We start from the raw sequence: 144,179 nt of genomic DNA, 5'->3' as shown, positions 1-144,179 counted from the left end.
GTATACATCTGGCCCTTCATTGGACACTGTGTTAACAAACCTCCAAACGAGCTTCAACGCCATACAACACTCCTTCCGTAGCCTCCAACTGCTCTTAAACACTAGTAAAACTATATGCATGCTCTTCAACCGAACGCTGCTTGCACCCGCCCACCCGACTAGAATCACTACTCTTGGTGGGTCTGACCTAGAGTATGTGGACAACTACAAATACCTAGGTGTCTGGTTAGACTGTAAACTCTCATTCCAGACTCACATTAAGCATCTCCAATCAAAAGTTAGATCTTAGAATCGGCTTCCTATTTCGCAACAACGCCTCCTTCACTCACGCTGCCAAACATATCCTCGTAAAACTGACTATCCTACCGATCCTTGACTTCGGCGATGTCATTTACAAAATAGCCTCCAACACTCTACTCAGCAAATTGGATGTAGTCTATCACAGTGCCATCCGTTTTGTCACCAAAGCCCCATATACTACCCACCATTGTGACCTGTACGCTCTTGTTGGCTGGCCCTTACTACATATTCGTTGCCTAACCCACTGGCTCCAGGTCATCTATAAATCACTGCTAGGCAAATCCCCGTCTTATCTTAGCTCACTGGTCACCATAGCAACACCCACCCGTAGTCTGCGCTCCAGCAGGTATATCTCACTGGTCATCCCCAAAGCAAACACCTCCTTTGGCCGCCATTCCTTCCAGTTCTCTGCTGCTAATGACTGGAACGAACTGCAAAAATCTCTGAAGCTGGAGACTCTTATCTCCCTCACTAACTTTAAGCGTCAGTTGTCAGAGCAGCTTACCGATCACTGCACCTGTTTACAGCACATCTGTAATTAGCCCACCCAACTACCTCATCCCCACATTGTTATTTATTTTGCTAATTTGCACACAAGTATCTCTATTTGCACATCATCTTTTGCACATCTATCATTCCAGTGTTAATACGAAATTGTAACTATTTTGCACTATGGCCTATTTATTGCCTTACCTACATAACTTACTACATTTGCACACACTGTATATATATTTTCTGTTGTATTTTTGACTTTATGTTTTGTTTACCCCATATGTAACTCTGTGTTGTTGTTTTTATCGCACTGCTTTGCTTTATCTTGGCCAGGTCGCAGTTGTAAATGAGAACTTGTTCTCAGCTGGCTTATCTGGTTAAAGGTGAAATAAAAAAACGTTTTAAAAAAACAAAGGCAAAGTCTTCTCATGCTTTGTTGATTTCAAAAAAGCTTTTGACTCAATTTGGCATGAGGGTCTGCTATACAAATTGATGGAAAGCGGTGTTGGGGGAAAAACATACGACATTATCAAATCCATAAACAACAAGTGCGCGGTTAAAATTGGCAAAAAACACACATATTTATTTTCACAGGGCCGTGGGATGAGACAGGCATGCAGCTTGAGCCCCACCTTCAACATACAGTTGTCGGAAGTACAAATCAATCCCAGAACAACAGCAAAGGACCTTGTGAAGATGCTGGAGGAAACAGGTACAAAAGTATCTATATCCACAGTAAAATGAGTCCTATATCGACATAACCTGAAAGGCCGCTCAGCAAGGAAGAAGCCACTGCTCCAAAACCGCCATAAAAAAGCCAGACTACAGTTTGCAACTGCACATGGGGACAAAGATCGTACTTTTTGGAGAAATGTCCTCTGGTCTGATGAAACAAAAATATAACTGTTTGGCCATAATGACCATCGTTATGTTTGGAGGAAAAGTGGGGTTGCTTGCAAGCCGAAGAACACCATCCCAACCGTGAAGCAGCATCATGCTGTGGGGGTGCTTTGCTGCAGGAGGGAATGATGCACTTCACAAAATAGATGACATCATGAGGAAGGAAAATTATGTGGATATATTGAAGCAACATCTCAAGACATCAGTCAGGAAGTTAAAGCTTGGTCGCAAATGGATCTTCCAAATGGACAATGACCCCAAGCATACTTCCAAAGTTGTGGCAAAATGGCTTAAGGACAACAAAGTCAAGGTATTGGAGTGGCCATCACAAAGCCCTGACCTCAATCCTATAGAACATTTTTGGGCAGAACTGAAAAAGCGTGTGATGCAAGGAGTCCTATAAACCTGACTCAGTTACACCTGCTCTGTCAGGAGGAATTGGCCAAAATTCACTCAAATTATAGTGGGAAGCTTGTGGAAGGCTACCCAAAACATTTGACCCAAGTTAAACAATTTAAAGGCAATGCTACCAAATACTAATTGAGTGTATGTAAACTTCTGACCCACTGGGAATGTGATGAAAGAAAAAAGCTGAAATAAATCTCTCTCTCTACAATTATTCTGACATTTCTCATTCTTAAAATAAAGTGGTGATCCTAACTGACCTAAGACAGGGAATTTTTACTAGGATTAAATGTCAGGAATTGTGAAAAACTGAGTTAAATGTAAACTTCCGACTTCAACTGTATATATCAACGAATTGGCGAGGGCACTACAACAGTCTGCAGCACCCGGCCTCATCCTACTAGAATCTGAAGTCAAATGTCAACTGTTTGCTGATGATCTGGTGCTTCTGTCCCCAACCAAGGAGGTCCTACAGCAGCACTTAGATCTTCTGCACAGATTCTGTCAGACCTGGGCCCTGACCGTAAATCTCAGTAAGACAAAAATAATTGTGTTCCAAAAAAGGACCAGATTCCATCTAGACACCATTGCCCTAGAACACAAAAAAAAGTATACATACTGTACCTCGGCCTAAACATCAGTGCCACAGGTAACTTCCATAAACCTGTGATGATCTAAGAGACAAGGCAAGAAGGGCCTTCTACGTCATTAAAAGGAACATAAAATTCAACATACCAATTAGGATTTGGCTGAAAATACTTGAATCAGTTATAGAACCCATTGCCCTTAATGGTTGTGATGTCTGGGGTCCGCTCACCAACCAAGAATTCACAAAATGGGACAAGCACCAAATTGAGACTCTGTATGCAGAAATATCCTCCGTGTACAACGTAAAACACCAAGTAATGTATGCAGAGCAGAATTGTCAAAATCCAGAAAAGAGCCGTTAAATTCTACAACCAGGAAGCGATTCCCAAACCTTCCATAACAAAGCCATTACCTATAGAGAGATGAACCTGGAGAAGAGTCCCATAAGCAAGCTGTTCCTGGGGCTCTGTTCACAAACACAAACAGACCCCACAGAGCCTCAGGACAGCAACACAATTAGACCCAACCAAATCATGAGAAAACAAAAAGAGAATTACTTGACACATTGGAAAGAATTAACAAAAAAACTGAGCAAACTAGAATGCTATTTTGCCCTAAACAGAGAGTACACAGTGGCAGAATAGCTGACCACTGTGACTGACCCAAATTAAGGAAAGCTTTGACTATGTACAGACTCAGTGAGCATAGCCTTGCTATTGTCAGAGGCTGCCGTAGGCAGACCTGGCTCTCAAGAAAAGACAGGCTATTTGCACACTGCCCACAAAATGAGGTGGAAACTGATCTGCACTTCCTAAACTCCTGCCAAATGTATGACCATATTAGAGATACATATTTCCCTCAGATTACACAGACCCACAAAGAATTAAAAAACAAATACAATTTTGATACTCCCATATCTATTGGGTGAAATATCACAGTGTGCCATCACAGCAGCAAGATTTGTGACCTGTTGCCACAAGAAAACCAATGAAGAACAAACACCATTGTAAATACAACCCATATTTATATTAACTTATTTTCCCTTTTGTACTTTTTGCTAATTGCACATCGTTACAACACTGTATATTGCCATAATATGACATTTTAAATGTCTCGCTTCCTTTTGAACTTTTGTGAGAGTAATGTTTACTGTTAATTTTTTATTGTTTATTTGACTTTTGTTTATTATCTATTTCAGTTGCTTTGGCAATGTAACCATATGGTTCCCATGCCAATAAAGCCCTTTGAATCGAATTGAAGAGAGAGAGAGAGAGAGAGAGAGAGAGAGAGAGAGAGAGAGAGAGAGAGAGAGAGAGAGAGAGAGAGAGAGAGAGAGAGAGAGAGAGAGAGAGAGAGAGAGAGAGAGAGAGAGAGAGAGAGAGAGAGAGAGAGAGAGAGAGAGAGAGAGAGCAGTGGGATATAGTATGTTACAGGTTTATAATAGGTTTATAATGACCTAGTGATTAACTAATGGGGCAGTGCAGTTTAAAACGTAATTTTCCAGTAGTGTTGTTTGTTTCCACAATGTGAGGTCGAAATAACAGTCTGAAATTGTGAAAATAATGATAATGCCCTTTTTGTGTAAGAGCTGTTTGAAAAAAAATCCTGAAAATTCAGCCAGTTCAGATAGGATGGATTTTTTGGCCCAGATCATGACATCACAATCTGATCTACATTTTCTGACCCATGACCAGTCATCTATTATTTGCATATGTATACTCCTACTTTGAAGGGGTAAGCAGGGTATATGCCAATCAGGGCTGTGTATGTAAATATATACACATTTGTATGGACATGCCCACACGATCAGACTGAGCATTTCAATGGCAAAAAGAGGCTCAGGGAAATAAATAATAAAACATATATTTTGAGTTATTTTCATGAAATAAACACACACAGTGATTTATTAGTTATACAGTGATGATTTAAAAAATAAAATGAACATTGACTGCATGGGGGCTTTAACTATGACTTTTGCTCTATCAGTCTGTCCATGCTGTTTTATTTTCATGAACTCCACTAGAATTTTCATCCTTAATCTTTAGTCTCACTATCCATGCTAAGTGCTTTAACCGTGTACTGCAGTGAGCTAAATCAGGGTCACACAGAGTGATTCTTGGTAGTCTTAAACAAATCTACTTTGAAACAAAAGTATACACCTCACACACATGGTTATGTACTTTAAAAATAGTAGTCATCTGTACCATGTCAGATATAGAGTTGACATGTATGACATTTGGAGTTTGCATCCCAATATTAGAGTTTGAAAACATAGCAGAAGACTGAAATATAACAAAACTGTTTGACATAGAAACACCACATTTCCATCTGTTAAATTTTTTTAATATTTACTAATTATGAGGTCATGAAAAATATTAATAACATTCCACCAATGAGGCCAAAGAGGGCGCTTTAGGTCATTAATTGCAGGAAAGGGCTACCTAGATATTCATAAGTCTGTTAACACTTCATTAAATTCTCTGTAAAGAAATGGGCTTTTACTTTTGTACTTTTAAAAACCTTGTTCTACAAACTGACAAGACTAGTTTCAACTGGTTTTGAAGCGTGGGTAGTTGTACAATGACCATGAAGTCTCCGGTAGGTAAGGGATGTTATTATGGATATGAACATGGCCAGGTCGGAACACTCTGAGTAACAACATTTTTCCTGTAATATAATTAATAATTAATATAATATAATAATAGAATTAATAGAATATAATAGAATATAATTATTCATGAGTCTGGTTATATAAAATTACTTTCTATGGGCGAAAAGGGTCAATATCAGGGGATATCTTGATCTATATATTTCCTGATATAAGGAGAAGATATGCTCCAGATTTGCATGTCCGTAATGGGACAGTTTCTACATGTATCCAATCCGGACCTCAGAAATCTCCCTGCTACCGCTTAGTGGTTAAGAGCATTGGGCCAGTAATCAAAAGGTCGCTGGTTCGAATCCCCGAGCCGACTAGGTGAAAAATCAGTTGATGTGCCCTTGAGCAAGGCACTTAACCCTAATTGCTCCTGTAAGTCGCTCTGGATAAGAGCGTCTGCTAAATGACTAAAATGTAATGTAAATGAATGATATCTGGGGTGACACACACTACATGGCCAAAAGTATGTGGACACCTGCTCATCGAACATCTAATTCTGAAATCATGGGCATTAATATGGAGTTGGTCCCCCATTTGCTGCTACAACAGCCTCCACTCTTCTGGAAAGTTCAAGACACACACCTGATGCGCGTGCACCCGCTTGCATATTTGTAGAATATTCTAACTCTGGAAAGCATATGTGTCAACATGCTTACATATCTAAGCCTTTATACTTAGGCATGAACAAATCCACATATTTTCAGAAATGTATCACATCTGTAGTCATTACCTGATAATTTATATTTCTGTATTTCTAAATAAATGCATCATTGTGATAGATATTCTTACATGACATGTAACATTCATTCTCATATGTCTGATCGAAAATGGACTAAATCCAATTAATGAAAGGTCCAGCGCCCAAATTATTTTACCTGTTCAGGAGCCGAAAATCATTGGGCTTCTTCACATGAAGTTGACATATCTGAGCATACATTTGCACCATATTCAGTAGTAGGCTATACAAGACACGGAAAGGAAAACATCATATTTAATCCAAGTAAGTATTTCCAAAGCACATCTCTGCCATTTCTGTTTTAAAAATGCATCATATCAAATCCAGAACTCCAATCACAACACATGTTTTCTGTAAAGATGCAAACAAAAAAATTATTTGATTTATTTAACAGACAATAAAAGTTGCACACACTCAATACCCCTGCCTGCCCTGTTTTTTATGGATAATGGATGCGATGAGTGCAGATTGGGTCATCAGCGGCGGTCCCTCGCAGTCCAGACCCAACGTGATGGTACTTTTGGTCTGTGATCCACTCCAAACTGTCAATGCATAAATCATTAATCAAAATTGTGTCGATATTGCAAGAAGATATTGTCATTTCACATAACCATAACACAAGGTAGCTCCTCTACCTGCTTAATTCATGAGGAGAAAACAAACTGCAACAAGCTAGCTAGCTAGCCAAGTTGCTAGCTACTGTAAGTTAGTTACTCACTTTAGTGTTAAGGTATTTTCTGAACAGCTTCTCACTTACATTTTAGTCATTTTAGCAGACGCGCTTATCCAGAGCGACTTACAGTTAGTGAGTGCATACATTTGTTTTAATTTCACTTCTATGTTTCTCCAGTTGTCAGTTCGACCACACTCCTTTTACACACTTATTTGTGGCGCCCAAATTAATAAATTACAGTTCAAACTCCAAAGCAGATAATAAGTGATTATTGTTGCTAGGCTACCAGTTACAGTGCTTTTAGCTTGCAATTTGCACATGCCTTTATCCAGAGGGAATACAACAATTATAGCTAGTGTCTGAAAGAATGATATCAATTTAACGTTTTTCAAATTATTATGTCCTTAAAACTCAAATAAGCATCAGAAATTGTCCATATTTAGCATATCAAAATAAATACCAAGATCCTGATATGGACCTCAGTCAAGAGCATATTATGCATTGTATGTGCTGAGAAAATAAAATATGGAGGCCTACTGTCAGTATTTGACATCATATAGAGAAAATAAGATGTCCACATAGGATATCTATATAATATATCAGGATATCTCTCTCTATATATATGTATATCAGGATATTTAATTAGTCAATATCCGTCCATACCATGGTTGACATCCAGAAGGAATCCAAAAATGATTTGTGCATGAAAGTCAAATATGGATTTCATATTTGTCAAATTATTGAGCATGAGGTAAAAACTCAAATGCATCAGAAATCGTGTCATAGTTTAATATCTTGAATGTGCTGAGAAAACACAGATATGCAATGTATACGGGTAGTATTTGTAAACATGAAGAGAAAAAATAGGATGTCGCATATCTCAGGATATTGAATGAGTCCATATCCGGCCATAGGAAATGTCCATGTGTGATATTCGGCGTAATCTCAATATCATATACTGTATGTCTAAAGACAAGTCTTGATTCAGAATTTGTCAGGATATGTTGCATATCCACAAAACTCAAAATGTGCATCTGAAATGGCCTGTATTCTGTAGAATATAAAAAATGTGTCATGTAAAGGTATTCCCTGATATGAACCCATTTTAGGCAGTGTTTTGTGCCTTTAATATAAAGCATATAAGCATTCGAGAACAAAATTCTTAGTATTGCAAAACATTAACAAAGCAAAACATTAACCCAAAAGCATTGAGGGCAAAATAAAGAATATTGCGCTGCAAATAATTTTGAAAGGCAAGAACAAGTGAATTGTAAAGTAAAACTTTTTAATGATTAAATATTTAAGTGTTTTATTTTTAATACATTTGCAAAAATGTATAAAAAACTGTTTTTGCTTTGTCATTATGGGGTATTGTGTGTAGATTGATGAGGGGAAAAAAACAATTTAATCAATTTTAGAATAAGGCTGTAACATAACAAAATATGGAAAAAGTCAAGGGGTCTGAATACTTTCCGAATGCACTGTACTATATTTACATACATGCATTATGAAAGAGACATAAAAGAATATGTGATTTTCTATTTTTTTATGATATTTCTACACTATGAGGTAAAAAATGAAACTGAAATTGTGAAAATGATGATAATGCCATTTTAGTGTTAGTTCAGGTGGGATGGAGTTTTTGGCCCACGGCATGAAATCAAAATTTGATATGATTATTCTGATCAATGACCAGTCATCATTCATTTGCATATATATCCACCTACTTTGAAAGGGTAAGCGGGCTAGGCTCTAGAGTCTAGACCAGAAACGCTTCTGATTTCCATCCTCTCCTAATCAGGGACCAATTCAGACATGGGACACGAGGTCAGCGCAATTAACTACTAGGTAGGAAACAAAAACCAGAAGTGTTTTCAGCCCTCCAGGACCGGAATTTGGCAGCCCTGGTCTAGATGATCCTATTCACCAATCAGGTCTGTGTATGTCAATATATTTACATTTGTATCAACACTCCCACACGATCAGAATGAGCATTTCAATGGCAAAAGGAGGCTCAGGGAAATACATGATAGAAGATATATTTGGTTATTTTCATGAAATAAACACAGTGATTTATTAGCCATACAGTGATTATTTAAAAATGTAATTAAAAAGACTGCATGGGTTTAAGGGTCGAGGACGAGCCATATTATATTTGAAAATATATCAAATGTTCTTTCTAGTGTCACGCCCTGGCTCTGGGGACTCTTTAATGTTGAGCCAGGGTGTTAGTTTCTATGTTATAGTTTCTATGTGTTTATTCTAGATCGTTTAGTTCTATGTTGGCCAGGGTGGTTCCCGATCAGAGGCAGCTGTTGCTCGTTGTCTCTGATTGGGAACCATCCTTAGGCAGCCTTTTGGCACTAGTTTATTGTGGGATCTTGATCCGTAAGGTTTGTGTTTAAACCCTAGGACTTCATGTATCGTTTATTGTGTTGTTCGTGTGTACTCATTAAAAGAATGTACGCTTATCACGCTGCGCCTTGGTCCGCTCATTATAACGATTGTGACAGAAGATCCCAACCTCGACTGGATCAAGCAGCGTGACGAGGAGAGAGGATGGACTTGGGAGGAGATGAGTGCGAGTCTGGCAAGAGGGATGGAGGCCTTGAGCACGGGGGAGAGACAAGCCCAATACATTTTTAGGGGGGGGCTCACACCGTGGACGGCGAGGCAGTGGGAGGCCGCGATAGAGCGGTTCGGCAGGTTAGCAGAGGAGGCCGCCAGGTTACGGGGGCCACTGGTCACGAGGGAGAAGGGTAGTGTAGAGGCACGGCGAGAGGTACTGGGGTGGGTTACCAGTCCGGTCCGGCCCGTTCCTGATTCCCGCACAAGGCCAGTGGTGTGTGTTCCCAGTACGGTCAGGCCCGTTCCTGCTCCCCGCACTAAGCCAGTGGTGCGCATCGCCAGCCCGCTCCGGCCTGTTCCTGCTCCCCGCACCAAGCCAGTGGTGCGCGTCGCCAGCCCGGTCCGGCCTGTTCCTGCTCCCCGCACCAAGCCAGTGGTGCGCGTCGTCAGCCCGGTCCGGCCTGTTCCTGCTCCCCGCACCAAGCCTGTGGTGCGCGTCACCAGCCCGGTCCGGCCTGTTCCTGCTCCCCGCACCAAGCCTGTGGTGCGCGTCGCCAGCCCGGCCCTGCCCGTTCCTGCTCCCCGCACCAAGCCTGTGGTGCGCGTCACCAGCCCGGTCCGGCCCGTTCCTGCTCCCCGCACCAAGCCAGTGGTGCGCGTCGCCAGCCCGGTCCGGCCCGTCCCTGTTCCCCGCACCAAGCCAGTGGTGCGCGTTGTCAGCCCGGTCCGGCCCGTTCCTGCTCCCCGCACCAAGCCAGTGGTGCGCGTTGTCAGCCCGGTCCGGCCCGTTCCTGCTCCCCGCACCAAGCCAGTGGTGCGCGTCGTCAGCCCGGTCCGGCCCGTTCCCGCTCCCCGCACCAAGCCAGTGGTGCGCGTCGTCAGCCCGGTCCGGCCCGTTCCCGCTCCCCGCACCAAGCCAGTGGTGCGCGTCGTCAGCCCGGTCCGGCCCAGCTCCGGCCAGCAGGGCCAGACCACGACGGCGAGAGAGAGAGTGGTGGTCGCGCCCGGAGCCGGATCCGCCTCCGAGGCGGAATGCCCACCCGGCCCCTCCCCTGTGGTGTTTGGTTGGCGCGGTCGCAGTCCGCGCCTTTGGGGGGGGGGGGGGGGGGGTACTGTCACGCCCTGGTTCTGGGGACTCTTTAATGTTGAGCCAGGGTGTTAGTTTCTATGTTATAGTTTCTATGTGTTTATTCTAGATCGTTTAGTTCTATGTTGGCCAGGGTGGTTCCCGATCAGAGGCAGCTGTTGCTCGTTGTCTCTGATTGGGAACCATACTTAGGCAGCCTTTTGGCACTAGTTTATTGTGGGATCTTGATCCGTAAGGTTTGTGTTTAAACCCTAGGACTTCACGTATCGTTTATTGTTTTGGTCGTGTGTACTCATTAAAAGAATGTACGCTTATCACACTGCGCCTTGGTCCGCTCATTATAACGATCGTGACATCTAGGTAAAATGTATTTCATGTTTGCCACAAGCATTCATAATTTACCATGAACTCACTATTTCTATGGATCGATGGATGTGTATTATAAATATGCCTTGCTTTTCAGGCTATGTAGGTGACAATTACATACAGTACCACTATACAGTCCATGCTATTAAAATATGTAGTGATTTGTCCTCTGGAGTGTTTACACACATTACTACAAGGTATTAGCACAGGTCATATATTACTACAGTGTATTAGCATGGGTCATACATTACTACAATGTATTAGCACTGGTCATACATTACTACAATGTATTAGCACGGGTCATACATTACTACAATGTAATAGCACAGGTCATACATTATAATGTATTAGCACGGGTCATACCTTACTACAATGTATTAGCATTGGTCATACATTACTACAATGTATTAGCACTGGTCATACAATACTACAATGTATTAGCACGGGTCATACATTACTACAATGTATTAGCATGGGTCATACATTACTACAATGTATTAGCACGGGTCATACATTAGTGCCATTCACTTGTCAGCTTGCTTTGAATATAATACAACTTGTTTTTCAAGAAAATACATATAATTAGAGTATAAGCATGTATAAACATAAACTATGTTTGGCGCATTTGGGGTATATTTGTATGGAAGTATGTTATGTGGGGTGTGTTGCTATGCGTGTGATGCGCTATAGTGAAATGGATGTATTGTACAATGGGTGCCAGTCCTGAACATATGGTGAAACAGTGGAGAGCCTGCCAAGGAGAGTCTTCAGTCTACCCTTAATGCTGTGACCCCCGCCTCACACCCCTCCACTCATACACACACACCTCACACTAACACTCACACAACACAATGGTACACACACACACACACACACAACACTGTGACTCATAGCACAACACACATTCTCACATAATATAAACCAACAGACAATCAGGGACAGACTGTAGTATATTATACATCTTCAATGGGTACTACCAGTTGCCAGTGTTGGCAGCGATAAATAGTACCATCGAGCTGCGCTCCTCAGTCGTATCTCTCTGGCATTTTACGAGGGGAGTGTATGATGATGATGCACCGTAGAGTGTGAGGGGTTTAGAGGAGACAGAACCGCAGACAGTATTGTGGTAAAATACATATTACCTAGGATCTTAATTTGAGCCAGTTTGCTACAGAAGGAAGCGAATCCTGCAGCAACAGGAAATGTTAATTATTAACTGCTAAATGGCAAATATGTGGATTAAAATTAATAGACATTTTTGTAGGGGTTGATACATTTTTCGTAAGGGAAAATCAAGTCTGAAATTTCAAATTGGAAGTTACATACTTCAGAAGCCTTTTTAAACCTCAAATACACAACAAGTTTTATATTTCCTCCATTGCAGGAAAGTTCCCCTGCAACAGGGTGATCAAATTAAGTTGTATGGGCATTGGCTGGGCATGAAGTAACACTGCGGTAAGGATTGGCATTGATGGGTACAGGGGGGGCGGAGGGCAGGTCAGTAGGGGGGCCTGCAGGGCGGTTGGCAGGGGCAGAGGACTGAGGGCAGGGGAGGACAGGGACAGGGAGAGGCATTGTAGGTAATAATGGCACCGGATGCGGCATTGTGTTGCCAACTCTAATACTGAGGGCAGGGGAGGACAGGGAGCCTGAGAGGCAGCGCCCAGCGCCACGTGGTAGGTAAGGGGTAATGGCACTGACTGCGGCATGGCGTCGCCAATTCCAAACTGCCAGCTCGGAGCCAGAATAGGTTAACCTGTCTTGTCCTGTCCTGCACGGGGCACCTGAGTGCCAAGCTTCGAACACCACAGTCAGCGGGACGGGAGGGAGCCCTGTGTCTGTCCACCACCATTACCTTCCATCATGCCAGGTAAGGCAGGCAGGGCGGGCAGGGTGGGTAAAGAAGACCGAGCAACTGCAGCCAGGGCTGTGTCCCAAATGGCACTGTATTCCGTATATAGTGAACTTCATTTGGCCCATAAGGCACTGGCTGTGGTAGGGTGCCATTTGGGACACAGACAAGGAGGGGAGGGCGGCACTGGCAGAACAATAGAGCTGGCTGAGCTGCCAGACAGACAGAGAGAGAGCAGAGCTGCAACATTACTGCAGTGATAAGGGGAGGGGGAGAGGAGGGTGGCTAGACAGACGTGTCTTCTCGCTCACTCACTCAGTGGCGGTGGTGTAGCTATAGCTAGCTAACTATCAAGCGAAATGGACTGAAACAGAGCTTTGTATTTATCTTAACTGTGAGCCAATCAGTCCTAGATGCATTTTACTGTGTTGGAAGACTTGTTAAACTGTGCTTCTACATGAAATGGCATGCTGTTGTGTTGCAGACAAGAGAGATAGAGCTAGATTCACAGTCACACAGACGAGCCAAAGCGACTACATTTTTACATATAGGTGATCCTGGGAATCGAACCCACAATCACTGAGTTTCAATTGCCATGCTTTACCAACGAGCCATACAGCACCACACCACCACTCTGAGAAAGGACCAGGAGGTCGTTTCAGGTTCCTTCACATTGAGGATCAGCGGGCACTATACTGAGATCGTGCCACACATACTAGACCACATGGGGAGCGTGAAGAAACTAGGACACATGAGGACACACACACAGACAAAAATAGACAAATGCTCAGACAAACCCGGGAGTTGAGAGGAAGTCAATGTTAGAGACATGCAGGTTTGTAGAAGTTGAGGCTTTTTCTTATAAAACGACAGGTGGAAAAGGGGAAATGTCTTTATTGTGACTGTTCCAATGAGAATAGGTCATGTTGCTATCCAGAGGTTTAAACAATTCATACGTCTCATTTGCCCTAACTGTTACCGATATTTGACGTCATAATGCTGATATAAATCAAATACAATTTTATTTGTCACAATCACGTGTTTAGCAGATGTTATTGCGGGTGTAGCAAAATGAGTATTTGTGAGAAAACGCATTACAGAAACATTTTGTAACGTGGGGGGGGGGGGGTGGCGCAGTGCTCGTAGACATTGGTTGATCGGATGCGCTGGCTTTAATGGATGGGCAGCCATTTTAGAAACGCTGCAAATATCTGTCAGAGTCTAGGACTGGGGAGGGGGGGGGGGGGGGGGGGGGGGGGGGGGCAGAGCAGGGGCGTCAATTGGGTATACCTTAGCTCAATATCAACAATTTCAAATAGGTTACTAAAATCATTCCAATCCCGATTAAAAGGCAAATGCAGTTTAACGGTATCAAAGGCTGACTTTAGGACCATGAGGACGCCTGGGAGCAAAAGGGAAGGCTGTTTGTATGGCTGGCTGGCTGGCTGGCTGGCTGGCTGGCTGGCTGGCTTTTAGGAGAGCGCATCGACCCAGCTGCAGGGAACAGTGCGAGGTAAAGATAGCTGTAGTAGTTGGCTTTGGCTAGTAACTGCTGTTTGATTTGACATTAAACTAAACAAGAGTTTTAATCCCGGTGCTGAGCTAGTGCGTAGCAGCTAATTCTTGTATGACGTGTTTGTAGAATGTTAAGTCCCCTATTGACTGATGTGAAGAAAGCTACAGAAACAAGGTGATAATGGCTGTAGTCAATTTTGCTTGTTTTTGCTGTTTTCCAAATTCCAATTTAGAGGTTTAAAATTGTGTAGAAATGCAGTAATTGAGCTTCAATTTTTGAAAAATCGGGATCACACAATACTACAGTTCACCACGACACACTACGTTAATCACACACAGCTCTTACCAAGTAACTCAACAACAGTATCGTGTGACAAGGAAACACCACTGGAACGCTAAATATCTCACGCTTTCTCCCCACGCACACCATTTCTGTCTATGGTTTACTGACACACACACTCCATTTTACAGCGTACTTCGCTGAAACATCCATTTGATGACACACAATAACAGGATGTTATCTAAAAACCAAAGGTGGTTGGCATGGTGGTTGGCATGGAACCACCTTACGGTAGAACATAACATACTACGGACATTTGTACAATTTATGTTAAATATTATCATCGGAAAAGGAACCAATTTAAGTGATAGTTCCACCTTCAAAAGAACACACTCCATTGCTATTTTTATCAAGTTGAGCATCCAGTCTACACAATATGAAACAATCATACCATGAAGAACACTAAAGAAAATCACAGCTCTAATCTTCACTTACTCACTCACACATCATACTCTAGAGAATACACATACAACATAAACATCTGCCCAGACTGAGCCCAATATATCCCAGTATATAGCCAAGGCCACCCAGCAGAGAAATCACAAACACATGCACACACGCACACACACAGAGTTGAGTGAATTTGAGCTTCGAGGTTGGCCGACGAAGGTTTCCATGAGGTCAAACACAGGTGTACCGAGCAGTCAGGACCACGCTCTCACCAGTACTTTGTGCTGCTCTCAAACTGAGGCCACTGGCCCATAGTATTGATACATTGATGGAGGGGGATGAGAGACAGTAGGAGTGAGGGAGAATGGCTAGGACAAACGCTGTGGTGGGAGTCTCTTCCCTGGTTTTTGTGGAAAATGTGTAAGCATGTTAGCATGTCTGTCACCCCACCCGTAGCACAGCCCCATCCCCCTGCTCCATCCATCTCTCTTTCCCTCCATCTCTCTTTCCCTCCATCCCTCTATCCCTCCATCCCGGTCAGTCACATGTCCCTCAGGCCTACATTCCACTGTGCTACAGTAAGCTACCCTGCGCTTCCTTCTCTCCTCCTCTCCTCCCTCTGTCTCTCCTACACACTGAACATTACCTCAATATATTCACTATATCTACCGATTCCCTCATTCTCTGCCTCTCCCTTTATTTCTCAGATGAGGCGAGCATTTCTCCTGTCACTAGCGTGGTGTCTGTTCTTCACCGCCAGCCAAAAAACGCAGTTATTTTCAGAAAATGCTATTTTCCGGAGATGTGTGAGCACCCCTCGCAGCTCCCGAGAACCCAACCCGTGCACATCACAGGAAAAAGTCACAAGTTAGGGTCTCAGGGATTGAGAGAGGTACAGATTCGGTATGGCTCGTCTAGCCTAAGCGAGGCGGAGAGATAGTTAGGACATCAGCACGCTGCTTTAACTGAAACACACAGAAAATGTCCCCCTAGCTGTCCCCCTAGCTTTGTGCTGGACTACTGTAGACTATCACTGTCTCACTGTGTTAGTGTTGTGGCATACAACAAGTGCAGCCTTCGGTCAGGGCACACACACACACACACACAGCCCCATCCCCCCATATATACATGATGACTCTCTATCACACGTTGCAATACATACATGCACACACACATGCACAAGCATGCACGAAACACCACAACACACAAATGTAGCACGTATAAATATACACAAATCCACAAATGCACACATTCAAAGAGTACAGGCACTCACAAGTGTGACCACACACATACAGCACACACGAGATCAAGCACACAGTCACACAACTACAGTCGCATGCCCACACCCAAAGACACACATGCAAACACATCAATCTGTAACGCAGTGTCCAAAAGAAAGCTTAAGCTCCAGCCTATGACAGCCATAATATTATAACGCCAATCTTTGATCTCCATCACAGCCATCAGCGATGAAGGGAGCCTCCACAAATTGAAATATTAAACAATGCCACACACATTCAACACATGCGTGAGCGGGCACACACACACATACACACACTAATACACACACACACACAAATACACACACACACATACACACACAAATACACACACACACACGCACAATGGGAGCCAGACCAGAAAGGCTGCGGCAGACTCCTAGCGCCATCACATGCAAAACGGATCGCCAGGATCCAGCTGCCATGAAAGTCCATCGCCATTACACACAGTAAATAACTGTCCTTCATAAGAGAGCTCTGTGTCCCATATTTGACCTTTCACACATAGCAGCCCTCAGAGATATAGACAGGCAGCACCCACCGGGAACATAACTATTCGCTATAATGACATTACACAGAGCTTATGGTAGACCTAGTACGGTACAGGCAGCATCTCGGATAAGGGCTGTCTGTCAGGAAGAGGAGGAGGGCGGAAGAGAGGATAGAGGCAGAAAGGAAGATTGGGAACTGAAACTCACCCCTCTAGTCATGGTAGCTGAGGCTGCCGCAGTCCGATCGGTGTCTGAGCAAGAGAGAGAAAGAGAGCGAGAGACAGAGAGAGTGGTAAAAGGAGGAGAAAGACAGAGAAGTGAGAAAGAAAAAGGAGAGAGAAGGGGAGAGAATAGAGAAAGCGAAAAGGAGAGAGAGAGATGGCTTAGTCGGTGGGCTTTGTTGCAGCAGCGGGGTGATCCTGCAGGCTATCGTAGCGTGTGAGACTGCTGTCTGGACGTCTGCTGCTCAGACATGCAAGACTCCACCATGTGGATGGATGGAGAGAGAGAGAGAGAGAGAGAGAGAGAGAGAGAGAGAGAGAGAGAGAGAGAGAGAGAGAGAGAGAGAGAGAGTGAAGAAGTAGAGGAAGCAACAGGCAAAGAGTGACAATGAAAGTGTGAGATAAAAAAGAGAGCTTCTGTGATGAGAGATAGACAAGAATGAGAATCAAAGAGGAGGCACATGCCAGAGTGGGAAAAAAAGGAACAAGCGTTGAAAGTAACAAATTGAGCAGGAGATCAATAGGCCTGTGGGACTAAGTGCTGACTGTCAAGAAAGAGAGAGAAGCGAGAGGCGCGAGAAAGAAAGAGACAGGGCCATGATGCCAGCATACCAGACATCTGCCAGAGAAACAAGTTGCACAAAAACTCAGACATGTACATACTAAACATGCATTTAAACACAGGAGCACACACACATATTTGCACTGTAAACCCATTACCCTCTCTCACCTCACCCCTTCTCCCGGTGCGTCCTAATCTTGCACATGTGAACCACTGCCTCATGTCCAGTGGCCCAGAGAGAAAACAAGCGGAAGCCTGCTGTGTCATCTGACCCAAGTGACAGACAGATAGTGAAAAGAAATGAAAAGAAACAAAGCCATAATGAAATAATAGGAAAGAATGTGTCAACCAACGCCTGTTGCTAGAAGGCTATTCCCTCTCTACCGTCTACCCACACTCCTCTCCGCGGCTAGCTCACTCTGCTCCGCTGGGGCATATTATTCACCCATCTTCTCTTTTCTCTCTCTCTCTCCCTCTCTTTTTATCTGTCTGCCTATCTGACTTTCTCTCTGCATCTCTTTCGTTCTCTTTCTCTCCCTCTTCTTCTCTCTCCCTTTCTCGCGTCTTCTTTCTCTCTGTCTCTGTCTCTCATTTCATTTCTTTCTCTTTCTCTCCTTCTCTCCCTCTGTCTCAGAATGGCAGTCTGCTGAGTGAGTCTCCAGGGCAGAAGAAACTAGACTCTGTGCCTTGCCTTCCTGTCTGCCTGCCTGCTCTGCCTGCCTGCTCTGCCTGCCCCACTCATGTGCCTGCCTGTCTGCCCTCCTTGCCTGTCTGCCCTGCCTACCTGCCTGTCTGCCCTCCATGCCCTCCCTACCTGTCTTCCCTCCCTGCCCTACTCCTCCCTGTTAGAGACAGCATATGACAGCAGCAGCAGCAGCATCAGGACAGGGCTGGACAGAGAAATAAATATAATCCATTCATTTCCTCCCACAGCTGAAATCAGTTAGACCCAGAGGCCCGCTAACAGAGAGGGAAGGAGAGACACCCAGACAGAGAAAGAGAGAAAGAGAGAAAGAAGGAGAGAGAGTGCAGCAGAGGGACGAAGGAAGGGAATGAGAGAGGGACAGAAAACGACAATCGCTTCTCGCCTTACAATGTCCCGTTTCATGCTCCTTTTCCGTCCAAAGAAAAAATTCGGATTCCGTTCCTGGTCAGCAAGTCCGGCATTCTCTCCTCTCCCATTCCCTCTTAGCGCTGTTCCTTTCTCTCTCTCCCTCTCTGTGCAACTGGGTATTAGAAGGCGTGTTTCATGAAGGGAGGGAACCAGAGAGAATAGGGAGAGAGGGAGGGAGGGAACCAGAGCAGGCGAGGGAACGGAGTGAATGAGTTCATGCAGACTCAGAGAAAGAGAGAGAGAGAGAGGGAGAGAGAGAGGGAAAGAAAGATATAAACTATTTTATGTGATGTGCCTGTCTAAATATCTTATCAACATGAGCTTAGGACTGGTAAATGTTTTAATTTAAACAGGAGTTGAAAAGAGAGAGATGGAGAGAGGAAAGAGAGAAATCCAGCGACAGGGACTGCTGAGGAACGACATGCAGAGGGCACAAATCAATGACAGCAGAATCAATGTCCACATTCTCTCTCGCTACCTCTTATTTTCTCCATTGACTTTATCAATATAATATCAACTAATAATAGAAACAGTTATAGCATAACATGATAGTGTCTAGCCTAGACATGAGGTGACAGGTAAATACTTTTCTTGCTCAACACATCATACTCACTTTATCTTACATTCTCTCGCAGATAACTCTGTGATTCTTTGGGTAGAGCCTAGCTGTGTCCACCCTTAGAAAACCATTCCTATGTGCTTTCATACTAAGCAATCAGTCCATTCCTGTGTGTTTCCATACTAAGCCAATCCTTCACTGTGTCACAGACAGACATCACATGCTCTGTGTGCTCATCATCACATCACATGCAGCTGCAGCAGTCCACAGTTGGTCTGGTGCTCAAATCATCTTTGTATTGCAGAGAGAGATAATCCCTGTCTTTCTCCTTCCTCTAACCCCCCACCACCCATTATAACTGTCGCCGTGAGCCACTCTCATCCCTCAGACACAAGCACACACACACAACCAGCTAATATTAGACGCTCCACACAACAGCAGGCACAGTATATTCACAGACATTTACTAACACCCAGAAAGGGTGAGTGAGAGCGTGAGCGACAGAGAAACACGCAAACACTAACAAGCACACACAATTAGAGACACACGCACACTCACTGACAAAATATTTTGTCGTATTCCCTCCTGTTTTTTGAGCACCAAAGGAGACGATCGTAAATCGTGACAGAGTGAGTCAGCGGGGTTACTGTACATTCCTACCTCCCCCTCATTGTACACCCCCCCCCCACCCCTCCCCTGTCTAGGAGCCATGAACTATTCACCTCTCCCCTCAGTCTCCCCCTCCCCCAACCCTTACCCTCCTCGCCCCCACCTCACGTGGTGGTTTTGGGACAGAGAACAAAGAGTTTGAGCGGAAACACTCTCTCACCACACCATTCCCCAATCCACCCCGGCACACACCACTTCATACCACTACCACCTCCAACCAACAGGGGGCGACCACTGGTTCACTTTGGCCTGGTTGCCTGCTGCCCTGAGGAATGGGAGGGAGACCATAGACAATGATAGAGGCCTCTAGTGGCCAAGAGGCTGTTTTAGCATGGGCAGCGCCATTCCACCATGCTTCCGCCATTTTAAAGTAGTCAAAGTAGTCAACTGGGTGGGGATTCCTATGGGTTGTAACCTCAATGGCGCTGCCCAGGCTGTCACAGATGCTATAATGGCACAAATATAAAGATGAGTCTGCTACCTATCTCTATATATAGTTATTGGGTTGGGTGGACCAGACAAGCCTAACAAGGCCAGTCCAGGCTAATGGCCTCTGTAGCTCAATTGGTAGAGCATGGCGCTTGTAACGCCAGGGTAGTGGGTTCGATCCCCGGGACCACCCATACGTAAAAATGTATGCACACATGACTGTAAGTCGCTTTGGATAAAAGCGTCTGCTAAATGGCATATTATAATGGAGTATGAAACAGAACTGTGAGATTCAGAGCTGTACGATGGATGTTTAAAATGTGGCTGTGATCTGCATTCGTTTAGCAATGCTGTATCAACAGGGTGTCAGTGTGTCACAAGGTGCTTATGTTTACACTGTGCAAGCCAATTGACTGATGGCAAGAATGTATCAAATGTGGCATCAAACAGAGATATTGCTTAGTGAAAATCAACACCTCACCTACTTAAAATTGCACTCCAGTATGTGTCAGTGAACTCTAGAAGAGTCACATTCCCACTCAGGAAATAACAGAGCTATTGTTAGATAGATGACACTAACATATTATGGCATCTGAGGAGTAAACCAATTACCATCCATAATTGGAATTCCAACACCTGTACTGTACCTCAAGACTTAGAGAAAACAAATGTAGACCGAACTTGTTGAACCTTCCTGTATTTTGTAATAAACCTCACCTCATTATAGAAAAAGAAATGATGGTAGTGTTCATATTCATTATAAAGATTATTTAATGTACAGTTTAAATTATTCAGTGAGTTGAGTGAGTTTGGAGGTCTGTCTGTGGTCCTGTGTGAGTCAGTCGGTAAGAACGATATGCTAGCAATCCCAAGGTTGCACGTTTGATTCCCACTGGGGCTACGAGAGTTAGGGACTGTAAGGTTCTATCTGCAAAAATATGATTCTGAGATAATTTACTTTAAAGTTCCGAACCCTCATTAGTTTGAATGGTGTCAGCAATTTTTGTCTTGTACTTTTTTGAACTTAACAACACGAATTTGGGTATTTAGAATACTATATAGGTAGAGAACATTGAACAGAACAAGAATATGTCAATAACTAAATATTGACAAATACAGATAGAACCTTAGAGTCCCAAGCTCTCTGTCACGCAGAGTAGGCCAGAAGGCTAAAATGAAAAACCTTAACGCAACTTAAGCCTACATTAAACTTAAACTCTACCAAATAAAACGATGGTGGACCTGCATAAGCACGTCTGTGCAATGGTGTTCATTTACATAGTGATTCCAAAAGAAAAACAGTACTGCCACAAACATATACATTATGGAGACAGCTAAACCGTGGTTCCCCTTCAACAGCTCAATGAAAAGGACAGGCACTACAAAGCCAGCCCGATTGCCGTAGCTCGGGTCCTTATTCCAGCATACCCGGAAGCTACAGAGTTGGAGAGAATGAAACAAATCAAATCAAATCAAATCGTATTTGCCACATGCGCCGAATACAACAGGTGTAGACATTACAGTGAAATGCTTACTTACAAGGCCTTAACCAACAATGCAGTTTTTAAGAAAAGAAAGGGGGAAAAAAGGTGTTAAGTTAAAAATTGATAAGTAAAAAATTTAAAATAGCAAATAAAACAGAAACTAACAGAGCGCTCATCCAAAACATTGATAAGTACAATAAACATCACTTAAATTAAACAAAGCTTGTCTGTGTATTCTTTATACCATACCAAACTGTTACTGAAGGGAGGTAAGAATGTGTGCAATGTATGAACTGAGATCGCTAGGTTAACGTGTGTGCCGACCCACATCGCTAACGGAGCTGAAAACAGAGCAGGGAGGGGGAGAGGAGTGTGTGGGTGTGTTAGCTTACCAAATGCTGCCTGCTCATCATCATTTGTGCATTATTATAAAGTATGATTATATTGTTATCCTTGGTGTACAGTAATGAAAGTTGTTTGGAGGTTTTGATCCCAGCATGCAGCAGAGTCTTTACCGCACAGCTTTGAAGCGAGGGACCATGATGTCATTTTAGTAGAGAGGTGAAGGAAGAAGTGAATCTGAACTTTGTACATAATTGGCTACAGATCGTTGTGTTCTTCCCCCTAGCTGCCTGTGGCCCTACTGTTCTCTCCTCTATGGTTTTCCCCTAGTGGAATCTCTTTCATTACCACGTCCCTCCCACAAGCCTTGCTGCTCACTCCCTGGCGTGTTCATACATGTGCTAGTCTTAGTCTCCTGTTGTCCTCTCTCTTTTACTGTACTCTCTCTCTGTCTCTCTTTTTTTCTGTTTTTACAAGTACGATATCTCACACCCACACAACAGAATTCAAAACAAGTTAGTCGAATGTTAATTATTAGACTGTTCTTAATGTAGATGACAGTTGTTAATTTCCAAGCTGTATTGGGAAAAGAAGATACATCTCAGTATGTCTTTACATTTTACATTTGAGTCATTTAGCAGACGCTCTTATCCAGAGCGACTTACAGTTAGTGAGTGCATACATTTTTCATACGGGTATCCTTTCTTAATCTGACATGTTGTAAGTGAAATTCCATTAAACTAGTGAATCTTATTGCGCAACAACTCAATCATAATGTCATATTGAAATAGAATTGTAAATACTGTATAGATTGACATTATATTATATAACAATAAACCCTGATCTAACATTCGTGTACACTGTACATGATCTGACAAAATCACAGGACGCAACTTGTGACTGAAAAACACAACACCCGGCACATGAATACAAATACCCACGTTGACAGCAGTTTTTCATTGTTTTTCAGCAGTTTCCAGGAGATGCACCATGGTGATTGGCGTTTCCTCAGGGAAAGCTAGGAGGCTGTACAGTTATCTCCTGTGATGTCACTCTGAACTATACAACCTACTACCTCAGCCTGCGGGAACACTGTCTGCATAGAGGAAGAGGGCATGGGTTGGGGCGGGCTGAAGGGTGTGAGGTGTACAATAGGGGTGTAGGGGGTGAGGATCTGAGGTTGAAAGGTGCAGTAGGGGTGTAGGTACACTCTTCTATCTGAGCCTGGAGGGACACTGTCTGTCCATCTGAAGAGAGGAGCGTGGGGTGTAGGGGGCGAGGGTCTCGAGTGAGGGGTACAGGAGGATGGTGAGGGTTTGGGGGTACAGTTTCTGGCACTAGTTAAGTCACGTGGTAGTTAGCTCACAATGCATGTGCAACACGTCGCTCTAGCGTCTCCTAGTGATAGATTTGTAACAAAAACCGCATTACACATTTGGTGGTTAGGGGTACAGGAGGGGGGGCAGCAGTTTAGAATATAGCTGGGTAGATGGTGTGAGGTTTGTGAAAGGCAGGGGATATGAGTACAGTTGGGGTTTGAGCTGGGTATGGCTGGGGGTGAGAGCTGTGGTGAGTAGGGCAGGAGGCTGGGTTTTTGAGATATGGAGGCTTGGGAATAGGGATGGAACTTGGGAATAGGGATGGAACATCTCATGCAGGAGCCCAACAGAGGTATGTCACTGATACAATAAGGGTGGGGATCCACTGGGTGTTATCCTTTAACCTTTGTACCCTTTCACCTCAAGTACCTCTCTCCCCACCCTGCCCTCTCTCCATAAGGTTATCACATATCGTCCTGATACGGTATTCCAATTCCTTTCCTACAGCATACCTGTAATGTATACTCCAGAGAGGGGTGCTGTGATGGCCACAAAGACACATACCTATAGACACGAGCTTGTGCGGCCAGTCACCACAAGTTCGGATCTACGGGTTTGTGGCAGCTGGCAAGTTCTCTTCGGGGACTAAACGAGATGAAGAATAGTCTTGTCTAAACTAGGAAACATGTCAATGATAACGTTATCATTTACAGTTGAAGTCGGAAGTTTACATACACCTTAGCCAAATACATTTAAACACAGTTTTTCACAATTCCTGACATTTAATCCTAGTAAAAATGCCCTGTTTTAGGTCAGTTAGGATCACCACTTTATTTTAAGAATGTGAAATGTCAGAATGATAGTAGAGGGAATGATTATTCCCAGTGGGTCAGAAGTTTACACACACTCAATTAATATTTGGTAGCATTGCCTTTAAATTGTTTAACTTGGGTCAAACATTTCAGGTAGACTTCCACAAGCTTCCCACAATAAGTAGAGTGAATTTGGGCCCATTCCTCCTGACAGAGCTGGTGTAACTGAGTCAGGTTTGTAGGCCTCCTTGCTCACACAAGCTTTTTCAGTTCTGCCCACACATTTCATATAGGATTGAGGTCAGGGCTTTGGGATGGCCACTCCAATACCTTGACTTTGTTGTCCTTAAGCCATTTTTCCACAACTTTGGAATTATACTTGGGGTCATTGTCCATTTGGAAGACCCATTTGCGACCAAGCTTTAACTTCCTGACTAATGTCTTGAGATGTTGCTTCAATATATCCACCTAATTTACCTTCCTCATGATGCCATCTATTTTGTGAAGTGCACCAGTCCCTCCTGCAGCAAAGCACCCACACAGCATGATGCTGCCACCCCTGTGCTTCACGGTTGGGATGGTGTTCTTCGGCTTGCAAGATACCACAATTTTCCTCCAAACATAACGATGGTCATTATGGCCAAACAGTTCTATTTTTGTTTCATCAGACCAGAGAACATTTCTCCAAAAAAGTACGATCTTTGTCCCCATGTGCAGTTGCAAACCGTACTCTGGCTTTTTTATGGCGGTTTTTGAGCAGTGGCTTCTTCCTTGCTGAGCGGCCTTTCAGGTTATGTCGATATAGGACTTGTTTTACTGTGGATATAGATACTTTTGAACCTGTTTCCTCCAGCATCTTCACAAGGTCCTTTGCTATTGTTCTGGGTTTGATTTGCACTTTTCGCACCAAAGTACGTTCATCTCTAGGAGACAGAACGAGTCTCCTTCCTGAGCGGTATGACGGCTGCGTGGTCCCATGGTGTTTATGCTTGCCTACTATTGTTTGTACAGATGAACGTGGTAACTTCAGGCGTTTGGAAATGGCTCCCAAGGATGAACCAGACTTGTGGAGGTCTACAATTGTTTTTCTGAGGTCTTGGCTGATTTCTTTTGATTTTCACATGATGTCAAGCAAAGAGGCACTGAGTTTGAAGGTAGGCCTTGAAATACATCCAATTGACTCAAATGATCCCATATAGCCTATCAGAAGCTTCTAAAGCCATGACATCATTTTCTGGAATTTTCCAAGCTGTTTAAAGGCACAGTCAACTTAGTGTATGTAAACTTCTGACCCACTGGAATTGTGATAGTGAATTATAAGTGAAATAATCTGTCTGTAAACAATTGTTAGAACATTTACTTGTGTCATGCACAAAGTAGATGTCCTAACCGACTTGCCAAAACTATAGTTTGTTAACAAGAAATTTGTGGAGTGGTTGAAAAATGAGTTTTAAAGACTCCAACCTAAGTGTATGTAAACTTCCGACATCAACTGTATAATCCATTGTCGGGAGTCCTTCTGTTTCTGACAGAGAGGACAATAGGGAAACATAGAATACCAGAATGACCCCTAAAGGTCAAATGAGGCATAATTTGAGAAAATGTGTCTCCTCTATGGTTATACAATATAGTATACAACTGTCTCCTGTATTGTTCTATACTCTCTATATCCACTCTATCTGCTGGACATCTAGCTAGCGAAAACCCACTGAAGGACACAGTCGTCGCACATACAACACAACGCTTCACATCGCGACACAAAACACAACACGACAACAAAACACAACACAATATGACACAAAACAACTACCGCAACAAAACACAATCATTGTCAGAAAGAAAAAAGAAAGAAAAAATAATACCTCACTAACAAAACAGCAATACAAATTCTGTCAACATTGTATAGGAATGTACACTTCCCCTCCAAACATGCCATCTTTGTAATTTTGAAATCATTACTGTGTGATTAATAAATCACTGTGTGTTACTTTCATGAAAATAACTCCAAATATATGTTTTATGATTTATTTCCCTGAGCCGCCTTTGGCCCTTGAAATGCTCAGTCTGATCATGTGGGTGTTAAATCAAATCAAATCAAATCAATTTACTTGTCACATACACGTGTTTAGCAGATGTTATTGCGGGTGTAGCGAAATGCTTGTGCTTCTAGCTCCGACAGTGCAGTAATATCTAACAATTTCACAACATATACCCAATACACACAAATCTAAGTAAGGAATGGAATTAAGAATATATACATATATGGACGAGCAATGACAGAGCAGCATGGACTAAGATACAGTAGAATATTATAGAATACAGTATATACATATGATATGAGTAATGCAAGATATGTAAACATTTTTTAGAGTTAGTGAGTGCATACATAATTGTATTTTTCATACTGGCCCCCCGTGGGAAATGAACCCACAACCCTGACGTTGCAAACGCCATGCTCTACCAACTGAGCATCCCTGCCGGCCATTCCCTCCCCTACCCTGGACGACGCAGGGCCAATTATGCGCCGCCCCATGGGTCTCCCGGTCTCGGCCGGCTACGACAGAGCCTGGATTCGAACCAGGATCTCTAGTGGCACAGCTAGCACTGCGATGCAGTGCCTTAGACCACTGCGCCACTCGGGAGGCTTGCATAAACATTATTAAAGTGACTAGTGTTCCATTTCTTAAAGTGGCCAGTGATTTCAATAGGCAGCAGCAGCCTCTAATGTGCTAGTGATGGCTATTTAATAGTCTGACAGCCTTGAGATAGAAGCTGTTTTTCAGTCTCTTTGTCCCAGATTTGATGCACCTGTACTGACCTCGCCTTCTGGATGATAGCGGGGTGAACAGGCAGTGGCTCGGGTGGTTGATGTCCTTGATGATCTTTTTGGCCTTCCTGTGACATCGGGTGCTGTAGGTGTCCTGGAGGGCAGGTAGTTTGCCCCCGGGAATGATTTGGGCAGACCGCACCACCCTCTGGAGAGCCTTGCGGTTGCGGGCGGTGCAGTTGCTGTACCAGGCGGTGATACAGCCCGACAGGATGCTCTCAATTGTGCATCTGTAAAAGTTTGTGAGGGTTTTAGGTGCCAAGCCAAATTTATTTAGCCTCCTGAGGTTGAAGAGGCTCTGTTGCTCCTTCATCACCACACTGTCTGCGTGGGTGGACCATTTCAGTTTGTCAGTGATGCGTACGCCAAGGAACTTGAAGCTTTCTACCTTCTCCGCTGCGGTCCCGTCGAGGTGGATAGGGGGGTGCACCCTCTGCTGTTTCTTGAAGTCCACGATTATCTCCTTTGTTTTGTTGACGTTGAGTGAGAGGTTATTTTCCTGGCACCACACTCCCAGAGCCCTCACCTCCTCCCTGTAGGCTGTCTCGTCATTGTTGGTAATCAAGCCTACTACTGTTGTGTCATCTGCAAACTTGATGATTGAGTTGGAGGCGTGCTTGGCCACGCAGTCATGGGTGAACTGGGAGTATAGGAGTGGGCTGAGCACGCAACCTTGTGGGACCCCAGTGTTGAAGATCAGCGAAGTGGAGATGTTGTTCCTACCTTCACCACCTGGGGGCAGCCTGTCAGGAAGTCCAGGACCCAGTTGCACAGGGCGGGGTTCAGACCCAGGGCCTCGAGCTTAATGATGAGCTTGGAGGGTTCTATGGTGTTGAATGCTGAGCTATAGTCAATGAACAGCATTCTTCCATAGGTATTCCTCTTGTCCAGATGGGATAGGGCAGTGTGCAGTGTGATGGCGATTGCATTGTCTGTGGATCTATTGGGGCGGTAAGCAAATTGAAGTTGGTCTAGGGTGACAGGTAAGGTAGAGGTGATATGATCCTTGACTAGTCTCTCAAAGCACTTCATGATGACAGAGGTGAGTGCTATGGGGCGATAGTCATTTAGTTCAGTTACCTTTGCTTTCTTGGGTACAGGAACAATGGTGGCCATCTTGCCCCATGTGGGGACAGCAGAATGGGATAGGGAGAGATTGAATATGTCTGTAAACACACCAGCCAGCTGGTCTGCACATGCGCTGAGGACGCGGCTAGAGATGCCGTCTGGGCCGGCAGCCTTGCAAGGGTTAACATACTTCAATGTCTTACTCACGTCGGCCATGGAGAAGGAGAGCCCACAGTCCTTGGTAGTGGGCCGTGTCGGTGGCACTGTGTTATCCTCAACGTGGGCAAAGAAGGTATTTAGCTTGTCCAGAAGGAAGACATCGGTGTAAGCGACGTGGCTGGTTTTCCTTTTGTATTCTGTGATTGTCTGTAGACCCTGCCACATACGTCTCGTGTCTGAGCCGTTGAATTGCTACTCCACTTTGTCTCTATACTGATGTTTTGATTGCCTTGTCTGATTGCCTTGTGGGGTGAGTAGCTATGCTATTTGTATTCTACCATATTCCCAGTCACTTTGCCATGGTTACATGTGGTGGTTCGTGCTTTCAGTTTTGCGCGACTGCTGCCATCTATCCACGGTTTCTGGTAAGGGTAGATTTTAATAAACACAATGGGGACAACATCTCCTATACACTTCCTGATGAACTCAGTCACCGTTTCAGTGTATTGGTCTACATTATTTTCGCAAGCTACCCGGAACATATCCCAGTCCGCGTGATCAAAACAATCTTGAAGCGTGGATTCCGATTGGTCAGACCAGCATTGAAATATCCTTAGCACGGGTACTTCCTGTTTGAGTTTCTGCCTATAGGAAGGGAGGAGCAAAATGGAGTCGTGGTCAGATTTCCCTAAAGGAGGGCAGGGGAGGGACTTATAACCATTCCAGAAGTTCGAATAGCAATGGTCGAGAATTTTAGCAGCCCGAGTACAACAGTCGATATGTTGATAGAACTTCAGCAGCCTAGTCCTCAAATTTGCTTTGTTAAAATCCCTGGCTACAATAAATGCATCCTCAGGATATGTGGTTTCTAGTTTGCATACAGTCCAGTAAAGTTCTTTGAGGGCCGTCGTGGTATCGGCTTGAGTGGGGATATACACGGCCGTGACTATAACCGAAGAAAATTATCTTGGGAGATAATACGGTCGGCATTTGATTGTGAGGTATTCTAGGTCGGGTGAACAAAAGGACTTGAGTTCCTGTATGTTACTACAATTACACCATGAGTCGTTAATCATGAAACACACACCTCTGCCCTTCTGCTTCCCGTGAGAGCTATTTATTTCTGTCTGTGCGATGAACTGAGAACCCATCTGGCTGGACCGATTTTGACAGAATATCCAGAGAGAATCATGTTTCCGTGAAACAAAGTATCTTACAGGCCCTGATGTCTCTGGAACGAAATCCTTGCCCTGAGCTCGTCGACCTTGTTATCCAAAGACTGAACGTTAGCGAGTAATATACTTGGAAGCGGTGGGTGATGTGCGCGCCTCCTAAGTCTCCTCTGCCGGCGATGTTTTGGGTCAGCTTGTGGAATCAGTTAAATTGCCCTGGGGAGAGCAAACCAAGGATCTACTTCGGGAAAGTCCTGGTCGTAATGCTGGTGAGTTACCGCCGCTCTGATATCCAATAGTTTTTCCCGGCTGTATGTAATGATACAAAACACTTTCTGAGCTAATAGTGTAAAAAATAATACATTAAAAAACATCTTCGTCGGTGCCAGGTAGGAAAACGAATGTGAAGATATTTACATACACAGCCCTGATTGGCTGATAGGATGGTCTAGAGACCACCTTCTTACACAGGTGAACAGTCATTGGTTGATTATAAATCAGATCACATTGTGACGTCATGATGTGGGCCAAAACTTTCCATCACACCTGAACAGGATGAAATTCCAGACATTTTTTTTCCAACAGCTCTTACACAAAAAGGGCATTATCATACTTTTCACAATTTCAGATTTTTATTTAGACCTCACAGTGTGCCGAAATATAATTTAAAAAATACAGGAAAATCATGCATTTAAATGGACTGCCCCTTTAAAATCTCATGGTAATTCCTCACTAATTTCTTGTCTGTTTTTTTGCACATTGGCTTAAACAAAAAATTTACTACAGTGAAGGACAATTGTTAGAATCATTCATACACCAATTGAAATTATCCCTTTATTTAGGAAAGAGCATGGCAACCTTGCCTGAATACAGGTTCAGACGAATATGATTGTGGTGGTTGACAATAAGATAATGGGGCCATCCTTGAGTAAATATTGAGGTATCAAACTTTTGTCACGAAAAAATATATTAAAGCAAGTTTTTATATTCTTTATCGAATGTTACCTTCAATAACAAGCCGAGGTTGATACGCTGCACTACTATTCTGTATGACAATCGAACAAGACCTTCCAAATGTGTCCGTCTGACATTTATTGTATACCCTCTTATCAGTTGAGAAAATATTGGATATGGCACAATGAAGTGGCGAAGATGCCCGTTAGTTGTATAACCCTTATATGACTCATATACTTTTGCCACTCAATATCAAACTCTGAAAGGGAGGAGAGAGAATAGTACATTGGTTATTACAATGCCTTATTGTGTTTTCACATTAGCGTATATTCTTTATTTTCAAGAGGTAATCATTCAATGTATAAGTTTCCGCCATTAGTATCAAACAATAAATATTTCATTTCAGATATGTCTGTCTGCCTATCTTCCTGATTTCTGAATTGTAATATAAAAATGTACCTATACAGACTTTGCAAATACTATCTGTTACCACTTAAAATGTCAGAGTGTGAGTACGTTTGTTGAAGAAATACTGCAATGCAGAATTGCAACAAAAAAAAGTTAAAATGTATTTAAAACTGGCCATTGCTCTTATATAAAGACAACAATTGAATAACTGCTATAGAGAAAGTCACCCCAGTGGATAGTGCAAAAGGTATAATTCAACAATGAATAAGACAACAACAGTCAAATGAAAGGTCACATGAAATTGACAGTAAATCAATTAACTCAATGAGGTCTGCAGAGCCACCTTGTCTCTCTACTCCCTACAGAAACACAACACACCTCTTGTTTAAGGTGTGTTACAGAAATGATAGGCCGCGTGACATTCAAAAAAATATAGAAAAGGTCATTCAATTGTCATTGCGAAATGTAAATAATGACAAAACAAAACATGGCTCGAAAAATGATGCATTATGCAAATCCGCCAAGTATGTGGAAGGAATAGCAAATAGAAAATAGCAAAGAAATTCCAATTCAATATGTTGCTGGTAGGTCATATTAACAAAGCCTTTTTGACATGTAGGTTATTTTTGATTTGAAAAAAACATGTTTCGTTTATGTACATCACTACACTATCTTTCAGAACAATCGCTGTAGAATATTTTTCACAAGCTGAGGGTGAATATACACATGAGGGAGAGATTTAATTTACTTTATTTATGTTACCGTACTTATCTCCCAGAAATATAGGAATTCACAAGTACCGTTAAAAACAATATAGGTAATATAAGGTAAGGTCAGTTGAACATGAGAGAATGAGAGGTACAGAATCATAGGTCCAGTTTCGCACTTATCACGACAAACCAAGACCAAGTGAGAAATTAATTGAGAAATTAATAGGAAAATAGAGAAATACGAAAAGAGAAATGCCAACGTACTGGTGTGGTAGTGGGTAGCCAATGGTGTGGGCTGGAGCCGACATGGTGTGGGAACCAAAGGGCTGGTCAGTCATCGTCTCTTCGTCTGGCATCAAAATGGAGTCAGGCTTGGTGGACAGAGTAGGCCGGCTCCTTCAGCGAAAATAAAGCAGAGACCTGGAACAACACACACATAAATCATTACAACCACATTGTGAACAGAGCAGAGAGTCTTTCTGACCCCCTGAAACCAGATACACACACACACACACCCAGACACACACACACACATACAACACACAGTCACAAACACGTCCCAATGTCGGTACACCCAAAAAAGAGTTCAGAAACTACTAGCGAAAAAAGCCCAAATACAACAGCACTGTTTAAACAAGAGAATATCGCCAAATCACCGGCAGAAAGTGAAGCTAAGATACTGTCTCCCTCTTTCTTTCTTCCTTCTTTCACCCTCCTGTCCCGCTGTCCTATCCTTAATAGCGGAGGTACAAAACCCAAACCCCCAAGATGGAGTTTGAAAAAATCTACGGCGAGCTAGAGACGGCGTAAGGTTGAATGCAGACGGTGAGATGTGGTCGAGGAGGAGCTGATGTAGCTGCACAGGGCTGGCTACAGAGAAAGTGGAATTTGTGACCATGCAAAGGAAAGGGTGGTGTTTTATTTTTTTGGGGGCGCTGCTTCATTCTGCCAGTTTTTTTTTTTTTTATCCCAGCAGGGTCCTTGGCTGCGGTTCTGACTCTCCTTAGCTGTGCCAAAATGTTGGACGTTTCCTTTTGTCTTAAACTCCCCTGAATTGAATCAAACAAGGGGATGACAAAAAGATATCGCAGGGGAAAAATTGACCCACAAATGTTAAAAACAGAGCAAAAGTTAGAGAAGAAAATAGCAGGGAAAGAAAGAGAGAGAGAGAAAGAGAGTGTAAGAAAGTACAATATCAAAAATAATAGAAGCTTAACAGAAGATTGAGAAGAAGAAAAAACTAAGATCTAAGGAAAAGTGAAGACTGAAAAGGACTGCTTTTCGCACCGGACTTTTCTCTGCAAACATGTCTCCCATCTCTCCCCAAACGCCAGCGAGCCAGCTGCCTAGCGAGTCTCCTCACCTCTCCTCCGCCCTCTCCATAACAGAGCAGCCTTCGCCTCAGCCCTAGCCTTTCCAATCTACGCCACGTAGTGAGAGACAGAGAGAGAGAGAGAGAGAGAGAGAGAGAGAGAGAGAGAGAGAGAGAGAGAGAGAGAGAGAGAGAGAGAGAGAGAGAGAGAGAGAGAGAGAGAGAGAGAGAGAGAGAGAAAAAGCAGCCACTTTTCTCTCCCCTTTCCAAAATGGCTGAGGGCCGGGGCCAGACAGAGACAGAGGGAGAGCTACAGCTAGCGGAGAGGGAGAGTAGCGCTCGTCACGAGAGGGCTGTCTCACCCCGCCTCACCCCTTCTCACCCTGCTGCTGCTGTAACAGAGCAACTCTCTCTCTCAGTCTCCTTCCTCACACACCCTTTGTCCCATTCACTCACTGTCAGGCCAGAGCAATGGCGCACAGTTGTGTCGTCACCCCATAGGAAGAAGCCTTAGTCAGCCTGGACCAGCCTGCCATGCAGGGAGGATGCTGCTAGTAGTGCCAGTAGTGCCTGGCTGTATGATGATGCTAGAATCTGGCAAAATATTATCAGCCTATCTGGCACGCAGTCTGGCAGTTCCATGTAGCTAATCTCCACCTGATGCACTGATATGTCTTTCTGTCTGTCTGGTTTTGTGTCTTTCTCTGTCTGAATGTATAACCCATATCTTGAACCTTTTCAAACCTGTCCAGGTTAGGAAAAGCACAGAGATTCTGGATCAAGAGGGAGTCATTTCAGTGTCACACGTGCTAACACCCAATTTCTTCCCCATGTTTAGGGGGACATATTTACCAAGCTGATAAAATGTCGGCCGATACACATTTTCAACACGTGACACTTACAATTTAAAAACAATAAATAATAATACTATTTCATCAGTGTGTTTCTCTCTGTTTTGGTTTGGCAGTAAATCTGTAGCTACATGAAAACATGAAAATTGCAGACTAGTAGGCTAGGTTATTGTTCATCCACATTTTGGACATTTTCTATCAATTATAAATGTTCCGGCATTTTAAATGACTACCTCAAGACCTTAAAAATCCCATCTGTGCCATTTCAGTCTATTGGAAGGTATCTTTACATGTCTGAATGTAGTAACATAAATGTTCTTCCAAAGACTCACTTGCCTTAACTATGCTCCAGTCCTTACAATGAATAGGCCTGAATTTAAATTATATTGAATGGCAAAATGTATGTTCCCTACAATACAATAAAAATACACTGTTATTTTGCAGTGAGCAGGGTCTAAAAAAATTGAAATAAATAGGAAAGTAAAATATATTTTTGTACACACACCATACATGAACCACACACACACACACACACACACACACACACACACACACACACACACACACACACACACACACACACACATATATATACAGCTGCGGAAAAAATTAAGAGACCACTGCAAAATTATCAGTTTCTCTGGTTTTACTATTTATAGGTATGTGGTTGGGTAAAAATAACATTTTTGTTTTATTCTATAAACTACTGACAACATTTCTCCCAAATTCCCAAAAAAAATATTGTCATTTAGAGCATTTATTTGCAGAAAATGACAACTGGTCAAATTAACAAAAAATATGTAGTGTTGTCAGACCTCGAATAATGCAAAGAAAATAAGTTCATGTAAATTTTTAAACAACACCATACTAATGTTTTAACTTAGGAAGAGTTCAGAAATCAATATTTGGTGGAATAACCCTGATTTTATATCACAGCTTTTATGCGTCTTGGCATGCTCTCCACCAGCCATTCACATTAATGTTGGGTGACTTTATGCCACTCCTGGCGCAAAAATTCAAGCAGCTCGGCTTTGTTTGATGGCTTGTGATCATCCATCTTCCTCTTGATCACATTCCAGAAGTTTTCAATGGGGTTCAGGTCTGGAGATTGGGCTGGCCATGACAGGGTCTTGATCTGGTGGTCTTGATTGACCTGGCTGTGTGGCATGGCGCATTGTCCTGCTGGAAAAATCAATCATCAGAGTTGGGGAACAATGTCAGAGCAAAAGGAAGCAAGTTTTCTTCCAGGCCAACCTTGTACGTGGCTTGATTCATGCGTCCTTCACAAAGACAAATCTGCCCGATTCCAGCCTTGCTGAAGCACCCCCAGATCATCACCGATCCTCCACCAAATTTCACAGTGGGTGCGAGACACTGTGGCTTGTGGGCCTCTCCAGGTCTCCGTCTAACCGTTAGACGACCAGGTGTTGGGCAAAGCTGAAAATTGGACTCATCAGAGAAGATGACCTTACTCCAGTCCTCTACTGTCCAATCCTTATGATCTTTTGCAAACCTCAGCCTGGCTCTTCTTTGCTTCTCATTGATGAAGGGCTTTTTGTAGCTTTGCACGACTTCAGCCCTGTCCCTAGGAGCCTGTTTCGAACCGTCCTCGCCGTGCACTTCACCCCAGCTGCCGTTTGCCATTCTTTTTGTAGCTCACTTGATGTCATCCTACGGTTGTTGAGTGACATTCGAATGAGTTGGCGGTCATCCCGGTCAGTAGAGTCGTTTTCGCCCTCTGCCAGTCTGTAGCTTTGTTGTCCCCAATGTTGACCTTGTTCTTAAGAACCGCCGTCTTTGAAATTTTAAGGATGGAAGCAACCTGACGATCACTGTATCCCTCTGCCAGTAAAGCCAGAATTGAACCGTTCTTTTCCTCACTCAAAACGTTCCTTTTCAACTCTTTTGGCATGGTCAATAGTTATTTTTGATTAATATAACTTTTGAGGTACTATTATCACTGTTTTTGCCATACATGTAGATATGCTGATTTAAGAATGATTGTGCAGTCGTCTCTTAATTTTTTCCACAACTGTATATACACACATATACATACACCCCCACCTACAAGTGAAATAACCTATTTTAAAGCAAAGTGTAAGGGAGAAGCTGGGTAAATAATAATGGGAGGTCTCTCTGTCATCCAGTCTGCCTGAGTCTGAGTCTGCCTGGCTGAGCCCTGCCAAGGGCCTGCTGTCTCCTCTCCTCCACAGCCACAGACTCACACAGCCACCACTTGAATCTCAATGAACACATTTGACTTTCAGGACACATATTGCCAAGTCCCCTGGCTGGCTGTCGCAGTGCCTAGACTAAGTCTCAAATGGTACCCCATCCCCCATAGGCCCTGGTCAACAGTAGTGCACTATATAGGGAATAGGGTGCCATTTGGGCAGGCTAGTCTACATGGAGAACTAAGGCCCGGCTCCCTCTGGAGCAGACGTCGGAACAAAGAGGGAGGCAGACATGGGCACAACCCCAGACTAAGGCCCCGTACAGCACTCCCTAGAACGTGCCAGAACCCCCAGAGCACAAAGGCCAACACCCCTTTGGGGAGAGGGGTGATGGAGAGTTGGGAGAGAGGGTGGCAGATAGACATGGTCGGCACAACCCCAGACACCACTGAACCCCAAGAACCCCCTAGAACCACCCAGAATCCACAGGGAACAAAGACTAACACCCACCAGGACCCAGCCAACATCAAGGGGTAAGGGAGAGAAGGAGAGAAAATGAGAAAAGAGGGGTCAGAGACCCAAAAGGCCATAAACACTAGAAGCAATGAGTAATATACTGTAATATATTGTAATATATTGTGCAATAAATGAAATACCAGTGCTAACATGAGAATGCAAAAATTGGGCAGCAATAGACCAACATTCTTTACAACTTAGGCTAACTATCAATGGGAAACCAGTCTGAAATTTTTTAACAGTGTTAGTACATTTTACATTTATTCAGAGTGAGTTACAGGAGCAATTAGGGTTAAGGGCCTTGCTCAAGGGCACATCAACAGATTTTTCACCTAGTCAGCTCGGGGATTTGAACCAGCAACCATTTGGTTACAGGGCCAATGCTCTTAACCGCTACCACACAGATATAATGTAAGAGCAACTTACTGTACAGTGTAATGTGGAGCAATTATACTGTTTCTTTAAAGCAGTCTTGTGTTCCTGTTACAGTCTTGTGTCCCAACTGGCACCCTATTCCCTATATAGTGCAATACTTTTGACTGATGAGTGCAGGTCTATCTTTGTTTTCCAACATGTCTCTCTGTGCTCTGAACTCTTTGTTCTTTCCGGTAACTGATGAGTCATGTCCACTGAGGCCCAGAGAGTGAACACACTGGTTACAACCACATAATAGAAAACAACTACGTCACAAAGACAGACAGACGCAAAAAGACTAACGAACCATCACAACCAGGGAGAGGACAGTTATAAAAAATATATATATTAGATAATGATATAACCACAACTTCCAGGGATTTCAGATTTGAGAAAAAAATCTAAAAATTGTGAAACTATGACCAAAAAGTAAAGAAGAACTGGTTGTGTGATGGCAAAGCCATCTGTATCGAGTTTGTTAACTACTGTAGCTAGCTGCCTACTTTACCAAATGACACGCAACATCTGTTGGTAACGAAGCCAACATCCAGTTCTAGAAATCATGCTTGATTCTCTCTCTCTTGTTCTGTTCATTTACCCCTCCCTCATGCCCTCTCTAACTTCTTCCGTTGCTTGCCATATTATCCAAAACTCTAGCGCTCTTAACAGAAAAGTGAATTAGAGACAAAGGACGAGAGGACAGTAGAAAGCCAGTAAAGGGATAACACAGCTGCTTAACAACTTTGTTCCGTCATAGCCTCATCTCATCTCCTCTCTCTTTGCATGGTGATCTCTGTCACGGATTCAGCCGAGGCTGCTCCTCCTCCTTGCTCGGGCAGGCTTCTGCGTTCGTCGTCCCCGGAGTACTAGCTGCTGCCGATCGATGTTTCGGTGTTTGTCTTGTTTGGTCTTTATTGTTTACACCTGTTTCCCATTATGTTTTATTGTGTTCCCTTTATAACCCTCTGTTTCTCATTGTGTATTGTGTGTTATTGTTTTTGGTCTTTGCGGCAGTTGCCCATGTGTGCGGGTCTTGTTATTTCCCTCGCTGTTCGAGGTTGCCAGTGTACTTTGTTTTGTTGCACTGAATCCAGTAAAGTTTCTGCCAGTAGCTCGGTGTCCTGCTCTTGACTTCGCCTACCGCATACACGTCGCTTTGACAGAATAACGCACCTAATTGACATGGAGTCAGCAGGAGCGGCGGTGCCAGCTGGATCAATAGAAGAGCGCGTAGAACAACAAGCGGCTATGATCCAGGCTCTCGGCACCACCATGGAACAGGTGGTGAAAACTGTGGAGCGATGGGAAAGAAGAAGTTGGTCTACACCTCCTCCGATGATACCACCACCATCAGCTATGCCCATCGCTTCATCTCCGGGGTCCAGCGGGATTCGACTCTCGCTCCCGAGGGCTTATGATGGCACAGCTGCCGGGTGTCAGGGTTTCCTGCTCCAGGTGGAACTCTACTTGGCAACCATCCAACCGGCGCCCTCGGGATACGAGAGCGTGTCCGCCCTCATCTCCTGTCTGTCCGGCAAGGCGCTGGAGTGGGCCAATGCCGAGTGGGGGGGAATAGACGCCGACACAGTCAACTATGCGGAGTTCACCCGCCGCTTCAGGGCAGTATTCGATCATCCACCAGAGGGTAAGGCGGCGGGTGAACGTCTATTCCACCTTCGACAGGGGAGGAGGAGCGCGCAGGAGTTCGCACTGGACTTCCGGACACTGGCTGCCAACGCGGGATGGAATGAGAGGGCCCTCATCGACCACTACAGATGTAGCCTGAGGGAGGACGTGCGTCGAGAATTGGCCTGCAGGGACACCAACCTAACCTTCGATCAACTGGTGGACATGTCGATTCGCTTGGACACCCTGTTGGCTACCCGCGGACGTCTGGACTCGGGGCCGTCCATTCCATCCCCCAGCACTTCCGAGCCGATCCCGATGGAGCTCGGAGGTGCTGTTACTAGGAGAGAGACCAGGAGAGAGGCCGTCCCCTGCACCAACTGTGGCCGCAGAGGACACACTGCTGGTCGGTGCTGGGGAGGGTCTCCTCGGAATCGAGGCAGTAGGCCGCGCACTGATGAGTCATTACAGGTGAGTAGGCGCCCAACTCAACCAGAGCTCCCTGTTGCGCATATGTGTATTAAAGTTGTGTTTCCCGAGGTTTCTCCTCATTCCCAGCATAAGGCGCTAGTCGATTCAGGCGCAGCTGGGAATGGTATCGACCGCCATTTCACCCATAAGTTAGGGATTCCTATAGTTTCAGTGGATGTGCCCTTCCCTATTCATGCCCTAGATAGTCGCCCTTTGGGGTCTGGGTTGATTAGGGAGGTCACGGCGCCGCTCAGGATGAAAACGCAGGAGGGCCATGAGGAGATAATTCGGTTGTATTTGATTGACTCTCCTGCGTTTCCCGTGGTGCTGGGGCTTCCCTGGTTGACGTCTCATGACCCCAACATTTCATGGCAACAGAGGGCTCTCAAGGGATGGTCTGATCAGTGTGTCGGGAGGTGTGTGGGTGTTTCCGTAGGGGCCACGACGGTGGAAAGTCCGAACCAAGTTCCCACCATGCACATTCCACCTGAATATGCCGATTTTGCTCTCGCCTTCTGTAAAAAGAAGGCGACTCAATTACCACCCCATCGACAGGGGGATTGTGCGATAAACCTCCAAGTAGGCGCTGCGCTACCACGTAGCCATGTGTATCCTCTGTCTCAGGAGGAGACGGCGGCTATGGAAACATATGTCGCCGAATCGCTGAGACAGGGATACATACGGCCGTCCACTTCCCCTGCGTCCTCGAGTTTCTTTTTTGTGAAGAAGAAAGATGGGGGTGTACGCCCGTGTATTGACTACCGTGGTCTCAATCAGATCACCATCAAATATAGCTATCCTCTCCCTCTGATTGCTAGTATGACGGAGTCATTACACGGGGCGCGATTCTTCACAAAATTGGATCTCAGGAGCGCGTACAACCTGGTGCGCATTAGGGAGGGAGATGAATGGAAGACAGCATTCAGTACCATCTCAGGTCACTATGAGTACCTCGTCATGCCATATGGGTTAATGAATGCTCCTTCAGTCTTCCAATCGTTTGTGGATGAGATTTTCCGGGACTTACATGGACAGGGTGTAGTGGTGTATATTGATGACATTCTAATATACTCCGCTACCCGCGCAGAGCATGTGTCCCTGGTTCGTTGGGTGCTTGGTAGGCTGTTGGAGCATGACCTGTATGCAAAGGTGGAGAAATGTCTGTTCTTCCAGGAGTTCATCTCCTTCCTGGGACACCGGTTGTCCGCGTCAGGGGTGGAGATGGAGATTGACCGTGTTTCAGCCATGCGCAATTGGCCGACTCCCTCCACAGTGAAGGGGGAGCAGCGGTTCTTGGGTTTTGCCAAATACTACCGGAGGTTTATCCGGGGCTTTGGGCAGGTAGCAGCTCCCATTACCTCTCTGCTAAAGGGGGGTCCGGTGCGTCTGCAGTGGTCGGCTGAGGCAGACAGGGCTTTTGGGCATCTGAAGGACCTGTTTACCTCGGCTCCGGTGCTGGCGCATCCGGATCCCTCTTTGGCGTTCCAAGTTGAGGTGGATGCATCCGAGGCTGGGATCGGTGCTGTACTGTCTCAGCGCTCGGGTACGCCACCTAAACCCCACCCCTGTGCTTTCTTTTCTAAGAAGCTCAGTCCGGCGGAGCGCAATTATGATGTGGGGGACAGGGAGCTGTTAGCTGTGGTGCAAGCCCTGAAGGTGTGGGGGCATTGGCTTGAGGGGGCTAAACACCCTTTTCTCATTTTGACTGACCATCGTAACCTGGAGTACATCTGGGCGGCGAGGAGGCTGAACCCTCGCCAGGCTAGGTGGGCTATGTTTTTCACCCGATGTGTGTTTACGCTCACCTATAGACCAGGGTCACAGAACGCTAAGGCAGACGCCCTGTCCCGACTATATGACACAGAGGAGAGGTCCATTGAGCCTACTCCCATACTTCCGGAGTCTTGTCTGATGGCACCGGTGGTATGGGAGGTTGATGCGGACATCGAGCGGGCGTTACGTACCGATCCTACTCCCCCACAGTGTCCAGAGGGTCGGAAGTACGTGCCGCTCGAGGTTCGTGATCGATTAATATATTGGGCTCACATGTCACCTTCCTCTGCCCATCCTGGTATTGGACGGACAGTGCACTGCCTTAGTGGAAAGTGCTGGTGGCCCACTTTGGCTAAGGACGTGAGGGTATATGTTTCCTCCTGCTCGGTGTGCGCTCAGTGTAAGGCGCCTAGACACCTACCCAGAGGGAAATTACAACCCCTACCCGTTCCACAATGACCGTGGTCTCACCTCTCGGTGGATTTCGTCACGGACCTTCCCCCCTCCCAGGGGAATATGACGATCTTGGTCGTTGTTGATCGGTTTTCAAAGGCCTGCCGTCTCATTCCTATGCCAGGTCTCCCTACAGCCCTACAAACTGCTGACGCCCTGTTTACACACGTCTTCCGGCACTATGGGGTACCTGAGGATATAGTGTCTGATCGGGGTCCCCAGTTCACCTCTAGAGTCTGGAGGGCGTTTATGGAAAGTCTGGGGGTCTCGATTAGCCTTACCTCAGGGTTTCACCCCAAGAGTAACGGGCAGGTGGAGAGAGTGAACCAGGATGTGGGTAGGTTTCTGAGGTCCTATTGCCAGGACCGGCAGGGGGAGTGGTCGGAATATGTCCCCTGGGCAGAAATAGCCCAAAACTCACTTCGCCACTCCTCAACTAACCTTACGCCTTTTCAGTGTGTGCTAGGTTATCAGCCGGTCCTGGCACCTTGGCATCAGAGCCAGATCGAAGCCCCTGCGGTGGACGAGTGGTTTCGGCGCTCGGAGGAAACCTGGAACGCTGCGCATGTCCATCTAAAGCGAGCGATCAGGCGGCAAAAAGCGAGCGCAGATCGCCACCGCAGTGAGGCTCCGGTGTATGCACCGGGAGTTCGGGTCTGGCTCTCGACCCGAAACCTGCCCCTTCGCCTGCCCTGCCGGAAGCTGGGTCGGCGGTTTGTGGGGTCATTTAAAGTCCTGAGGAGATTGAACGAGGTATATTATAGGTTACAACTGCACATTAATTACCGCATTAACCCCCTGTTCCATGTGTCTCTCCTCAGGCCAGTAGTAGCTGGTCCACTCCAGGAGAGTGAGGTACGAGAGGCTCCTTCGCCACCGCTGGACATCGAGGGGGCTCCGGCGTACTCAGTCCGTTCCATCTTGGATTCGACGCGTCGGATGGGGGGCCTGCAGTATCTCGTGGAGTGGGAGGGGTACGATCCGGAGGAACGGTGCTGGGTCCCTAGGAGGGACATCCTAGATCCCTCCATGTTGAGGGATTTCCACCGGAGTCATCCGACTCGCCCTGCTCCGCGTCCTCCTGGCCGTCCCCGAGGCCGGGGTCGGCGCACGGCTTGAGCCGCGCGTCAAGGGGGGGGGGGGTACTGTCACGGATTCAGCCGAGGCTGCTCCTCCTCCTTACTCGGGCAGGCTTCGGCGTTCGTCGTCCCCGGAGTACTAGCTGCTGCCGATCGATGTTTCAGTGTTTGTCTTGTTTGGTCTTTATTGTTTACACCTGTTTCCCATTATGTTTTATTGTGTTCCCTTTATAACCCTCTGTTTCTCATTGTGTATTGTGCGTTATTGTTTTTGGTCTTTGCGGCAGTTGCCCATGTGTGTGGGTCTTGTTATTTCCCTCGCTGTTTGAGGTTGCCAGTGTACTTTGTTTTGTTGCACTGAATCCAGTAAAGTTTCTGCCAGTAGCTCGGTGTCCTGCTCTTGACTTCGCCTACCACATACACGTCGCTTTGACAATCTCATCTACTGCCTCTCCTACAGACAGACAGTCTTGGAGCATTGTTGCCTGTATCTGAGAGACCGTCTTGGAGCACTGTGCGCCATGTAGCGAAGACTGGGTTGATACCATCTTGGAGTACTACAAGGATAACGTTGCGTCTCCTTTAAGTTGGTGGCAGCTCAGTTGTCACTAGTTTTTGTGTTTCAAAGCACTTCATTTTAATAGTGTACTGCCTGTAGCTAAGACTGGAGACTGGGTTAGAGAAGTCAACTTAATAAAGGACCTGACTGAGATCAGTTGTTTCAGTTTAGACCAAATTAAAGAGGTAAAGGCTTTTGTGTTTGACATGGACCTTAAAACCTGTTAAATTTTTGGGTCAGGAAATAGAAAGTGATATACAATGAACACAAATTAAAATGCAACATGCAAATTTTACTAAATTACAGTTCATATAAGGAAATCAGTCAATTGAAATAAGATCATTAGGCCCTGATCTATGGATTTCACATGACTGGGAATACAGATACGCATCTGTTGGTCACAGATACACTACATGACCAAAAGTATGTGGACATCTCATTTCAAAATCATGGGCATTAATATGGACTTGGTCCCCCCTTTCCTGCCATAACAGTCTCCACTGGTCTGGGAAGGCTTTCCACTAGATGTTGGAACATTGCTCCGGGGACTTACTTTCATTCAGCTACAAGAGCATTAGTGAGGTCGGGCACTGATGTTGGGCGATTAGGCCTGCTCACAGTCTGTGTTCCAATTCATCTCAAAGGTGTTTGATGGGGTTGAGGTCAGGGCTCTGTGCAGGCCAGTCATGTTCTTCCACACCAATCTCAACAAAACATTTCTCTATCGACCTCGCTTTGTGCACGGGGGCATTGTCATGCTGAAACAGGAAAGGGCCTTCCCCAAACTGTTGCCACAAAGTTGGAAGCAGATAGTCATCTAGATTGTCATTGTATCCTGTAGCATTAAGATTTCCCATCACTGGAACTAAGCGGCCTAGCCCGAACCATGAAAACAGCCCCAGCCCATTATTCCTCCTCCACCAAACTTTACAGTTGGCACTATGCATTCGGGCAGGTAGTGTTCTCCTGGCATCCGCCAAACCCAGATTTGTCATCAGACGGCCAGATGGTGACGTGTGATTCAATACTCCAGAGGACGAGTTTCCACTGCTCCAGAGTCCAATGACAGCGAGCTTCACACCACTCCAGCCGACGCTTGGCATTGCGCATGTTGATCTTAGGCTTGTGTGCGGCTGCTCGGCCATGGAAAGCCAACTGACATTGCTTCCAGAGGCAGTTTGGAACTCGGTAGTGAGCGTTGCAACCGAGGACAAAATATTTTTACGCGCTAAGTGTCTTAGCACTCGCCGATCCCTTTCTGTGAGCTTGTATGGCCTACCACTTCGCGGCTGAGCCGTCGTTGCTCCTAGACGTTTCCACTTCATAATAACAGCACTTACAGTTGACCGGGGCAGCTCTAGTAGAGCAGAAATTTGATGAACTGACTTGTTGGAAAGGTGGCATACTATGACGGTGCCATGTTGAAAGGCACTGAGCTCTTCAGTAAGGCCACTCTACTGCCAATGCTTGTCTATGGAGATTGCATGGCTGTGTGCTCGATGTTATACACCTGTCAGCAACAGGTGTGGCTGAAATAGCCAAATCCACTAATTTGAAGGGTTGTCCACATACTTTTGTATATATAGTGTACTTTAAAAAAGGTAGAGGTGTCGATCAGAAAACCAGGTAGTATCTGGTGTGATCATCATTTGCCTCATGCAGCGCGACACATCTCCTTCGCATAGAGTTGATCAGGCTGTTGATTGTGGCTTGTGGAATGTTGTCCCACTCCTCTTCAATGGCTGTGCGAAGTTACTGGATATTGGCAGGAACTGGAACACGCTGTCGTACATGTCGATCCAGAGCATCCCAAACATGTTCAATGGGGTGGTCTGGTGAATCTGCAGGCCATGGAAGAACTGGGACATTTTCAGCTTCCAGGAATACATCTTTACGACATGGGGCTGTGCATTATCCTGCTGAAACATGAGGTGATGGCAGTGGATGAATGGCACGACAATGGGCCTCAGGACATCTTCACGGGATCTCTGTTCATTCAAATTGCCTTCAATAAAATGAAATTGTGTTCGTTGTCTGTAGCTTATGCCTGCCCATACCATAACCCCACCGCCACAATGGGGCACTCTGTTCACATCAGCAAATCGCTCGCCCACACGACGCCAAACACCGTCTGCCATCTGCCCTGTATAGTTAAAACTGCGATTCATCCGTGAAGAACACACTTCTCCTGCATGCCAGTGGCCATCGAAGGTGAGCATGTGCCCCTATGAAGTCAGTTACGACGGCGAACTGCAGTGAGGTCAAGACCCTGGTGAGGACGACGAGCATGCAGATGAGGTTCCTTGAGATGGTTTCTGACAGTTTGTGCAGAAATTCTCCGATTGTGCAAACCTACAGTTTCATCAGCTGCCCAGGTGGCTCATCTCAGATGATCCTGCAGGTGAAGAACCCGATTTGGAGGTCCTGGGCTGGCGTGGTTACACATGGTCTGTGGTTATGAGGTCGGTTGGACGTACTGCCAGATTATTTTAAAGTGATAATGCCAGAGAAGCTGGTGTTTGGAGGATATATTGGCACATCTCGGGCCGGCAAACCGTGCCAATATATCGTCCAAACACCGGCTTCGAGGGCATTATCACTTTTATACAACCGGTTACGAACATATTCAAATAATGATTGACATATTTTCATTAAAAACATTATTTTGATTAATTTATTCATACTATTTCATCCTTCCAGAAGATATCGTTCCGACACAAATCTAGGGTTGCTACCGAAGCCGGCTGGTCATTCATTCTTTTTGTTCTGTATCTATGGACGCTACCCAGTCGTTCAGTCTTTTTGTTCTGTATCTATGGACGCGACGCAGTCATTCGTTCTAAATGTTTTGTTGCAGTCGTTCGTTCTAAATGTTCCATTGCCATACTGGCTGGCAACGTTCTTATCTCTTGCTTGCTAGCTAGCCAACTATAGCTAACTTACAGTCACGTTCAACCAGAATAACAGCAAAGTAGTAGCTGCATTTGCATTTGTTTAAGCTATTTTCTAGTGACATTTATTTCGATACATCCATAACTATGAGCTAATAAGGAGCGATTTCACCTGGCATAGAAAATGTGCTCACTCGTCAGGACATTGTTGTTCAGAGGAGCTAGCCAACAACACAGCTAAAACAATCACTTCAAACTGAAGCTGGAAAGACTGCAAACTAGCTGTATATATCCATAAAAATGATGCCAGTTGATTTATGATTTCAATTGGTTGAGAAACGCGGCCTGCCTGCCTGTCTCATCCCAACTCCCGACACGTTCATTACTATGGGACAGCTGGAGATCGAATTTGAGTATTGAAACAATGTTGCAAATGTCGAAGAGACAGACAGCAAGGTTTATACAAATCTCCGCTGTTGAAAACTAAATGTTAGTCTAAAAGAAATGTGAGATAATTTATAGATGCTTTTTATAGTGGAGATCAAGTTTATAAATAGCCTGGCTAGGCTGATGAGACAGTGGATTGCACAGTCAGATGGAACAGAGTCAATAGGCATTTTAAAGTCATAGATTTAGCCGGTGGTAACTTGTGGAATAGACACCGGCTGGAATGTGGTTTTAACCAATCAGCATTCAGGATTAGACCCACCCGTTGTATATAAAATGACATTGGAGGCGGCTTATGGTAGAACAATGAACATTAAATTATCTGGCAAGAGCTCTGTTGGAGATTCCTGCAGTCAGCACACCAATTACACAATATCTAAAAACTTGAGACATCTGTGGCATTGTGTTGAATGACAAAACTGCACATTTTAGAATGACCTTTTATTGTCTCCAGCACAAGGTGCACCTGTGTAATGATCATGCTGTTTAATCATCTTCTTGATATGCCACACCTTTCGGGTGGATGGATTATCTTGGCAAAGGAGAAATGGTAACTAACAGGGTTGTAAACAAATGTGTGCACAAAATTTGAGATAAATAAGCTTTTTGTTCATATGAAACATTTCTGGGATCTTTTATTTCAGCTCATGAAACATGGGACCAACACTTTACATTTATTTTATTTATATTTTTGTTAAGTGTATCATTTGAAAGCTACAGCCCTTGTCTTTTTGGAAATTGAACTTAAATCTTAATACTGGCAATGTCATAAGAATCTTCTGTAGTAGTCACATTGTTTCTGACACCTTTATCAGAATCCCACAGTTCCTACCTTTCTAAGAGTACCAAGCATATGTTTGTAGGATTTGTAGTTTTGAAACCTAAATGTAATTTATGAGGGTAGTATACAATATTACGAGTCGTTTAGAAAATGCCACCAGAGGGCGCCATAGATCAAGAGCCTTACTGGACTCATCAGGACAGAGTAGATATTGTCTGTCTCTTTATTTCAATATTTCCTTATGGATATGCAACACATGCACATCAAAATCAATTAGTTAGCACCTCTCAAGGAATAAAGTAGAGCGATAATGTGTGTGCATGCGTGCGGGCGTGCGGGCGGGCGTGCATGCATGCACATGCTCTCTTCCTGGGTTCTGGCAAAATTAAGGCAGTTATACAATTTTAAAAACATTACAATACATTCATAACAGATTTCACAACACACCATGTGTGTGCCCTCAGGCCCCTACTCCACTACCATATATCTACAACACAAAATGTGTACGTGTGTGTAGAGTGCGTATGTTATCATGTGTGTGTATGCATGTGTATACTGCTTCCACCCGCTCTCCCCCTCTCCCCCATTCAGTTATTCTGCTCATGCACTCCTGCGGCACCCTTTCTCCACTCCTCCTACTAATCCACACGTCAGACAGCCTGGGATGCCATTTCTCGCCAGCCACTCCCACAATGCATTGCTTCTACTCCAGCTTTCTCTGTCTGGGCCAGGGTCTGGACACGGCACACACACACACACACACACACTTTATTTGGAGTGTCCCCCGTAGATGGTCTACAGATGCACAAACTATCAACTGCAACTGTGGACAGGCCTCCAATGATGGACAAGCCGGTCACAGGCTAAATCTACACACGACTTCCACCAATAGTAGTAAGTCTGGGCAGGCACAGACAGACTACAATATCCGCTTAGTCCAATATTGAAGTTGGAGTTGACAATAGATTGGCTAGATGTTCCAATTCCTCCACTATCTCCAGTTGCCATTGACTAGGATAAAAGCATACATTTAAACTCTAATAACGATACTAAGTTCTGTTGGCTTTGTTGTTTTGTCTCCGAAAATATGTGGGGAAAAAAGCACCCATTCGAGCTCCCAAAAGCACATTGTCGAGAACTAGTGGAGAAATTCAGTGAAATTCTTCTCCTCTTGACTGCCAGTTTAAAAGAAGAACCCTGACACCCCAAAATATCAAGAGTATACTCCACCCACAGAATTATATCTTTGTGATGTGATGTTCATTCTACAGTGCTTTTTATAGTTTAAAAACACATTGATTGATTTTCTTGTTAACTACAGACTATTCTTCCAGATGCTTCCAAAAACAAACTAGCCCAAAAAGGTGAGAGACAACACCAGGGAGGGAGGGAGGGAGGGTGAGAGAGGAAGGAAGGGAGATCTAAAGGTTGTAAGAAGGGGGGACCTAATTACTATATTAATCCGTTTGTAATTTCTATTCATCTACAGGAGCCGGTGCCTTGGTGTTAATCACTCTGAAAACAATGCTGCTTGCTGCTGCCAAGACTACAGCAATATTAACACATCATATCTCACATGACAGGCAGACAGGGAGAGGAGAGAGAGAGAGAGAGAGAGGCAGAGAGAGAGTGTCTGAGAGAAAAGAGAAAGACAGAGAGAGAGAGGTGGGGGGGGGGAGAATGGGCAAAGAGAGAAAGAGAAGGAGCGTGTGAGTGTGAGAGAGAGACAGAGAGACAAACAGATGGAGAGAGATGGAGAGTGAGAGAGAGGCAGAGAGAGAGAGAGTGTGAGAGAAATAGATATACAGAGAGGGATAGAAGAATATAGAGATAGCCTGCCTGTGAAGCTGTGAGGGAGAGTCAAGCCCTGATGAAGAAATGCAGGGATTTGCAGTGAAATTAAACGGACTAATGCCATTAATCTAGCCAATGGAGCAGCTCCACTTTGGGAGAGGGGGAGAGGAAAGGGAGAGGGAGAAGGGGAGGATGATAGGAAGGAACAGAAGAGGGGTGGAGGAGGTAGGGGTCCCTGGGACTTGTAGAGGATTGCATTTCTCTTTCATGGGATGACAGTGTTCTGTAGGCAGGATGGAGGAGAATGGAGGATAAGTACCTGGAGACAATTTGGGACATGAAACACTCCTGTCTTGGAGTTTACTTCTCTCTCTCTCTCTCTCTCTCTCTCTCTCTCTCTCTCTCTCTCTCTCTCTCTCTCTCTCTCTCTCTCTCTCTCTCTCTCTCTCTCTCTCTCTCTCTCTCTCTCTCTCTCTCTCTCTCTCTATCTCTCTCTCTCTCTCTCTCTCGTTACATTTCAGCTGAGGGGTTGGAGATTGCCCACAGAGGCTCTTTTCAGACACCCGTCTCCTGTCTGTCTGTCTGTCTGTCTGTCTGTCTGTCTGTCTGTCTGTCTGTCTGTCTGTCTGTCTGTCTGTCTGTCTGTCTGTCTGTCTGTCTGTCTGTCTGTCTGTCTGTCTGTCTGTCTGTCTGTCTGTCTGTCTGTCTGTCTGTATGTCTGTCATCTATCTGTCTGTCTGTCTATCTGTCATCTATCTGTCTGTCTGTCCCTACTGTCGTCTCCCCCTCCCTCCGCTTCTCCCCCTTGTCTCTCTCCTCCCCTCCTCTCTCTCTCTCTCTGTTTAATTTTGAACCCTGCTCTGGTAGACAGGGATGGAGAGAGTAGGGAGAGAGAGCAGAAAGAGAGGGGTAGCTCCATGGTTACCTGGCATCGGGCCATCTCATTACACCGCCAATTGATTCTGGCCTGCCGCCACATCCGTTCCCCCTCCCTCCCTCCTCCCCTCCTCCCCACTGAACCCCCAAACCCCCCACCAGCCAGCCAGCCACCTTCCCATCATGCACCTTGCTCAGACTGACTGCAGTGCGGGAGGAATTCAGAGCTCACACACACATACCAAACACCACACACAAAAACACAAATTTAGTTCACAGAGACACTAACCCGTCTCACTCACAGTCTCACAAAGCTCAGAATCCACAGAACAGGCAAACAAACGCAAATATACAGTGAGCAAGCTTTTGCCAAAAGAGTGATAAAACCAATTGCACCCCCCAAAATGTCACAAATCACCATATTGTGTACAGAGGTGTCAGAGGCAACTGGTAACATTTCCCTTTGATCTGAGAAGGAGCTAAACAGATGAGATACTTGAATGCCCAGATTGTCTTAAAAGTTCAAGCAGATAAGCCTCTTCTTCTTACAGAATGAACCAACAGCAGGGTACTTGCATCCTAGAGATAACAGTCCATTGAAAAGCTTTAGCAGCCATTGCATCCCTGTGTACATAACTACAAAATACAGGTACTACTACTACTGCTACTACTACTACTACTAATAATAATAATAATATATGCCATTTAGCAGACACTTTTATCCAAAGAGACTTACAGATGTGGTATCTTAAATTGATCACTCTGTTGTTGCAGAGAATTGTCAGGCGCCGCAGGAAATGCAAATGAGCCTCGTTATTTACATAAATTTACTGAAAACCTGCAGTTCTCTCTCTCTCACTAGATCTCACACCTAAACCTTATGCCTACTATAGCTTATCAAAACAAATTTATGTTCTAAATTGTCACTTTGAAGAACCCATTTTGGTTCCAGTTAGAACCCTTTTGGGTTCCATGTAGGAGACTTTCCACAGAGGGTTCTACATGGAACCCAAAAGGGTTCTATGTGGAACCAAAAAGGGTTCTCCCTGGAACCCAAAATGATTATCCTATGGGGACAGCTGAAGAACTCTTTTGGAAACATTTTTTCTAAGAGTATATGCAACCAAGATGCTTGGGAGAGAAAGGATTCTCTGCTTTAACTTACACATAAACCTTGAGACCAAACATCCAGTTCCATAAACTGTACAACACACTGCATGGATTGTTAGACACTGCATAATCTCTCGTGGACAGACGCATGTAACAAAACTGGTATCGTAGCATCTGTCAACAGACTTTGGGATGCGATGACCAACCAACGACCCCGTGCGCAGGATCATTTGGGCAGATCACGATTTCACAGGTGTTCGTATATTTCGATTTTGCAAGGGGGAAGGGAGATTTGGCCCATAGAACTGCCCGTAACTTGCAAAGAGAGGTTGGTGGAGTCACCACCCTGCTTCCGCTCCTCGTTCTAGTATCTTTTCTAATACCTCTGCCCCCAGAACTTAACCGAGCATCTGATGGAATTCCACAATATTTTAGTTCTGGGTTTGGGAGATTAGACACTGCATGGACTGAATGGATTGTTAGTAGACAGAAAGAGCTCAAACAAGAACCAGACCATTCTCCATACACAGTGCCATCTTTTTTTCGCAAGCCAATTGAACCAATCACAGGCCAGCCACTGTGACACATATCCATCAAATGTATTTATAAAGCCCTTTTTACACCAGCAGATGTCCCAAAGTGCTCTACAGAAACCCCAAACAGCAAGCAATGCAGATGTAGAAGCACGGTGGCTAGAAAAAAACTCCCTAGAAAGGCAGGAACCTAGGAAGAAACCTTGAGAGGAACCAGGCTCTGAGGGGTGGCCAGTCCTATTCTGGATGTGCCGGGTGGAGATTATAAGAGTAGATGGCCATTTAAGGCCAGATTGTTCTTCAAGATGTTCAAACGTTCATAGATGACCAGCAGGGTAGAATAATAATCACAGTGGATGTAGAGGGTGCAACAGGTCAGTACCTCAGGAGTTAATTTCAGTTGGCTTTTCATAGCCGAGCATTCAGAGGTCGAGACAACAGGTGCGGTAGAGTGAGAGAGAGATCATTACTATTTTCATGAATGTGTCAAGAGATACAGGATTTAAAAACTTGAGTGTTTCCATTGATCCTAGGTCCTGGCAGTTCTGTGCAGAATCAGGACAACTGAGCTTTGGAGAAATACGCAGATTCAAAGTGGAGTCCGTAATTTGCTCTCTAATGATCATGATCTTTTCATTGAAAAGTTCATGAATTTATCACTGCTGAAGTGAAAGCTATCCTCTCTTGTTGAATGCTGGATTTTAGTTAGCTTTGCGACAGTATCAAAAATAAATGTTGGATTGTTCTTATTCTCCTCAATTAGGTTGGAAAAATAGGATGATCGAGCAGCAGTGATATTGCGCGGTACTGTCTTTCAAATAAAATAAAATAAAATAAGGTGTAGACCTTACAGTGAAATGCTTACTTACAAGCCCTTAACCAACAATGCCGTTTTAAGAAAGAATAAAATAAAATAAAGTAACAAATTATTAAAGAGCAGCAGTAAAATAACAATATCGAGGCTATATACAGGGGGTACCGGTACAGAGTCAATGTGAGGGGGCACCTGTTAGTCGAGGTAATTGAGGTAATATGTACATGTAGGTAGAGTTATTAAAGTGACTATGCATAGATAATAAACAGAGAGTAGGTATAAATAGTCTGGGTAGCCATTAGATTAGATGTTCAGGAGTCTTATGGCTTGGGGGTAGAAGCTGTTTAGAAGCCTCTTGGACCAAGACTTGGCGCTCCGGTACCGCTTGCCGTGCGGTAGCAGAGAGAATAGTCTATGACTAGGGTGGCTGGAGTCTTTGACAATTTTTAGGGCCTTCCTCTGACACCGCCTGGTATAGAGGTCCTGGATGGCAGGAAGCTTGGCCCAAGTGATGTACAGGGCCGTACGCACTACCCTCTGTAGTGCCTTGCGGTCGGTGGCTGAGCAGTTGCCATACCAGGCAGTGATGCAACCAGTCAGGATGCTCTCGATGGTGCAGCTTTAGAACCTTTTGAGGATCTGTGGACCCATGCCAAATCATTTCAGTCTCCTTAGGGGGAATACGTTTTGTTGTGCCCTCTTCACGACTGTCTTGGTGTGCTTGGACCATGTTAGTTTGTTGGTGATGTGGACACCAAGGAACAACCTGTTCCACTACAGCCCCGTCGATGAGAATGGGGGTGTGCTCAGTCCTCTTTTTTTTCCTGTAGTCCACAATCATCTACTTTGTCTTGATCACGTTGAGGGAGAGGTTGTTGGCCTGGCACCACACGGCAAGGTCTCTGACATCCTCCCTATAGGCTGTTTTGTTGTTGTCGGTGATCAGGCCTACCACTGATGTGTCATCGGCAAACTTAATGGTGTTGGAGTCATGCCTGGCCATGCAGTTATGAGTGAACAGGGAGTACAGGAAGGGACTGAGCATGCACCCCTGAGGGACCCCCATGTTGAGGATCAGCGTGGCAGATGTGTTGTTACCTACCCTTACCACCTGGGGGCTGCCCGTCAGGAAGTCCAGGATCCAGTTGCAGAGGGAGGTGTTTAGTCCCAGGGTCCTTAGCTTAGTGATGAGATTTGAGGGCACTATGGTGTTGAACGCTGAGTTGTAGTCAATTACATTTTTACATTTTAGTCATTTAGCAGACGCTCTTATCCAGAGTTATTACAGTTAGTGAGAGCATACATTTTTCATACAATGAATTGCATTCTCACGTAGGTGTTCCTCTTGTCCAGATGTGAAAGGGCAGTGTGGAGCGCAATAGAGATTGCATCATCTGTGAATCTGTTGGGGCAGTATGCAAATTAGAGTGGGTCTAAGGTTTCTGGAATAATGGTGTTGATGTGAGCCATGACCAGCCTTTCAAAGCACTTCATGGCCACAGACGTGAGTGCTACGGGTCGGTAGTCATTTAGGCAGGTTACCTTAGTGTTCTTGGGCACAGGGACTATGGTGGTCTGCTTGAAACATGTTGGTATTACAGACTCAGACAAGGAGAGGTTGAACATGTCAGTGAAGACACTTGCCAGTTGGTCAGCGCATTAACGGAATACACGTCCTGGTAATCCTTCTGGCCCTGCGGCCTTGTGAATGTTGACCTGTTTATAGGTCTTACTCACATCGGCTACGGACAGCGTGATCACACAGTCTTCCGGAACAGCTGATGTTCTCATGCATGTTTCAGTGTTACTTGCCTCAAAGCGAGCATAGAATTAATTTAGCTTGTCTGGTAGGGTTGTGTCACTGAGCAGCTGGAGGCTGTGCTTCCCTTTGTGGTCTGTAATGGTTTGCAAGCCCTAACACACATGTGTCAAACTCATTCCACGGAGGGCCTAGTGGCTGCGGGTTTTCACTCCTCCCTTGTCCTTGATTGGTGAATTAAGGTCACTAATTAGTAAGGAACTCCCCACACCTGGTTGTCTAGGGCTTAATTGAAAGGAAAAACCAAAAACCTGCAGACACTAGGCCCTCCATGGAATGAGTTTGACACCCCTGCCCTAACACATCCGACGAGCATGGGAGCCGGTGTAGTACAATTTGATTTTAGTCCTGTATTGACGCTTTGCCTGTTTGATGGTTCGTCGGAGGGCATAGCAGGATGTCTTATAAGCTTCCGGGTTAGAGTCCTGCTCCTTGAAATCTACAGCTCTACCCTTTATCTCAGTGCGGATGTTGCCTGTAATCCATGGCTTGGGGTATGTGTCATGAACCCTGCATCCTGAGTCGGTTCCTGCCTGTGTTGCCATTTTTCTGCTCGGAATGTCCAGTTTCCTGAGGGTTCTTGAACGCTCCCGGCCTGGTTGCCGGGCGACGTTGCTAGGCGGGAGATCTCCCGATTAACCGCACCTGCATCTCATCAGCGGTCTGCACACCTGGTCCTGATCATCACCCTTCATAAGCTCTGACCTGACATCCATTCCCTGCCGGATCGTTAGCCATGAACAGTATGTTTGTCAGTGTATCAGCCTTGGAGTTTCTAGCGTTAGTTATGTTGTTTTGCACCTTGTTGGCTTGCCGTGTACTTACCTCCGTTTTGTTTCTATCTGCAGTCAATCTCCCGGAACCTTCACCCAACCCCTGCCTGGTTGTCGGCGGCTGCCGAGCCATTATTGGATCTGCCACTGCACCTCCACCAACTCATCTCCGCCGCCCGCTCTGTCCCCTGGATTATTCTGCATCGTTTTTTGAATCTGTTAAATAAATACTCACCTTCGTTTCAACTCACCTTGTCCTGGTCTGCTTCTGGGTTCTGGCTTAGTACACCGTGACAGAACGATCCGGCCCTGGACTTTGTCACTGGGTTGCCCTCTTCTGAGGGGAACACGGTCATTCTGACTATCGTGGACAGATTCAGCAAGTTCGCCCACTTTGTGCCCATTTCCAAGCTTCCCTCGGCCTCTGAGACGTCCGAGATCCTGGTTAGGGAGGTTTTCAGGGTCCACGGGTTGCCCAGTGACATAGTTTCCGACCGTGGTCCTCAGTTTACCTCTGCTGTCTGGAAGTCTTTCTGTTTGGCCATTGGAGCTATTGTCAGTCTCACATCTGGTTTTCACCCCCAATCTAATGGTCAGGCGGAGAGAGCCAACCAGAAGATGGAGTCCACGCTACGCTGCCTTGTCTCCTCCAACCCCACCTCCTGGGTCTCTCAGTTGCCTTGGGTTGAGTATGCCCACAATACTCTCCCTACATTTGCCACTGGGATGTCTCCCTTCCAGTGCCTGTATGGCTACCAACCTCCCTTGTTTCCTTCTCAGGAGAAGGATCTCTCAGTGCCCTCTGTTCAGGCCCACATTCGTCGTGGCCACCGGACCTGGCATCGGGCCAGGAAGACCCTCCTTAGAGTTTCTGACAGGTATCAGCTCCAGGCGAATCGTCGCCGTATTCCCGCCCCCACCTATACCATCGGAGATAGGGTCTGGTTGGCCACACGGGATCTTCCTCTGCGGACTGAGTCTAAGAAACTGTCACCGAAGTTCATCGGTCCGTTTGTGGTGGAGAAAGTGTACAATCCTGTTGCGGTTCGACTCAAGTTACCTAGAACGCTCAGAGTCCATCCCACCTTTCATGTCTCCTGCCTCAAGCCTGTTCTCCTCAGTCCTCTGTTACCCCCTCCGCCTCCTCCTCCTCCCCCTCGGATGATCGGAGGTGGTCCTGCCTACACGGTGCGCCGCATTATGGATTCCAGACGGCGGGGCCGGGGTTTCCAGTATCTCCTGGACTGGGAGGGGTATGGTCCTGAAGAGAGGAGTTGGATTCCTCGGCGCCAGATCCTTGATGCTGACCTCCTTCGTAACTTCTACCGCCGCCATCCTGGCGCTCCGGGTAGTCCGCCCGGTGGCGTTTGTCGGAGGGGGGGTACTGTCATGAACCCTGCATCCTGAGTCGGTTCCTGCCTGTGTTGCCATTTTTCTGCTCGGAATGACCAGTTTCCTGAGGGTTCTTGAACGCTCCCGGCCTGGTTGCCGGGCGACGTTGCTAGGCGGGAGATCTCCCGATTAACCGCACCTGCATCTCATCAGCGGTCTGCACACCTGGTCCTGATCATCACCCTTCATAAGCTCTGACCTGACATCCATTCCCTGCCGGATCGTTAGCCATGAACAGTATGTTTGTCAGTGTATCAGCCTTGGAGTTTCTAGCGTTAGTTTTGTTGTTTTGCACCTTGTTGGCTTGCCGTGTACTTACCTCCGTTTTGTTTCTATCTGCAGTCAATCTCCCGGAACCTTCACCCAACCCCTGCCTGGTTGTCGGCGGCTGCCGAGCCATTATTGGATCTGCCACTGCACCTCCACCAACTCATCTCCGCCGCCCGCTCTGTCCCCTGGATTATTCTGCATCGTTTTTTGAATCTGTTAAATAAATACTCACCTTCGTTTCAACTCTCCTTGTCCTGGTCTGCTTCTGGGTTCTGGCTTAGTACACCGTGACAGTATGTATGTACTGTCACTGTGGGGACGACGTTGTCGATGCACTTATTGATGAAGCCAGTGACTGATGTGGTGTACTCCTCAATGCCATCGGAAGAATCCCGGAACATATTCCAGTCTGTGCTAGCAAAACAGTTCTGTAGCTTAGCATCTGCTTCATCTGACCACTTTTTTATTGACCGAGTTGCTGGTGCTTCCTGCTTTAGATTTAGCTTGTAAGCAGGAATCAGGAGGATAGAATTATGGTCAGATTTGCCAAATGAAGGGCGAGGGAGAGCTTTGTACACGTCTCTATGTGTGGAGTAAAGGTGGTCTATAGTTTTTTCCCTCTGGTTGCACATTTAACATGATGGTAGAAATGAGGTAAAACGGATTTAAGATTCCCTGCATTAAAGTCCCCGGCCACTAGGATTGCCGCCTATGGATGAGCGTAAATAGACAGCTACGAAGAATATAGATGAAAACTCTCTTGGTAGATAGTGTGGTCTACAGTTTATCATGAGATTCTTTACCTCAGGCGAGCAAAACCTTGAGACTTCCTTAGATATCGTGCACCAGCTGTTGTTTACAAATATACATACCGCCACCCCTTGTCTTACCAGAGGCTGCTGTTCTATCCTGCCGATACAGTGTATAACCCACCAGCTGTATGTTATTCATGTCGTCGTTCAGCCACGACTAGATGAAACATAAGTATTTACCGTTTTTAATGTCCTATTGGTAGGATATACATGCTTGTAGTTTGTCCACTTTATTATCAAGCGATTGTACGTTGGCCAATAGTACCGATGGCAAAGGCAGATTAGCCACTCGTCGCCGACTCCTTACCAGGCACCCCGATCTCCTTCCGTGATCTCTTCGTCTATTTCTACTGTGAATGATGGGGATGAGGGCCTTGTCAGGTGTCTGGAGCAAATCTCTCTTGTCCGACTCATTAAAAAAATAATATTTGTCCAGTTCAAGGTGATTGATTGCTTTTCTGATGTCCAGAAGCTCTTTTCGGTCATAAGAGACGGTAGCAGCAACATTATGTACAAAACAAGTACAAACAATGCGAAATAAAAATGGTCGGTTAAGAGCCCATAAAACGGCAGCCATCCCCTCCGGCGCCATTGTACACTCCAAGCTAGTCGGAAGACTTCCAGTTTGGTGGAGCACCATTTCCGTTCCAATGGTCTGGAAGCTTGCTTCAGGGCTCGGGTATTTTCTGTATACCAGAGAGCCAATTTCTTGTGACAAATGTTTTTTTCTTTTAGGGGTGCGACTGGATCTAGGGTATTAGGCAAGGTTAAATTAAGACCCTCAGTTAGGTGGTTAACCGATTTTTGTATTCCGAAATCCTTGGGTAGGTGGAGGGAGTCTGGAAGGGCATCTAGGAATCTTTGGGTTGTCCGAGAATTAATAGCACGGCTTTTGATGATCCTTGGTTGGGGTCTGAGCAGATTATTTGTTGCGATTGCAAACGTAATAAAATGGTGGTCCGATAGTCCAGGATTATGAGGAAAAACATTTAGATCCACAATATTTATTCCACGGGACAAAACTAGGTCCAGGGTATGACAGTGGCAATGAGTAGGTCCGGAGACATGTTGGACAAAACCCACTGAATCGATATTTGAATATTATCTGCCATGACTACAAGGTCCGATAGGAATTCAGGAAACTCAGTGATTAACGCTGTATATGGCCCATGAGGCCTGTAAACAGTAGCTATAAAAAGTGATTGAGTAGGCTGCATAGATTTCATGACTAGAAGCTCAAAATATGAAAACTGTCACACCCTGGCTCTGGGGACTCTATATGTTGAGCCAGGGTGTGTAGATTATATGTGTTTGAGTTCTGTGTTGTAGTTCAATGTGTTCTATTTCTATGTTGGCCAGTGTGGTTCTCAATCAGAGGCAACGAGTGTCAGCTGTGGCTGGTTGTCTCTGATTTGGAACCACATTTAAACAGGCTGTTTTCCCACAGTAGTTGTGGGATCTTGTTATGTTTGGTTTGTTCCGTGTTGGTTGTGTTAAACCTAGGACTTCACGAGTCATTATCGTTTGTTGTTTTGTTATTATTATCACTAAAGATAATAAAATATGTTTGCTCATCACGCTGCGCCTTGGTCTACTCCGTTCAACGAACGTGACAGAAGATCCCACCATACCTGGACCAAGCAGCGTGAAGAGGAGAGAGGATGGACTTTGGAGCAGTGGAGTAAGAGTCTCGACAGGGCCAAGCCAAGTGAAGAGCAGAGAGGTTGGACTTTGAAGCAGTGGAGTGAGTGTCTGGCTAGAGACATGGAGGCCTGGTCCAAGAGGAGAGCCGCCCAGAATTTTTTTAGGGGGGGGCTCACGCCGTGGACGACGGGGCAGCAGGAGGCTGCGATAGAGCGGTCCAGCGGGTTGGCAGAGGAGGCCGCCAGGTTACGGGGGCCACTGGTATTAAAGGGGAAGGAAAGTGTAGAGGCACGGCGAGAGGTACTGGGGTGTGTTACCAGTCCGGTCCGGCCCGTTCCTGATCCCCGCGTAGGGCCAGTGGTGTGTGTCCCCAGTACGGTCCGGCTTGTTCCTGTCCCTCGCATCGAGCCTGTGGTGCGCGTCGCCAGCCCGGTCCGGCCTGTTCCTGCTCTCTGCACCAAGCCAATGGTGCGCGTCATCAGCCCGGCTCGGCCCGTTCCTGCTCCCCGCACCAAGTCAGTGGTGCGCTTCGTCAGCCCGGCTCGGCCCGTTCCTGCTCCCCGCACCAAGTCAGTGGTGTGCGTCGTCAGTCCGGCACAGCCCGTGCCTGTTCCACCGGTGCCTGGTCCGGCACCGGTCAGCTGCTCCACGCCGGAGTTAGAGCAATCCGCTCCACCGGTGTTCAGTTCAGCTCCGGTCAGCAGGGCCAGACCGGACCAGGGGTACTTTGGGGGGTTAGAGAGGGAGTGGGGATCATGCCCGGAGCCGGATCCGCCGCCAAGGCGGAGTGCCCACCCGGTCCCTCCCCTGTGGTAGTTGGTTGGCGTGGACGGAGTCCGCGCCTTTAGGGGGGGGGTACTGTCACGCCCTGGCTCTGGGGACACTTGTATGTTGAGCCAGGGTGTGAGTTTCCGATGTGTATTCTAGTTGTTGTATTTCTATGTTGGCCAGAGTGGTTCTCAATCAGAGGCAACGAGTGTCAGCTGTTGCTGGTTGTCTCTGATTGGGAACCATATTTAGACAGGCTGTTTTCCCACAGTGGTTGTGGGATCTTGTTCCTTTTGGTTTGTGTTTGTAACCAAGGACTTCACGTTTCGTATCGTTTGTTGTTTTGTTCGTGTGATCTCTAAATAAAAAGTATGTTCGCATTCCACGCTGCGCCTTGGTCTTCTCTTCTCGACGAACGTGACAGAAAACACTGTCTTTTTTTTGTAAATTGAAATTTGCTGTCATAAATGATAGCAACACCTCCACCTTTGCGGGATGCGCGGGGGATATAGTCACTAGTGTAACCAGGAGGAGAGGCCTCATTTAACACAGTAAATTAATCAGGCTTGAGCCATGTTTCAGTCAGGCCAATCACATCAAGATTTTGATCAGTGATTAGTTAATTGACTATGACTGCCTTGGAAGTGAGGGATCTAACATTAAGTAACCCTATTTCGAGATATGAGATATGACAATCTCTTTCAACAATGACAGGAATGGAGGAGGTCTTTATTCCAGTGAGATTGCTAAGGCGAACACCGCCATGTTTTGTTTTGCTCAACCTAGATCGAGGCACAGACATGGTCTCAATGGGGATAGCTGAGCTGACTACACTGACTGTGCTAGTGGCAGACTCCACTAAGATGACAGGCTGGCTAGCTAGAGGAGTTAGAGCCCTGTCTATGTTCATAGATAAGATGAGAGCACCCCTCCAGCTAGGATGGAGTCCGTCACTCCTCAGCAGGCCAGGCTTGGTCCTGTTTGTGGGTGAGTCCCAGAAAGAGGGACAATTATCTACAAATTCTATCTTTTGGGAGGGGCAGAAAACAGTTTTCAACCAGTGATTGAGTTGTGAGACTCTGCTATAGAGCACATCTTTCTAGCTATGTTGCGCTTGGTGACCTCTGACTGTTTCATCCTAACATCGTTGGTGCCGACGTGGATAACAATATCCCTATAATCTCTGCACTCGCCATTTTTAGCCTTAGCCAGCACCATCTTCAGATTAGCCTCTACGTCGGTAGCCCTGCCCCCTGGTAAACAGTGTATGATCGCTGGATACTTATTTTTAAGTCTAATATTGCAGGTAATGGAGTCGCCAATGATTAGGGTTTTCAATTTGTCAGAGCTAATGGTGGGTGGCATCGGCGGCTCAGACCCCGTTACGGGTGGAGGAGAGACCTGAGAAGGCTCGGCCTCTGACTCCGACTCATTGCTTACTGGGCAGAACCGGTTGAACATTTCTGTCGGCTGAATGAACGACACCGGTTGAGCATGCCGACAGCATTTCTTTCCAGAATTCTTGAGAAAATTGGCCGGCTGCAGGGACTGTGCGGGGGGACTTATACTACTATCAGTACTTACTGGTGGCACAGACGCTGTTTCATCCTTTCCTAAACTTAAATTGCCCTTGCCTAATGATTGCATCTGAAGCTGTGCTTGCAACACGGCTATCCTCACCATAAGGCGATAGTTCTCCTGTATATTATGAGTACAGCGACTGCAATTAGATGGCATAGTGTTAATGTTACTACTTATTTTTTCGGCTGGTGGAGGTCCTGTAGAACCATGTCTAGATAAAGCGTCCGGGGTGAAAAAGTTGAATGAAAAAAGTTGAGCGAGGAAAAAACGAAGATGTTGGTAAATGTATTAAAAGCAAAAACAGAAAGGTTTGGCAGATAGCCAAGTAGCAACAAACAGCACAACAGCATGGAGACAAGTCCAGAAGTTGAGGGTGGAGCTTGGTTTTTGTCTTGTCACAGACTTCCAGTAATGACTGAGTTCGTTGGTGGAAGTCTGCGTTCTGTTTCGTGCCCTGTTCTGTTTCGCCCCACCAATCAGGGCCCAGCCACAGTGGCACATGTGACACGTGTGTTTTGCCTTGTCACAGACACTGACTTCCAGTAGATGTGACTGGGTTCACGGAGGTCTACTGTGCACTTTCCTGCCCCAACCGGCCCTGCCTGCCCTGGCAGCTGCGTAGCTGGTGACCCAGGGAGCACACGCACGCACACACACACACACACACACACACACACTGGGATAGACAAACATGTACACTCTCTCTCTCTCTCACTCTCTCTCTCTCACACAAACACACATACTGGCTGATGTCAGGGTCACAGCCGCTGCGTCACCATGGGAATTCAGGGGATCACCAGTCAGGGATCATAAAGCCTTTTTATGACAGTCACTGTGTGTGAGTGTGCCTGCGCGTGTGAGTGTGTGCTTGAATTTGTGTGCGTGCATGTGTGTGTGTTGACTATAATCAACCAGCTCTCACAGTCTCACTGCTGATTTAGAATTAGAATAAATTAGTTCATCCATGTTTCTCCAAATGTCAAATTTCGAAGTTGCTCAGAACGACACATTTTATTATTTAGGTTATGGTTTTGGATAAGGTGAAAACATTACATTTAGGCACTCATTCCAAATGGTTAAGGTAAGGGTTAAGGTTTGGGATAGGGTAAAAATAAAAAAATTAAGAAAAATAAAAATAAAGTTATGTCCACCACTGGGATCGAACACGCAACCTTTTGATCAAGAGTCAAGGGATTACCCAAGCGTACTTGATGGTAATAGCGCTCAGTGTTGCCCTTAGTGGCTGGTTTTGAAGGCATTTCTCAACGTCCCCAAGAAATGGATAGACTTCCAATTTCAAAGTCACTCTTTAGCGATCTGCCTGCTATAATACCACATCAGTAATGAGTGCACATATTACATGTAGGCCTGTGTGTACGTTTGTGTTGTATGAACCCGTTGACAATACTTAACCCATAGTGTTTACAGTTGTCTGCAATTACAGTAAGGCCAACTATAATATACATTATAAAACTAGTTTGGATCCTGGATGCTGATTGGAAGAGCAGCGTTCCAAGCCATGCTGTATTGGCCGTCACAGACACACCTATGCCTGCTAACAGTTCCATCTGAAAAGTATCACTGTACCTCCATAAGAATATCATGTTCATGTTGCTGTCCGAATCATCTCTTGTGTTTATCTCAACTCACTCATCATTTCCCCTAGCATTTAGTTTGGTACTCGCTGTCTGCCTGTCTGACCTCAGAAACAATGTCTCACTTTTGAATTTTGATCTCTGTAGTACCATACATAGAGTGAACGGTGCACAGACGAGACGAGACAACTTTTTCTGAGCCAGTTGCGGTCACGCATATCCAAGTAAATGGCAATAAAAAAAAAGTTCTAACAAACGAAAATGCAGCTAGTGTACTGTCATTCCAGGTTCAATGTTTGACGTGACTGAGTTAGCTGAAGTTGGCTATCTAGCAAGCAAGTGACAAGAATGTTATCCAGCCTGCATAGCAACAATTTTGTTTAGAACGGACACGTCCTTTTCCATAGCAACTATGCAAAAATAATTAACGACTGGGTCTTGTCTGCAACATGACCAAATAGAAGTAACTACCAGATTTTTTTCCGGACTACATATTCTGGTGGAAGAATGAAATTGTATGAATTGACTTATCAAAATAACGTTTTAATGAAAAAATGCAATTCATTCTTATTTGAATATGTCGGTAACAGTTTTATAAACGCAATAAGGCAGTGCTCTATCGCGTCAGCCGAACAACGATATTTACCTGTGACTGTATTCATGATACAGCACTGCCTCTTGTGCCTTATTGCTTAATTCTGTTCATTCTAGAGTACCTGTTTAGTTAATTCCTTAGCACTCCTACAATACCGTACATCAGGGCCCATATCCACAAAGCGTCTCAGAGAATAAGTGCTGATCTAGGATCAGTTTTACCCTTTAGATAATAATGACAGATATGGACAGATCCTAGATCATCCCTCTACTAAGAGACCGTTCTGGGCCTTCTGCTGTATGTTATTTATTACCCTCTACAGGAAGCCCTGAGTCTGTAGTAGGTAATGTATGTACTGTAAGCTCCGTTACATTTGCATCAGACTCATATTCCCCTGCCCAGCTGAGGGACAGCTTAATGATGGAGAGAGCAGTGATGTCTCGCACGCACACACGTACGAACGCACACACACACACACACACACACACACACACACACACACAAGACCTGGAACACCGTGTCATTACTTCCACTCAGGAAATGGGCCTATAAAGGGAATAGAGTCAAAACATACTCCGTCTCTCCATTCATTTCTGTAGTCTAGAAACATAGTCTCATAACACCATTCATTGAGGTTCCGCTTCCTTTTCGTAATAAGTTGAAGTGTGTGTGTATGTTCGTGTGTGTGTGTGTGTGTGTGTGCATGTGTGTGCGTGGAGTATGCATGCATGTGTGCCTGTGTTAAGGTGAAATGTGTGCGTGGAGTATGCATGCATGTGTGCCTGTGTTAAGGTGAAGTGTATGTGTGTGTATGCATGCGTGTGTGTTTTATGGTGTAGTGTGTGTGTGTGTGTTGACTTGGATCGTACTGTGAGCTGTTTGCATAACTGAAACATTGCAAATTCAATTATCTGTCCTAAGAGTCAATAAAATCATAATCATAAGTTAATTTCCATTCCTCCCTTTCTTTATTTTTTCTCTCTCGTATCTAAGTACGGCCACGTCTGATTGGTCCAGAAACCAATGGATTGGGCCAAAGCCAGAACACACGTGGGTAAAGCGTCACTCGCTTTGATACTCGGATTGATTAAAGATGATCAATCGCTGATTACTTTGTTTTGTACAACGCCCCTCGTGCCCCTCGCCACCACAGATGACTTCAATGATGGCAGCGACACAGCCCGGTATTGAACCAGGATCTGTCGTAACGCAGTTTGCACTGCGATGCAGTGCCTTAGACCACTGCGCCCCTCGGGAGGCCACTATAATCTAACAATATAATGCAAAAAATATATATACATTCTGATCGCAGTAGCCTACCAGTAGCCTATCTGACAAGGATAAAGAAATGCATGTTGGTGTCGTAGCATGCCGCCGGCATATCTCTATCTCTCTGGGACTAGGCCTTACCCACTGGGCACAGACGTCAGTTCAACATCTAGTTTTGATTTACATTTGGTTGAGTTTTCAACTAATGTGAATTCAACGTGAAATCAACAAAAATGACCATGTCATTGGATTTACGTTAAACGCTTGGTGAAAGAAAGACGAAATGCCCTTAAGTTGGATACTTTTTGCAAATCTAATCCGTTTTCCACGTTGATTCAACGGCATCGCATAGATTTTTGGGGTTGAAATGACGTGGAAAACATGAGAATCTTCTCTTCCTTTCTATAATGTTTTAAAAATATTAATATCACAGTACATATAGGCCTATGCATGCAATATCCTGATGCATTTAGTGCTGAAATCTCTGATAGCTGAACCATGAGGTGGATAATTATTGTTTTAGGAAAGTAAAAACCAATAAAAGAAAAAGGCTATAAAGTTTTGCATATGCTACACATCGAAACACAAGGAATAGGGTTTTTGTAATTTGTTATAGGCTGTTTTTAAGGACATGTAAATGTGGCTCATTTGGCCAATATCCCTTGTTTATTGATGGCGCTGGCTGCGTGGGTGGGTGGGTGGGTTATGCTCTAATGGGTTACACACCCATGCATATGGATGTGTCAAATGTCCGATCAATTAAAATCTTTCTGGTCACTTGTCTGGTGCCAAGTTTTCCTAACAGAAACCCTGATGTGCGTGTGTCTATATGTATCCATGTGTATACGTATGTGTGTACATATGCATGTGTGTATGCGTACATGATTAAATACTTTATTTCCCCAATAGTGTTTCAGGCTAAGGAAGGCAGTAGTTGAGGGTTACGTTTTTAGAGTTTGGCTCTCTGAGTGCTGGAGGTGGGCCTCCCCAGATTGGGGCCCCTTTCCTTTCCTGTAGATGCACACGGGTTGTCTAAGGACACAGTGAACCGGGCTACCCGATCTGAGAGGGAAAGGGCCGGGCAGGGGGGGCAGCGACGGGACGACCGGCCGGCTAGAAGGAACACACAGAGAATCCTAAGAGCCCAAAACCGACCGGCCGGCTCAACCATTGCTGGTGGGAGAGGGGAGAGAGGGATTGGAGGAGAGAGAGGGGGGAGCCATGAGGAGGGGCAGTAAAAGGAGGGAGAGAGGATCGATTCATGGAGGAAAATAACAGAAAGGAGAAAGAGAGAGCTAGAGAGAGGGAGACGGAGAGGGAAAGGGAGCAAGAGAGGGACAGAGGGCCAAAGCAGGGTGTCCATTTTTTTGGGGTGTGTAAATGGAAAACTGTAGATTTCCACTGTTGTTTAGAGAAGGTAGACAATCCAGAGCTACACGTTAGCAAACATGGAAATAGCATCATAAGTTCATGAGTTTTTGCATTGTTATCTGGATTTGAGAGCAAATATGAATCATAGGAGTGCTAGTGCTACAAGTTGATGTTTTCATCCTTCTCACTCATCTGAGTAATGTCTTCCAGCTCATGTCATTGTGTGGTGATTGAGCCACTCTGAGGTGACCACATATCAGACCTCCCCTCTTTCCCCTCCTCCCTCTGTCTCCCCCTATCCTGTGGGTCTCTCGCTCTGTTCCTACACACCCTCTACCATTGCCCTTCTCCTCCCCCTCTCCTCTCTCCCCCTCTCTTTCCCTCGCTCCTGTGTCCAGACCTTCTCCCATTGCCCTCCTCCTTCACTCTCTTCCCTCTCCTCTCTCCCACTCTGACTCTCCCTCTCCTGTCCCCCTCTCTCTCTGTTGCTACACACAGACCTTCTGCGAGTGCCCTCTTTGCTCCTCTCCTCTCTATCTCCCCTGGGTCGTTCCACCTCAAAAAGCACAAGAAAGAGGATTTCGACCCCCACCATCTCAGATTGTTCTGAAATCGTTTCTGTAGTTAGTAACAGATACGATTAGCATTCCTGAAACATTATTTTGTTGAAATATAATTTGATCTCTTTGAAATTAAGCTGATTAATTGCAGGAAATGTGGCATTTTTTATTTATAGGATTCAGATGATATTCAATAAATATAGTACCCAACATCCAATTTAGACCGAACTTCTTCTTACCAACGAGTAAGACATGAGGAATCCCGCAGAAATTGTCAAAAGCCACCCACAGACCCCCCACACCCCATGCCAATCCAACCCCAACAACAAGTATACAGTATCAGTCTATATGGTTGACAAATAGTATGAAGCTGTGGCTTGGAGTATTGCTTCTCCATACTATGTAATGTATTCCCTGTGAATCGGTTGAGGTTATTTTTTATGTTCAGAGAAATTTGTCATTGAAGTTGCTTGCATTACATACCATAAAGTTGTGTGAGAATACCAGGTTTGACCACTAGATGCCGCTTTTCCTGCTATACAGCCACACTCATATCCATTTTGCTGGTCTCTTGTGTTTATTAAATAGATCACAACATTTCCTTTGCATCTTTGGGTAGAAAACTATAATATTTGGCTCATGATGAAAATACATTCTGTGGTCATCCTCATAATTCGTTCCAGTCCTCCATGAAAGCAATTCAGTTTGTCCTTCTCTTAGCAACCTAATGCTTCAACCCAACTCTCCTTGAATAGTCTAACAAGTGCCCGCTGTCTAAGAGGGCTATTACTATGCAATATTGTACAGTGCCTTCAGAAAGTATTCACACCCCTTTACTTTTTCCACATTTTGTTGTGTTACAGCCTGCATTTAAAATTGATTATATTGAGATTTTGGGTCACAATACCGCATCATGTCAAAGTGTAATTATGTTTTACAAATTAGTTAAAAATGAAAAGCTGAAATGTCTTGACTCAATAAGTATCAACCCATTTGTTATGGCAAGTCTAAATAAGTTCAGGAGTAAAAATGTGCTTAGCAAATTACATAATAAGTTGCATGGAATCACTGTGTGCAATAATAGTGTTAAACATGATTTTTGAATGACTACCTCATCTCTGTACCCCACACATACAGTAATCTGTAAGGTCCCTCAGTTGAGCAGTGAATTTCAAACACAGATTCAACCACAAAGACCATGGAGGTATTCCAATGCCTCGCAAAGAAGGGCACCTATTGATAGATTGGTAAAAAAGCAGACATTGTATACCCCTTTGAGCGTGGTGAAGTTATTAATTACACTTTGGATGGTGTATCAATACACCCAGTCACTACAAAGATACAGGCGTCCTTCCTAACTCATTTGCTGGATATGAAGGAAACAGCTCAGGGATTTCACCATGATGCCAATGTTGACAGTTACAGTTTAAAACAGTTACACAGTGTAATGGCTGTGATAGGAGAAAACTGAGGATGGATCAACAACATTGTAGTTACTCCACAATAGTAACCTAAATTATAGCGTGGATAGAAAGAAGCCTGTACAGAATAAAACATTTCCAAAACATGCTTCCTGTTTGCAATAAGGCACTAAAGTAAAACTGCAAAAGATTTGGCAAAGAAATTAACTTTATGTCCTGAATATAAAGCGTTATGTTTGGGGCAAATCCAACACAACGTATCACTGAGTACCACTCTTCATATTTTCAAGCATGGTGGTGGCAGCATCAGGTTATGAGTATGCTTGTCATTGGCTAGGACTAGGGAGTTTTTTTTTGGATAAAAAGAAACGGAATAGAGCTAAGCACAGGCAAAATCCTAGACCTAAACCTTGTTCAGTCTGCTGACAATGGGAGACAAATTCACCTTTCAGCAGGACAATAACCTAAAACACAAGGCCAAATATACACTTGAGTTGCTTACCATGATGACATTGAATGTTCCTGATTGGCCTATTTACAGTTTTGACTTAAATCGGCTTGAAAATCTATGGCAAGACTTGAAAATGTCTGTCTAGCAATGATCAACAACCAACTTGAAAGAGCTTGAAGAATTCTAAAAATAATAATGTGCAAATATTGTACAATCCAGGTGTGCAAAGCTCTTAGAAACTTACACAGAATGACTCACAGCTTTAATCGCAGCCAAATGTGATTCTAACATGTATTGACTCAGTGGTGTGAATATTTATGCAAATGTGATATATCTATATTTCATTTTAAATAATATTAGCAAAAAAAAGTAAAACATGTTTTCACTTTGTCATTATGGGGTATTGTGTTCAGATGGGTGAGATTTTTTGTTTTAAGCCATTTTGAAGTCAGACTGTAACACAACAAAATGTTGAAGGCACTTCAGTGCCATGTGATTAGTGACATTTACCATTAAACCTAAAGCAACTCAATACCATAACAATTGCAAAACACTATACAGTGTGAGTTTGAGACTTTTAACATTGAAGACCATTAGAGACCATAACATTAAAACCATTAGAACTGCTGTAGCCTAATGGTTTGCTTATTCAAAAGGAATGGTCTATCAGTAACTAATCCAAACCTTTTTTGACGCGAATAAACCATACACAAAGGGGCTGTTTCCTGGACACAGCTTAAAAGTAAAACTGATTTGCTTTCATGGAGGACTGGCTTGAATTGTGAGGATGACCACACAATTTATTTTCATCATAAGCCAAATATATTGGTTTTCTTCCCAATGTTGCAAAGGAAATGTTGTGATCTATTTAATAAACACAAAAGACCAGCATAATGGATAAAAGCATGTGGCGGTATAGCAGGAACAGCGGCATCTAGTGGTCAGAACCTGGTATTCACACTACTTTATGGTAAATATTGCAAGTGACTTCAAATACACATTTCTCTGAACAGGGGTAAAAACATCACCAGATTCACAGGGAATACATTACATAGTATGGAGAAGCAATACTCCAAGCTGCAGCTTCATACTACTTGTCAAACATAGAGAAATTATACTGTATACTGGTTGTTGGGGTGGGATTGGCATGGGGTGTGGGGTGTGGGGGGTCCATGGGTGGCTATTGACCAATAAAATGTGGATTCCTCATGTCTTACTCATTGGTAAAAAGAAGTTTGGTCCAAATCGGATGTTGGGTACTATATTTATTGAACATTATCTGAATCCTATTAATTAAAACAGCCAGATACATTTACATTTCAACCAAAAATAATGTTTCAGGAATGCCAATTGTTTCTAACTACAGAAACAATTGATTTCAGAACAATCTGAGATGGTGGGTGTCATGGCTTGTTGAAATTACATGGAACGACTCCCCTTCTCCTCCTCGCCTCTCCCTCTCCCCTTCGTCCCTCTGTCTGTTCCTACACACCTTCTCTCATCGCCCATCTTTCTTCTCCCCCCTCTCCTATCCCCCTTCTCCCATCCTCTACCCCCCTGTCCCTCTCTCCCCCTGTTCCTCCCTGTCTCTGTGAGTGTGTGTGAGTGTGTCTGGGCCCTGCTGGATAGGCTTTGTCCTGTGAACAGTGGAGGCCGATCCTGCCCACAGGGGCTACAGCCATGAATACCTGCACTGTGAGAGTACCACTCTTTCACTTCACACCGCTTTCTCTACAGGAATGCCTAACCAGTGAGGTAAGACACACACACTCACAAACACACACAGACACACACAAATGCACGCCAGTACATATGCCACGCACACGCAACACACACACACACACACACCAGCAATCACACAAACACAACTACACACTTTCTCACTTTCTTTGTCTTACACACACATACACGTAAGTGCAAACACACTCAAACACTCACTCCGACCGTACACACACAACACACACTGAATGAGTCATGCCGTGATGAAAAGCAAGTGTTTTGTGTGTGAACCCCCTCACCCTGGACTCACATCCTGAGAGCCTTTCTCCTCCATCAGTCTCTGCAGAGCTTTCCCTCTAATTAACAACCATCGGCTCCAATAGCATAGGACCACTCTCCCCCACTCTCCCCTATCTCCCACAGGCCCAATCTCCCCTTGTCCCCCCTAGTCTCAGCCCCAGCCTCTCACTGACTCTCCCCCAGATTCACAGGCCCAATCTCCCCTAGTCTAAGCCCCAGCCTCTCCCTTACTCTCCCCCAGAGCCACGGGCCCTGTGTCCCCCATTCTCCCCCACAGGCCCACTCTCCCCCAGTCTTTACCATCTCATTATCCCCCAGTCTCCAGTCCACACTCCCCAACTCTCTGTCAGCCCAGTCTCCCCCTGTCTCACCCATAACCACAGGCCTAGACTCCCCTCACATCCCCAGAACCCCTATTCTCACACCAGTCACCCCTATCCCCCAGCTCCAGCCCCCATTCCCAGGCCCCTGACTCTAGCCCCAACACATAGAAGAGCAGGCACAGGGAAGACCGGTGAGTCTGTGTGGAGTGTGAATGACTGTGGTGATTAACAACTTCTCAGGGTGTCTAATCCCCCAATTAATGATGTGCTAGACTTCAGACAAACTCAAAGGGATGTGTCCCAAATGGCAGCCTGTTCCCTATTTAGTGCACTTTTTTGACAAGGACCAATAGGGAATAGGGTAGCATTTAGGACACAGCCAAAGACTGGGCAGCCATACAGTAAAGATTTAGCTGGCCGATGGAGAGCAGAGTATTCAGCAGCCTTCAGAGGGAGAGATCTACAAAAGAAACCCTCAAAATGGGTGCCAAATGTGTGTTTTTTGAACTGCATGTATACAATGTGGTGGAGCTTGACAGGCTGGAATAAAGCAATATAGAAACATTACATTGAAGAGAAATGAATATCTTTGTTGGATGTTAACACCACTGTGACACCTGTCCCCTGGCCAAACGAAGGCAGCAAAGAGAGGAACCTTGAGAAGAAGGAGCCAAACATAAATGGGCCAATCAGTGCTCAGAGTTGGTTGGATATACTAACATATCTCATTATTTTTTCTTTTTTTTCTTCTTCTTTCCTTCTTTTTTTTTTCTTTTTTTTCTTAGTAAACCCAAGGTTTCTTTGGAAAGAACTTCTTACTCGAGTAAAAATTAACTACAGTCTATTTCATAAGAGGTCATTGAAAAATATAAATATCTACTTCATCTCTATTTCCTATTTCAGGTTTAATCCAAACCTCAATCCCAAAGTAGAAGCAGGAGCCTTGAGCAGCCTCGCTACAATAGGGAGGACCAAGAGACCAGAGGTGGAAGAACAGAGTGCTCGGGTTGGGGTGTAGGGGTTGACTGTAGCCTGATGGTAGGGAGGGGCAGTTCCCCTTTCTGCTCCGTAGGCAAGCACCTGGGTCTTGAAGATGATGCGATCTTCGACAGGAAGCCAGTGGAGTGTGCGGAAAAGCGGGGTGACATGGGAGAACTTGGGAAGGTTGAACACAAGGCACAAGCGGGGAGCCAAGCCAACAGAGCGTTGCAATAGTGTAGACGGGAGATGACAAGTGCCTGGATTAGTGCCTTCGTCGCTTCCTGTGTGAGGAAAGGTCATACTTTGCGGATGTTATAGAGCATGAACCTGCAGGAGCGAGTCCCTGCATTGATGTTTGCAAAGACTGACAGGGTGTTGTCCAAGGTCATGCCAAGGTTATTTGCACTCTAGGAGGGGGACACCATGGAGTTGTCAAATGTAATGGAGAGGTTTTGGAGCAGGCCTTCCCTGGTAGGAAGAGCCACTCTGTCTTGTCGAGGTTGAGCTTGATGTGGTGGGCCGACATCCAAGCTGAGATGTCTGTCACCTGGGTGTCAGAAGGGGGGAATTAGAAAAGTAGTTGAGTGTCATCCACACTACAAGTAGTTGAGTGTAAAGAGAAAAGAAGAGAGGGACTAGAAACTAGCCCTGAGGGACACCAGTAGTGAGAGCACATGGTGCAGACACAGATCCTCTCCACGCCAACTGGTAGGAGCGACCTGCCAGGTAGGATGCAATCCAGGAGTATGCAGAGCCTGAGAAACCCAGCCCTGAGAGGGTGGAGAGGAGGAGCTGATGGTTTAGTGTCAAAGGCAGCGGATAGATCTAGGAGGATGAGCACAGAGGAGAAAGAGTCAGCTTTGGCAGAGCAGAGAGCCTCCGTGACACAGAGGAGTGCGGTTTCAGTTGAGTGAGCCACCTAGAAGCCTGACTGGCAAAGAAAAAATATTATCAAATTGTCACATAGGTGCAGTGAAATGTGTTGTTTTACAGGGTCATCTGAGCTCCTAGAGAGTGCGGCATTCCTTTTCTTTTTCAAGTGTTTTACTCCGTTAGCCAGCACCTCGCCTAAATAGGTGTGCATTTCTTTCGCCTCTACGTTTTACAGGGTCAGCCAGAGTAGTATGCTGCCCCTGGAACAAATTAGGATTAAGTGCCTTCCTCAAGGGCACATCGACAGATTTTTCACCAAGAAGATAGTTCTGAGAGAGATAACAAGAGAGTTTGTCATACACAGCAGGCTCAAGTGTTTTGGAAAGAAATGAAAGCAGGGATACTGGTTTGTAGTTTTTGACGTCAGAGGGGTTGAGTGTTGGTTTCTTGAGGAGGGGAGTGACTGTCCATCTTGAAGTCAGAGGGGACGCAGTCAGTTGTCAGAGATGAGTTGATGAGGGAAGTGAGCAATGGGAGAAGGTCTCCAGAGACGGTATGGAGGGGAAGGGGATGGGGTCAAGTGGGCAGGTTGTCGGGCAGGCTGGACATCACTAGTTGCAGGATTTAATCTGGAGAGAGAAGGGAGAAAGAGGTCAAGGTGAAGGGTAGTTCTTTGTGAGTGGTACCAGTGGACTCAGTATGCTGAGTGAATGAGGAGCGGATGTCGTCAACCTTTTTTTCAAAGTGGTTGACAAAGTCGTCCGCAGAGAGGGAGGGGGAGGAAGTGGTGGATGATTAAGGAGGGAGGAGAAGGTGGAGAAGAGTTTTCAAGGATTTGTGGCAGTCTTGAATTTTAGAGCGATAGAAAGTGGCTTTAGCAGCAGAAGAAGAAAAGTTAGAGAGGAAGGAGTGGAAGGATGATAGGTCCTCCAGAAATGTAGTTGTCCTCCATTTCCGCTCAGCTGCCCACAGCCCTTTTCTGTGAGCACGCAGTGAGTCACTCAGCCACGAAGTCGCTCAGTCACAATCTCATGCAGGCACATTCATAATCTTCCATTGTCTGTCAAATGTTATAGTTACCACCTACAGTGGGTCTTCTTAGGTAAGGTGCAATGAGGTGGAGCTGTTCACGACGTGAATAGAATCACAAATGAGCTTTTCAGATGATGAACAAGTCACACGGGGTGGAGCCATTCATAGAACTAATAAAGTCACAATGGAGCTATCCATAGTATGAACAGAGTCCCAAATCATGCAGAGCTTAACCTCTATGGGATCGGTGTCCCGTATACCGGACGGTTGAGCTAAAGTGCGGTAATGTGATTAGCATGACTGTTGTAAGTAACAGCAACATTTCCAGGACATAGACATGTCTTATATGGGCAGAAAGCTTACATTCTTGTTAATCTAACTGCACTGTCCAATTCACAGTAGATATTACAATGGAAAAATACCATGCTATTGTTAGAGGAGAGTGCACAACATTCACCTCTGAAGGTAAATAATGTACTTACATTAAGTAATCTTGCTCTGATTTGTCATCCTAAGGGTCCCAGAGATAAAATGTAGCATTGTTTTGTTTGATAAAATCAATTTTTATATTCAAATGTAGGAACTGGGTTCTAAAGTTTGAACCCCTGCTGTCTCTGGCTCCACAGCCACCCCGCCCGGCCATCTAGATGTGTGAAAGTTAGTGTATAAGCTAATGATCCATCATGTATGACATTCCTTGGAGTGTGTAGACTTACATTTTGTATTACTATATCCTTTTTGTATGTTCTCTATAGTTATGTACTTGAAAACGTATCAATTGACCAATTCGGCAGACTTGATACAAAATAGTCCAGAATTGCAACGCTTCACTGGATCAATCTGAAACTTTGCACACACACTGCTGCCATCTAATGGCCAAAATCTAAATTGCGCCTAAACTGCAGTATTATATTGTGGCCTTTCTCTTGCATTTCAAAGGTATGTTTTTTTTGTTTGTATTATCTTTTACCAAATCTAAAGTGTTATATTATCCTACATTCATTTCACATTTCCACAAATTTCTAAATGTTTCTTTTCAAATTCCATACTCACAAAAAAAGAATATGCATATCCTTGCTTCAGGTCCTGATCTACTGGCAGTTAGATTTTGGTATGTCATTTTAGGCAAAAATTGAAAAAAAGGGTCTGATCCTTAAGAGGTTAACGTAATGTCCTTTGCTCTTGTTCATTAAATGAACAGAACTATCATATGGAGTTAACTTAGTCAACTTAGTCCTTCACTTCAGCAAGCGTGATTGTATTGCACTACACACAAAAGGTGCCAAAAGAGCTCTCTTGTGAAATAAACATACAGACAACAGACAGTCATGCAGTGTGTGCAATCGAAAAACACAGAGCTCACTCTTATCAATGTTATTTCCACATGTACACACCAGACAGTATCAATCAAATTCACTTTTGACTGTTGTTTACTTAATTAGTGGAGTCACACACAGAGACAAGAGACAGTACTCTTACCGTTACTTGTGAGGTGGTGCTTTACATTAAATTCATATACATTTTTGAAAATAATATGAAAGCCCCTCACCTCTTCTGCTGCTGGTCCTGGTGGTGATGTATCTATCCTGCTCGCAGCTCCAAATGTCTGGAATTATTGATTTGCTCAATGTGTGGAAAATGCTGACCCCAAGGATAAGCTTCTGTATTTAATGGTTTAATAGGCAAACAATAGACAGACATATGCGGAGACCTACATGTTCCTCTGAGAGGTGAGTAACAAGTTGCCCTATTCCAAAGACAAGACACTCATTATATGCTCATGCTTATCTCTGTTTGCTCTCTCCAGCTAGCTCCGAGTGCAAAGCCAGTCAACCATGGAGTAGACGTCTCTATCAGTTTAAAGTGCCTATAGCTGAATTACAACCATCAGCCTTAGCCCCAGGAATGTCACTTAGGGCATTAAATGCTATTTAAGTGCTATTTTATGGTGACCCCTATCCTCAGAGAGGGGTCAACCTCTGGTTGAACAGGCAGCTAGAGTTTAGTGAGAGTCAAAGGAAAAGGGAGGAGAGTAAGATCGAAGAGGCAGAGTCAGGAGACAGGAGGGAGAAGGATTTAGCAGGAGAGATGATAGGATAGAAGAGGAGAACGTTGTGAGAGAGAGAGAGAGAGAGAGAGAGAGAGAGAGAGAGAGAGAGAGAGAGAGAGAGAGAGAGACAGCATATGACCATCTGGGTAGGGGATGAGTGGGTAGGGTTGGAGGAGAGATGGAGAGAAAAATCTGATAAACGGATGGGGGTTGCAGTGAGATTAGAGGGCGAACAGCCTCTAGTAAAGATTAGGTCAAACGTATTGCCTGCCTTGTGAGTGGGAGGGGACTTGGAAAGGGTGAGGTCACAAGAGAGAAGGAGTAGAAAGAAAGAGCTGGAAAGAGGTTGAAGTCGCTCAGTACGATGAGTGGTGAGCCATCGTCGGAAATGAGCTTATCAAGGTGTAACGCTAATTGAGTACCTCACAAAGGGCACCTGGTGGGTGATAGATGACAAATTACGGGACTGTTATGCACGTCGTCCGCTGTGTGTGAGACGAATGTATGCACTCACTAAAACTGTAAAGTCGCTCTGGATAAGAGCGTCTGCTAAATGACTAAAATGTAAAATGTAAGGGAGTGGACAGCTGACCAACGCGCTGCTGACTACCACACACACACAAACACACACACACATAGGTGTGCACGCGCACGCGCACAAACACAGACGGAGACTTCTGGTGTGGAGAGAAGGGAGTGGACATACCAATGTGCTAACTAACATGCGCACGTGCACACACACACGTCTGAGAGTAATTAGGCAAATACTACACTGAAAAAATATACAAACGCAACATGTAAAGTATTGGTCCCATGTTTCATGAGCTGAAATAAAAGCTCCCAGAAATGTTCCATACTCACAAAAAGCTTATTTCTCTCAAATTTTGCGCACAAATTTGTATTTCATGCCTTTTAGTGTACATTTCTCCTGTGCCAAGATAATCTATCCACCCGACAGGTGTGGCATATCAAGAAGCTGATAACACAGCATGATCATTACACAGGTGCACCTAGTGCTGGGGACAAAAAAGGCCACTCTAAATTGTCACACAACACAATGCCACAGATGTCTCAAGTTTTGTGGTATCGTGCAATTGGCATGCTGGCTGCAGGAATGTCCAACAGAGCTGTTGCCAGAGAATTGAATGTTAATTTCTCTACCGGTTGGACGTACTGCCAAAGTTGTTTTAGAGAATTTGGCAGTACGTCCAATCGGCCTCACAACCGCAGACCATGTGTATGATGTCGTGTGGGCAAGCGGTTTGCTGATGTCAAAGTTGTGAACAGAGTGCCCCATGGTGGCATGGGGTTATGGTATGGGAAGGCATACGCTACGGACAACGAACACAATTTAATTTTATCGATGGCAATTTGAATGCACAGAGATACCGTGACGAGATCCTGAGGCCCATTGTCATGCCATTCTTCCGCCACCATCACCTCATGTTTCAGCATGATAATTTACATTTAAGTCATTTAGCAGACGCTCTTATCCAGAGCGACTTACAGTTAGTGAATACATATATATATATTTTTGTAATTTCTATTTATTTTTTTATATACTGGTCCCCCGTGGGAATCGAACCCACAACCCTGGCGTTGCAAACGCCATGCTCTATCAACTGAGCTACATCCCTGCCGGCCATTCCCTCCCCTACCCTGGACAACACTAGGCCAATTGTGCGCCACCCATGAGTCTCCCGGTTGCTGCCGGCTGCGACAGAGCCTGGATTCGAACCAGGATCTCTAGTGGCACAGCTAGCACTGCGATGCAGTGCCTTAGACCACTGCGCCACTCAGGAGTTAATGCAACGCCCCATGTCGCAAGGATCTGTACACAATTCCTAGAAGCTGAAAATGTCCCAGTTCTTCCACGGCCAGCATACTCACCAGACGTCCCCCATTGAGCACGTTTGGGAGGCTCTGGATCGATGTGTACGACAGCGTGTTCTGGTTCCCGACAATATCCAGCAACTTCACACAGCCATTTAAGAGGAGTGGGACAACATTCTACAGGCCACAATCAACAGCCTGATCAACTCTATGCGAAGGAGATGTGTCATGCTGCATGAGGCAAACGGTGGTCACACCAGATACTGACAGGTTTTCTGATCCACGCCCCTATCTTTTTTTTAAGGTATCTGTGACCAACAGATGCATACAGTTGAAGTCGGAAGATTAAATACACCTTAGCCAAATCCATTTAAACTCAGTTTTTCACAATTCCTGACATTTAATCCTAGTAAAAATTCCCTGTCTTAGGTCAGTTAGGATCACCACTTTATTTTAAGAATGTGAAATGTCAGAATAAGAGTAGAGAGAATGATTTATTTCAGCTTTTATTTCTTTCATTTTTCAGAAGTTTACATACACTCAATTAGTATTTGGTAGCATTGCCTTTAAATTGTTTAACTTGGGTCAAACGTTTCGGGTAGCCTTCCACAAGCTTCCACACAATAAGTTGGGTGAATTTTGGCCCATTCCTCCTGACAGAGCTGGTGTAACTGAATCAGGATTGTAGGCCTCCTTGCTCGCACATGCTTTTTCAGTTCTGCCAACAAATGTTATATAGGATTGAGGTCAGGGCTTTGTGATGGCCACTCCAATACCTTGACTTTGTTGTCCTTAAGCCATTTTGCCACAACTTTGGAAGTATGCTTGGGGTCATTGTCCATTTGGAAGACGCATTTGCGACCAAGCTTTAACATCCTGACTGATGTCTTGAGATGTTGCTTCAATAAATCCACATAATTTTCCTTCCTCATGATGCCATCTATTTTGTGAAGTGCACCAGTCCCTTCTGCAGCAAAGCACCCCCACAGCATGATGCTGCCACCCCCGGTGCTTCACGGTTGGGATGGTGTTCTTTGGCTTGCAAGCCTTCCCCTTTTTCCTCCAAACATAACGATGGTCATTATGGCCAAACAATTCTATTTTTGTTTCATCAGACCAGAGGACATTTCTCTAAAATGTACGATCTTTGTCCCCATGTGCAGTTGCAAACTATAGTCTGCCTTTTTTATGGCGGTTTTGGAGCAGTGGCATCTTCCTTGCTGAGCGTCCTTTCAGGTTATGTCGATATAGGATTCGTTTTACTGTGGATATAGATACTTTTGTACCTGTTTCCTCCAGCATCTTCACAAGGTCCTTTGCTGTTGTTCTGGGATTTATTTGCACTTTTCACAACAAACTACGTTCATCTCTAGGAGACAGAACGCGTCTCCTTCCTGAGCGGTATGACGGCTGCGTGGTCCCATGGTGTTTATACTTGCGTACTATTGTTTGTACAGATGAACGTGGTACCTTCAGGCGTTTGGAAATTGCTCCCAAGGATGAACCAGACATGTGGAGGTCTACAATTTTTATTCTGAGGTTTTGGCTGATTTCTTTAGATTTTCCCATGATGTCAAGCAAAGAGGCACTGAGTTTGAAGGTAGGCCATGAAATATATACACAGGTACACCTCCAATTGACTCAAATGATGTCAATTAGCCTATCAGAAGCTTCCAAAGCCATGACATAATTTTCTGGAATTTTCAAAGCTGTTTAAAGACACAGTCAACTTAGTGTATGTAAACTTCTGACCCACTGGAATTGTGATACAGTGAATTATAAGTTAAATAATCTGTCTGTAAACAATTGTTGGAAAGATTACATGCACAAAGTAGATGTCCTAACCGTCTTGCCAAAACTATAGTTTGTTGCCAAGAAATTTGTGGAGTTGTTGAAAAACAAGTTTTAATGACTCCAAACTAAGTGTATGTAAACTTCCGACTTCAGCTGTATCTGTATTCCCAGTCATGTGAAATCCATAGATTAGGGTTTAATGAATGCATTTAAATTGACTGATTTCCTTATATGAACTGTAACTCAGTAAAATCAGAAATTGTTGCATGTTGCATTTATATTTTTGTTCAGAATAATAAGAACATAACAGGACTGTGTGTGTGGACAGAACTGAGTGGAGAACAAAAACAGACTAATCTATCATAGCTTCAGCACCTGGAAGCTCTCATCCAACACAGCAGCAACTCAGTAACTAAACTAAAGGATCAACTCGGGACAGGGAATCTGTTTCTATTTCCATATTTTTTCTGTCTTCAAAATATACAACAAAACATTTCCCAGAAAGTGACTTTGACATTTGACCACACACACTCAAACAAAATCTTACAACTTCTCCATTTTAGGCATTCAATTTCAAATTCCCCTTAGTCACTTATGAGTAGAGAAACAAGGAAATGGTCTGATGAGTCCTTCTCTGAAAGGGCAGATGACGAACACTGACCTCACGGCTGACCTATGACCTGTTATAGTTCCTCCCTAAAGGTCAGCGGTGGAGATTTATTGACCACCAGTGTCTATGAGGTGACTCTCTGTCTCTGAAAACAATATGCTACACAGCTAGGCTGCTGGAAACAATACATGGCACTGGGTTTGACCGGGGTGTGTCTCATAGTGAGGACGCACAACTAATCCACTTATAGAGATGATTCAGTCCACTGGAAAACTACCATATGAGGAATTCTTTGAACATTGACACTGTCTCATATTTTCTCTGTGTGTGTGCCGGGGCTGGGCAGTGTGTGTGTATGTTGAGAAGGGAGAGTGTGTGTGTGTTTGGGGTGGCAGGGAAGGTGTGGGTTTGTGTGTCCGTGTATATGTTTGTTTGTGTCACACTCCAATGCTTAAGGATGTGAAACATTGTGAGACATGTTTGATTGGGGTGGGGATGTGCCTGTCTACACACCACCGCTCTCGGATATGACAAAGGGAAAAGAGGTGTGGTGCTCTTCCCACTGCTGCCGTAGGAGTGGGTGTGGGGTGTGCGTGGAGTGGGTGTGTATGTGTGTGCGTGCGTCCTCTAGTATATGAGTCAGGCAGGGAGCAGGGTAAGGAGGGCTGTGTGTGGAGTCAGGACAGGGAGAGGATGAATGACGGGGTTCATTTACTTCCCTCTTCTCCCTGCCACCAGTGAAAGTGTTCTGAGTCATCACAGACATCAGGGCATTGGTGGTGTAACCACATCCACACACACACACACACACACACACACACACACACACACACACACACACACACACACACACACACACACCCTGTCTCCTGAGTCATATCCTAGAGCAGTGGGTGGGGAGGAACTGAGGACAGATGCACGTGTGTATGTGTGTGTGGAGAGGGGGGGGGGGGGGGGGGGGGGGTCAGAGAGTGGGACTTATACAGGTTAAGAAAACGTTGTCACAAATCTGGGACCAGCGCCATTGCTAACTAGCATAGCTCTCCCATTGTTGCAAAGAGTTATTGGATATTAGAATCCCGTTGTCATCTTCAACCTAGGCTACGGTCCCCTCCTTATTCTAGTAATATGCCATTTAGCAGAGACTTTTATCCAAAACGACTTATAGTCAAGCGTATGTGTGCCCCCCACGGAATAAGGAGGTGAGAGGAGGTCCCTGCTCGTCATGACTTAAGGAAGAGGTGAGAGGGTGCAGTAGGTGAGAGAAAGTCCCTGCTGCTCATGGGTTAAGGAGAAGGTGATAGGGTGCAGTAGGAGGTGCAGGAGCAGAACATTCCTCCCCATGCACAGAAGTAATCACTAAAAATGTGAACTATGTGGCTGCCATCCCAGCGAGGCTTTGAACAGCGCTTAAAAGAATAATAAAGTAATATTAACAAATCGAACCCAGATGGGAAATAAAGCTCTGTCTCTCTCTCTCTCTCTCTCTCTCTCTCTCTCATTCTAGTTCTAGTTCTAGACCAAGCAAGTTATTATCTACAGAAATGTAACTTGCATCCCAAATAGCACCCTATTCCCTTTATCGCAGGGGTGTCAAACTCATTTTGCCCCGGGGGCCGCATTCGGTCTTCGACGTGGTCCAGAGGGACGCACTGAAAATTGGTTATATTTTCTCACTGGGAATGGGTTATATTTCCTCGCCATGAATAAAGTAACCCTCCCTGTATTTTCAATCAATTATTCTGCAAAAGGTGGGTAAGATGTTGTGCAAAATAAAAAAGTTGCGTAAACGGCATTGACAGTGGCTTGCGAAAGTATTCACCCCCGTTGGCATTTTTCCTATTTTTTTGCCTTACAACCTGAAACAAAAAATATATTTTTTGGGGGGGTTTGTATCATTTGATTTAAACAACATGCCTACCACTTTGAAGATGCAAAATAGTTTTTATTGTGAAACAAACAAGAAATAAGACAAAAAACCAGAAAACTTCAGCGTGCATAACTATTCACCCCCCCCCCCAAAGTCAATACCTTGTAGAGCCACCTTTTGCAGCAATTACAGCTGCATGTCTCTTGTGGTGTGTCTCTATAAGCTTGGCACATCTAGCCACTAGGATTTTTGCCCATTCTTCAAGGTAAAACTGCTCCAGCTCCTTCAAGTTGGATGGGTTCCGCTGATGTACAGCAATCTTTAAGTCATACCACAGATTCTCAATTGGATTGTGATCTGGGCTTTGACTAGGCCATTCCAAGACATTGAAATGTTTCCCCTTAAACCACTTGAGTGTTGCTTTAGCAGTATGCTTAGGGTCATTGTCCTGCTGGAAGGTGAACCTCCGTCCCAGTCTCAAATCTCTGGAAGACTGAAACAGGTTTACCTAAAGAATTTCCTTTATTTAGTGCAATCCATCATTCCTTCAATTCTGACCAGTTTCCCAGTCCCTGCCGATGAAAAACATCCCCACAGCATGATGCTGCCACCACCATGCTTCACTGTGTGGATGGTGTTCTCGGGGTGATGAGATGTTTTGGGTTTGCGCCAGACGTAGCATTTTCCTTGATGGCCAAAAAGCTCAATTTTAGTCTCATCTGATCAGAGTACCTTCTTCCATATGTTTGGGGAGTCTCCCACATGCCTTTTGGCGAACACCAAACGTGTTTGCTTATTTTTTTCTTTAAGCAATGGCTTTTTCCAGGCCACTCTTCCGTAAAGCCCAGCTCTGTGGAGTGTATGGCTTAAAGTGGTCCTATGGACAGATACTCCAATCTCCGCTGTGGAGCTTTGCAGCACCTTCAGGGTTATCTTTGGTCTCTTTGTGGCCTCTGATTAATGCCCTCCTTGCCTGGTCCGTGAGTTTTGGTGGGCGGCCCTCTCTTGGCAGGTTTGTTGTGGTGCCATATTCTTTCAATTTTTTTATAATGGATTTAATGGTGCTGCGTGGGATGTTCAAAGTTTCAGTTTTTTTTTTTTATAACCCAACCCTGATCTGTACTTCTCCACAACTTTGTCCCTGACCTGTTTGGAGAGCTCCTTGGTCTTAATGGTGCCGCTTGCTTGGTGGTGCCCCTTGCTTAGTGGTGTTGCAGACTCTGGGGCCTTTCAAAACAGGTGTATATATACTGAGATCATGTGACTGATCATGTGACACTTAGATTGCACACAGGTGGACTTTATTTAACTAATTATGTGACTTCTGAAGGTAATTGGTTGCACCAGATCTTATTTAGGGGCTTCATAGCAAAGGGGGTGAATACATATGCACGCACCACTTTTCCGTTATTTATTTTTTAGAATTTCTTGAAACAAGTAATTTTTTTTCATTTCACTTCACCGATTTGGACTATTTTGTGTATGTCCATTACATGAAATCCAAATAAAAATCAATTTAAATTACAGGTTGTAATGCAACAAAATAGGACAAAGGCCAAGGGAGATGAATACTTTTGCAAGGCATTGTATGTTAGTTTTTCCTCACTACGCCACTGCTTACGAGGTGTGCACCCATGGCTTTTTGGTGTAGGGTACTATCTTCATTTTCCCTGCTTGTACAGTGGGACCTACTGCAGTAATTTATTTGATTAAGCTGTCCCAGGATATTAACGCCAGTGGTATGGATGGTAAGAGCCCCTATATGTGACAGGAGCACTGTACAAATCCTCTTTATGTCTGTAGTGTTTGACCTGACACCATCACTCTTGAGAAGATGCACCAAGATCTGGAGATGGAGAACCATATCCAATTAGTCTTTTGTTTGTAAAAGGATGGGGTAATAGACCATCCAGGCTATCTGTGAGGGCTCTGTTGATATTGTGTGGGGTCAAAACCAAGTGAAGATGAGATAATTAGACTAGCGAAAAGGGGCTCCTCTGAAAATAACTCTATACAGCCACTAAAGGAGAAAAGATACCAAGTATATTACATCCAAGCTGAGAAATACACTCATACCTCCTTCAAATAACAGAGACATTGCAAAACAAATGCCGTCACACACAAACGCGTCCATTAAGGAGAAGCAACCAAGACCAGAGATTTAGCGACATACATGTTCTTGAGTGACCAGTCCTAGCTGGTGTCTGTTTATACCCAGCCTAGTGCTGTGTGGTGCGAGACGTACATGACGGCGTGTTTCGGATTGTGACTGACTGAGCAGACACTGGAGATGACAGGACGCCTCTGGGGGTGAAGGAGGAGGGGGGATCTGTCAGATCATACAAGGTGGGGGCGGTGGTGACACACCCACCTGTCAGAACCTTGCCCGTAGCTGTTTCCCCCCACTCAATCAATAACTACAGGCAGATGAATAGTGAGATGCCAGTGGAAGCTTTGAATAGGTTAGTAGCCTAGAGAGTAATATGTGACCCACCACCTGGATTCAGTCCTATGTAACTATGGGAATTCTGCTTTGAAAGTTGATAAACTTGTAACACCACTTTTGAGAAAATGGCCCGTGAATGTTTTGGTACACCTACTGGAGAGCTCTTCTTTGTCTACACCCATTCAGCATAATTCACACCCTCTTAAGCCTTAGCGCCATCCATCTCTTTAAGGATTCACCTGTGAGGCCATAGGCTAAACAGAGTGAATACGGTAGTGTAGTAAACAACCAAAATGTCAAGACTAAAAGTAGTCAAAGTAGTAGCAAAAAGTAGTAGTAAAAATACACTTTATCTAGTCCTTGGCCTATATCCTAATCTGACTTTGGTGCAGGTCATGTTGTTCTTCACATTACCGTCTCTGGTAAACACACACTATATTAAATAAAATCTAAGTTCATTTGGTACATGTACAGGATACAGAAGGTGTAAACGGTACAGTGAAATTGTTACTTGCATAGTGGGGTCTTTTGTTTAGACATGGAGACAATGAACCATAATCCCAACACATACTACCATGCCCCATGCATGAATCTTAAGGTAGTTAAAGCTAACGAACTAGGTTCAATGTTAGCTAGCTAGCTAACATTAAGCTATAACTAACAATGCAAATGGCATTCTGAGATACGAATAATATTACTACACAGATCATACACATAACGTTAGCTAGCGAGCCAGCCAGCTAACGTTAGCTAGCTAGCTAACAGTATGCTTTAACTTACGATGAAAACGACTTTGACAAAATTAGAAACATATAATATCTGAAAATGTAGCTAGACTCTTACCCATATACATGGATGAACGCTTCTCCCTCTCTGTCATGCTTACCATGGTTGCCCTTAGTCTGAAGATGTAATCTTATACAACAGCCTTCTGTGTACTCTTTTCGACTCTCCACATTTGGCAATAATCTCTCTGCTTCCACCGGGCATTCCACTGATTGAAAAACTTGGTCAACTTCTTCCGTGACAACAACACTGTTGATCACCATTTCTTCACTCATCACTGTCATCAGAAGACTCTACAATGTCTGGTTCAATGAACATGTTTTTACCTAAATCAGGGATTTCCTCATTGTCTGATTCATTTTCAGAGTCAGTGAGAGTCAGCATGGCACGGTCGTCCTCCAGAAAGCAGTCCATCACAACTCTTTACTACTGATCTTTGTCAATAGCGCTATTAACTTCAGGGCAGCAATGCAAGAGTTCTTCATGATATCTTTAAAAAAAAGCAGCGATAGAAGGGATTATCCACACATACTGAGCAGTTCATGTTATAGACAGAAGCATGCTACATGGCAGACCAATCCAAACTAATCTCTTGGCATGTCCAGCCCATACATTATCTCAGCCAATCATGGCAAGCGTGAAGGTTCCTGTATTTTTCAGTTGCTAAACCAACTAGGCTCGTAATTTAACAATTGTATTTGCATTTACAGATGACATAAAACTTAGTTATTAAGGTACATTAAAGTTCACGTTCCAGAAGGCATTTCTACAAAAAAACGCATTTTGATAAAACATTTCAAATGTCTCTCCTGTGAAGTAGTGACGTGCTTCTTGAAACGGGGCACATATGAGAAGAATGCAATTGCTCAATGTATGTAGATAAACTAAACTAAGTGTTTTGATTACTTTCAAATGTAGTAGCAGCTCCATGTAGAATAAACAACATTTTACAATGCCTTCAGAAAGTATTTATACCCCTTGAATTATTCCACATTTTGTTGTGTTACAGACTGAATTCAAATTTGATTAAATAGATTTTTGTTGTCACATAATACCCCATAATGACAAAGTGAAAACATGTTTTTAGAAATGTTTGCACATTTATTGAAAATTAAATACAGAAATATCTCATTTACACCCCTGAGTCAATACATCTTAGAATCACCTTTGACAGTGATTACAGCTGTGAGTCTTTCTGGGTAAGTCTCTAAGAGCTTTGTACACCTGGATTGTACAATATTTGCACATTGTTCTATTTTTACGATATAGCCCATTTTGACTTTGTGGCTGTGGCAACTAGTGGAAACCCTAATTATAAGCTTTACAGATGTAGACTGACTGTAGCTCCAGATTGGAATAGATTAGTTCTGCCCTAGACAATACAGAATGCACTTGTATGAGCTACAAACTAACTTGCAAATCTGACTTGTAGGCTAACTTTAGCTAGCTAGCTAACTAGCTAATGTTAGCTAGCCTGTAGTTAGCTAGCTAACCTTACTCGCTAGCCTTATCATATGATAACATTACATAACTAATATATAGACAATGCACAATAAACTTGTATGAGCTACAACCTAGCTAAGTTGTAATGAGGTAGCTATAACTAGCTAGCTATGCTAACGTTAGCTAACCTGCCTCGCTACCTAACATTAGCAAGCCTGCCTTGTTAGCTAACGTCATAGCTAGCCTGCCTCGTTTATCAAAAGATAGCTAGCTACCTACATAACCAGCAATAAAGTTATCTAAAAATTCCAGAAAATGATGTCATCGCTTTAGAAGCTTCTTAGGCTAATTGACATCATTTGAGTCAATTGGAGGTGTACCTGTGGATGTATTTCAAGGCCTACCTTCAAACTCAGTGCCTCTTTGCTTGACATCATGGGAAAATCTAAAGAAATCAGCCAAGACCTCAGAAAAGAAAATTGTAGACCTCCACATGTCTGGTTCATCCTTGGGAGCAATTTCCAAACGCCTGAAGGTACCACGTTCATCTGTACAAACAATAGTACGCAAGTATAAACACCATGGGACCACGCAGCCATCATACCACTCAGGAAGGAGACGCGTTCTGTCTCCTAGAGATGAACGTACTTTGGTGCGAAAGTGCAAATCAATCCCAGAACAATAGCAAAGGACCTTGTGAAGATGCTGGAGGAAACAGGTACAAACGTATCTATATCCACAGTAAAACGAATCCTATATCGACATAACATGAAAGGCCGCTCAGCAAGGAAGAAGTCACTGCTCCAAAACCACCATAAAAAAGCCAGACTACGGTTTGCAACTGCATATGGGGACAAAGATCGTAATTTTTGGAGAAATGTCCTCTGGTCTGATGAAGCAAAAATAGAACTGTTTTGCCATAATGACCATCGTTATGTTTGGAGGAAAAAGGGGGTAGCATGTCAGAAGAAGAACACCATCCCAACCGTGAAGCACGGGGGTGGCAGCATCATGCTGTGGGGGTGCTTTGCTGCAGGAGGGACTGGTGCACTTCACAAAATAGATGGCATCATGAGGAAGGAAAATTATGTGGATATATTGAAGCAACATCTCAAGACATCAGTCAGAAAGTTAAAGCTTGGTTCGCAAATGGGTCTTCCAAATGGACAATGACCCCAAGCATACTTCCAAAGTTGAGGCAAAATGGCTTAAGGACAACAAAGTCAAGGGATTGGAGTGGCCATCACAAAGCCCTGACCTCAATCCTATAGAATATTTGTGGGCAGAACTGAAAAAGCGTGTGCGAGCAAGGAGGCCTACAAATCTGACTCAGTTACACCAGCTCTGTCAGGAGGAATGGGCCAAAATTCACCCAACTTATTGTGGGAAGCTTGTGGAAGGCTACCCGAAACGTTTGACCCAAGTTAAACAATTTAAAGGCAATGCTACCAAATACTAATTGAGTGTATGTAAACTTCTGACCCACAGGGAATGTGATGAAAGAAATAAAAGCTGAAATAAATAATTCTCTCTACTATTATTCTGACATTTCACATTCTTAAAATAAAGTGGCGATCCTAACTGACCTGAGACAGGGAATCTTTACTAAGATTAAATGTCCGGAATTGTGAAAAACTGAGTTTAAATGAATTTGGCTAAGGTGTATGTAAACTTCCGACTTCAACTGTATGAAGTTTGTATGTGAAAACTATTTCTAAGATGCTTACTTTAACTTTTTCCGAACTCACTTCACGCACGCATAAGAATAGAGGGAGACTTGCACTGCTGGTTCTGGCACATACAACTACACCACTGCAGTTGATGTAGCCTACGTCGGCTGATTTAGCCTCGTAAGCTAATTGCAGAATGTGACAACAGAATGAAGCAAATCGTACAATCTGGCCAGTTTGATATCAAGATTTTAGTTTGGTAACATCGCACAGTGTGAGACGTAGTAATCGTAGAAGACTGAATCCGACCTACAGTGCGGGAAGGCCTTAAGTCAAAATAATTTGTTCCCTCCAGGATGTGGATGGATCAAGGTGCATTGTCATAGGTCGATATTAAACAGGGGTGCACTGTGAAAAGCAGGGGCGCAACTTTGGTTTTAGAAGTGGGGGGGGCATTATTCTAAATGTTTTATTCAGTCGGATAAACACTCCAAATTGCTTACCGGACCGCTTGGAGGCGTTCGCATGGTCCTAAAGCACACCGTTGCCTCATTTTGTATCTCATGCCAATGATAAAACTGTGGGGGATAAAAATGCAATTTCAGAATGTGGGTGGGACATGTCCCCCCCCCCCGTCCCCAGTGATAGTTGCACCCCTTGTGAAAAGTGTATGTTAAATCGGGCAACGGTCAAGGCACTGGGCTGGGCTGGAATGAAAAGGAGTCGAGAACGTTTAATCAGCCTGTGTCCAGACTCTCAATAAAGGACTTAATGAAAGTCTGTCTGGAATTAAATCACTGGAACAAGCACAATTTAGTTTTCCCTGTGTGTTGTGTTGATATATCAGATGGTGTAATAGAAAACCTTTGGGGAATACAGTATATGATTTCTACATGAGTGTCATTCAGTTTCAGTACATGTAAAAAATTTCTGTGAGCTGTTTATGGACTTACAAAAAAACAAATACTGTACCTGTGAACCGCCCTTAAATAGATTCAAACAATGCAATCATCCTAATAATTTCATCGACAGATTCTACCTGAGTTTCTCCCGCTCCCTGAACTCCCTCTGTCTGTATCTGATAAGTTATTTCTCTATCGTTCTATCATTCTCTCTCTCCCTCTTTCCCTCTCTCTGTTTGTTAGTGCCGCTGCGTTCCTTGCTGCAGTGCAGTCTGATTGGCTGAATGCCTGTCTCGAACCATTCGAACACTGGCTGGCTGAGAGGTGCTATTGGCTGCTGCTGTCCCCCCTGGTTGGGTTGGGGTGGTCTGGTCTGGCGGGAGGGCGGGTGGGTGGTTCAGCGGGAGGGCAGGCTGGTGGTTGAGATGGGGCTGTGCCCCTTTGTTCGTGCCCAGGCAGTGGAGGGCACTCTGGGCTGCCGGGGTAAGAGAGCTCCAAGCAACAGGGAAGGACATGCCCAACCGTTGCTCTGGCTCTGGCTCAGACCGTTCCAGTACCAGATAGACGAATCACAAAGTAATAGGATCATCACTAACATCAATCTAGGTCTGACATAGCCAGGAGGAGGGGGAAGGGGAGGAGGATGAGGAGGAGGAGGAGGAGGAGGAGGAGGAGAGGGGTACTATGATTTGGCTGAGTCATGATCTTTCTCACTACATCTTCACTTTCTCAAACCTTCTCAGCCGACATACTCTATCTAAGTCTTGTGCATCTTTTTGAGACACATTCTTTCCATATATCAATTTGAGGCTCTGTTCATTCTTCAGAAGGTATGTGTCACTGGTGCTGTGGTCCATCATCTGTGGTGTACACACACACAGATTTATGATGCTGCAGTGTGGCCTTTATGGAATTCAAGGACCTCAGCCACCCGAGCCGCGGCCTGTTCACGCTGCTACTGTCTAGAAGGCGGAGAAAGTACAGGTGCATCAAAGCTGGGACCGAGAAACTGATGAACAGCTTCTATCTCCAGGCCATCAGACTGTTAATCAGTCATCACTAGCCGGCCTCCGCCCAGTAAAATGCTCTGAGCCTTAGTCACTGTTACTAGCCGGTACTCTACCCTGCACCTTAGAGACTGCTGCCCTAGAATCATTGAACACTGGTCACATTAATAATGTTTACATACTGTTTTTCCCACTTTATAGTACATACTATATTTTAGTCATGGCTCATCCTATATAACTACTGCTGTACACACCTTTTCTATTCATGTACTGTTCATACCGTCTATACACACCATTATATACTGTATACAGTACCAGTCAAAAGTTTGGACAAACCTACTAATTCAAGGGTTTTTCTTTATTTTTACTATTTTCTACATTGTAGAATAATAGTGAAGACATCAAAACTATGAAATAACACATATGGAATCATGTAGTAACCAAAAAAAGTGTTTAAAAAAATCAAAATATATTTTATATTTGAGATTCTTCAAAGTAGCCACCCTTTGCCTTGATGACAGCTTTGCACTCTCTTGGCATTCTCTCAAACAGCTTCATGAGGTAGTCACCTGGAATGCATTTCAATTAACAGGTGTGCTTTGTTAAAAGTTAATTTGTGGAATTTCTTTCATTCTTAATGCGTTTGAGCCAATCTGTTGTGTTTTGACAAGGTAGTGTTGGTATACAGAAGATAGCCCTATTTGGTAAAAGACCAAGTCCATATGATGGCAAGAAAAGCTCATATAAACAAAGAAAAACAACAGTCCATTACTTGAAGACATGAAGGTCAGTCAATACGGACAATTTCAAGAACTTTGAAAGTTTCTTCAAGTGCAGTCGCAAAAACCATCAAGCACTATGATGAAACTGGCTCTCATGAGGACTGCGACAGGAATGGAAGACCCAGAGTAAACTCTGCTGCAGAGGATAAGTTCATTAGAGTTACCAGCCTCAGAAATAGGCAACTAACTGCACCTCAGATTGCAGTCCAAATAAATGCTTCACAGAGTTCAAGTAACAGACACATCTCAACATCAACTGTTCAGAGGAGAATGCGTGAATCAGGCCTTCAAGGTCGAATTGCTGCAAAGAAACCACTATTAAAGGACACCAATAATAAGAAGAAACTTGCTTGGGCCAAGAAACACAAGCAATGGACATTAGACCGGTGGAAATACATTTATATTTATATTCCGGACTCTGACATTGCTCACTCTGATATTGCTCATTCTGATATTTCTTATTTTTTTACTTTTTGGATTATGTGTGTATTGTTTTTTGTATTGCTAGGTATTACTGCACTGTTGGAGCTAGAAACACAAGCATTTTGCACCTGTGATATAATCTGCCAATCTGTGTACGTGACCAATAAACTTTGATTTGATTTGATTTTATGTGGTTAGGTGAATCAGAGCTCTGACTGAAGAGGGCTGGCATGCGGCTGATTCCGAGAACATGTGTGTGTGCGTGTGTGTGTTTGTGTTTGATGTGTGTGTGTGTTTGTGTTTGTGTCGGTGTGTGTGTGTGCGTGTGTGTGTGTGCGCGAGCGTATGTGTGCCATAAAACCGCTCCAAACGGCTTTTTGTTATTTTACAATTTCCTCCCTCACTCACATCTCGGGGCGTTCAAGATTCTGCTGCATCATGTGTTGAGTAGGGAGGGGATGGGAGGATGGGGAGGGGGGTGTAGAACCTGATGGGATATTTTTTAACAGCTGCTGCTAGTGCTGAATGCAGCCCAGTGGATCACTGCTGCAGGAGATGGGCGTGTGACTGACACCTGCAGACCAGGCCTGGTAGTGAATCTGAGTTGATTACATTACACAGCCCATAAGGAATAACAGAGTGAGAACACTTACCATAAAGACCATTGACGATTGACTATCTCCATTTCCTCATTAAGACAAAGATTGACTCAGCCACCTGCAGAGCACAAAACAAAGAGGGGAAGTCAGAGGTCAGAGGAGGTCAAATACTAGGTGTTGTATGAGTAGATTTTTTTTTCACAGAAATGTGATTTACGTGCAAGAATTGCACTGCAGTAAAAGATATCCACAACAAAAAGAGAGTCATGATATAGACATACCATCAGACATACAAATTCATTTAAAACAAAATGACCACTTAATGACCCCCCCCCCCCCCCCCTTAAAATAATATGTATTACACATCCCCTTGATCATCATTACACTTAATGAACATTACATATAATATGTTATTTCACATCCCTGTAATCTCAATGTCCACGATTCCTGTACATTGTTACTTCAGACAGTAGAGACTTCCAATAGATCTAGTGTTGAAGTGGGTGCTACAGGGGGGTGCAAAGGTGAGTCTAGACCCCCATCTGAAGAACAATGTCCACTCTAAATTCCAAGCATCTGCCTCTAACCCTAGGAAGCTCTTTGCCACCTTCTCCTCCCTGCTGAATCCTCCTCCCCCTCCCCCCCCCTCTCCTCCCTCTCTGTGGATGACTTCGTCAACCATTTTGAAAAGAAGGTTGACGACATCCGATCCTCGTTTGTTAAGTCAAATGACACTGCTGGTCCTGCTCACACTGCCCTACCCTATGCTTTGACTTCTTTCTCCCCTCTCTCTCCAGATGAAATCTTGCGACTTGTGACGGCCGGCCGCCCAACAACCTGCCCGCTTGACCCTATCCCCTCCTCTCTTCTCCAGACCATTTCCGGAGACCTTCTCCCTTACCTCACCTCGCTCATCAACTCATCCTTGACCACTGGCTATGTCCCTTCCGTCTTCAAGAGAGCGAGAGTTGCACCCCTTCTCAAAAAACCTACACTCATCCCTCCGATGTCAACAACTACAGACCAGTATCCCTTATTTCTTTTTTCTCCAAAACTCTTGAGCGTGCCTCTATAGCCAACTCTCCTGCTATCTCTCTCAGAATTTCCTTCTTGATCCAAACCAGTCAGGTTTCAAGACTGGTCATTCAACTGAGACTGCTCTTCTCTGTGTCACGGAGGCTCTCCGCACTGCTAAAGCTAACTCTCTCTCCTCTGCTCTTGTCCTTCTAGACCTGTCTGCTGCCTTTGATACTGTGAACCATCAGATCCTCCTCGCCACCCTCTCCGAGTTGGGCATCTCCGGCGTGGCTCACTCTTGGATTGCATCCTACCTGACAGGTCGCTCCTACCAAGTGGCGTGGCGAGAATCTGTCTCCGCACCACGTGCTCTCACTACTGGTGTCCCCCAGGGCTCAGTTCTAGGCCCTCTCCTATTCTCGCTATACACCAAGTCACTTGGCTCTGTCATATCCTCACATGGCCTCTCCTATCATTGCTACGCAGATGACACACAACTAATCTTCTCCTTTCCCCCTTCTGATAACAAGGTGGCGAATCGCATCTCTGCATGTCTGGCAGACATATCAGTGTGGATGACGGATCACCACCTCAAACTGAACCTCGGCAAGACGGAGCTGTTCTTCCTCCCGGGGAAGGACTGCCCGTTCCATGATCTCGCCATCACGGTTGACAACTCTGTTGTGTCCTCCTCCCAGAGTGCAAAGAGCCTTAGCGTGACCCTGGACAACACCCTGTCGTTCTCCGCTAACATCAAGGCGGTGACCCGATCCTGTAGGTCCATGCTCTACAACATTCGGAGAGTACGACCCTGCCTTACACAGGAAGTGGCACAAGTCCTAATCCAGGCACTTGTCATCTCCCGTCTGGATTACTGCAACTCGCTGTTGGCTGAGCTCCCTGCCTGTGCCATAAAACCCCTACAACTCATCCAGAATGCCGCAGCCCGTCTGGTGTTCAACCTTCCCAAGTTCTCTCACGTCACCCCGCTCCTCCGCACACTCCACTCGCATCTGCTACAAGACCATGGTGCTTGCCTACGGAGCTGTGAGGGGAACGGCACCTCCGTACCTTCAGGCTCTGATCAGTCCCTACACCCAAACGAGGGCATTGCGTTCATCCACCTCTGGCCTGCTGGCCCCCCTACCTCTGCGGAAGCACAGTTCCCGCTCAGCCCAGTCAAAACTGTTCGCTGCTCTGGCACCCAAATGGTGGAACAAGCTCCCTCACGATGCCAGGACAGTGGAGTCACTCACCACCTTCTGTAGACACTTGAAACCCCACCTCTTTAAGGAATACCTGGGATAGGATAAAGTAATCCTTCTACCCCCCCACCCCTTTACACCACCCAAAAAAAAGTTATAAGGTGAATGCACCATTTTGTAAGTCGCTCTGGATATGAGCGTCTGCTAAATGACGTAAATGTAAATGTAAAAATGAAGAACATATTCAAGCATAGGCCTACACAATCAAAATAACACAAGTATAAGCAGAGCTATAGTATAATGTCTGTTTACTTCAAGGTTACCTTATCTAGAATACTTATAGTATAATGTATGTTTACTGCAGGGCTAGCTGGTTTAGAATCCTGCTCAGACCACAGTCTGCAGTTGACGTAGCATGACCTGAAGGTGTATACAGTGCCTTCAGAAAGTATTCATACCCCTTGACTAATTCCACATGTTGTTGTGTTACAGCCTGAATTCAAAACGGATTAAACATATATTTTTGGTCACCCATCTACACACAATACCCCATAATAACAAAGTGAAAACATGTTTTTAGAAAATTTTGGAAATGTATTGATAATGAAATACAGAAATATCTTATTTACATAAGTATTCATGCCCCTTTGCTACGACACTCCAAATTGTGCTCAGATGCATACAATTTCCTTGGATCATCCTTGAGATGTCATTACAATTTCAACGAAGTCCAACTGTGGCCAATTCAATTGTTTGGAAATGATTTAGAAAGCAACACACCTGTCTATATAAGATCCCACAGTTGACAGTGCATGTCAGAACAGAAACTATACCATGAAGTCCAAGGAACTGGCCGTAGCGCTTCGAGATATAATTGTGATGAGGCATATATCTGGGGAAGGGTATGAAACAATTTCTAGAGTGTTGAAAGTTTTCAAGAGCACAGTGTTCTCCATCACCGGGAAATATAAAAAATATGGAACTACCCAGACTCTCTCTAGAGCTGTCCGTCCGACCAAACTGAGCAACCGGTAAGAAGGACCTTGGTCAGGAAGATGACCAAGAACCCAATGACAACTCTGACAAAACTACAGAGTTCCTTGGCTAGATCGGAGAACCTTCCAGAAGGACAACAGTCTCTACAGCACTTGACCAATCTGGGATTTTTGGGAGAGTGGCCAGACGGAAGCCATTACTGACAAATATGGAATTGTTTTAAGAAGGAAGGAATGGAAGACCCAGAGTTACCTCTGCTGCAGAGGATAAGTTCATTAGAGTTACCAGCCTCATAAATTGCAGCCGAAATAAATGCTTCACGGAGTTCAAGTCACAGACACATCTCAACATCAACTGTTCAGAGGGGACTGTGTGAATCAGGCCTTCATGGTTGAATTGCTGCAAAGAAACCACTACTAAAGGACACCTATAAGAAGAAGAGACCTGCTTGGGCCAAGAAACACGAGCAATGGACATTAGACTGGTGGAAATCTGTCCTTTGGTCTGGAGTCCAAATTGTAGATTTTTGGTTCCAACCGCCGTGTCTTTGTTCCCACCGTAAAGCATGGAGGAGGAGGTGTTATGGTGTGGGGGTGCTTTGCTGGTGACACTGTCTGTGATTTATTTAGAATTCAAGGCACACTTAACCAGCATGGCTACCACAGCATTCTACAGCGATAAGCAATCCCATCTGGTTTGGGCTTAGTGGGACTATCATTTGTTTTTCAACAGGACAATGACCCAACACACCTCCAGGCTGTGTAAGGGCTATTTTACCAAGAAGGAGAGTGCTGCAGTGCTGCATCAAATTACCTGGCCTCCACAATCCCCCGACCTCAACCCAATTGAGATGTTTTAGGATGAGTCGGACGGCAGAGTGAAGGAAAAGCAGCCAACAAGTGCTAGGCAAATGTGGGAACTCCTTCAAGACTGTTGGAAAAGCATTCCAGGTGAAGCTGGTTGAGAGAATGCCAAGAGATTGCAAAGCTGTCATCAAGGCAAAGGGTGGCTATTTGAAGAATCTCAAATATAAAATATATTTTGATTTGTTTAACACTTTTTTGGTTACTACATGATTCCATATGTGTTATTTCATAGTTTTGATGTCTTCACTATTATTCTACAATGTAGAAAATAGTAAAAATAAAGAAAAACCCTTGAATGAGTATGTGTGTCCAAGCTTTTGACTGGTACTGTACGATTCCGTGAGAGTCTCACCTTTCCACAGAGGGGTCATATTGGTGTTTAGCCTGTTCGGCGAGTCCCCAAGTCCCCAAGACGCTTGTGGGGATCATTTGTCATAATAGTTTGTAGGACCAACCGTTCGGACGCTGCAGACGATTTTGTGAGAAGACTGATTTCGGGATGTCTCACTGTCTGACAAACACCGCTCACTGATGTAAATACATCAGGGGGTGGTTCTTATGACATTGCCAGCAGAAAGATTTGAGGCGGTGGGGAGGGGGTACCCCCCCAAACTTGCCGGGCCCAAAACAACCGCTCACAGTTTAACAGAGAATATCCCTAAATCCAGTTGTGCAAAGCTGATACATTATTATTATTATTTTTTGTCATTTTAGCAGACGTTCTTATCCAGAGCGACTTACAGTTAGTGAGTGCATACATTTTTCATACTGGCCCCCCGTGGGAATCGAACCCACAACCCTGGCGTTGCAAGCGCCATGCTCTACCAACTGAGCTACAGGAGGCGACATACCCAAGATGTATTTCAATTTCAATGAATGTGCTACAATTTCAAAAAACATGTTTTCACTTGGGGGGTATTGTGTGTAGATGGGTGAGAGACAAAAAAAACATCAATTTTGAATTCAGGCTGTTACACAACAAATTGTGGAATAAGTCAAGGGGTATGAATACTTTCTGAAGGCACTGTATATATATATATATATTAGTGCAGTATACCCCCCCCCCACCCCCCCTCCCAGTTATGGCGACTAGGCCTGTGTTCATAAAGCTTCTCAGAGTAGGAGTGCTGATCTAGGATAACAGTCCATAGTTATCAAGTGTCTCAAAATGACTCCTAGGTATCGCACTAAAAGTATGACTGTGACCTAATTTACTCACCGCTCAGAGTAGGACATAACAGGTAGTTACCAAACGTCTCTCCCCTACCCTCAGCGATGAGTAGAAGTTACTTATCAGTTGATCTCAGCACATTTTTACGACATGAGAAAAAGTGCACACTGAATGGATTCCACATTTCCAAAAACAAGACTGATACATTTAAGCAACATTAATATCAAACCAATTATAGGCCTATCGACATAGCGTTATGTTTGTTTTGTAGGCTATTAAATATGTCTTGTTTTTATTGTTATATTGAAATGTAATCATCATAAAATATAATCATAATTGTGTCTGACAATTTTAACATTGGTTATTAGGCCTATTTAGGTTATGTAATACTCCCAGGCACACCGGCGCATGAAAGGTTGGCACTGTGGTGAGAAATAGGTTAATCTTACTCACCCAATTAGTTTGAGAGAACATTATGAACAGCTGTCTCACATTACCCTCTTTACATAGAACTACCAATCCCTTTTCGGTTTCTAGCTTTTTAACCACAACATGTCATATTATGCGGCATTCAAGGCAATAAAAAGACAACCGAACTGGCAGGAGGATGCAAGTCTCTTACTCTAAGAGCAAGTAGAGAAATACAAAAGTATTATCAACGGCAAATGTAGTCCTACATTGACCAGCCACCAAGAAAGGTGCGTGGAGGGCCATCTCCGAATCAATAAACAGCAGATTACATTTTTCCGTAAGAACTCCTGGAGAATGTGAAATACGCTGGTACACCATCCTATCAAAATGTTGGTTGGAGATTGCCAACTTCTGCAGAGAAACTGAAAAAACAGGTAGGCTTAAGTTCAGTTGCTGTGTTATGTACACTGTATAGTAGACTATTTTGTTGTCTAACAGGTATTCTCTGCATTCAGGAGGTGGCCCTCCACCTAAACCCCTCAGTGCCATAGCTGAATGTGTGTTTAACTACCTGGGGTGCTCAAATGTGACCATCTCGGGCAATTGGAGAGGGCCAAGATGCTGAACGTTTGAGGGTCACCGAGCAACACAATAAGTAGGATTTAAGTTTATTGTTGAATTTCAAACACTTTTATTCTCATGCTATTTTGATTAACAAATTATACTTTTTATTGGACATAAGTAAGCTAAACTGAAAACAATAATTATTTTGTTGCAGCACATCTCTGGCTCCAGCGTCTGGCACAGTGTCTGAGGGGACCTCCAACTCACTGTTGCTGCAGGACGCCCCATCAACCAGCAGCTCCCCAGAAGGTCTGGTTCCAAAAACCATGAAGAAGACATTGCTCAGCTGCAACAGGAGAAAACTTAAAATAAAAGTTTGGTGTTTGCAGGAGGAATATTACTCTATAACATTAAAAAAGCTTAAGAAATACTATGGTGTGTTTATTTGTTCACAGTAATCTAGCCTGTACTTAATAATAATAATATGCCATTTAGCAGACGCTTTTATCCAAAGCGACTTACAGTCATGTGTGCATACGGGTGGTCCCGGGGATCGAACCCACTACCCTGGCGTTACAAGCACCATGCTCTACCAATTGAGCTACAGAGGACCACAATGTGGCACACCTGTACTATCTGTACTATGCTCTCCAATTCCATAATGTTTATCTGTAGCTAAATCAGCGTTTCCCAAATTTGGTCCTCGGGACCCCAAGGGGTGCATGTTTTATTTTGTGCCCTAACACTACACAGCTGATTCAAATGATCAAAGTTTGATGATTACTTGATTATTTGAATCAGTGTAGTGCTAGGGCAAAAACTAAAATGTACACCCCTTGGTGTGGGAAACCCTGAGCTAGATATTGGGTTCTGCGAGATCATTCTGCTGACACAGCACCAAAATATCACTGTCGTCACTGTCATCCTCGTCAGTTTCTGGGTTTCCATCATTGGGAGGTAGAGTGATCAGTCGTAGTTTGTAGACATTATTATGCAACCTGGTCTCAGAGCATTTCAGATTATTCTGTTCATAAATCCGCAATACTCAATTTAGTATGATATGTTTCGAATTGCAATTTGTACAATATATACGAACTTCAATGCGTGCAATATGTTACGAATTTGAAAAACGTATGATATGTTACGAATTCCAATTTGTTGTGCCTAACGTTAGCTAGGTGGCTAATGCTAATGTTAGCTAGCTGGTTAGGGTTAAAGGTTAAAGGGTTAAGGTTAGGGTTAGGGGAAGGGTTAGCTTACATTCTAAGTAGTTGCAAAGTTGCTAAAAAGTAGGAAGTAGTAGTTGCTAATTAGCTAAAATTGTCCATGATGAGATTCGAATACACAACCTAAGGATTGCTAGACATTCGCGTTATACGCTCACCCATCCATCTATCCATCCCGACCAACCACCCTTCTTTAGTTTTTGCCTTAACCTCTAAAATTCTAAGCCTACTAAGCTAACATACGGAATTGTTTTAAGATGGTCATAACATGGATTATTTAGCTATTTGATTTTGAATTTTAGGACCCCTGTAGGTATGAACAAAAAATGATGTACACATTTTTTGATAAAATATTACATTTTCCCGTTACTACTATAGCCCATAGAAACGCATTGAATAACACATTCATAAATGACAAAATAGACAGTCGAAAAATTTATCATAAGGAATACGGTTTTGAAGTGTCTTTCCTATATCTAGGAGATATAAGAAAGCTAAGGAAATATTTTTGTTTTTTGGACACATATTTAACCCCTTTTATTTGTTGGCACAAAACTACCTCCATACTTCCATACATTTTTTAAAACCAGTACCGGTTACCTTCAGACGAGTCCTGTGACTCTTGTGGGGGTCGTAGAGCAAACGGATAATCTCCCATTTCCATAGTGGAGTCATATTAGTTTGTAGCCCAAACGGTTCGGACGCTACAGACAGAAGTTGTCACATCGGCGGTACTGACTTCAGACGAGTCCCGTGGGGGTCGTAGAACAAAATGGAGAACACCATCATGTTTGTGAGATTCTCATCCTTGCATAGAGCGATCATATTAGTTACTAAAACCGTTAGCCAAACTGATTTTCGGGATGTCTCATGGTCTGACAAACACCGCTGTAGCTCGGCCACTTTCCCCGCAGATGCGGAAGGCCAACATAGGCGGATGCTTTGGCTTGATATATCTCTCGCTTAACTGATGGATTTTGATGGGGATGTTTTCATTATGTTACTTAGATTGACACACAGGTGCATCAATAAACTCTTAAGGATTGCCTTAAGTAAACTTCTGTGTTATGTAACCATATCATACTAATTTGAATGTCCCGGATTTACATTTACTATGTTACGTATAGTCTCTGAGGCCAGGCTGTATTATGCAGCAGACCATCCTCCGGCTGTGACACACCTCTCCATTGAGCACATGAAATCTCCTCTTCCACTGGCATATTCCCCTTTCTACCCAGCTCCTTGTGATCTTGTGAGTCCTTCAGATAAAAAAATATTTACATGTGATTTTATATAGATCCATATTTTAATTATGCTGAGATAACGTCCAATATATACTGTAGCCCAGTAAATCTAATGTTTGTCCTATTTCCTCACCTGTTATAATTGAGGAGAGCGCTGGGAAGAGGTCAAAGGAAAGGGGTCAGCAGCCACCTCCTTTGGGGGTACCCCTTGTCACCAAGCAGGTGACATCCAGGGGGAACAACATTGTGCTCAAACCACTCTGCAGTCATGTGGAGACCCAGGCCAGTTGGCTACAACATCAAGAATCATATAGTCTGCATCAAAAACCACTTGGGTGTTAATACTGTGCTGTGGTACCGCTTTCGATTGATGAATGTGTCCTCATCCATGTGTGGAACAATGATGTTGACGTCGGTACAATCAATGACGCCAACAACTCCCGGAAAACCAGTGATTTGCATGCAATCGTCTTGTTTTTGAATATTCTGGCGTTGAGTGGTGGGAAAATCAATGAACCTTCAGATGATTTGAGGTGTCGTAAGTACCATCAGGGTTTGACGGATTGATCTGCTGATAGTAGTCTGTGATGGACCCAAATCATCGCTGTTACACTGTTGCATTTTTCCTGTTGCTAAGAAGCATAAAGTGGTGATTACCGTGATCTCTGCCGAGAGAGCACACGATTGTCCCGTAGATGGAGAAATAGCATCACAGACAAGGTGTAATTAAACACTTCATGAGAGGCAATGAGCTCATGTTGCTGCAACATTTCTATAGGCTATGCAATTGTGCGAGAAAACAGATTGATGGCCTCTACTGAAAAGAGGAGGATCCCATCAGCTTTCTATAGGCTAGGCCTACCATATTTATTTTTAAACTTTCCTAATATTAAGCACATTGTTTATATGTACAACAGGAGTATAGCCTACCTGGCTGGCAAATGAACCACGGGAAAAGCGTCTTCCAGTCACTATTTAAGTGCATAGATGAGATGTATTTTTTCCGCTGCCCCTGTTTCGATACAGGTGCATGATAATGGTCCATTCTAAATCAAAACAAATGTCACACATTTATTATTTAGTATATGTAAAGACAAGATTAAATCAAGAATAATCTGATGGGTGACAATATGAACTTGTGAATTAAATATTTTCACTTGTGAATGATGCCCAGTATAAGAAACAATGCGACTTTTTCTAATCATAGTCGCACACCTCATGTAGCCTAACCCATAGGCCTATATGTTTTGATACATTTTGTATCACAACTAAAGTGGCCAAATAACTTCTTAAAATTAAGCACATTAATCCGCTTTACAAGGGATGTAGAGCCTAAGTGGCATACATAAGCAGCGCGTGAGTTTCAAGTTTGGGGAAGATAATTTTCACCATAAAAATGCACCTTCATAATAAAAGCATTACATGCATAATTGCATTTGCGGTCACTTTTGATAATGGTGTTTTCCGCTAATGGAACATTCACACGTATAGCCTACTACCATGTGTGCATTGCTGCGCTTATAATGTGAAGAAATAGCCTAATAGTTTATCAACATTTTAAGCTAAACATTTTGATGCTAGTGGTTGTATTAATTTGGGATCTATTGCATCCCACAACTGTCCCAGACTATGTTTGGAATATTTATTTCTCGCACAGAATAGAATAGGTCGACTTTTGTACTATGGGGGATAGTAGATTGACATAGGCTAGTGCTTTTGCTGTTCGTTAGGCCTACTCATCTTGTTGGCTGACGAAAAGTAAATGTGGACAGTTCTTCCAATATCTTCAATATGCACCTCGGAATTGGATAAGGACACGCGCAGTTGCATTCCCGATGTGTCTGTCTTCACTTGTAGCCTGTGAGAAAGACCCGATCACGTGATGGAGAGTCATGTGAGTGAGAGGTGATTCGGAGCTCGCAGCACTCAGGGAGAAGGGCACAACGGCCACTGGCCGCAAAAGGCAAAATGTGAATGAGTGTACAGCCTGTGCAAAAAACAAAGCAGAGTTCATGCCTTTCAATCGACTTTTTTCTAATAAACATTAGAGTCGCATCATGCAGCCTTACAATGTATTAAAAATCAAAACATATAGCCCAAAGTTTGTAGAACAACTAAAGTTACATTAATAACTCTACATTTGTCACACCAGCCATGCTTCCCTAGACCTGTCTAAAATAAATAATGGATTTATTGTGAAGGTGTAGGCTATATTACATGGATTTATTGGACTTTTAAAATGTAGATGTTCCAATGGTCTGCATCACTGGCTTGTAAGCTATGTGTGGAAGCCAGGAGATGCGAAATGTGTATGTTAATTAACGGTCAATTACCTTGAGACCGACAGTTATTTGCTTGACAATCACCAGCTGACGAAATTTCGTGACTGCCACAGCCCTACTCTGAGATGCCTGATAACTACAGGCCAATGTCTCCCCTTTAGATCAAAATGATTATATGGACAGGAGGGAACTGATCCTACATTAGTACTCCTACTCTGAGAGACGCTTTATGAATATGGGCCCTGGGCTGGCTGATGCAGACTGAGACTGCTTTGTGTGTGTGAGTACTGTCTGTCACAGCATGTACTGTCTGTCAATGCTCAGACTCTACCCCAGTCTGATAGCAGACGCTAGATTATATTTTTATTTAGACACATGCACAGGGTCGCAGATGAAGTTGCAGTGAAATACTTTGGGCAGGGTAGAGGTATATTAGGGTGCAGTCATGGCGGACGGCGAGGTCTGACTGAGACAGCTACTTCAGTGTCTGAGTGTTCCTCTGTCTGAGTGCACAGTGCCCTGCGGCTCACTGTAAGGCACAGTCATGAAGACAGGAAAGATGTCTATGTTTAGGAGAGGCTGAGCAGCTTCTCTCTCTTTCTCTCCCTCCCTTTGTCTGTTTCTCACTCTTCATCTTACTCTCTCTTTCCTTCCGTTTCTCTGATGCTCTTCATCTCTCTCTTTGCTCTCTCCTTCTTGTGTCTGCCCCCCCTCTCTGCCTCCCCCTCTCTCTGCCTCTCTTTCTCATTCACTCTATCCCCCTCTCTCTGTGTCTTCAGATGCCCTGATGTCTCAATTCCTTCATGTCATCTCGTTCCTCTCTCTCTGTGTGTGTGTGTGTGTGTGTGTGTGTGTGTGTGTGTGTGTGTGTGTGTGTGTGTGTGTGTGTGTGTGTGTGTGTGTGTGCGTGCCTGTGTGTGTATGTGATCTGTGTGTGAGTCTGTCTATCTGGTCCTCTCTCTGCTCTCATTAGGTTCCTGTCATTCTCTCTCTTTCCTCCTGATGGAGGGAGGGAGGGTGGAGATATCCGCATTGGTTGCTATGGCACCAGACATTTCTCTCCCTCCTCAGACACAGGGGTAAGTGTGATTCTGTTTGATTGTGAGTATGTCTGTCAGTTCGTGTGTGTGTATGTGTGTGTGCGTGTCTGTTAACATGAGGCCTGGGACAGTAATTGGCATCTTTGTCAGCTTCGGGGACGGGAGGTTTTCATTTAGAAAGATCACCATTAACTCTCATTTAAAACTGATTAATTTACTGGTGAGGGGCTGCAACACTGTGCCACCCCATTGTTAGTTGGTGATTTACCTAATGAGCGAAATGGCTATAATTCATTAATGGCAGATTTGAATGAAATGAGATAGCAGCTGGCATATGATCAGACGATTATCATAAATGGATTTGATTTGATCTGTGAGTCTGTCTAGGTCTGTGTGTGTCCTTTATGTGGGGATTAATGTGTGTGCTTGTGTGTATGCCAGACAGAAAGTGTGTTTTTTAACTCATAACATTACTATTGAGTCAGAAAATGAATGCATTATGTAGAAAAGTACAAAAGAGGTCCTCTGTAGTTCAGTTGGTCGAGCATGATGTTTGCAACGCCAGGATAGTAGTTCCAATACCCGGGACCACCCATACGTAAAATGTATGCACTCGTGACTGTAAGTTGGGTTGGATAAAAGTGTCTACTAAATGGCATATATTATTCTTATTCTATTAGGTCATTAAGCTAAATCTCCAGCCTGTCTCTCTCTCCACATCCATCTATCTCCCTTCCCGTCTCCCTTCCTCTCTCCCTTCCAGTCCCCTTTTCTTTCTCCTCATCTCCCTCCCCGTCCCTCTCTCTCTCTCCCCATCCCCCCTCTCTCTCTCCCCGTCCCTTTACCTCTCCCCTCCCTCCCCGTCTCCCTAGCAGTCTCCCGTCTCCCTACCAGTTTATCTCTCTCCCTCCCTGTCTCTCTGACAGTCTCTCTGTCTCCCTCCTCGTCTCTCTCACTTCCCGTCCCTCTCTCTCCTTCCCCCTCTCTTTCTCCCCGTCCCTCTTTCTCCCTCGCCGTCCCGCTTTCGTCCCGTCCCTCTACCTCTCCCCGTCTCTCTCTCTCCCTATTTCTCTCCCTCCCTCTCCATCCCCATGTCTCTTCCTCCCCGTCTCCCTAGCAGTCTCTCTCTCCCTCCCCGTCTCTTTCTCTCCTTCCCCGTACCTCTCCCCATCTATCTCTCTCCCTCCCCGTCTCCCTGCCACTCTCTCTCACAACCGTCTTCCTGACAGTCTCTCTGTCTCCCTCCCAATCTCTCTCCCACCTCATCTCTCTCCCTCTCCCTGTCTCTCTCTCCCTCCCCGTCTCACTCCCAGTCCCTCTCCTCTTCCCTGTATATAGGCCAAATTCCAGTAGAGGGCAGTGTCTTTCCACTATGTCCGATTCCCCCCCGGACACATAACTATCTTTTAATAAACAATATTACAAGACAATAACATTACAATATATTCTAATAGATCAAATAAAGCTCTCATTCAGCAAACACGACACATCAGAACGTTATAATGAACTCTCCACCTGCACTCTCTAACATCTCTCCTCTCTCCCCATCTCTATAAAGACTTCTCTTATCTCCACCTTTCCTCCTCAAGCTCAGAATTCATTCTTATTTTTGTTGCATTGTAAGTGAATATGACATTCCACCCAACGCTAATTGTGAAGGCATAAAGATGAGGTGAACAGTCACCTCAGGTCAAGTCATAGAGAGAAAGCATTGTCTAATGATAATAACTTATTTGTGTATGAAAGAGAAGAAACACAAGTAGCATAGGATGAACTAAGAAGAGAAAATAGTTGCAAAGACAGGTCATAGTCCAGCAGATAAGTTAATTAATTGTGCATTTTATGATACAATTCTCAAACTTACACTAGTACTAGATACAGTGCCTTGCAAAAGTATTCATCCCCCTTGGCGTTTTTCTTATTTTGTTGCATTACAACCTGTAATTTAAATAGATTTTTATTTGGATTTCATGTAATGGCCATACACAAAATAGTCCAAATTGGTGAAGTGAAATGAAGAAAATGACTTGTTTCAAAAAATTCAAAAAAATAAATAACTGAAAAGTGGTGCGTGCATATGTATTCACTCCCTTTGCTATGAAGCCCCTGAATAAGATCTGGTGCAGTCACATAATTAGTTAAATAAAGTCCACCTGTGTGCAATCTAAGTGTCACATGATCTCAGTATATATACACCTGTTGTGAAAGGCCCCAGAGTCTGCAACACTACTAAGCAAGGGGCACCACCAAGCAAGCGGCACCATGAAGACCAAGGAGCTCTCCAAACAAGTCAGGGACAAAGTTGTGGAGAAGTACAGATCAGGGTTGGGTTATATAAAAATATCTGAAACTTTGAACATCCCACGGAGCACCATTAAATGCATTATTAAAAAATGAAAAGAATATGGCACCACAACAAACCTGCCAAGAGAGGGCCGCCCACCAAAACCCATGGACCAGGCAAGGAGGGCATTAATCAGAGAGGCAACAAAGAGGCCAAAGATAACCCTGAAGGAGCTGCAAAGTTCCACAGTGGAGATTGGAGTATCTGTCCATAGGACCACTTTAAGCCATACACTCCACAGAGCTGGGCTTTACGGAAGAGTGGCCAGAAAAAAGGCATTGCTTAAAGAAATAAGTAAGCAAACACCTTTGGTGTTCGCCAAAAGCCATGTGGAAGACTCCCCAAACATATGGAAGAAGGATGAGACTAAAATTGAGCTATTTGGCCATCAAGGAAAAAGCTATGTCTGGCGCAAACCCAACACCTCTCATCACCCCGAGAACACCATCCCCACAGTGAAGCATGGTGGTGGCAGCATCATGCTGTGGAGATGTTTTTCATCGGCAGGGACTGGGAAACTGGTCAGAATTGAAGGAATGATGGATGGCGCTAAATACAGGGAAATTCTTGAGGGAAACCTGTTTCAGTCTTCCAGAGATTTGGGACGGAGGTTCACCTTCCAGCAGGACCATGACCCTAAGCATACTGCTAAAGCAACACTCGAGTGGTTTAAGGGGAAACATTTAAATGTCTTGGAATGGCCTAGTCAAAGCCCAGACCTCAATCCAATTGAGAATCTGTGGTATGACTTAAAGATTGCTGTACACCAGCGGAACCCATCCAACTTGAAGGAGCTGGAGCAGTTTTGCCTTGAAGAATGGGCAAAAATCCCAGTGGCTAGATGTGCCAAGCAAATGTGGCTCTACAAAGTATTGACTTTGGGGGGTGAATAGTTATGCATGCTCAATTTTTCAGTTTATTTGTCTTATTTCTTGTTTGTTTCACAATAAAAATATTTTGCATCTTCAAAGTGGTAGGCATGTTGTGTAAATCAAATGATACAAACCCCCAAAAATATATTTTAATTCCAGTAAGGCAACAAAATAGGAAAAATGCCAAGGGGGTGAATACTTTCGCAAGCCACTGTACCTTAAGGAACATGTTTAATTAGTGGGTAGATAACATTCTGATCAAGTCTTTTTTAATATTGTTTGGAATTACCTTAATTTGTGTCATTTTGACCATAGTCCAGCAGCTACTCGAAGAAATTGTGGAATTTGTGATTAAGGCTCCAAATTTCACACACAGCTACACCTACCAATTATATTTGGCTATAGTCCCATTGCAGATTTGTCTATTACACCCCTGGTGGCCATTTCCAATATGGCCACCAACAAGCTACATGGGGCCATATTGGACACAGTTCATATTGACATATCTCCGTAAATAATTGGTACATACAACCCAATGATGGCTTAACATGTTTGAGGGTCTTTAAAACACAATAAAAGGGCCCAAATATGCTAATATATATATATATATATATATATATATATATATATATATATATATATATATATATATATATATATATGAATCCATTAAAATGTTAGTAGAAAAGTGGTGAAACGTGTGCCAAATGACACTTCTCTTGTCAATGTTTTCATGGATATTTCCGATAGTTTACATGTAAACACTCTAAAAATGTATATGGGTGCTTCCTGAAGTCTACTGATTGCAATGATATATAATATGATATTCAGTTTTGTATACATTTTACGAAATGTGACAGGAGACCTGCCTTGCAAACGTCACTTTAGGTAAAATTGTCCAGCAGAGAGATAGGTAACCCATCTTTACAAAATGCTTTTATGATGAGACCTTTCAGCCTTTACACAAAGGAAGTAAAAGTCTAAATAAAGATGTCTAGCTATAGTGCAATTGCAGATTTACATATTATACTCTAAAGCAGTGCTATTCAAACTTTTCCGGAGGGGGCAACATTTTTTGCACCCATAATTTCAGGGGACACGATTTCTTCCCCAAAGAATTTCTCGCAACCCCACCCCAACTCGAATGACACAAGCTTAAAAACAATAACATTTAGTTTTTACATTAACAAATGTGACTCGTTTCAGGAAACTACGCATATGTCGCACATCACTACTTCACAGAAGAGGCATTTGAATGTAAACATTAATTTTTTATCAAAATGCATTTTTTGGCAGAAATGCCTTCTGGAACATGTGAACTTTCATGGCCCTTAATAACAAACTTGTATTCCATCCAGAAATACAAATAAAATTGTTAAATTAAGAGCCTAGTTGGTTTTGCCACGGAAAAAGACAGGAACCTTCCCACTAGCCATGATTGGCTGAGATAATGGATGGGCTGGACATGCCGGGAGATGAGTTTGGATTGGTCTGCCATGTAGCATGCTTCTGTCTGTAACGTGAGCTGTTCAGTATGTGTTGATAGTCCTTTCTACCGCACCGTTTTTGAAAGATATAACGTTAGCCATCGAGAATTACAAAAGTTTTGCTACTTTTCTCAACAACATTGATGCCCTGAATTTAGCAGGTGCTATCAACAGATCAGTTGGAAAAAGTGATGGGCTACTTTCTGCACACGCCACAGTTAGTGTGAACCAGAGTGACTTGACACAATGCTGGCCAAACAAGATGTAGATGCAAACAAAATGGAGTTAAATGGTTCCAGTCTGCCGTGAAGCGTTCATCTATGTATACGGGTAAGAGTCTAGCTACATTTTCAGATATACGTTTCTAATTTTGTCAGAAAGTCATTTTTATTGCAAGTTAAAGCGCACTGTTAGTTATCTAGCGAACGTTAGCTTGCTGGCTCGCTAGCTAACGTTACGTGTAAGATCTGTGTAGTAATATTATTCGAATCCGAAAAATCCATTTGCATTGGTAGTTATAGCCTGATGTTAGCTAGCTAACATTGAACCTAGTTTGTTAGCTTTAGCTACCTGCAGATGCATACTATAGCTATAACAATTTTTGTATTGGTAGTAGTATGAGTTGGGATTATGCCAGATCATTGTTTAACTATCTACCTAGCTAGCTACATGTCTAAACAAAAGACTCCACTTTGGCCGGATTATTACATGACCCAGCAAATTAGCCAGGTGTATCTGGGGGTGATCTATTGTATTTCATGAACATGTGTACATCAGTGGAGGCTCCTCAGAGGAGGAAGGGAAGGACCATCCTCCTCAGTGAATTTCTTAAAGATACAAATTGTAAAATATTAAAAAAGTTATCCTTTTTCGATAAAACTACACTAAATATCATCACATATCACCAAATAATTGATTAAAACACACTATTTTGCAATGAAGGTCTACAGTAGCCTCAACAGCCTCTGTAGAGTAGCACCATGCTGTAGCCGGAGGACAGCTAGCTTCCATCCTCCTCTGGGTACATTGACTTCAATACAAAACCTAGGAAGCTCATGGTTGTCACCCCTTCCATAGACTTACACAGTAATTATGACAACTTCCAGAAGATGTCCTCCAACCTATCAGAGCTCTTGCAGCATAAAATGACATGTTGTTGACCCAATCAAAGGATCAGAGAAATAATCTAGTACGGAAAGCATAAGCTACAGCTAGCTAGCACTGCAGTGCATAAAATGTGGTGAGTAGTTGACTCAAAGAAAGAGAAAGACAATAGTTGAACAGTTTTCAACAAAATAATTTATTCCAAAATGAAGGAGAAGCAAGAGAGAAATAGAGAGAGAGATTGTCATTTTATTTCACTTTCAGTTTTACTTACTTAGCTAGCAAATGCAGCTAGATAGTTTACACTCTGCTCAAACAGAGGGATGCTATGTTAGTTAACTGGCTATGACTATCCAACACAACACTGAAACTCTTCCAAGTCAAGGTAAGCTTTTGGTTTCACTAATTTATTGCCACCGGGGCCCGCCGGTGTAAGTACTAAACTGCTTACTGATTGTACACTGTAACATTACTGCATGATTGTAGTGGGTTTACTAATGCCTTAGTTCTAATAGCTATGTTGACTATGACGTTACTTTAGCTAATGGTGACAACGGTGTAGGCTGTGTATAGCGGCTATGATATGGTTTGGAACGTTTTTTTTTTTGCCTGGTCACATACAGCTGATGTGTTTTGCATTGAACTCCACAAGCAATGGGACAAGGTGAGAGGAGGAGAGCGCATAGATGCGAGAAGGAATACAATGTGGCTGCTATGAAAGTGAACTGTGTTTATGCGTGATCAGGGTGTATTCATTCCGCTGATTCTGTTGAAAAACGTTTCTTAAACAGAAGCAAACAGAACAAAATGGGGATAAACACACCTGAATTTGTCCAATGGAAAGTCTCGTTTGCAACTGTTGGACTAATGATTACACCCTATATCAGCTAGATGCAGGCAAGAATGTGGCAAGGCGATATTGCATGCGTCACTGTATGTCACCTCAACATTTTCTCTACACCTGTGTGCACATACGTTGTACATTTTCATTCATAGGCCAAATGGTAGCAACCTTATGATGGGTATAGGGAAAATGTAAGTATCATGTAGTAGCCTAAACCTATCGCTGTTTCATTGAACTGGATGAATGGAATATGGATGACAGTCATCCAATATGATGTAATAAAACTAAGGCCATGCTCATGAAAAAAAGCCGCTTCCAGTGGGCAAGCGTGAAAAACCCAGGAGGGTGGCTGTTTCTGAGATAATGGATCTGGCGTGCCTGGCACTGACGATCATACCATCCTCAAAGTCACTTAGGTCAATCATTTTGCCCATTCTAAGGTTTAAACGAACAGTAACTGAATGCCTCAATGCCTGTCTGCCCGCTTCATATAGCAAGCCACGGCCACGTGACTCACTGTCTGTAGGAGGGATCCATTTTCGTGAACAGGTGGTGTACCTAATAAACTGTCCGATGAGTGTATGTTCATGTCATCTTCACCAATAAACTGCATTACAGTAAAAACAACTTTGACTACCCCCACCAATTTCTGTATGCTAGCGTCACTTCTTTTAAACCTGCAAATGACAACTTCTAAGTGTTATGCAGTGAAAACAGCCAAATATATAAAAATCTGACTTTAAGTAACCGCCTGTTACAATACAACATTCATGACATATTTCAAGAAAATCTACTTTGTTACAGTAGATCAGATTTGTTGAATGTGCTCCAATGACTGCGTCTTGCGTTCCATTGACCTCTTTACCACATCTATGAACAGAAGCCATTCCAATAGAACTCTACCTTTTTGGGAATGGGATGTATGGGACACGATACTAAGGCTACCAATACTTATTATGCAAGCACTGTTTTGATACATGTTATATAGCATTCTAATTCACAGATATTACACAATATTTCGAAATCATTAGGAGTATGCTGAAATGTGTTCCTCTCAATCGAGGGATCAAAATATCAACAAAAACAGTGATTTGGACAGCATTCTGGGCTGTACCAAATTTGATAATTCTATCATGAAATGCACGATGTTGGGTATATTTGGTTCTTAGCAGAACTGATTCAACAGGTAATACAACCAGGCTCTCAGTACAGTTGCTTGTACTAAAACATTAGGTTGTGGCACGTTATTAGAAAAACAATTGCAGCAACGTTGCTTGGCCATGGAAACCCATTTCATGAAGCTCCCGACGAACAGTTATTGTGCTGACAGAGGCAGTTTGGAACTCGGTAGTGAGTTTTGCAACCGAGGACAGACGATTTTTACACGTTACGCGCTTCAGCACTTGGCGGTCTCGTTCTGTGCGCTTTTGTGGCCTACCACTTTGCGGCTGAGCCTTCTTGCTCCTAGACATTTCCACTTCACAATAACAGCCCTTAAAATTGACCGGGGCAGCTCTAGCAGGGCAGAAATTTGACAAACTGACTTGTTGGAAAGGTGGCATCCTATGACAGTGCCACGTTGAAAGTCACTGAGCTCTTCAGTAAGGCCATTCTACTGCCAATGTTTGTCTATGGAGATTGCATGGCTGTGTGCTCGATTTTATACATCTGTCAGCAACGGGTGTGGCTGAAATAGCCAAATCCACTAATTTGAAGGGGTGTCTACATACTTTTGTTTATTTAGTGTAGTTAGGGTACTTCTACAGGTCTTGGTACAGTACAGGCTACTTCTTTAGATCTAGCAGGGCAGATGGGGAGGGTAAGAAGAAACAGTTTGAGCCTCAGGAACTGGTATTGTAGCTGCTCTGACAGATGGGCTAAGGGAGGGTGGGAAGAGTGTGTGTGTGTGTGTGTGTGTGTGTGTGTGTGTGTGTGTGTGTGTGTGTGTGTGTGTGTGTGTGTGTGTGTGTGTGTGTGTGTGTGTGTGTGTGTGTGCGTGTGTGTGTGTGTGTGTGTGTGTGCGTGTGTGTATGCTCGCTGGTGTGCATGTGCTTATGTGTGTGTGTCAATGTGTGTGCCGGTGGTGTCGGATGAAGGAGGTGTGTTTTTTTTCCGCCCTGAGGGGCCTCTGCTCTGGCAGGCGGGGAGGGAGGGGTGCTTGAGGCCGTGTGAGGCTGGGGGCTGCAGCATGGGGCGGCCCTGTTTCAGCTGAACCCAGTGCACTGTAGCAGCACTCAGGGTGTGAGGGTGTGAGGTCACAGAGTCCAGCATTCCTCTGGAGCCCTGTCTGTTTACACGACTGCTGGTTGCCTCGCAGAGGGTGGAGGGGAGGAGTGAGGAGCGAGGAGGCCCCTCTGGCCCAGGCACCCAGCACACACGCACACGAATGCACACACACACACACACACACGCATAAGCTCACACACACGCACACACTGCATAACTACACTATCAGATAACACTCTATTCATTGTTTCACAAACAAAAAAACAAAGAAAAAATTCATAATCATCAGACAGTGGTCTAGCGGTCCTGTCCTGCCCCACCCCCCAGTATAAATTTTTTATATCTGTGTCCATGAGTTTCTAGTAGATAGACCATATGGTTCAAGATAAAATAGCCTAATTAATTTAAAAAGCATCTAATCAACAATGGCATTATTTTCAATTACCTCTGCAACTCGTCCAACTATTTACTTATTTCACAACGGTCACCAGTCAAAGGCCAAAACATTGACAACAAATACATGTTGACATAGTAAAATAAATAAAGTTGTGTAAAAACATATATAAAGGATATTTCATGCTGAAACCATCATATTAAACACCAAGTTGGTTTACTAAGTATTTACTAAGTTTATGGTTTATATTTAGGATAATGTTTTACAACTTTCTCATTAAATATTTTATTAAAAAATCATCTTATTTAATGATTTCATATATTTTACAGACACCTTTGATAATCCGAAGTACCAAAAAGGGCTACTAGATGTCTTGCGATAGATTAAATAAAATCCTTGAAAGATACCACAATTCTGGCAGTTTACTGGTAAACTTAGAAAGTTTCCAGTAACATACCCTCCCTCTGCAGCCCTAGTTATGGTTATAGCTCCTGGGCTGGGTTGGTCCGGGCTGACCACCAAAGTAGTGCATTATAGGGAATAAGATGCCATTTGGGACCGCGGACGCACCCTATGACTGGGTACTGTAGCCTCTCTAAAATTTGAGCTGATGTTGTGTCAATACTGTTGACCCATATTTATTGACTTATGCGTCATGGACCGTGAAGCCTATCTTTTCACAAAGGCATCACTTTCTGTGGCTTATAATCTGATAACATCCTGGAGCTCTCAAAGACTCCATTGTCTAACATGCAGGGTAGCAGAGCGGAGCGAGGGCTTCACGTACAGCAGATGACTCTCTCCGGCACCCTGGCTATTCCCTATTTAGTGCACTACTTTTGACTAGAGCCTCTGGTAGCCAAAAGGGCTCTGGTCAAATGTAGTGCATTATCTAGGGGATAGGGTGCCAGCCTCGCTCTCTCTCTTTCTCTGGGTCTGACTCTGCAATGCACCCCTGCAGCCCATCCTGGCCCCTAGTCCCCAGCCTGGCCTGCCTGACCCTAACTGTCCGGGAGGACAGGAGGATGAAGCTGTAGTTAGCTGTAGGCCTCTCTCCCCAGGCAGGTTAAAGTGTAACCATGTCTGTGTTTTCTCAGGGAAGTGTGTTTATCTAAAGGACCAACTGTGAGGCCCTTTTGTTTAACTAAGTGGAGAGGCTCGCCCTAAAAGTAAAGCTCTCTGAAAACACACACACACACACACACACACACACACACACACACACACACACACACACACACACACACACACACACACACACACACACACACACACACACACAGGAACCAGGTGGCCCTTCTCTCTTCCTTTTACTGCTGGTTAGGGACAGGACAGTGTGCCCATTGTGTGTGTGTGTCTATGCATTAGTGTGCTGAACAGTGCAATAGATACAGATACACAGAGCACTAATTGCATATAGAATAGAACAGATTAGCCCTATAGTTTCAAGAGCCTTAGATGAGTAATGACATAGAAATGGGAATGACTCCCACGCTAAAAAGAAATGAATACCCGGAGCTGGGATCGAACCCAGGTCTATAAAACAGGAGCCTCCAGGTTAGACCTCTGCACCATCCATCCATTTAAATCTCAAACATGAATCTTTAACTTAACCAATAGGGATGGGCATTTGAAATTACTTCACTATTCAAATAATATCATACATGTTGTTCAGATATCCAGATAGTCGAAATTCAAAAATAAATGAATACATTTGCTCTACTCTATTGACCAATCGGAATGCCACAAAATGCCACAACAGCAGACAGTGCACCGGTTTTCAGGGTGCTATTCTGGTAGTATTTGGTTAACAGTAGCCTAGGCTAACAGCAACAGTGAAAGAGAAGTCTGATGTTCGCTATCATAGTAGTGATTCTGTAAAATAAAATAAAACATTCTGATGAGTGTTTTGCGTTGATCTGTGTCAGGTCTCCATTGGTGCGCGCCTGGAAGCTAATTGCTATTTGAAGTGGGCAAAACAGCATACCATTCTCAGGGCTGACTGGATGGCTAAATGCGCTATGATAGCAAAAATGCCTTTTCATGTAAAACCCAACCCATAGCCCATGAGACAGAAAATGAGCTTGAAAATTCAACAATCACTTTGTGTGTCCTCAGAACTGTAGACGACATTTACAGTGCACAATGGACTGTCAAAGCCATGGACTAAACCTTCCATGTGACGTCTGAAGCAGCAGTAAATAATACGCCGTAAATAAACACCACATTCTAAAGTTTGTTGTTTTGTTAAATTAAGCATTTCAAATGTCATGGTATATGTGTAGCAATGTAACATGGACATTTTAATTGTTAAAATAGGCCTACATTTAAAATAAAGTAATAAATAAATACTATTATTAGTGTTTGAATAATAACTTCCATTTGGATATCCGGATATTCGACTTCCGTTTGGATATGCGGATATTCGATTAACCGTGCCCATCCCTATTAACCAATCAGAATCGATGCCTGAATTATTAACCAATCACAATTAATGCCTGAAGTTAACCCTATAGTTGTTACTGTATACCAAACCTTATCCTTTAACTTAACCCAGTCGGAATGAATGCCTTAATATGCCTAATGCTTCGAACACACCGACTGCGTCATTGGGTTTTGGTACACCAAGTACATTAATTTCCAAAGGAAAGCTGCGTTTGCCTTGCAGCATTGCGTTGCTGAGGCAGTTGCAGTGCATTCTCTGTGGTGCATACGTTGGATTTATCGAATGTATGCGTCAAACTGTATGCGTAAACGGGTTGACAGAAATGGTAGAAGAAGGTGAATGTTGAACTTTTGTTGCACACATATCTAGATGATGCTGCATACTATTTTGCGCAACGACGCAGTCGGTGTGTTCAAAGCATAAACCCTAGTATGGCTAAACCCTTAAATTAACCCACGTCGCCACTAGGGGCAACAGTAAGCGCTATTACCATCAAGAAGGCTTGGGTTTGGCTACAGCGTTGTGGACGGGATGGTGGATGGGCGTAATCTGCAGTGTGGATAGGCAGTGCGCTGTCACCAAACACGTTGAAATTTGACATTTAGAGCACCTTCAAAATTTGAAGTTTGGAGAAACGTACAATGTTGCATTGAGACTGAGAGCTTGATGAGCACGCACGCACACACATAGAAGACAGACATGGGGTAGGGCTGCTGCCTTGTCTTCAGTTTGGTACATGCTGTAGCACTATCCCCTGGGGCTGAAACTGTAGAGGACATTTGACACATTCTCCAGTGTTTCCCTTTGCCCTGCATCTGTTGAAGAATGGTACAGTATGTGCTATCCTATGACTCACACAACTGATACACACACGTAAACACACACGTACCTGAAAAAGGAAACATCTTGACACATTCAGAAAGAAAATAATTACAACAAAGACACTGACACTCAGTACAGATGATCCCTCACTTGATGACACCTCAAATCATGGACACCCTAATGATGGGAGGGAGGGAGAGAAAGAGAGAGCGAGAGAGAGGGGGGGACAGACAGACTGAGACAGACAGACAGACAGAACGAGACAGACAGAGATGGAGGGGCAAGAGAGAGAGATAGACAGACAGACAGAGAGAGAGAGATAAAGTGAGAGGGGGGCAAGAGAGAGACAGAGAGAGTGAGACAGAGAGAGATAGAGTGAGAGACAGAGAGACAGATAGAGAGGGCTATTATCATTCCTTTGGAGATAACAGAGGAGGTGTCAGAAATATAAACAGCTTTCTAGTCTAGACCACTCCCAGTGTGTGTGTGTGTGTGTGTGTGTGTGTGTGTGTGTGTGTGTGTGTGTGTGTGTGTGTGTGTGTGTGTGTGTGTATCCGTGTCCTCTAGTCTAGAAGATCCCAAACCTACAGACCCACTACCAGTGCCCATGACAGCACTTCACTCCCCAGGCACCATCATACAATAAAACACACTATCTATCTCTCCCTCTCTCGTATGTGCTATGGCCGGGCTCTTATGATCCCAAGGGAGGCCAGTCTTAGCCACAAAAATCCTAAATCAAGCCCTCGACTAACACCTGCAGTGTCCTTACAGTTGGCTGAGTGGGCAGGAGGACAGGGTTGGGCCTGGGGCTGGAGGCGGGGGGCCCCCAGGGGAGAATCATGGAGAGGACCTTGAGGCCACAGTGACAGAGCAGAGCAGGGGGACCCGGGGGCTCTAGGGCTGAGGGATATGGCTGGGTGGCAGAGCTGTCACAATGACAAATCAGTGCAGAGCAGAGACTTGAGGGCTCTGGGGCTAGGGCTGTGGGGCTGGGGGATGGGACTAAGGGGCTGAAACAGAGGGCTGGAAGTGAAAGGACAGGGAAACGCAGAGGACTGTGGGACTCATACTGAAATAATGACCTGTCAGGAGACAGACTGGACTAGCAGCCGTCCTCCCCAGCCATCAGCCCTCCCTGGAAATACATCGGGAATTAATGGGCCTCACTAACAACCCGCCCTCCCTCCCTTCTCCCTCTTTCCCTCTTTCTCTCCCTCTTTCTCTCTCTCTCTCTCTCCCTCTCTCTCCCCCTCTCTCTCTCTCTCTCCCTCTCTCTCTCTCTCTCTCTCTCGCCCTCTCCCTCCTTCTCTCCCTCCCTCCGTTCCGTTCCTCCCTCTGTCCCTCTCTCTGCACACGTCCTCCCTCTCTTCCTCCTTCCTTTCCTCTCCACACGTACTCTCTCTCCCCTTCTCTCTCTTTCTCACGTGCCGAAATGTGCCTTCTCTCCCCCTCTCGATTACCTCCACTCTCTTTCCCTCCCTCCAGATATATTATTTTACTCAATGACTCTTCCTCTCTCTGCACGCGATCAATATCAAGAGAGGTAGCACACAGACATACACAGCTTGCCAAAGCTAGACAGCAAAAGACTGCAACACACACACACGCACACATGCACACGCACCCACACGCACACACAGCTCCAGCCCAGGCTGAGTGGGTGAGAGAGTGCAGCCTGCCTGCCTGCCGTGCAGCGGTCCTGAGGATATGATGGAGATGAAACGCAGTGTGACATGAGAGCACAGTCTGCAGGGGCTGTGCTCAGTGCTCAGGGAACATGTGGACCTACTCACACTAACCGCTGTTGACTTTTCCTGCCCACATATCAAGCTTCTCTCCTCCACATACAAGTACGTAGGTAAGTAAGTACGTAGAGTATAGGGCGCCATTTAGGATGCAGCTATAACTCTTTCCACATTGCCTTCAGGGAGGGAGTGGGATGGTTCTGAGTAGCAGCATGGGGATACTGGGAATACGTTTACAACCAAAAGGCTGACCTGCTGACTCAATCACACCCTAGGTGAAGAAATGATGTGTGCAAACAAAAAAATATGACGTGTACACACAAAAGGTTACGCAAACCAACAACCAAACAAACTAAGATTATGTCAACAATACATAATAATATAATATGCCATTTAGCAGACGCTTTTATCCAAAGCGACTTACAGTCATGCGTGCATACATTTTTGTGTATGGGTGGTCCCGGGGATCGAACCCACTTCCTTGGCGTTACAAGCGCCGTGCTCTACCAGCTGAGCTACAGAGGACCACATGAAAAGAGACTTATGTTAATTGTGGACTTAATACAATATTATCCCAACTCTACCTTGTAATGTAAATATAATGTAACTTATTCCATGGGGTAATTCTGATAAGGGAACCATAAGGCATTACAGCTAACACTAGACATTCAGCTCCTATTTAATCATAATTGCTTTACAACCTCTATAAAGAAGCTCATCAGTCAGGTTGATTGGTGTTGTAAAAGCTTCAATTGTTGTGGCTTATAAACTGATACCAGCCTGGATTGGCAGGTGTTGCAGATAGGTTTTGGAAGGTGTTGTAGTCTACTCACAGCAGTTCTCTTTCATTACTATCCTGCTCTACAGGTGTTGATTACAGATGTTGATTACATTGCAGGTGATCGTCGTAGGTGGGAACCTTCACACACAGTCACACATGCACGCACCCACGCGCGCACGCAAACACATACTGTATATATGCATATTTTTTCCCTTCGCCTCGGCTATGTCAGTGTGATACAGAGGTTTTGTTTAAGATGTGTGCTGCTGATTAACAGGTGACTCATCTAACATCAGTGCATCTTTGGGGAGGATTCAATGCCATTGGAAAAATATTGTTTAGATTGTAGCTCCCAACACCAGCATTCCACGGACTGAGTGCTTATTTATCATTTTTTAACTGCTATATACAGAGATTAACATTAAACGGAATATTGAAATTTGGGCAATACACAATTATTTAAGTAATAATGCCTGAGAAGCCGGTGTTTGTTGGATATATTGGCACGGGTGTTGTTAGGCCCGAGACGAAGTCGTTCAGTCTTTTTGTTCTGTATCTATAGACACAACACATTCGTTCATTGTAAATGTTCCATTGCCATACTGGCTGGCAACGTTCTTATCCTTTGCTTGCTAGCTAGCCAACTACGGCTAACTTACAGTCACGTCAAAAAGTTCAGCCAGAATAACAGCAAAGTAGCACATTTGCATTTGTTTAAGTTGTTTTCTAGTGACATTTATTTGGATACATCCATAACAATGAGCTAATGAGGCGCGATTTCGCTTGGCATAGAGAATGTACTCAATCATATTTTTTTTTTTTACCTTTATTTAACTAGGTAAGCCAGTTGAGAACAAGTTATCATTTACAACTGCGACCTGGCCAAGATAAAGCAAAGCAGTGCGATAAAAACAACAACAACACAGAGTTACACAGTCTCCAGCTTCGGAGATTTTTGCAGTTCGTTCCAGTCATTAGCAGCAGAGAACTGGAAGGAATGGCGGCCAAATTAGGTGTTGGCTTTGGGGATGACCAGTGAGATATACCTGCTGGAACGTATACTACGGGTGGGTGTTGCTATGCTGACCAATGAGCCTAGCAGTGATTTATAGATGACCTGGAGCCAGTGGGTTTGGCGACGAATATGTAGTGAGGGCCAGCGAGAGCGTACTGTGATGTACTACATCCAATTTGTCTGCCAATAAGAATGCGGTGGTTGACAGAGTCGAAAGCCTTGGCCAGCTCGATGAAGACGGCTGCACAGTACTGTCTTTTATCGATCGCGGTTATAATTTTGTTTAGGACCTTTAGCGTGGCTGAGGTGCACCCATGACCAGCTCGGAAGCCAGATTGCATAGCGGAGAAGGTACGGTGGGATTTGAAATGGACGGTGATCTGTTTGTTAACTTGGCTTTCAAATACTTTCGAAAGGCAGGGCAGGATGGATATAGGTCTGTAACAGTTTGAATCTAGAGTGTCACCCCCTTTTAAGAGGGGGATGACCGCGGCAGCTTTCCAATCTCTGGGGATCTCAGATGATACGAAAGAGAGGTTGAACAAGCTAGTAATAGGGGTTGCTACAATTTCGGCTGCTAATTTTAGAAAGAAAGGGTCCATATTGTCTTGCCAGCTGATTTGTAGGGGTCCAGATTTTGCAGCTCTTTCAGAACATCAGCTATCTGAATTGGGTGAAGGAGAAGCGGGGGGGGGACAGAGCTGGTGGCCGGGGTATGGGTAGCCAGGTGGAAAGCATGGCCAGCCGTAGCAAAATGCTTATTGAAATTCTCGATTATCGTAGATTTATCGGTGGTGACAGTGTTTCCTAGCCTCAGTGCAGTGGGCAGCTGGGAGGAGGTGCTCATCAGGACACTGTTGTTCAGAGGAGCTAGCCAACAACACAGCTACAGTAACACAATCACTTCAAACTGAAGGTGGAAAGACTGCAAATTAGCTGCATTCCGTTTGACCTTTTTTCAATGGACCTTTTTTTGTATATATCCATAAAAATGATGCCAGCTAATTCATGATTTCGACTGGCTGAGAAACGCCGCCTGCCTTTCTGTCTCGTCCCGACTCCCGACACGTTCAATACTATGGGACAGCATGAGATCGAAATTTGAATATTGAAACAATGTTGCAAATGTTGGAGAGACAGACAGCAAGGTTTATACAAATCTCCGCTGTTGAAAACGAAAATGTTAGTCTAAAATAATTGTGAGATAATGTCTAGATGCTTTTTATATCAAGTTTATAAAGTGCCTGACTGGTTTGATGAGACAGTGGATTGCGCAGTCAGATGGATCAGTGTAAATAGGCAGTTTAGCATCATAGATTTAGCAGGTGGTAACTTGTGGATTAGACCCACCCGTTGATTAATGTGCAACAAACACCACAGTCAACGACTCTCTCACCTGCCAGACTCACGGCCCTCCAGCAGCTGTGGGAAGAAACCAAGTCAACAACAACAACAACCATGACCATGGATGCGTCCCAAATGGCAGCCTTTGCCTATATAGTACACTACTTTTGACCAGGGCCCATAGGGGTGTAATTTGGGACCCTTCCCGGTCGATACAGATCATGGGGTTCATGGTGAACTAGGTCAAAATACACTATTAGAGACACACAACACGGTCAGACAGAGATACTTTCAGTTCATAGTCTGATTCTGGATCACATTCTGGAGCAGCTAATTATACTCTGGTTGCGTCCCAAATTGCAACCTTATCCACTACATAGTGCATTACTGTTGACCAGGGCCTTGGTCTATATAGGTAATAGGGACACATAATCTGTGAGATAAACAGGCTTCTTTAAGAATAGAGCTGAGCACCGCTGCCGAGCCATCCGGGACTAAAAGTCTGTATTGTATTTATAACTTATCGTTTTAGCAGGGGCCTGGGGCTGCTGGTTGTCTGTCTGTCTGTCTGTCTGCTCGACTTAAATCTATCTGTGTCAGTGAGAGACCTCAGGCCCAATGACAGAGAGATGATTGATTAACTGATGACACAAGGGGGCTGGAGAGAGAGGAAGATTGCTGATAGAAAATACGACTAGCCTGGTCCCACATCTATTTTTGGTGTATACATTTGGCATGACAAAGACCGTAGGAAGGTGCAAGACAGCACAAACAGATCTGGGACCAAGTTAGAATCTTGTCATTACCTGACAAACAAAGAATAGATAAAGAGTGAGACAGAGAGCAAAGGATAGATATTGATATCAAACTGTTATCATATAATATCTTCTATAATAACCACAGCACATCCCTGAGTGTAACTGCAAATGGTCTCTCTAGTACCCACTGTCCTTCTATTCAGCAGCCTATACAACAAAACCTGTATAACAAAACCTGTACAACAAAACCTATACAACAAAACCTGTACAACAAAACCTATACAACAAAACCTATACAACAAAACCTGTACAACAAAACCTGTACAACAAAACCTGTACAACAAAACCTGTACAACAAAACCTATACAACAAAACCTATACAACAAAACCTGTACAACAAAACCTGTACAACAAAACCTATACAACAAAACCTGTACAACAAAACCTGTACAACAAAACCTGTACAACAAAACCTGTACAACAAAACCTATACAACAAAACCTGTACAACAAAACCTGTACAACAAAACCTATACAACAAAACCTGTACAACAAAACCTGTACAACAAAACCTGTACAACAAAACCTATACAACAAAACCTGTACAACAAAACCAATACAACAAAACCTATACAACAAAACCTATACAACAAAACCTGTACAACAAAACCTATACAACAAAACCTGTACAACAAAACCTATACAACAAAACCTATACAACAAAACCTGTACAACAAAACCTGTACAACAAAACCTATACAACAAAACCTGTACAACAAAACCTATACAACAAAACCTATACAACAAAACCTGTACAACAAAACCTGTACAACAAAACCTGTACAACAAAACCTATACAACAAAACCTGTACAACAAAACCTGTACAACAAAACCTGTACAACAAAACTTATACAACAAAACCTGTACAACAAAACCTGTACAACAAAACCTGTACAACAAAACCTATACAACAAAACCTATACAACAAAACCTGTACAACAAAACCTGTACAACAAAACCTGTACAACAAAACCTATACAACAAAACCTGTACAACAAAAGCGACATCCACCTGTCTATCATCCCCCCTTTTCTCGCAATCTCTTTCTCTCTCCCCATCTCTCTCTTTCTCCCCCTCTTTCCCCTCTCTCTCTTTCTCCCCCTCTTTCCTCTCTCTCTCTACCCCCCTCACTCTCTCTCCCACTCTCCCACTCTCTTTCTCTTTGTCTCTCCTCACTGTCAGGTAGTTCTGATCTCTTGTTTTTCCTCTGAGAGGAGGAGGGGGTGTTGTGACAAGCTGCTGGGGTGTTTCACAAACACCTCTTTTGTCCTGTGTGGTGTATACTTGACTGTGGGGAACAATGACAGTATGGCTAAGTATGGAAGAGTATGGCTGAAGTATCAGATAAATAAAAATGTACTATACAGACGGATGGGCTTTTGTGTCAAAGAGATGTAAGCAGAAACACATAATGAGCACTCACTCGCTTTGGATAAAAGTATCTATTTAGTGTAATACTATGATGGCATTGGTGCCGGGTAAGCTCAATCAAGTGTACTGTATATGAAAGTAAACAAATACAATACTCAGGTGGAAGTAACAAATTACAAATACTCTTGTTACTGTAATTGAGTAGCTTTTCCGAGTACTTGTACTTTTTTGAGTATTTGTTTATGTCAGTAACGGTACTTTTACGTAAGTATGTTTTGAATGAAGTATTGTACTTTGCTGCCTTTTTAAAACCATCCGTTCCAAAGTACAATTTTATAGGCTATCCATAATAGTAGATCATGAGGGCACTGAAAGTTTGCGAGAGCCCCTCGGAGGCAGAAAAAAACTGCTTATGTAAATGCTTATCATTGTTTAGTCAGTGACCAATCAAATCAAATTTCAAGCATTGCACCAGTACAGGCCAATCACATCAAGCTGTGCATACAAACTGAATGATAATGGTTGGAAGATTTTTAAAAAGGCAAAAATAACTTTAGTTAGAAACGTATCGCTAAAGAGAGGAGAGGTTTTTATTAAAGCGGTGTGTGAGAAAACAATGGAAATGGAGGAGACTGTTCTCCTTCAAGCACAGGAGAGGTGATGCAATGCTTTGCTTACCCAGGTTTTGTTGAAACTTTGGCAAAGGGTAAAGTCTACAAAACATAGTCCACTCTTTTTTTTTACAGATTCTAGATTTGGAAAAATACAACTGTATTGAGATAAAATGTTTAATCAAAGAGAAAAAGTGAACTAGCTAGCTAGTTAGCTAACGTTAGCTTGCTTGGTCATTACATACACTACCAGTCAAAAGTTTGGACACACCTACTCATTCCAGGGTTTTTCTTTATTTTTACTATTTTTTACATTGTAGAATAATAGAGAAGACATCCAAACTATGAAATAACACATATGGAATCATGTAGTAACCAAAAAAGTGTTAAACAAATAAAAATGTGTTATATTTGAGATTCTTCAAATAGCCACCCGTTGCCTTGATGACAGCTTTGCACACTCTTGGCATTCTCTCAACCAGCTTCATGAGGTAGTCACCTGGAATGCATTTCAATTTACAGGTGTGCCTTCTTAAAAGTTAATTTGTGGAATTTATTTCCTTCTTAATGCGTTTGAGCCAATCAGTTGTGTTGTGACAAGGTAGGGGGGTATACAGAAGATAGCCCTATTTGGTAAAAGACCAAGTCCATATTATGACAAGAACAGCTCAAATAAGCAAGGAAAAACGACAGTCCATCATTACTTTAAGACATGAAGGTCAGTGAATATTGAACATTTCAAGAACATTTCTTCAAGTGCAGTCGCAAAAACCATCAAGCGCTATGATGAAACTGGCTCTCATGAGGACCGCCACATGAATTGAAGACGCAGAGTTACCTCTGCTGCAGAGGATACGTTCATTAGAGTTAGCAGCCTCAGAAATTGCAGCCCAAATAAATGCTTCACATAGTTTAAGTAACAGACACATCTCAACATTAACTGTTCAGAGGAGACTGCATGAATCAGGCCTTCATGGTCGAATTGCTGCAAAGAATCCACTATTAAAGGACACCAATAAGAAGAAGAGACTTGCTTGGGCCAAGAAACACAAGCAATGGATATTAGACCGGTGGAAATGTATCCTTTGGTATGGAGTCCAAATTTGAGATTTTTGGTTCCAACCGCCGTGTCTTTGTGAGACGCAGTTTGGGTGAACGGATGATCTCCACGTGTCCTCTCCATACATAAAGAAGCTGTTTAATCTCCATACATAAAGAAGCACTGTTTGGATTAGTAACATGTAAGAGCATTGAAAAACACTACTTAAAATCGACTGCTTGCTTAGGGAAAAAGCTATTTTGCTCTCCGTGATGTCAATTTTTAGGGTTCGGCACTCACGTCACACTCCATACTTCTTTCGCAGGGAGAGGAATGAACACAGGCCTGCCTGCCTGATTCTCCCGTATGTGAGCGTCTTTTAAGCTGTGTTGGACTGCTCTTCACTGCAAAGTGAGCCAGGATAGACTTGATGACCTTTGAAAATCAGCGCCTGCTGAAACCGAACAGCAAGTTCAGAGACAAGTGAAGGCGCTAGAACAGAACTCCTTTGTTTTTGCTCAAGGAACACTACATTTAAGGGTTACCAACATATTCAAATAATGATTGACATATTTTCATTAAAAATGTTATTTTGATGCATTTATTTCATCCTTCCACAAGATATAGTCCCGACACAAATCTAGGGCTGCTACCCAAGCCGGCTGGTCGTTTGTTCTATTGATTCAGTTGGCAGAGACGCGACCCAGTCGTTCAGTCTTTCTGTTCTAACCAATCAGCATTCAGGATTAGACCCAACCATTGTAAAAAAAACTTAATGAACTCTGTACATGTAGCCTATCTATAGTTTATAAATCGAATGTGACATATATAGCCCCTTCTCTAATTCATGGGGGTTTGCTTCAATTGTTGTTGCCTCCCACGCACTGGCCGCATTTAATTCTAACCTGAGCGCAAACCCACATACTGGCTTTCTCTGAATGAAATGTTACCTCTACCTTTTTAAAACCATGTCTATCTTTATTTCTCAAAAAAATAAATAGAGTCGCACACTAATTATGCTCCATAACATTTAATGCAACCAATGCAACCAATGTTTCAGCACGCAGTGCCTTCTTCTATCTTTATATCCCAAACAAAATGCAACACAATCACAATTTGAAACATATTATAACACAGGCTTCAAACCTAACAAACACTGTACTTTTTTAAACACTTTTAACATAGGCCAGGCCATGTTGTTACCTCATATCCCAGCGATAATGCTTTGCATTACGCCTATGGAAGAAAATACTTCAATTTGCTAAATTTACCATTGGCTCAGCCGTTGGCTCAACTTCCCCAAAGCAAACATTTTGACTATATTAGCCCACACAGCTACAAGGATGCACTTTCATGCTAGGTTTAGGACCTCATATTTAAGCTTATAGAGACCCCAACTGAAGTATAGAACAATCATAGAATTATCCACTTTGGTTTAGATACAAACATCATGAAGGTCCTCAGTGCCAGAATCTCAAACTATCCCTTTAAGAACCCCAGCCTTGGGGCCAAACAGAGCCCGGTGGTGTAATACCCTCTGCTGCTGAAGAGCTGCACAGGTGGCAGGAAGGAGGCCGAAACCGGTTCAGTAGTTCTATATCTGTATGGTTTTTTTCCCTTCCCCAACCCTGCACCTCTCTCTCTCTCTCTCTCTCTCTCGCTCTCTCTTTATCCTCACCCCCCCTGCCCCCGTCTCTAATTATCTCTCTTCTTCCTCCCTCCCTTCATCCACATGACAGCTGTGTCACGTGTGTCACCTGGCGAGCAGACGCCACATGTTGATACCTGGGGAGCGAAACGTGAAGGGAGGGGTAATGTGAGCAGCAGCTATGTTAGAAAAAGGAATGTGTGCGTAAAATAACACATGCGCAGAACGTTATCTGGATCCTTACCTTTAAGAAAGAGCGGGGCGGGCGGGGCGTGGACGAAAACTCTGTATCAGTAGCCACGACCTTGTTTATTTTGGCCTTTTACTCTGGTCAATAGGCAGAGTTCTTAGAACCGCTCACCAAGCTACTGAGCCTGACACCACCATGAGGCACTGTTGGAGGGGACTCCCTTTGCTCTGCTCTCTGTCTCACTCACACACGCACACACATGCGTGCGCAAACACATACACACACTCTGGCAAAACACAAACAGACCTGTTAGGGAGTGTGGAGAGTGTGCATGGCTGGGTCTGATCTGAATCAAGCAGCACATGTACTGAGACAGAGCACATAGACGGCCATTCTAAAGGGTTGACTAGAATCATAGCAGTGCGGTCGTGTTTTATTTCTGTGTCCTTGTGTAAATAGCCAGTTTTTTTGTTTTTTGTCTATTTTGTATATACTTTTCATTCTTTAACTAAATATACTTTCCTGCAACCCGCCTCAACCAACGTGGAAATTGATTCTATTATTTCTTTATAACTTTTATCAAGAACCTTAAGCTGAAACTAGTCTAGCTGCAACCGAATGGCTACTTGCTATTAGCCACCGTTAGCGTCTTCACCATTGTCCGTGGCCTGCACTACCCACCAGCCAGCTCTAGCTCTAGCCTGGACAATTTGTCGGCCAGTCTGCACAGCGTGCTATCGACCCAGAGCATATCCGATTTTCTGCCGGAATTACTGGACCCTAGCGCCGGATCCTCGCAACCAGCTAGCTGCAACCAAATGGCTGTTGTCGTTGGCTAATTACCATTGCCCCTTAGCAAGCACCAGTTAGCCTTGAGCTAGCCTCGAGCCAGGCCCATCTCCCGGCTATCTACCTCTCTGTCAACCGGACGGGACATCCTAGTGTTGACACGGAGCCCCGCTGATCCAACACGACTGGTTTGCCGAGGAAATCGTCTGATGAGGTTTCAACAGGCTTCCCTCTACGACGTCGACCACGAAGATCCAACTGCTAGCCCCGGCCCGCTAGCACGCGCAAGCCGGGCCTCTTGCTCGCCAGTGCTGTAGCAGCCCCCGAACTAACTCCGAACTCTCCTATTGCTGTTCATTGGACCTTATGATAACTCAGCTATACAGCTGATGCCTGCTGGACTGTTCCTTTATACGGTACCACATCCTGTTTATGTCTAGCCTCAGCCCAAACTTTGTCGCCATTACCAGCTGTTGTCTTAGCTCTCTCGAATAACACCTGTGATTGCTTTATGCCTCTCTCCCATGTCAATATGCCTTGCCTATTGCTGTTTCGGTTATTTCTTATTGTACTATTTCACTGTAGAGCCCCCAGCCCAGTTCAACCTGCCTTAGACAGCTCCTTTGTCCCACCCCCCATACACACGGAGACCGACTCAATCGGTGCCTCCAGTGATGCTATCTCTTTCATCGTTACCCAATGCTAATGTTTACCTCCACTGTACTCATATCCTTCCATATCCTTTTCTGTACATAATGCCCTGAATCTATTCTACAACGCCCGGAAATATGTCCCTTTTTTTCTCTGTAACCAACGCACTAGAACACCAGTTCTTAAAGCCTTTAGCCGTATCCTTATTCTACTCCTCCTCTGTTCCTCTGGTGATGTAGAAGTTAACCCAGGCCCTGTAGCCCCCAGTATCACTCCTACTCCCCAGGCGTTATCTTTTGTTGACTTCTGTAACCGTAAAAGCCTTGGTTTCTTACACGTCAACATCCGAAGCCTCCTCCCTAAGTTTGAGTTATTCACTGCGTTAGCACACTCCGCCAACCCTGATGTTCTCTGTTAGCACACTCCGCCAACCCTTGTGGTCCTCTGTAGCTCAGCTGGTAGAGCACGGCGCTTGTAACGCCAAGGTAGTGGGTTCGATCCCCGGGACCACCCATACACAAAAATGTATGCACGCATGACTGTAAGTCGCTTTGGATAAAAGCGTCTGCGAAATGGCATATCATATTATTATTATTATTCTAGCAGTGTCTGAATCCTGGCTTAGGAAGGCCACCAAAAATTCAGAAATGTCCATCCCCAACTACAACATTTTTCGTCTCGATAGAACTGCCAAAGGGGGTGGGGTTGCAATCTACTGTAGAGATAGCCTGCAGAGCTCTATCATACTATCCAGGTCTGTGCCCAAACAGTTTGAGCTTCTACTTCTAAAAATGCACCTTTCCAGAAATAAGTCTCTCACTGTTGCCGCTTGCTACAGACCCCCCTCAGCCCTGGACACCATATGTGAACTGATTGCCCCCCATCTATCCTCAGAGTTCGTACTGCTTGGTGACCTAAACTGGGATATGCTTAACACCCCGGCCGTCCTACAATCTAAACTAGATGCCCTTAATCTCACACAAATGATCAATGAACCTACCAGGTACAACCCAAACTCTGTAAACATGGGCACCCTCATAGATATCATCCTGACAAATTTACCCTCTACATACACCTCCGCTGTCTTCAACCAGGATCTCAGCGATCACTGCCTTATTGCCTGCGTCCGTAATGGGTCCACGGTCAAACGACCACCCCTCATCACTATCAAACGCTCCCTAAAACACTGGATGGATATTGACCTCATTCCATCAGTAGAGGATGCCTGGTTGTTCTTTAAAAGTGCTTTCCTCTCAATCTTAAATAAACATGCCCCATTCAAAAAATTCAGAACTAAGAACAGATATAGCCCCTGGTTCTCCTCAGACTTGAATGCCATTGACCAACACAAAAACATCCTGTGGCGTACTGCATTAGGATCGAACAGTCTTTTCAGGGAAGTCAGGAACCAATATACACAATCAGTCAGGAAAGCAAAGGCTAGCTTTTTCAAACAGAAATGTGCATCCTGTAGCACTAACTCCAAAAAGTTTTGGGACACTGTAAAGTCCATGGAGAATAAGAGCACCTCCGCCCACTGCACTGAGGCTAGGAAACACTGTCACCACCCATAAATCTACAATAATTGAGAATTTCAACAAGCATTTTGCTACGGCTGGCCATGCTTTCCACCTGGCTACCACTACCCCGGCCACCAGTTCTGCACCCTCCGCTGCAACTTGCCCATGCCCCATCCCCCAGCTTCTCCTTTACACAAATTCAGACAGCTGATGTTCTGAAAGAGCTGAAAAATCTGGACCCCTACAAATTATCTGGGCTAGACAATCTGGACTTTCTTTCTAAAATTAGCAGCCGAAATTGTCGCAACCCCTATTACTAGCCTGTTCAACCTCTCTTTCGTAACGTCTGAGATCCCCAGAGATTGGAAAGCTGCCGCGGTCATCCCCCTCTTCAAAGGGGGTGACACTCTAGATCCAAACTGTTACAGACTTATATCCATCCTGCCCTGCCTTTCGAACTTTTTTTGAAAGCCAAGTTAACAAACAGATCACCGACCATTTGGAATCCCACCGTACCTTCTCCGCTATGCAATCCGGTTTCCGAGCTGGTCATGGGTGCACCTCAGCCACGCTCAAGGTCCTAAACGATATTATAACCGCGATCAATAAAAGACAGTACTGCGCAGCCGTCTTCATCGAGCTGGCCAAGGCTTTCGACTCTGTCAACCACCGCATTCTTATTGGCAGACTAAATAGCCTTGGTGTTTCAAATGACTGCCTCGCCTGGTTCACCAACTACTTCTCAGATAGAGTTCAATGTGTCAAATCGACACCATTTTGTATACATCTGACCCTTCATTGGACACTGTGTTAACAAACCTCCAAACGAGCTTCAACGCCATACAACACTCCTTCCGTAGCCTCCAACTGCTCTTAAACACTAGTAAAACAAAATGCATGCTCTTCAACCGAACGCTGCTTGCACCCGCCCACCCGACTAGAATCACTACTCTCGGCGGATCTGACCTAGAGTATGTGGACAACTACAAATACCTAGGTGTCTGGTTAGACTGTAAACTCTCCTTCCAGACTCCTATTAAGCATCTCCAATCCAAAGTTAAATCCAGAATCGGCTTCCTATTTCGCAACAAAACCTCCTTCACTCATGCTGCAACACATGCCCTCGTAAAACTGACTATCCAACCGATCCTTGACTTCGGCCATGTCATTTACAAAATAGCCTCCAACACTCTACTCAGCAAATTGGATGTAGTCTATCACAGTGCATTCCGTTTTGTCACCAAAGCCCTATATACTACCCACCATTGTGACCTGTACGCTCTTGTTGGCTGGCCCTCACTACATATTCGTCGCCAAACCCACTGGCTCCAGGTCATCTATAAATCACTGCTAGGCAAATCTCTGTCTTATCTTAGCTCACTGGTCACCATAGCAACACCCACCCGTAGTCTGCGATCCAGCAGATATATCTCACAGGTCATCCCCAAAACCAACACTTCCTTTGGCCGCCATTCCTTCCAGTTCTCTGCTGCCAATGACTGGAACAAACTGCAAAAATCTCTGAAGCTGGAGACTCTTATCTCCCTCACTAACTTTAGGCGTCAGTTGTCAGAGCAGCTTACCGATCACTGCACCTGTACACAGCCCATCTGTAATTAGCCCATCCAACTACCCCATCCCCATATTGTTATTTACATTGTTATTTATTTTGCTCATTTGCACCCCAGTATCTCTATTTGCACATCATCTTCTGCACATCTATCACTCCAGTGTTAATACTAAATTGTAATTATTTTGCACTATGGCCTATTTATTGCCTTACCTCCATAACTTACTACATTTGCACACACTGTATATAGATTTTCGATTTTCTATTATGTTATTGACTGTACGTTTTTGTTTATTCCATATGTAACTCTGTGTTGTTGTTGTTTTTATCGCACTGCTTTGCTTTATCTTGGCCAGGTCGCAGTTGTAGCTCAGTTGTGCGCCACTCCCGAGTCTAAGGCACTGCATCGCAGTGCTAGCTGTGCCACTAGAGATCCTGGTTCGAATCCAGGCTCTGTCATAGCCGGCCGCGACCGGGAGACCCATGGGGTGGCGCACAATTGGCCCAGCGTCGTCCAGGGTAGGGGAGGGAATGGCCGGCAGGGATGTAGCTCAGTTGGTAGAGCATGGCGTTTGCAACGCCAGGGTTGTGGGTTTGATTCCCACGTGGGGCCAGTATGAAAAAAATAAAAAAAAATAATGTATGCACTCACTAACTGTAAGTCGCTCTGGATAAGAGCGTCTGCTAAATGACTAAAAATGTACATAATGAGAACTTGTTCTCAACTGGCTTACCTGGTTAAATAAAGGTGAAATAACAACAACAAAAAACACAGCCAGAGTCCCAAATGGCACCCTATTCCCTATACAGTCCACAACTTTTGACCAGAACCCTACGGACCCGATGGGCCCTGTTAAAAGCAGGGCACAGCATAGGGAATAGGGTGCCATTTGGAACCTAGCCACAGTCACTGATTTCATTATATACTAAAAAAGGCCTCAACAATAGTCTGGTTTCGGTCTGTTTCCTCTACTTATATTAGTCTGTGGGTGAAATTGAACCCTATTCTCCAAATCATCCTTTCTTAAAGTATGGGTCGTGACCCAAAGTGGGTCGCAGACCTGTTAATGGTGGGTCGCGACGTGTCAGAGTAAATGTATAATTATTTCATTAATTACTGGAATTGATTTGGCCAAGTGCAACTGCACTCACTGTTCAGTGCGCTCTCTGCTTAGCAGTGGTCTATGCTCAGTTTGGCAGGTACACGAGTGGGAGAGGGAGATGCCCTTGTGCTTCACAGTTTTTTTCTGCAGTTTTCTTAAAGATCACTCTACGACCCATACGCTGCAGCATTGTTGTTCAGCAGCAGTTGATGCGCTGACAGCCACTGACTTGTCATTCCCGCTCACCATTACTCACCGCTGTCATCAAATGGACTCATGCCACAAGTTCTGACTGAGCTCAATCGTCATGAAACGCAAATACAGCAATGAGTTTCTCCCTCTTGGTTTCATACAAACTTTGAGAAATAACGAGGAGCGTCCACAATGTGTTTGGTGCGGGGAAGTGCTTAGTAATGAGTCTCTCAAAACGAACAAATTAATAAAACGACACCTCCTGACCAAAAATCCACAGCATGACGGTAAACCCAGGGAGTTCTTTCAGAACAGGGCAGAACACTTCAGGAAACAGTGCTTCGACAGTGAAAAAGTAAGTCAGCTGGCAAGGCATTGTTGTCATTTCATAACAGGTGATGATAAGCAGAAATAAGGGAGTACTATCTCTCATAGTAGTAGATGTGAGTTTCTCTTTCAAACAATCCCATGGCCTTGTACACAGTTAATAGCAAACATTAGCCAAAGCAAGCTAGCTAGCTACTGATAGTGCAAACCTTAGTAACAGTACAGATAACAAAATGATCAGACCTACTGTACATCTTACTGTAGAAATGATTGTTGAAAACAAGTCTAGGTTGGAACTGTTGCTGTTAAGATACAAGTAATCATTTGTATTCTGAACTGGAAAAATTGATTGAAGCAAGATACTTTTTGAGGCAAACACACTCACACAGTTCTAGGTTGTTCATCTATAGCAGGAAGCGGTCTCCTGCCTGACTGAGAAAGCAGTAGATATTCTGATCCAGTTTGGCACCACATACCTATGCGAGTCAGGGTTCTCTACTCTGACATACTAAAAAAAAAAGTACAGAAACAGTCTCAATGCTGAGCATGGCCTCAGTGTTGCAATGTCAAAAACTGAGCCCAGAATAGACATGCTTGTTGACAACTTCAACCAGCCATACACCTCTCATTAGGACTGTGTGTGTGTTTTCTGGTCTACATCTGTGTGATGTGATCAATCAGTTTATTCCAGTTCAGAATGAAAATGATTTATTGTATTTTAACAGCAACAGTTCCAACCTAAACAACTTAGAGTATTTTTAATGGGGAAAAATAAACATTCATAGATAGGTACATTTATATGGGTATTTCCTTTCATTGTTATTTGTTTTTGTCTATATTATATTTGTTTTAGGCATAAGGGCAGTGAAATGTACCGATATTTACATATAGTTGCATAATTTCCTAAGCTTGGGTCCCAGGAAAACACAGAATTTCTCATTTGGGTCCCAGGCTGAAAAGGTTTAAGAACCCCTGCCCTATATACTGCACTACTTTTGACCGGGCCCATAGGGATCTGGTCAAAAGTAGTGCATTATGTAAGGAATAGGAGAGAGGAGGGGCCAGAGAGAGGAGGGGCCAGAGAGAGGAGGGGTCAGAGAGGGCATATTTTACTAGTGACTATGGGCGTGTGGTCCAGCAGGGGTTAGTTTATTAGAGTTGTTGCTTTTACGAGGGGCTAGCTTACCCTAGCTAACAAAATAAATCCCTACCAGCAGGTTCAGACCAGCCTTCTCTAGTCTGCCCACAGCTACAGCCACAGCCCAGACACCAGCACACACACACTGCTGCTCCATAAAGGACTTTACTGGATCAGTCCCCCATAAAACCACTCACACACTGTCTGGCGCACGCACACGCGCACACGCACACACACACACACACACACACACACACACACACACACACACACACACACACACACACACAGGATAAGCAGTCTGTGTTCTCACACTCACACAAACACACACAGATGATTTACACTTTCACTCCCCCCTGTGTACACATGCATGCGGTATTGAACTATCCCGGATGGGTCATAAAACCACATGTACTGTATGAAGAGGATTAGCTATCTTCACTAGCATTAACAAAATACTCTCATCTACTGTGTGTGTTTGTCCTACCACAGCTGGATGATGCTGTCAGCGCATGAGTGCCTTGTCTTCAGGCGTAAAACTTTACTTTATCTCCCCACAAAAAAGAGGAGGCAGTGAGATCATTATACCAAGGAAAATGGGAAGCAGCAGAGAAGATAGGAGAGGAGGGGAGAGAAGACAGAGAGAAATGGAAGGAGAGGAGCTGACAGAAATCTGAAATTGCATTTCAGCAGAAAGCATAACCATTTGAACAGTTGTCCTGGCTAACAGTCACTTGTTTACTCCAGTTTGAATCTATCCTTTTGATCCCTCCCCTTCAGCCTCTAGCAGAAGCTATTTGTTGGACTAATGTACCACTCAATTTATTCTATGTTTTCCATTTTAAAAAGGTATTATGCACTTCTTGTATTAAAGTTCCAAAATATAAAACGCAACATGCAACAATTTCAAAGACTTTACTGAGTTACAGTTCATGTAAGGTAATCAGTCAATTTAAATAAATACATGAGGCCCTAATCTATGGATTTCACATGAGTGGGAATACAGATATGCATCTGTTGGTCACAGATATACCTTAAAAACAAAGGTAGGGTCGTGGATCAGAAAACCAGTCAGTATCTGGTGTGACCACCATTTGCCTCATGCAGCGCGCACACCTCCTTCGCATCCTCCAGGGTGCCGGTGGCCATTGAAGGTGAGCATTTGCCCACTGAAGTCGGTTACGATGCAGAACTGCAGTCAGGTCAAGACCCTTGATGAGGATGTCGAGCACGCAGATGAGTTTCCCTGAGACGGTTTATGACAGTTTGTGCAGAAATTCTTCAGTTGTGCAAATACACAGTTTCAGCAGCTGTCCGGGTGGCTGGTTTCAAACGATCCTGCAGGTGAAGAAGCCGGATGTGGAGGTCCTGGGCTGGCATGGTTACAAGTGGTCTGCGGTTGTGAGACTGGTTGGATGTACTGCCAAATTTTCTAAAACGACAGCTTATGGTAGATAAATGAACATTCAATTTTCTGGCAAAAACTCTGGTGAACATTCCTGCAGTGCAGCTCCCGCAATACTTGAGACATCTGTGGTATTGTGTTGTGTGCCAAAACTGCACATTTTAGAGTGGCCTTTTATTGTTGCACCTGTGTAATGATCACGCTTTTTAATCAGCTTCTTGATATGCCATACCTGTCAGGTGGATGGATTATCTTGGCAAAGGAGAAATACTCACTAACAGGGAAGCAAACACATTTTTGCACATTTCTGGGATCTTTTATTTCAGCTCATGAAACATGGACCAACACTTTACATGTTGCGTTTATATTTTTTGTTCAGTATATATGCTTTTCCCATGGTGATGCTTCTTTAAAAAACAGATTATACTAAACTAGCATATGGATTTTTTTTTCAAATGGTCATATCATGGATCATTTGGCTATTTGATTTAGAATTTTATGACCCCTGTAAGTATATAACAAATATATATAGAATTTGGACTTTACTACTATAGCCCATAGAAACACATTGAAAACACAGTCATAAATGGCAAAACAGACAGTCAAAAAATAAATCAAAAGGAATAAGGTTTTGAAGTGTCTGTCCTATATCTAGATATAAGAATATTTTTTTTTTTTGGACCCTATTTTTTGTTGACACAAAACTACCTCCATACTTCCAATAATGTAATAATTGTTTTAACCGGTACCAGGTTCCCTTCAAACGAGTCCCTTAACACTTGTGGAGAACACCACCATATTCGTGAGAATCTCCCCTTTCCATAGAGTGGTCATATTAGTTAGTAGGCCAAACCGTTCAGACGCTACAGACGTTTTCATGAGAAAACCTATTTTCAAGATGTCTCCTGGTCTGACAGACAGCGCTGTAGCTCTGCCACTTTCCACCGTAGCTGCGGAAGGCCAACATAGGCAGATGCGGTGGATTGAGACACAGCCCATGCAAAAAAACAGATATCTCTAGCTTAAACTGACGGATTTTGTTGGGATTTATTTTATTAGGTTACTTAGATTGACGCAAGTGTGCATCAATAGACTCTTACGGATTTTAAAATGGTAAATTAGGATCATTAGGTTGACAGTCATTCTAACTCTGAACCTACAGTATGTTCTGAAGTCTAATTCCGCTCCCCGGTCCTCATAATCTTTCCACTGAGCAGAGCTGAGGCGAGCTGAGGGTTGGGATGGAACCTTTCATTGCCACTGTTGCCTTCAACCTGTTTCTTTAGGGATTAGGCCTGAAACGTTTGTTAAATGGTCTGTGTCCACACAAATCAAATGACCTTTTCAGACCTAAGCCCCATGTCACGACTGGCTCAGTCTAAATATGGATCTGTTTAATGCCTCCATGGCCTCTCCTTGTCTCTCTCCACTGACTACCTCTGGCTAACTCTGCTATGAACTTTGACCCTGTGATGCGTCACCATCAGCAGTGATCCCGGAGGCAGGGTTTGAGAACACAAAAGGGCGTGACCTGATTCTCTGACCCTAATGCTTCCCTCCTAAATCTGCTGCTATCAATGTGACACGTCAGGGCATCTGTGGAAAGTTTCCCTCCACGAAAACTTCCACCCTCTCTTCCACAGGCAAATACAGACGCCTTTCAACATAAACAGTGTATGAATCCAAATAGAAAATAGCTTCTGGACACCTTTCAATTGATCAAAATTGAATGAATCCAAAGGACTCCATTGTTATTCGAAGTAGGCACACATTTTTCACATTATGATTTTGTATTTCTCTTTTCAGTAATAGAGGTGTGTCAGGCACTATGCTCTTGACTCAGAACTTGAATTACTTTTATTATAAATCAATCTTAAACACTCTTTAACGAAGAAGGATTGTGCAGACCTCAGTCCAAAAGAGTAGAAAACAGATAAGAAGAGCACATCTGCAGAGGAGTTGGATTCATGTGAATCAGTAGGACAGTGTTTACTGTAGTTCCCTTTTTACAGTAATGATATCAGCCCCAATTGAAAGAGCATCCAGACTGAACAAATACACTAGCCATGAAGTAAGTGATGAACAATCAATCTCATTCACTTTATTGACACAACAGCCCCAACACCATCAGTGACAAAAGTCAAGTAAGTTTAATATTGCTCATGTCAGTTGTACACTTGTTAACAACCGATAAACAACTTTATTGACGCACAACAGCACCAGAGTGACACAAGTCAAGTCAATCAGAGACTTTTCCACTTGAGCGCCTCCGTGGCAACATCAGTGGTCAGTCATCCAGAGCCAGTGGCCATGGCGAGGTGACATTGGTTTGTTATTTTCCATAGAGGTCAGCAGCTAAGAACGTCAGGCATGCAGTCAGAGCACTGAAACATGCCTCCCTCTCTAGCTCTCTTTCTCTCAGTCTCAGTCTCTCATGCTCACTCTCTCACCCTCTGTATCTCTTTCTCTCTCTGTATCTCTCTCTCTTTTCCAACACCCCCACCACCCTCCCTTTTTGACTCTCTCTCCCTCTCCCTCTCTCTCCCTCTCTCTCCCTCTCTCTCCCTCTCTCTCTCCCCCTCTCTCTCTCCCTCTCCCTCTCCTTCTCCCTCTCCTTCTCCCTCTCTCTCTCCCTCTCCTTCTCCCTCTCTCTCTCTCTCTCCCTCTCCTTTTCCCTCTCTCTCTCCCTCCTGTTCTGTGAGGGTGAATGGGTTCACTGGGATGTGGTTCCAAGGCTGTGTGAAACTCACATTGGTTAATATTCCCCAGCTGGACCTATCTTTGCTCAGATCTTTGAAAAAATAGGGGGGGGGGGGGGACTATTTTAGTCTGTTTCCCAGCAGGATATCCTTTTGGACACCATGTGTGTTTTGAAACCCTCTGGTACACGATTCAGCCATGTCATGAAAGATACAATCATGTTGGGTACAGAGAGTGTAAATATGCTACATATTATGACAATTGAAATATATAAATAAATAAATGTATGTACAGCAGCAGTCACTGGGAACATTAGCGAACACGCAAACAGCAATACATCCATGGGATTAAGTTTTCTAATCGCATTTCTTTTGAAATCCAGAATGCACATCACCACACTAGAATGACACGCAACACACTAGACATGTTTTTCCTAGCCACTGTGCTTCTGCCTCTGCATTGCTTGATCTTTGGGGTTTAAGGCTGGGTATCTGTAAAGCACTTTGCGACCACCACTTCTGTAAAGGAGGCTTTATAAAATATATTTGATTGATTGATTCATGTGTTTTTGATACACTACCTCTACATGTACAGTGGCTTGCGAAAGTATTCACCCCCCTTGGCATTTTTCCTATTTTGTTGCCTTACAACCTGGAATTAAAATAGATTTTTTGGGGGGGTTGTATCATTTGATTTACACAACATGCCTACCACTTTGAAGATGTGCTTCACTGTGGGGATGGTGTCCTCGGGGTGATGAGAGGTGTTGGGTTTGCGCCAGACATAGCGTTTTATTTGATGGCCAAAAAGCTCAATTTTAGTCTCATCTGACCAGAGTACCTTCTTCCATATGTTTGGGGAGTCTCCCACATGCCTTTTGGCGAACACCAAACGGGTTTGCTTATTTTTCTCTTTAAGCAATGGCTTTTTTCAGGCCACTCTTCTGTAAAGCCCAGCTCTGTGGAGTGTACGGCTTAAAGTGGTCCTATGGACAGATACTCCAATCTCCGCTGTGGAGCTTTGCAGCTCCTTCAGGGTTGTCTTTGGTCTCTTTGTTGCCTCTCTGATTAACACCCTCCTTGCCTGGTCTGTGAGTTTTGGTGGGCGGCCCTCTCTTGGCAGGTTTGTTGTGGTGCCATATTCTTTCAATTTTTTAAATAATGGATTTAATGGTGCTCCGTGGGATGTTCAAAGTTTCTGATATATTTTTTAACCCAACCCTGATCTGTACTTCTCCACAACCTGTTTGGAGAGCTCCTTGGTCTTCATGGTGCCCCTTGCTTGGTGGTGCCCCTTGCTTAGTGGTGTTGCAGTCTCTGGGGCCTTTCAGAACAGGTATATATATACTGAGATCATGTGACACTTAGATTGCACACAGGTGGACTTTATTTAACTAATTATGTGACTTCTGAAGGTAATTGGTTGCACCAGATCTTATTTAGTGGATTCATAGCAAAGCGGGTGAATACATATGCACACACCACTTTTCTGTTATTTATTTTTTTGAATTTTTTGAAACAATTAATTTTTTTCATTTCACTTCACCAATTTGGACTATTTTGTGTTTGTCCATTACATGAAATCCAAATAAAAATCCATTTAAATTACAGGTTGTAATGCAACAAAGTAGGAAAAACGCGAAGAGGGATGAAAACTTTTGCACGGCATTGTATCATCCTGTGACACTAGCTAGCCCAACATCCCAGTTATAAGCTACACCTCATATAAAAAATATTAATTATTATAACAGTAACATTAGTTTAGAGATTAATTGCTTCTCATTCACCAGTAAAAAGCCTAATGAGAGCAAGCATCATTGCATCATAATTTATGGCTGGCACTGACTAAAAACAAACACCAAAAGACCAAGGAGTTCATAAACTCCCTGAACCCAAGTGAAATACCAAGACACCTCAATAATAATGAAATGAAAAGCCTTATATCAAGACAATATTATAAAATACGAATAGCATACACTATGTATACAAAAGTATGTGGACACCTCTTCAAATTAGTGGATTCGGCTATTTCAGCCACACCCGTTGCTGACAGGTGTATAAAATCGAACACACAGCCATGTAATCTCCATAGACAAACATTGGCAGTAGAATGGCCTTACTGAAGATCTCAGTGACATTCAACGTGGCACCGTCATAGGATGCCACCTTTCCAACTAGTCAGTTTGTCAAATTTCTGCCCTGCTACAGCTGCCCCGGTCAAATGTAAGCACTGTTATTGTGAAGTGGAAAGATTTAGGAGCAACAACAGCTCAGCCGCAAAGTGGTAGGCCACACAAGCTCACAGAACGAGACCAAAGTTCTGAAGCACGTAGCGCATAAAAAGGGTCTGTCCTCGGTTGCAACACTCACTACCTAGTTCCAAACTGCCTCTGGAAGCAATGTCAGCACAATCACTATTCGTCGGGAGCTTCATCAAATGGGTTTCCATGGCTGATCAGCAGCACACAAGCCTAAGATCACCATGCGCAATGCCAAGCGTCGGCTGGAGTAGACTCCGTCATTGGACTCTGGGGCAGCGGAAACGTGATGAATCACGCTTGACCATCTGACAGTCCGACGGACGAATCTGGGTTTGGCGGATGCCAGGAGAACGGTACATGCCCCAATGCATAGTGCCAACTGTAAACTCCATATTAATGACCATGATTTTTGAATGAGATGTTCGACGAGCAGGTGTCCACATACTTTTGGTCATGTAGTGTATCAACTGTAGAATGTTATTGATAACTTACAGCCATCTAATTTAATATATATGTGTATCTGTTAAAAATTGCTTATTGAAGACTACTCCAGTGTTCTCTCACTGGGCACAGCAGGCAAATATGTTGTCCAACCAAGCTCTTTCACGAAGGTTTACACACTCTTCCCTGGAGTTCACTCAGTACACCGTGGACTGACTGGAGAGACAGTGGTGTGTGTGTGTCTCTATTTCTGGAAGTGTGAGATGTCTGACACAAAGAGGCACAGGCATGCCCTAGGAGAACACACACACACACACACACACACACTTTAACATACAAATGTCCATACACAAGTAAGCATACAGACTGTATACACGAGGAGCACATCACATTTGTACAAAATGTTCTAAACTTGAATATTCTGAATGAAGTGAAAATAGTCACAGTCTCCACTCCTCCTTCCCCACCCCCATACACATTCACACAGAAACAAACTTGTACAGTGTCAAATGCACTTCCTACCTTTTTGTTTTCAGGTCGTACATCTTTCAGTCCCTCTCACTCTCTTTGTTCTTCAAAGATGTCTCTCCTCTCATGCTGGAAGACAGAAAAGTTCCAAACAAACTATTATCTTCTGTCTGCACTTATTGTCTACGGTTGTTCTCTTCTCTTTTCTCTTTCTTTCTTTGAGTCTTTCGCTCAAATCCAGTACTGCCGCTCTCCTGCCAAGTCTATCCCTCAACCAGCTCCTGACAAAATAGTCATGATAAACAGAAAGTGAAAAAAGAGAGAAAGAGAGAAAGCACAAAGAGCAGAGAGCACATTAAGGACCTGTGCTTGCACACACTCTCTCTCTAAGTCGTCTGAAAACGGAGCGAGCCAAAGAGAGCGGAGCACCCTCCTAACAGAAGCACACTCTGCAATGAACATGGCTTATTTTCCACTGGCTAGCTCCCCTTGTGTGGGACTCCAACCCTGGCTGTTCCCCCTCCTCCGCCTCCTCCTCCTCTCTTATCCTCCCCCCTCCCATCCCAGCCGCTCCAGCTCCAGGCTGCAGCCACTGAGCATGCCGAGTCAGAGCATGTGTGTCCAGCATGTGTGTATATCTGCTCGTGAACAAACGTTTATGAGCATGTACTGTAAGTGCACACTGCACTGCACAATATGCATACATGTGCATGTATTCATAGTCGCGGGAAGTAGGGGTGCTAAGGGTGCTGCAGCTCCCCCTATTAAATAATAATAAAATAAAATACATTCTAAGAAGAATATTATAATAATTAAAAAATTTCACAAAAGTAGTGCACTGGGCCTTTACTAGTCCTGTATTAGCGGACTGATATATCCGTCTATAACCTCCCCAAAAAGATCAGCACCCCCACCGACAAACAACTTCCCGCGGCTATGCATGTATTATCTCAAGTGCACATGTATGCGTTCTATATACACCTGAGTTATTGTATTTGTTTTAACATTAAATGTATTGCAGATGTGTGTACAAAACGTGTCTGTGAGTCGTTCTACATTTTTCGAGGGAGAATAAGGTATGATATCTGGTCTGCATCCCAATGGCACCCTATTCCCTTGTGTACCTATTCCCTAGCGTACTACTTTTGACCAGGGTCCATAGGGCTCTGATGAAAAGTAATGCACTATACAGGAAATAGGGAGTCATTTGGGACACATGCAGGTAGCAGAAAACTAGTGACTGCATTCTTGGTGCAGTGCATCTTACTGCCCTTCATAGTGCCCTTAAAATATTTAGGGGATTGTGAAATTTAGATTTTTTTATATGGGGGGCACTGAGTTTTTCAATGTGGAAACGTGTTCATTTTAAAAAGCTTTCCCCACTCCACAATTGCAAAATAAGCTATCTCAATTTCTTGTCATGTTTGATTAGATCTCTTCAATAAAACCAATATACCAAAACGGTACCTCTGTTAATCAGATTTCTTTATCAAAACCTCCCATCTCTAAACCGTCATCATATTAATCAACTCTGAGGAGGATATTAGGGTGACACTAAAGTTACTCTGACATGTGGAAACCATTTTGGTTTTGTCCCACAAATAGAAAAATGTAATGTGTAGTCTCCTCTCTGATGACTGACCATAGTGTGTGTGCTTTGTGTGTGTATACGTGCTGCTGTACTTGTGTGTGAGTGTGCACATATAGCCATAAAACTGTAATAACCACCCAAAGGGCAGAGACAACATTTGTGGGCTATCATATTATTGTGATCTACAGTCCAACAAGAGAAAGGTATGCTTACAGAAGTTAAGCTACTTCACACAATGAGTAAGTCCTGCCTTTTTATACCCACAGGGGAAACGGAACCTCCTTTCATAAACAACTTTCAGAGTATTCAAGACTCAAAATGTTCTGCAATGTTGCTAACTAACGTTTTGATGCTGAAATGTCAAACTCATTCCCTAAAATTGTTTGTGAGAATGTATTAACAATAAAGTTATATTCTATTCAACACATACAGTATGTTTACCAGTATTCTAGAAGCAACATCAACCACTGTTAATACACCAATAGACAACAACCTAAAGGTATGTTCCAGGTTCCAGTTGCAGAACCATTGGCAACTGTCTCTTCTCTGGAATGCAGCCCTAATCTTACCTGCCCCACAGCTGTATGTACTGCATGCTCTCCCTCCACATGCATGCACGCACGCACAAACGCACACGCTCCTTCCCTCATCCTCTCACTCTCAGGTCAATTTAGTCCATCTAGAGATGATGTGTTCCCGTCTCTAACTTGTGACAGCTGTGTCAGCCCCAATTACAGGTACACTATGACTGTCCCTCACAGGCTAAAGGCTGCACTGAGAAGAGGCCACATCACAGACAGCATCAAAGCCTTGTTCACACTGCAGGCCTTAATGCTCAAATCCGTTTTGGGCTACTGAGTGACCAAATCGGATTCGTGTGTGTTCAGACAGCAGTCATTTGCTGTCAAGGCTACGTTAGTTGTCATAGTAACGACGACGACGGGGGGGGGGGGGGGGGTGCAGAAGTGTAGGCTGATTGGTGGTGGTGCTTGTGCTTCCTATCACTCAGAAGTTATGTAACAAGCTAAGGTGACAACAAGCTAATGCCTGCCATGGATGTTTCCCAGTTGCTTTGAATGTTCAAAATCATAGGGTAAGAACACTAAGGTCTCAAAAGATAAGATTATCAAACTTTCAAAACAACTCGTTTCTGGCTAGCCACAGCAGTCAGCTAGCTAGGTAGCTGTTTAGCCTTCTAGCATATTCACT

General features: G+C 44.1%; 1 long non-coding RNA gene across 1 annotated transcript; it reads right to left on the bottom strand.

Moving 5' to 3' along the window:
• Window positions 1-29,996: 29,996 nt before the first annotated feature.
• LOC311142797 lies at window positions 29,997-141,837 on the bottom strand. The gene is made up of 3 exons (XR_014614386.1): window positions 141,434-141,837; window positions 91,744-91,807; window positions 29,997-31,871 (listed from the first exon to the last, which is right to left on the bottom strand). It is a non-coding gene; the product is annotated as an uncharacterized lncRNA (long non-coding RNA).
• Window positions 141,838-144,179: the final 2,342 nt, after the last annotated feature.

This window comes from Coregonus lavaretus, assembly GCF_964263955.1.
Source record: "Coregonus lavaretus genome assembly, chromosome: 15".
NCBI classification, from domain to species: domain Eukaryota; kingdom Metazoa; phylum Chordata; class Actinopteri; order Salmoniformes; family Salmonidae; genus Coregonus; species Coregonus lavaretus.
Note: the sequence above shows the minus strand (reverse complement) of the source record. Positions and strands in the feature narration are given on the sequence as shown.